Here is a 121,929-nt window from a genome sequence, read left to right as displayed (position 1 = left end):
TAAGTATAGCAAACAACATAGAGAAATTCGTAAGATATTCTACAAGAACTGGAATCTAGTAACAGGTGATCCGATTATCGGTAAATACATCCATGATAAACCGGACATTACTTTTAGAAGATCTGGGTCCATGGCAGATAGGTTGGTAAACAAATTCCTTGAGAAACAAGTCTCGGATACTTGGGGTGCCTTAGGAGGTGGTTTTAAAAAATTTGCAGTTTGCAAAGCTTGCAGATACGGTTGCAACAAAACACAGTATGTTGTACCTTTCAAAAAAGAACCAGTTAAGATAAGAAAAAGAATGTCCTGCAAAACAGACTTTGCAGTTTATGTGCTGCAGTGCCCGTGTGTTCTCCGGTATGTGGCGAGTACTCGCCTGCCGGTGCACAAGCGGATATTGCAGCACATTAGGGCTATCGTGGGTAAAGACCAGTCATACCCGGTAGCCCGTCATTTTGAGAGTGTACACAAAAGTGATCCTGCTTCCCTAGAATATTATGCCATTAACTGTGTCCTACCTCTGAAGAGAGGGGGTGACCGAAATGCTAAGCTGCGGTTGTTGGAGACTAGGTATATATTGGATTTGCACAGCAAGACTCCACACGGTATGAATGCGAGCGAAGATCTCTATACTTGCCTCTAAATTCTCTGTATATATACTGTTTCAGCAATTTATTAGTAAAATGATCAAGAAAGGATATATTAATCTCACCTAGATACACAGTTCTCTGATGACATATTAATATCAACAGATGTAATAAGATCTCCAGAGGTGGGTGGTAAGGTGCTCATTAGGCCCGTAGTGGTAATATAAGGTCGTATCAAATCTAGTCCTTCTCCCGAAGATTCAACAATATATTTTTTCATTTTTAAACAATAATTTTGTCATATATGAAAAGGAATTTGAACACCATTTATGCACTATAATATTTGTTTATATACACAAGGGTGGAAGTTTTTTTGAGGATACATAACTAAAGATAATAGATCTATATGAATTAGATTTGTGGCAGTTTCAATTGAAATACAGAGCTATGCATTAGTAAAAGAAATTTAAGCCTATTAGCAGGCGTAATGTACAGTTATTGTTCCATATTAGATGTGATTGGGCAGTGGTCTTTTCATAAGAACCACAGGCCATACCTTGACACAATAATACATATGCAGGTTTTAAAAGGATTAAATATCGTGCTAAATTAAAAAAGTTTTTCTTTTGTGTAAAATTGGATTACTTTTTGGTTTATATGCTTTGGCACTGGTCTAGCATTGTATATAATATGTATATAGTGGAAAATGAATTTAAATGCATAGTTATGCATTTGGCTATATTTTTTCTAAACATATTGAATATTTTTGATAATATCGTCATGTGTATATATATGGATATATTTATTTGTGTACATTATCAAGTTGTATATGATTTGTATATATGTATTATCATGCGTAATTTGCACAGAATATGTATTGTCAGGATAATTACGAGTGTGACACAATAGCTGTATGGCACTATGCCATGAATTCTGTATCAAGTGTTTGCAAATCGACTATGCATAGCATTGATACGTGCAGGGGTTAAAATAAGTAAGGCAGATGTAATGTGGCTCCTCCTACCCTTTGAAGAAATTGCATAAGTACCCTCTTTGATTTTCGCAACGTTATCATGTGACCAAGCCTCGTGTCGGAGGCGAAACGCGTCTTGCGGACTTGCTGGGTTTTATTTTTGAAATAAACCACTAATTGCACAAAGAAATTTGGGTCTGTTCTGTTCGCCTTTTTCTTGTGAGCTGTCTGGAGGGAAAACGGACAGGGGTGAGACGGCGGTCTCATCGGGCGGAGTTCAAGAGATTTTCAACACCGTAGTTGCTTCTAAGGTGTAGAACAGACCCCTCCCCGAAGGATTGGCTCGGCGGCAGGAAGCAGTTTGGTTCCCTAACCCGGAAGCGAACAGTAACACAGCTTCGGCGAGAAGCGTACCGCGAAGAGTATATATATATATATCCATCCAAAGTGCCCCGGATCTTTAAGAACGCCACTCCACGAGGGTAGATTCAATCCTTTTATTTGCAAAAGCACAGTTGCAGCCCCTTAATTTAATTTGAGTCCCCGATGCATTTGGTTGCTTCATGCAACGTCTTCATGGGGAGGGGGGAGCATGCAAAACCAGGAGTGGTACTTCAAACTGCTTTAAGTTTTTCGCTTTTTCCCATGATGCAATCGTTTTCCAATAAACTGAATGCTGGGTTTTGAAGTCCCAAGTTTTTACCCTTCCAGTAGGGTCCGATTTTGCTGCCAAATTGTTTTCACCCCAGTATTTAGTTAATGTTTCAGCCCTCCAGTGGGCTGTAAGGCTGCTCGTGTGCTTCATTTATGCAATCCCTCGCGCTGGCAGGCTGCTTCCAGTAACAGCCTCGCAGACCTGCCCACAGTTTCCAGGCGGTGCATTCTCCGCGGCTCGGAGCTTGCCGCGTAATAAATCCATCCAAAGTGCCCCGGATCTTTAAGAACGCCACTCCACGAGGGTAGATTCAATCCTTTTATTTGCAAAAGCACAGTTGCAGCCCCTTAATTTCATTTGAGTCCCCGCCGCGTTTCGTTGCTTCATGCAACTTCTTCATGGGGATATATAGATTCTATGCGCTGACACTGGTGCTACCTGCTATAATCTTGGACCCCTCCTGAGGCTTGAGCCGGGAGGTAGAATTTTACTGTTGTGCCCATTGTATGACTTTTGCTGTGTATTACCACACGAGCTGCATTTTTAGACGCCGATATTTTTAAAAATCACAAATTGCGTCAATCACTTTGGATTTACTCTAGCACTTACCCCACCCCTGATAATTACTCCCCGCGCACTTGCCGCCAGTAATAGCCGATTTTAGGGCTGTTTTACCGAGCAGAAGGGCAGTAGCGCTCCCTCACGGCAGACATCTTAGTGGGAGGCGGAGCTGGTTGAGCGCTCTAGCCTTTACTACAAAAGGAGGTCAGGGACTTCAGTCGCGAGATTCTATGCGCTGACACTGGTGCTACCTGCTATAATCTTGGACCCCTCCTGAGGCTTGAGCCGGGAGGTAGAATTTTACTGTTGTGCCCATTGTATGACTTTTGCTGTGTATTACCACACGAGCTGCATTTTTAGACGCCGATATTTTTAAAAATCACAAATTGCGTCAATCACTTTGGATTTACTCTAGCACTTACCCCACCCCTGATAATTACTCCCCGCGCACTTGCCGCCAGTAATAGCCGATTTTAGGGCTGTTTTACCGAGCAGAAGGGCAGTAGCGCTCCCTCACGGCAGACATCTTAGTGGGAGGCGGAGCTGGTTGAGCGCTCTAGCCTTTACTACAAAAGGATACGGATATCCTCCGCGTTAGCGGACGCGTGCAGTGGACGCGCCTCGCCAGCGCCGGAGTCGCGCCAGAGTCAGCCCGTCTGCGCCCGTCCGCGCCTCGGACGCGCCACGCACCATGGCGCCTCTCCCTTCAGGTATCAAGGATTTTGTTACATGCCCCCCTATAACTGAGGCACAAAGTGACACGACCAGCCACTTACGTCTAAATTATTCTTCGGAATGTTTATTAGCCCTTCGACCCTCTCGACATGCTGCTTGCAAGACAATAGATCCTTATTTACAGAAAACTACATGCCAATGCTGTCATTTATCCACCAACCATTTACAAATTAAAGCCTTACAGGTTAGAAACTCTATAAACAATAACAAGATGCCTTCAGAACAGTTTCTATTTCTTAGCATTAACTGTCGCTCACTACCTAAGCATAGAACTGAAGTCTTCAATTTACTCTTGGACGAGGTTCCAGATGCTGTCTTTCTAACTGAAACATGGCTTCAAGACAGCTCTGGACCTGACTTAGCTATGGCACTCCCTGAAACTTATGCAATAGTTAGACTTGATCGAGAAAAACCACCAGGAGGAGGAATAGCAATTATTTTTAAGAAACGCTATAACTGCGAATTTAATAAACTCCCATGTGAGGGCTGTGAAGGTGCAATTTATAAACTTTCACTCACACCGAACTTTACTTTCTCGGGAGCACTCATTTATAGGCCACCGGGATCTGCCTCGAAATGGATATCTCATCTTGTAGAACTTCTAGGACCCCTAATTATGAAAATGGCTAACTTCACTATTGTAGGAGACATGAATCTACACTTAGAGAAAGATGATTGCCCAATAGTGAATGATTTCAAAACGGATCTTGCATCCCTCAACCTGACCTTAAAGAACTCTGGCCCTACACATAGAGCCGGTCATTTGTTGGATCCTATCCTCTCCAACCTAAACGACTTATCGAAACCCACGGCCATCCCTGTGCCTTGGTCTGACCACTTCCTGATTACATTTTCCCTTCTTGTAAAAAATTCTAATGGGATGAGAACACCAACTCCTATACAATTAATCAGGACATGGAAAAAACTCGATCTAGAAAAACTTAACTCCTTTCTCGAGGGCCATCTCCCTTGTACAAAATCAACAGTACAAGAGTTCTCTACATCAGTTCAAACTTGGCTCCTAGAAGCCATCGACTCCACTTTGCCTAAAACTATACTAAAACAAAATTCCCACCATCCCCCTGCTCCATGGTTCACTGAGACCTTGAAACAAGAAAAAAGTATATGCAAAACTGCAGAACGGCATTGGAGGAAATCCTATTGCCCTGAATCCAAATTGGCCTATAAACATAAACTCTCAAATTATCAGAGGCTCTGTGCCAAAACCAAAGCTGAACATGCCTGCAAGAAAATCACGGAAGCCCTATGTCAGTCCAAAACACTTTTTAAAACTGTAAGAGAACTAGCTGGTTCCCTTACATTACAATCTCCCCCTGATTTAAACAAATTACAATGTGATGCCCTTGCAACTTTTTTTGTAGAAAAAGTCGACAAAATCTATCAGGGTATAGAACAAACCACAAAGGAAATTGCCGAGTCCAGAGCAATCCCACCTTCTATTAATAGTGGCCCTGAAATCAACACTTCAGTCCCCATCACTCCCATGAAAACAGAGTTGTCCTCCTATATATCCCCATTTGATGTAACACCCCCAGCCATTTTAGATAAATGGCCGTTGCTTGACTTAGACTTGGTTCGAAAACTTTTGAATTCCATCAAGTCTGGTTCACCAAACGATCCATTACCGTGTGCTATCCTGAAAAAATTAAATGATAAAACCCTAGGGACAATGACCAATCTTCTCAATAAATCGCTACAGGAAGAAATCGTACCAAAGGAATGGAAACATGCAATGGTCCACCCTTTACTGAAAAAAGCTGGAACTGACCCCAATGTGCCATCCAACTTTAGGCCTATCTCTTTGCTACCTATCTTTGCAAAGATATTGGAAAAACATGTTCACAGAGTCCTCACTGATTTTATTACCACCCATGATTTATTACCTCTCCATCAGTCAGGATTCCGCACAGGTTTCTCTACCGAAACGACTCTGTTGGGCGTAACTGAGAATATCCGCCTACTGTTGGACCGCGGAGAAACGGTTGTCTTGCTGTTACTGGATCTCAGTGCAGCATTCGATACTGTGTCACATGCTGTACTTGAGCAAACCCTCCACGCCACCGGTATCAGGGGCGCCGCCTGCAACTGGATTAAATCTCTGCTAGAACAACGCACCTTCCAAGTTTTCTCCCAATCAGCATGCTCTGACACTATGATCCTTAAACATGGAGTGCCGCAGGGCTCTATATTGAGCCCACTGCTTTTCAATGTTTACATGAGTCCATTGGCCAAAATGATAGAAGAGTCTGGCCTACTCATGTTCTCGTATGCTGATGATTCCCAGCTTATTTTCTCTTTGTCATCTTCGGACCCAAATAACATCTCGTCATTGAAAAACGGCCTCACTAACATCGCAGACTGGATGAGAAAAATTTTTCTCAAACTTAATGGCGAGAAAACAGAGTTACTTGTTTTGGGCAAAAACAAAGAACTCTGGGGACCCCAGCACTGGCCTGATGTGATGGGCACACCTCCGGTCCCAGTCAAATCAGCACGCAATCTCGGAGTCATCATTGATGAATCATTAAGTCTTAATCAGCAAGCTACTAAGACATCATCCACTTGCTTTGCGATTCTAAAGTGGCTGAAGAAAATCTGTTGGATGTTGCCCAATAACACCCAAAAATCGGTCATCAATGCTTTGATAACCTCCAGGCTTGATTACGCCAACGTGCTTTATCTAGGGGCCAACAAGGCCATAACCCGACGACTACAGACAGTGCAAAACGCCGCCGCAAGACTGCTGTGGAAAATTCCCATCTCCACACCTACCACCAAGTATATCCGCGAATTGCACTGGCTGAAAATCGAGAATCGGGTAAAATTTAAATCTTTATGTCTTATGCACAAGATCTCAACCAACAAGGCACCCAAATATCTTCAAAACCTTATTCAGCCCTACCGTCCATCCCGCACCCTTCGATCAGCTACAGCCAACCAATTTGTGATCCCTAAAATCAGGCTGGCGAGAATGGGCGGCAAATCTTTTTCATATCTGGGACCTTCCCTTTGGAATACTCTTCCATTGATTCTTAGGCAGGAAATGAATCACCTGAAATTCAGGAAAGCCTTAAAAACCTGGCTGTTTAACATCTAAATTCCTGATTTTCTCAATGCACGGAATCATCAGCGCCGGGAAACCCTTTGTTGGGTAGCTGTAGCGCTTTAAAAATGAAATAAATAAAAATAAATAAATATATGCTGACTTCTACTCACCCGCGGGATCGTTCGCTGTGACAACCTGGTCCCTGCCTTCACTGCCTGGTCGCTGGCTCTGTTCGTCGTGGACTCCGCCTCGGCTGGCTTGCCCTCAATTTTCGGTGTTCTTTGCTGCCGGTCTGATGACTCTTTGGACAGGCGCCATTTTTCATTGACTTTCCTGCAGTCCAATGGTGTGCGCGACGTACTCCAGGATGTGACCGACGATCTTTGTCAAATGGGGACCTGATCGGAACCGCGCCTTGGTGAGTGGTCCTCTATCCTCCGCTCCTGAACGGATGATTGCTCACCTGTTTACCAGTGGGGGGCTGGGAGTGTCTGCTCCTTTGATGCCATTTTTATTTTTATTTCACTTTATTTCTTGACCGAAACAATAGTACCAATTCTGTCGTGCCTGGAGCCAGGCAGCTTGTCTTTATACTTCCGGACCTTATTGTCCACCGGCATCGAGCGCTGTGCTGTCTGGCTTCGCCTGGGTCCTGCCAGGGGTTCAATCACCAGATGTTGATACCACTTGTGGTTGTCTTCTTTATGACAAGATTCTATGGTCAAGTCTCCCGCCCTAGGACTCCTATTTACTGGTGCGGCACCATGATCACACGTCCACCGTGTTGAGGTACTAGTCTGCAGCTTCCCTGACTTCTCTTGCAGGATTGTTGTTCTCCGCCTGACTTTAAAATGGCGGAACTAAGATGACATTGTGGTAGCATTCAATTGCCTGACTTTAAAATGGCGGCACTCTGTGTTAACGATTGCCTGTACTTCGATTTTAAATGCCTGTGCTTGGATTATAAATGCTCGAGCTCTTTCAGATTGCCTGTACTTGGATTATACATGCCTGTACTTGGTTTATAAATGCTTGAACTCTCTCAGATGTGTCAGTAGCAGCGGAAAAGGAGCAGAGAAAGCCGGATCAGCACTCTTTTAGGCACTGTAATTTGTGGTGTTGTGGTAGTTCCATACACATCATGCGTAATGTCCCATTACACATTTGACTTCACCTCGGATTTCTCGATTGTGATATCCTTCCAAGCACACTCTACCTGCTAGTGGCTTTGGTTATTGTTTGATATCAGTGGGCTGTACTTGGATTATAAGTGCCTGTATTTGGATATAAATGCTCGAGCTCTCTCTGATGTGTCAGTAGCAGTGGAAAAGGAGCAGAGAAAGCCGGATGAGCACTGTTTTAGGAACTGTAATTAGTGGTGTTGTGGCAGTTCCATACACTTCATGCGTATCGCCCCACTACACATTTGACTTCGCCTCGGATTTCTCGATTGTGATCTCCTTCCAAGCACACTCTACCTGCTAGTGGCTCTGGTTATTGTTTGATATCAGTGGGCTTGATACGAGGTGTGCACTCCATGAGGAGCATTCCTCCATGCCAAGGATTTCATTTCATCGCTGGATTGACCCCTTCTGGTCTCTCCATCACTACTTCTGCAAGATCCACTGTGAGTCCCCATGAGTGATGTCAGGTTCTCCCTCCCCTTGATTCTACTTTATCAGGACACCCATCCTTACTTGGTCTTTTTTCTGAATGGAGATAAGTCCCAACCCCAATGGTTTCGATGCCTTCATCATTAATTACCCAACTGACCTCTTCAAGAATGTGGCAAAGAAATACAAACATCGCTTACTCAAAGCTAGAACAGAAACTTTAATCTCTGAACACTACTTCTGCACCAACAAAGGTTCTGTGGTTATCGATCTCATCTTCTATACAATAAGCGGGCCTGCTGGCGGTCTGTTCTCTACTCCCTGCTTCGAATAATTGGATCCAAGAAAACCGCACATGGCCTCAAACTACCAAGGTCTCCCTCCTCCTTTCTCAAAGCCACCACAACTATCACCCTCTACAATAATGGTATCATCCTAATCCAAGGCTCTAAGATCAACCTAGCAAAGATAGCGAATATTTGCCCAACTCTCAGGAAAGCAGTCTACGGTGACTCCTCTGACCCCATTTCAACCACCACCTCTCCACCAGGCTTGAATATTACTCTTCCTGTAACAACGACTACCCTACTCTCTATAAACCCCTCACCTCCTCCTACTGAGTCCATAGCCTCCCTATCCCCAGTCGGATTACCTCAACTCACTAGAACACCCTCTTTCACTGTCAGGAGTACCCCACTCTCCCTATACCCCACACCTTAGCTGGATAATCACATAGCCCCTGTGTCCACAGTCAGATCACTTCAACTCATTAGTTCGCCTCCTCAACTGGATGACGGATCTATGGCCTCTATGTCCTCACTGACTGTCAGTTCGACACACAATGACTCCCGAGTGGAGATACTCCCTCAAGTCTCACAGTCCTCCCATGTTACAGACATTGTCTCTCTCACCAACCCTATAACTCTGCCTCATACGAGACTAGAGTCTGGGCATCGATCCCCCTCACAAGCCCCAATGGCCTCATCTTCCTCACCTCTGTCAGCTTGACACTTGACGACTCTAGAGCAGAGTTGCTCCCTTGAGTCCCAATGGCCTCAATCTCTTCTCTTACTGTCAATGCGACACAGGAAGACTCTAGAGAGGAGGGGCTCCCTCTAGTCTTACAGCCCTCTCTTATTTCAGAGCTAGTCTTACAGTCCTCTCATATTTTAGATAATGTCCCCTCCCCAATCCTATAACACTGCCTCACACTAGACTTGAGTCTGGGCTTCAATCGCCCCCACAAGCCCCTACAGGCTTTCCCCAAGGTTCCCCGTTGCCGATCGCTTTCCCCCACTTCTTCCTCCACTCGCCCAACACTCTGACTTGACTGCACACCTTGATGATATATCTCTACAGCTACACCTTCTCTCCTTTGAACTACGTGAGCTGAAAGCCCTCATGTTAGATTTTGGGGTCTCTAGTTGGCACACATAGGTACTTGTGACAAATAGGGACCCTCTACTCTAGTCAGGGTAAGGGGGATTACACACCTAAAATAACCCCTGCTCTCCCTCTAGGTTGCGTGGCATGAGCAACAAGGCTTTACTTCTGAGGCGTTGTAAGTTAAGCAGTTGTGACCACATACAGTAACCCAGTGAAAACACTACAAATGGACACCACACAGGTTTTATATAAAAAATAAGTAGACTGTATATAGAGTTACCACAAGACCATAAACGACCAAAATACACACTATGATTACTTAAAGATGGTAGATTTAAGCTTAGTTCAGTTCTTAGATGCCACACTCTGCGTCAATGTACCTTAAGTTGTGTTGCGTTTCCACAAAAGCAATGTCGCAGTGATGGGAAATGCGGCAAAGTCAGGTGCAAAGAAATAAAGACGTGAAGATCTTCCAGATGTGGCGCGCTTCTCGGGGATGCGAGAAACTCTCGGTTCAATGCGTAGACTGCAGCAGCGACACCCTTACGATGCAACGGCAACAGCTCCAGCGGCGACGCTCTTCTCCATGATGCGTGAAGCTTCCGCTCTGTGCGACAATTACAGCGGTGACATCCAAGATGCGACAGCAGCAGCTCCGACGGTGGCGTGCTTCTCTGGGATGCGAGGTGCTCTTGGTCGATGCGGTGCAATGCGACAGTTCCAGCGGCGACACCCTCCTTTCTGCGGAGTTGCGACGGCAGGCACAGCAACGGCGACACACTCCGACCTCGTTGTGACATTCCTCTCCTGATGCGGTGCAGCGCGACAACCACAGCGGCGACGCCCTCCTCCTTCGGAGTTACGATGGCAGCAGCAGCGACTGTGACACGCTTCCTCTTGGTTGCGGCACGCTTCTCTCTGATGCGGTGCAGTGCGACAGTTCCAGCGACGACACCCTCCTTTCTCCGGAGTTGCGACGGCAGGCACAATGACGGCAACACGCTTTTTCTCGTTGAGTCGCGCTTACAGCTCCTTGAGACACGCCGTTCCTCAGAAGGCCCACAACAGCAGAAGGCACTTCCACAAGAACTCTGGGGAGCTGGGGGGTGAAGTCTGTTGTCCCTGAGACTTCAGCAGGAGGCAAGCTCTTTTCCAAGCCCTTGGAGATCCTTCACAAGTTGAAAGCAAAGTACACAAAGTTCCTTTCTCCTTCCTTTGGCAGTAAGGCAACCACTGCAGGCCAATCCCCCAAGCAGCACTTCAGCTTGGGAATAGTCTCTCTTTACTTTCTTCAGGTTCCTCTCCTCAGTAAAGGTTTCTTCTTCTTGTTCAGAGTGATCTAATTTCTTGGGAGCAGGGTCCCAATATTTATACCGCAAAATCCGTTGTTCTCTGAGGGGAGAGGGGCCTGTGCCTAGTCCAAACCAGTTCCTGAGCACTCTGTTTACCAGACTTCTCCTTTCCTTTCACAGTGCAGGGCAGAAACATCAGACGCCCCACAGGAGGTAGAGCTAGCATTGTGGAAGGCAAGTACAGTCCTGGAGCACTTTGTTGACAGGACACCTTCTCTTCTTTCAGTGTGCAGGGCAGAGACATCAGCTGCTCCCCAGGGGGTGGAGCCAGCATTGTGGAAGGCAGGCACAGCCCTATTCAGAGTTCAGGTGCACTCCTCCCTCCCATCTGGATGCAGATCTCTCTATTCACCACTGGGTGACTCAGCTTGTCTCCTGGAATTCCCCAGCCCTGTCACTCACAGAAACCAGACATAGGAATACACAAACTAGCAGAGGCAGGTTTGAATGGTTAGACAAGCAAATACCTACTTTCTAAAAGTGGTATTTGGAAACACAGAATATTAAAATAAACTTTACTAAAAGATGTATTTTATTATTCTGAGTACAGGCATACTAAACCCGAATTTCTACCATGTTCTTTGAGTCGCTTAGGATTATAAAATGTAACAATTCTAACAGCCCATTCTGGCCTATGGAGAACCGGTAGCCTTGCAACAGTGAAAAACGAAAATGGCTGTAATTCACTATTAGGACATGCCACACACATCAGGGCTTGTCCTACCTTATACTTACAATGCACCCTGCCCTTGGGCCTACCATAGGGGTGACTAATATGAAGGAAAGGGAAGGTTTAGGGACTGGCAAGTGGGTGCACTTGCCCAGTCAGAATGCCAGTACCAGACTGCACGCAGGCTCTGCAATGGCAGACCTTAGACACATTTTACAAGGCTGCTTCTGTGGGTGGCACAACCAGTGCTGCAGGCCCACCAGCAGTATTTGGATTACACGCCCTGGCACACTCAGTGCACTAGACTAGGGTCTGACAAGTAAACCAACATAGCCAAACATGGAATCACTAATCCATACATCAATTTACAATAGGGAGCACTTGTACTGTGGCACTGAATAGCAGTGGCACAGTGCCCAAAGCATCTAACACCAGCAAAATATATGAGGCAATAGCAAAAATGGAAGGGAGACCCACGCCAATGGTGCCAGATCTAACACCTCTCAATTGATCTCTTCACTTCTGCGAACTGTCCTAGAGAGGCCTCTAGGACTACTGATCACATGGTCCAGCCTTTAGTTCCCTTCACCCCGAATCCCTCCCACTACTCAACGCCAATGCCTGTCACAGAGGATCTAAGTCCCAACCTTCGACCACTGATCCACTTGACTCTCACAACTCTAACATGACCTTTTCCGAACTTATCCCACTACTCAACGCCAACCCCTGTCACAGTGGATCTAAGTCCCACCCTTCGACCACTGATCCCAAATGACTCTCTCAACTCTAGCACGACCTTGTCAGAACCTAACCTCGACCCTCCGAGACAAATTCCTTCCATCCTTTCTAACCCATACAGATAACCCCGTTGCAATCTTAGATGCAGCAATACTGAAAACCTCACCTGTGTGAACGTCACCTAGACGTCTCCCCCAATCCACCCCATCTTAAATGTGCACTACTTAATTGCAGGTCAGCCAGTAAACATGCCATCGATATCTTCGACCTCATTCAACACAATGATTTAGACATTATCATCCTCACTGAAACTTGGCTAAATCCAGCTTCCACTCCTATCGTAGTACCCCCCATTCATGACATATTTAGGCTTGACAGAGCTCTGAAAATGGGTGGGGGACTAGCATGTATTCATAGAAACACACTTTCGGTTTCTCACTCAGATTCTTCGACGCCTGCCTCCTGTGAATATCTTTGTCTCACTATATCAAGTATGAACCTACCGGTTTGCAAACTTCACACGTTTTACCACCTCCGGTTGACAATCTCCCTTTCACTGAGCAGCTAATGGAAATCATCTCTAGCAATGTCGACTCAAAGGTGTCCCAAATCTTCCTTGGTGATTTCAACCTTCATTGGTCTAACCCCAACGACCCCGCTGTATCTTGCATTAAATCTTTCTTAATTGATCAAGATCTGACTCAGCACTGTGTCCAACCAACTCATAACAAAGGAGAAACGTTAGACCTCATTATTTCTAAAGAGCAGTCTATCTCCATAGATTCCATGACCCCTTGTGACTGGTCCGACCACCACTGCATCCTCTTTTATATCAACAGGGAGGTATTGATGAGTAAGGCTTATTGATGAGTAGGCTCAACCACTAAAATCTAAGATTTGGAACAGGGACATAAGAGCTGTAAACTCTGACCAACTAGCTGCCCATTGTAAATCTGCCCTCCCCTTTCAAGCTGACATAGTTAAGGTACAATCACTCACTGACGCCTACAATTCAACCATCTCCATCATCATGGAGAATATTGCTCCACTCCAACAAAAAACTGCCTCAACAAAAATATCCAAATCTTGGTATAACGAAAACTTAAACTCAGAATGCCGCAACCGTAGGGCATTTGAACGTCATGGCGAGTCAATCCCTCCTCGGACCAACTAAAACTCCTTAGAGACACCAGGAGCCGATACAACAAACAAATCAAGAGTGCTAAGGCGACTTACTTCAGACACCAACTGGATCAAGCGGCAAACCACCCCAAGAAACTCTTCGAATTGGTCAAACAACAATCAGTTGTTGTGTCTAACCAATCTTATCCTGGTGGCAACCCACCCTCTTGCGATGATCTTGCTGCCTTCTTCACTGAGAAATCAAGAATCATGTCCATTGACCTCACATCTAAGAAGGCTCTACTACCTTCTTCCATTGCTGCCTCACCCATTGACTCCTCTATACGGCGTAAATCGACCTCCACAAATTCCAAGAATAATGCTTCATGGGGCACCTTTACCACATTTAGTGAATATATCTTCAACATTCTTCAGAATATCAATCCTTCCAACCACGTCAGCGACCAGCTGCCCCCTTCTATCTTCAAAGAAATCAAGAATGCTCTGATCCCCACATGGACTCGGATTCTAAATGCTTCCCTAGCACAAGGCATGATCTTAGAATGCCTAAAAGCAGCTCAGGTAACATCCATACTAAAAAAACTAACGCTGACAAATCTGATCTCAATAACTTCCGCCCCATTTCCAACATCCCCACTTTAGCGAAACTACTAGAAAAATGTGTGCAATCCCAATTCTGTGCCCACATAGAGAATTTCCAACTCCCAGACCAGTATCAATCAGGCTTTAGGAAGTGGCATAGCACCGAATCGGCTCTCACTCACGATTTTGATGACATTGTACTAATGCTCGACCAAAATTAATCCTGCCTCCTGATCCTCCTCGACCTCTCCTCCGCACTTGACACATTTACTCATGACAGCCTCCCATTCATCCTGCAAAATAGAATGGGTTTTTCCGATCAGGTGTTGCAATGGTGCTCATCCTTCCTTCATCACAGAACTCAAAGAGTAAAGGCAAACCACTCTCTCTCTCCCAAGCCTCTCCCGTACTCATGGGTGTCCCCCAAGGATCCACTCTATCTCCTATCCTCTTCAACCTTTTCTTGGAACCTTTTGCACATTCTCTCCCACATGTATTCGGACGACACGTAACTATATCTGAAAATCTCATCCTCGGAAAACATCATCTCACTCAGTAGTACCCTAATGTTTACTCAAAAGTGGTTAACGGAGAATCATCTACTGCTCAACACTTCTAAAACGGAATTCCTGCTCATCTCTCCTCCGAATCTCATCCCCAAGCTAGACCTTTGGTTAAGTCACCTCAATGCTTATAACTGTACTCCTTTCATAGTAGACGCAGCCAAGTCTCTCGGTATCACCATGGACAAGCACCTGAACATGAAAGGTCATATCAACAATGTATGCAAAGGAGCTAACCACTTGATGGGATCTCTCAGAAATATCAAACCTTTCCTTCCTCTAAATGATTTCAAGCAAGTGGTCCAAGCTCTTGTCTTGCCGAGGTTAGATTACAGCAGTGCTGCCCTCTGCGGCCTTCCCAAATACGCTCTGGCTCCACTAAGGGCTGCACTTAACTCGGCTGCTAGACTGGCTACAGATACCAAGCGAAAAGATCACATATCCCCATTCCTAAAATCCCTCAATTGGTTGCCCTTCAAAGCACAAATTCAATTAAAGATTGCTGTTCCTTGCGCAAAAACTTAAACTATCCTGTGGCGTAAGAGTTTCAAGAAGCGCCTCTACCCTCCTCCTGAAACCACTAATCCTTAATAGCATCTCCCACCGGAAGTTCGCAGAATCTCCTCATTGATGGCGTTCAAAGTAGAAGCCAAAAGATTCCTAATGACCAAATTCATACCCTAATAGGGTTAGATTAACGGGCCGTTGACATTGCACCTGCTGTCTTAGCTCTTACATTTGATACAGCTCCCCCTTATTGTACACTGTGTTTCACCCTTGCTGCCCTCCTACACCTGGTCATTGTATTACCCTCCTAGTTGTATTTTACACTGTATTTTCTTTCTCTCATGGATATTGTTATAGATATTGCTTTTGTCCTTCCTCCCATCATATTGTAAAGTGCTCTGTTATCCCTCGGGATCTTGTTCGCGCTATATATATCCATACTAATATAACAAAGAGTGAGCCCAAACCTTTGAGGCGGGGAATCTCAGGAACCACAGCACCAATCACAACACCCAATACAGCGTTGGAAAGGGCAGTTGCAGCAGAAGGACATAGGCTATGCAGACACCCACCATATACATTTAAAAGGTAAAACACCCGTGCCAGCAAAGTAGTCCCTTGTGGGCGTGTCTGCGTTGTGCTGTGGGCGTGTGCTAGGGGCATTTCAAACGCTGGGGGCGTGTGGTACGTTCCGCCCTTCATGCCATGTCTCATATCGTGTGCTAATCCCACCCTGCTCCCTTTAAATACCCCTGCACCTCATAATCATAACCCACCCTTACTCCTTAAAATACCCCAACACCCTTAAACACTAACCCATCTTAACCCTATAAATATACCCTGTACCCCAAAACCCAAACCTATCCCTAAACCCTAAAAATACCCCTGTACCCCAAACCCCAAACCTAGCCCTGAACCCTATAAATACCCCTGTACCTCAAAACCCAAACCTACCCCTGAACCCTAAAAATACCCCTGTACCCCAAAACCCAAACCTACCCCCTGAAACCTAAAAATACCCCTGTACCCCAAAACCCAAACCTAGCCCTGAACCCTAAAAATACCACTGTACCCCAAACCTACCCCAGAACCCTAAAATACCCCTGTACTCCAAAACCCAAACCTCGCCCTGAACCCTTAAAATACCCCTTTACCCCAAACCTACCCCTGAACCCTAAAAAATACCCCTGTACCCCAAAACCCAAACCTAGCCCTGAACCCTAAAAATAACCCTGTATCCCAAAACCCAAACCTAGCCCGGAGCCCTAAAATACCCCTGTACCCCAAATCTAGTCCTGAACCCTAAAAATACCCCTGTACCCCAACACCCAAACCTAGCCCTGAACCCTTAAAATACCCCTGTACCCCAAAACCCAAACCTAACCCTGAACCCTAAAAATACCCATATACCCCAAAACCCAAACCTAGCCCTGAACCCTAAAAATACCCCTGTACCCCAAAACCCATACCTATCCCTAAACCCTAAAACTACCCCTGTACCCCATAACCCAAAACTATATCTGAACCCTTAAAATACCCAAACACCCCAAAACATATACCTCAGTACCCCAAAACATATACCCCTATACCCATACTTACCTTATCCAAACATTTAAAAAAAAATGCTTTTACCATTCATGAAATGTATGCGTGGTAAAAGCATATAAAATGTAATGCCATACGTTATAATGGCATTGCGGAGTCATGATTCTTTCGTAATGAAAGTATGCGGAGTGATGGTATGCGGAAAGAAAGTTGCGGAATAATGGGTGTTTACCCTCCCCCGGTAAGTACATTGGTGGCACGGTGGCCCACATCTCCAGCAACATACTCATATTTTTTCACTACCCATTTGAAAAATGCACAGGTCTCTCTCATTGATGGCCAGCACCGACATACACTTTTAGACACATCTCCCGCCACAAGTTCTAGAATTGCGAACTTTAGAGCTGGGGAGCTACGTTCGAATCTCGGCATCAGCTCAACATCCTGTGATTCCAGGCAAATCGCTTTTCTCCCCGTGCCTACCACAAATGAATGTGTTCTACTGTAATGTAAATTGTGCTCATGCCATTTTGTCGAGTTCGCGCTATATAATACTGCAAGGGAAAATAAAGTAGGGAAACTCGAGTTCACATACTACTGAACGCGTACTCTTAAGTGCATCAGCAATGCACTGTGAATCGGAGCGTTTCACAGGCCTGTCACAGATAAGAAATGCTATCAAAACGAAATCCTACAAAACAATATAAAACTGGCCGGCAGCAATTCATACCCGGACAACGTCGGGACGGGCTGCTAGTATATATATAAAATCAGTAGGTAATTATAGTTAGGATATAGTTTACATAGGAAGAGCGTTTTTTTTCATTTGTCAATAACTTTGGCGTCATACTTGACAGTTTCGGGGGGATCCGTAAAGTGGGGTCACAAAACGTTTTTCCCCCATGTTTAAATTCGGGCGCCCACACGGCCCCTACAGCCCCGGGGACCACCACCTCCGGGGTTGTTTTGTGCACTACATGGCCCTGGGGAGCGCTACCCACAGGGACTGCTCCAGCTATGTCCAGGGTGCCCACCCCTAGGACATAGCTGTTTGCTATGGCTTGGAAGGAACTTTACTGCTCCCGCCAAGCCATAGCTAACTGTGCTCCTCTTTCATGAAAGCAAGAACATTAAAAATGCTCTTGCTTGCTGTGAGCAGATCACAATTGCTTTTACAGAGAGGGAGCTGCATGTTTTGCAGCTCTCTCTCTGTAAAAACAAGGTGGCTCTTGCAGGTGGCAGGCACCACAGGGGCCTTGATAATCCCCCCACAGAGCCAACAGAGTAGGTGTCCTGGGTAGGACCAGGGCGCCCACAATAGAGGCCGGACCCCGTCGGAATAGGGTTCCCAGGCCAAAATCAACCCAGGAGAAGGGCCACACAACCCCTTGGTTTTTTTAAACAAAAAGAAAAGAAAAAGGCAGTAAAAATATTTTTTTTTTAAAAAGGCCGGACCCCAGTGGATGGAGTCCCCAGGGCTGAAATTGGCCCAATGAAGGGGGTCACACGGTCCCCTTTCTCTAATAATAAACATTAAAAAAAGAGCTCAGCAATCACCAGAGGCCCTGCACCCTTTTACTACCACTCTGCAAACGCACCTCTTGGAACATTACTCGTTGCAGGATGAAGTCCCCTTGACTCCATAGGGTTCTTGGGGGCCAACTACCCTTGCTGTGTCGTCAAGTGAGTTCCACACAGTGAGATTGCTGAGAGTTTGTTGGAGGCCACACCCCATGTCTCCACCACTCTGCAAACGCACCTCCTGGCGCACTACTATTTGGGGAATAAAGTCCCCATCACTTTTAAGGATCCTTGAGGGCCAGCTACCCCTCCTGTTTCCTCTAGTAAGTCCAACACTGCAGGATTGCTGATTGGTTGTTGGAGGCCACGCCCCCTTTCTCCACCACTTTATAAAAGTGCTGCTTGGTGCGCTGCTGGTTGAGGATGAAGTCCCCTTCGCACCAGAGGTCCTTGGGGTCCAACAAACTCTCCTGTTACCTCCAGAAAGTCCCACAGGGTGCGGTTCCTGAGAAGACTCAGGAGGCCGCGCCCCCTTTCACCACCACTCTGCAAACGTGCCTCCTGGTGCACTGCAGGCTGGGGGATGAAGCCCCCTTGGGTCTAGAGGGTCATTGAGGGCCACCAAGCCCACCTGTTACCTGCAGTGAGTCCCACACAGGGGAATTGCTGAGCGGTGTTCAGAGGCCATGCCCCTTTTCTCCACCACTACGCAAACGTGCCTCCTGGCGCACTGCATGTTGGGGGATTAAGTCCTCTTAAATGCTGAGGGTTCTTGGGGGCCAAGAAGCACTCTGGTTACCTTCAAAAAGTCCAATGCAGCAGGATTCCTGAGAGCTGGTCAGAGGCCCAGCCCCCTTTCTCCATCACTCTGGAAACATGAATACTAATTTAAAAACAACCATAGAAATTCATTTGAAAAAACAAAGGTTACAGGGACGTTATAGTTAGAAAATAGAATTTGAAAAAACCTTAGAAATACACTTATAAACAAAAGGGTACAGGGTTATTATAGTTAGGAAATACAATTTAAAAAAACGTAGAAGTTCACTGAAAAAATCAGGGACATTATAGCTAGGCTCAGATTTCACTCGTACAAAACCAGTGGAATTCAGCAATTATAGTTACCTGAGTTAACTGTAACTTATGCCCCCGCAATGCACTGCTTATGACCTCACATATCACATCACTCATGACATGATGAATGAAATCCATAATGACATCATTGGCAGAACCCCTCACATACCCACTCACACCCCCGTACAATCTCTTGTATGCCCACTCCCACACAACCACTCACATACCCATTCACAGACAAATACCAGTACTCACGCACCCACTCACTCCTCCATAGAGGCACTCACACACCCACTCACCCATACAACCACTAATACAACCAGTCACTCACCCGTCCAGCCACTCACCTAGCCACACACACATACAAGCATTCACACACACGCTCACACACCCATACAACCATCCATAGAAGCACTCAGACATCTGCTCCCTCACCCATACAGCCATTCACACAGACACTCGCTTAACTAAACACCCACTCAATCAGCCACTCACTCACCCGTCCAGCCACTCACCTAGCCACACACTCACTCATACACCTACTCACACACCTACTTATTTACCTACACAGAAACTCACACACACCCACCCACTCACATATACAAGCTTTCACACTCACTCACACACCCATACAACCATCCATAGAAGCCGCAGACATCTGCTCTCTCACCCATACAGCCATTCACACAGACACTCGCTTAACTAAACACCCACTCAATCAGCCACTCACTCACCCATACAGCCACTTACATACAATGTCACTCACTCATACAGCCATTCAGACACACACTCACTCACCCATGCAGTCACTACACACCCACTTACCTACCCGTAGAGCCACTACCACTCACTCACCCATACAGCCACTGACTCATCCACTCAGTCACCAATACCGCCACTCACACAGCATCTCACTCACCCACACAGCTACTCACACACCAACTTATACACCCATACAGTCACTTACACACCCATACACACAAGGATACACACAGCCACCCACTTAATATATGTTAGAAGTAGTATTACTCAGTAGTAGTGCACCTACTATACTAATTTAACTTTTGTAATAGGTTGGCATGGATGGCACTGTGCTCATCCTATGCTTAAAGATATTGATAGAAAAGCAGACATTTGAGGTGAGCAAATTTAGAGTGTTGCTGGTGTTGAGGGTGCTATATACAGGAGCTGTTCTCCACCTGAACCTGGGAACTACCTGGAGCTCTCTGCTTCTTGTTTGCACAATTTATGGTCACTCTATGCCTGAAAGGGTATTGTTTTGACTTATACTGGGTGCTCCCTTGTGTCTGGACAAAGCTAAACCTCTCTGAAGAGCTATAATGATAGCGAAACACGTGTCAGGGGTTGCTTTTATTCATCCCAGGTTGGCTTGGTTGGTATTTTGCTGATTCAAAACTGTAATACTGTGCCTGAAGTGGTAAAATACTTTTGTCATTTTACGGCTCGGCATGGATGGCACTGTGCTAATCCTTTGCTTAAAAACTTTGATAGCAAAGCAGACATTTGAGTTGAGCAAATTTAGAGTTCCCCAATATTAGCCGTCTATATCCAACGTTTTCTACACTCCCCAGGGGGGCAGATCAGCCAGATTTTAGGCTGCTCTGCCCCAGGGTATGTTGTAGAATCAATAGACACCAGGGAATATGTTTCTGTATGTTAGAGAAGCTGCCCCTGGGGTCACTCCCCTTTGGGGTGCCTATTTTTTTCCTTCATTTTGTGGCCCCCTTGAGGGAAGATCAGACATTGATGATGCTGGTCTGACCCCAGGAGCAGCCTTCAGTGTGTTTTATAATGTTAACTGTTTCATTTTTTATCATTATTTGCATTTGTTAACTAGAGGCTAGCAGGTAGATTCATGAAGCCGAAATCGGCTCGCAAAGGGCCAGATTCTTAGAATCTGGCCTTTTGCGAGCGCAAAATTCTCTATTATAGAATTCGCAAATCTGCGAGGAATTGCATTTAAGGAATCTCTATTTGAGATTCCTTAAATGCAATTCATGAAACATTTAAAAATTGCGAATTCGCAATATTGGGCCGCTATTTACTGCGAAGTCAAACCTCGTGGTAAATAGCGGAAACCTAGAAAAATGCACTTAAGTGCATTTTTCTAAGTTGCATGTTACACACACACATGTCCTTGGGACATGTGTGTGCGTAACACCAGCATCCAATATCATTTCAGGGGTGCAACAGGGTATCCTTTGGACACCCCTGCACCCTTGAAATCGCAATAGCGATTCGCACATTGATATGTCTTCAAAGGCCCATAGGAATGAATGGGGAGTTATTCCTTATTTGCGGTTAGCAATTAGCTAATCGCAAATAAGGAAGCTGTAGGAATCGCAATAAATATTGCGATTTTTACATGAGATGTTTTGCGAGTCTGTAAAACGATTCCTAAATAATCGCTATTACAGACTCGCAAAACATGCCGATGATGAATCTACCTGTAGATGTACTAAAATTAGGAATACCGATTTCCTAATTGCGATTCTTTCCGAATCATTATTCCTAATGTATGAAACTCTTTGGAAAGGTTTCTTGTTGTGAATCCAAGGGCCGTCTTTGGAGTCTGTGAGAGTATTGCATGGTGAAGCCTAACCTGCATCACCACATAATACTTCACCTTCCTACACCAGACAATATGAATTTTTGCTTTGCCTTTTCATAAGCTGTGCTCATTTGAATGCAGGTTTCATGCTCAACATTTGTCTCATCGTGAATGGAGACCAGTGGTTGGGAGTCGAACTGAATAAACATCAGGAATGAAGTCTCGGCTCGCGATAGTTTTAGCATTTTGATAATTAAATAAATTCAAGGTTACTATGGCTACGAGTGTAGTGTGAAGTGTATATTGTAAAGCTAGGGAGGGGCTGACAGTAATGCCTACAAACTCCATCCTACACTGTTACTTCAACAGTTAAATCATTGACAGACTGACGTTGATTACTGGAGACAGGCAGCCCCTTGTTAGTGACAGTAACTAAAAAAGTATAAGGTAAAAAAATACAGGGCAATATATTGCTGTGCTTTGATAATTATCAGTATAGCCTTGAACTTTAAATTACTGGTGGTGCTGGAAAGATACCGGCCAAGCAGCGATCCTTAAGACCAGTAGAAACATGAGCATGTATGACATTATTTCCTAATGTGCTAATGAGTGTCTCTTAAAAACCGAGGCACACATTTATTTTAATGGGAACTGTTGGGGTGCTGGGAAATAATCTTCAAAAAACACAATCCTCCAGCCAAATCCAGGATGTCTGGTCACCTCGGAGGTCGAAGTTGCATGATCGGAGGGGCACGATGTGTCCAAACGTTTTATAATTTTGAAAAACAGTTTCCCGACTTATTATGAAAAGACTACTGCCCCGGATGGTCAATTCAGACAGTTTAAGTGCTTCAGCTGAAGTGTCAGACAGGGAGGGCCCGATTCACAGAACTAACTTAAGACAAAATCCTAAACTTACTACCATTTGCCTTCTGTGAATACCGAAAGTCTTAAAGTTAGGATTTTTCTCAGTTTAGGAGTAGTAAAGTTAGGACTCCTAAATGCCTTCTGTGAATACCGAAAGTCTTAAAGTTAAGATTTTTCTCAGTTTAGGAGTCTTAAAGTTAGGACCGAAATGAGTAAGTGCCTTCTGTGAATACCAAAATGGTAGTAAGTTTAGGATTTTGTCTTAAGTTAGTTCTGTGAATCGGGCCCGGAGTCTCCTCTGCTGTGAAATGGAAGACGGGACAGACAGGTAAACAAGAAACAATCCTTCTTGCCAGGGTGCCTGCTTGCCTGAAAGAAATGTAAATGTGTGCAACTGGTTAATCTGCAAATGTAAAGTGTGCTTGGAAGCCACTATAGGCTTTATTGAGGAAATTAAAGCTTCCTGATAACACAGACTTATTATTTTTGAGTGATAGTGCAAGCATACATGCCAATAGACCCGATTTTTTCCGGCGGAAAAATCCTGATTTTTCAGGCCAGAAATTGCTTTCTATTAGTCAACGAGGAAGTTACATTATTCCGATTTTTGTTTCGAAATCTCCCACATCCCTGTCCTAAAATGTTGGCAAGTATGTGCAAGGGAGTTACTAGCAGAGCTGTGAAGTGGTGCTTTTAAGGGGCAGCTATTATTTTTTAATTGCACATCGTACAGTCTATCTATTACTAAAATCTATATTTTGGAAGCACCTTTTGATATTAAACCTTTTTGCACATTTTCGAGCATTGTTTCTTATACTGCGTGTAACACAAGTTTATAATAATGACTTACAAATTCACAGTGCGTTCTGTCACAGGCTGGGACCTCGTAGCACTAAAAATATACAAGTCACTATTCTGCACTGCACCAATGAAGGCGCTCTCTGGTTACACACACCGATATCTACCGTGCATTAACTAATTATGTTCATAATGTACCATAGTGCATTTCCGACTAACTTTAATTGATTTTTCGGGGAGAGGATGTAGCCTTATGGCTAGTGCTGCTGACTTTGGATCTGGGCAACTGGGTTTGAGCCTCAGTGTCAGCTCAGCATCCTGTAATTTGGGGCAAATCACTTAATCCCCCCGCACCTACAAAAAAATGAATGTGTCCTTTTGTAACATAACTGGTGTTCATGTAAAGTGCTCCAATACCTTCAAGCTGAGTTCGACCTATATAAATCTGCAAAAAAAAGTCAAAATTAAGCAGCACGTGATATTATATGTAGTTATATGAAGGTGATTTTTAGCTACACATTTGACCCCGCCCCACACCTCACTGACCCCAGCCCCCACGTGTTTTTTAATGCAGTTCGACCGCTTGTTCACTCCACGCCTAGAGAGAAGGGCGGAACTCTTGGGGCAGTATCAAAACACTGTTTTTTTTTAATAAAAAACGTTTCACGCTAAAATTGATGTATATTCAGTGAGGACCTAGGTAAGAAACCCAGGAATGACCGTACACAATATTTAGTAAAGCCCAGAGTTCTTTAACGACATCGCTGCGGCGGCTATTCCACCGCAGCGCTAAGGGGGCGGGGGGCCGCGCGGCGAGCGCATGCTGGTGACGGAACCGCTCCGTCACCAGCCGCGGTTGAGCTGTGCTCATGACGGAGCGGTTCCGTCATGGCCCCGCCCGCACAATAGAACGCACCGCGCAGGCGCGAAATCAGCGCCGCGCAGGCGCGTCGGGCGGGCCATGACGGAACCGCTCCGCATCAGCACAGCGCCACCGTGGCTGATGACGGAGCGGTTCCGTCATCAGCACAGAACCGGTTAAACACTGAGCTTTGTTGTGTTCTTTTAATGGTTTTATTGTTATGCAATGGTTTTAATTAACTTATGCAATAAATAAATTGAAGTTGCTGGAATGGTAACAAGTGTAATTTTGGGGATTTTTAAACATGGCGTGCCTGACCTAAACCGAGTGTTGCTCGTCTGAAAGCAGATCCTGAAACCTCATTCCCTAAAGCACTGCACAGAGTCAAGAGGAAGAGTAGACACTGCATCTGGTTTGATACAAGGTACAACTGTACACTACTGCGCATGCTCTACCGAGTAGTGTCTCAATTAGCCGAATCACGGTAACATCTTTCTGCGCAAGCGCTCTGAAGGGGTATCTCACTTCTGCGCATGTCATTTCAGGAATCATGACTCTGCGTATGCTATCATTTTTGCACATGTCAAATTCGGACCTTCTGTGCGCATGCTCTGATGAGCGGTGTCTCACGCATACGTAAACTTTGCAACGCAGTACGACTTCTGCGTCTTTAGTACGCATGCGCTTCAATTGGTATCCTTTTTCTGCGCATGCTCAGTAGCCCGTGCCTGACTTGCATGAACATGTCCTGTTTTTGGGAAACTCTGAAGAACAAATCTCAACCCACGATTAAGCGGTCCTGGCTTCTGTCTGTTGTAGAGGGTGTGTAGGTTTATGCTTTTCCGACCCTTATTTAAAGCCTTTCCGGGGTCTTGTTGCTTGCTCCCATCAGCCCTGCTGTCCTAGTCTGATGGTAAACTCTCTTCTGCTAACAGAGAGGAGGTGACCCAGCCGCCTTAAGATCCGGTAAGAAAAGCGCACTTTGACTTCCGCCCTACATCCCCACTTCCGCCCTGCTCCCCAACTGGCAGGTTAGCGGTGTAGTGGTTGGAATAGGAGGCACTATTTAAATCCAGCACTGTTGCTAGTTCGGAGCTAACTGCCGGTAAGAGAGGCTGCAGAAGCTTCGTGTGTTACCTGCTATTTTAAAAACTTTTAAGCACTATTTCTTGTTGGAGTAAGCGCTTTTCAGCGCTTTGCTTTGTTATGCACTGTTGATTTTAAAAACGCATACTCACCCTTTCTGATCGCCGCTCTGGCGCAACGTGTGTAATTGATCGCCACCTATTGGCGCAACGTCCTTACTAGTATCTGTATCTTGATCTACGCTCCTGGCACAGATCCGCCACGGCTTGTGCCGTTTGCAGCGGCGGTGGCCACACGAGCGCACTTTGACTTCCGCCCTACATCCCCACTTCCGCCCTGCTCCCCAACTGGCAGGTTAGCGGTGTAGTGGTTGGAATAGGAGGCACTATTTAAATCCAGCACTGTTGCTAGTTCGGAGCTAACTGCCGGTAAGAGAGGCTGCAGAAGCTTCGTGTGTTACCTGCTATTTTAAAAACTTTTAAGCACTATTTCTTGTTGGAGTAAGCGCTTTTCAGCGCTTTGCTTTGTTATGCACTGTTGATTTTAAAAACGCATACTCACCCTTTCTGATCGCCGCTCTGGCGCAACGTGTGTAATTGATCGCCACCTATTGGCGCAACGTCCTTACTAGTATCTGTATCTTGATCTACGCTCCTGGCACCGATCCGCCACGGCTTGTGCCGTTTGCAGCGGCGGTGGCCACACGAGCGCACTTTGACTTCCGCCCTACATCCCCACTTCCGCCCTGCTCCCCAACTGGCAGGTTAGCGGTGTAGTGGTTGGAATAGGAGGCACTATTTAAATCCAGCACTGTTGCTAGTTCGGAGCTAACTGCCGGTAAGAGAGGCTGCAGAAGCTTCGTGTGTTACCTGCTATTTTAAAAACTTTTAAGCACTATTTCTTGTTGGAGTAAGCGCTTTTCAGCGCTTTGCTTTGTTATGCACTGTTGATTTTAAAAACGCATACTCACCCTTTCTGATCGCCGCTCTGGCGCAACGTGTGTAATTGATCGCCACCTATTGGCGCAACGTCCTTACTAGTATCTGTATCTTGATCTACGCTCCTGGCACCGATCCGCCACGGCTTGTGCCGTTTGCAGCGGCGGTGGCCACACGAGCGCACTTTGACTTCCGCCCTACATCCCCACTTCCGCCCTGCTCCCCAACTGGCAGGTTAGCGGTGTAGTGGTTATCTTTCTGGGTGTATATAATGCCACAATGGCGGAAGCGCAGCGGACGAGCGCAGCGGGAGCGCCGACTTCGCGCCGAAGTCGTGCCAAAGTCCTGCCCGTCTGCGCCCGTCCGCGCCAGCACGAGCCCAGGGCCCAGCCCCCCTGCACAGACCCCTATCTCCTATTCACGCTCCGCTTTACTGTATTTGCGAGAACCACTGTGCCCCTCACATACCGTGCTGAATTGTAATAATGCTCCCATATCTTGTTCCCATTGCTCTTTGGCTCTAGACTCTCTAGACTCATGTATAGACAGCATGTCATCCACTTTTTGGAATTTCTCCTCCCCTACGTGCACCTTACCATCCACCTTGCACAATCCCTCACCTGCTCTGAGCTTCATCAGTATTAACTGTCGGTCTCTCTCAAAACATAAGAGAGATATTTTTGACCTCTTGGAGACAGCGAATCCTGCTGCCATGTTTGTCACCGAAACTTGGCTAAATGATAGCTCTGGCCCCGATATCGCCATGGCTCTTCCCAACGACTACACCTATGTGGGACGAAATCGAGCACTTAAAGACGGCGGGGGAATTGCTATCATCTTCAAGAGAGTATTCTCTTGTAAATGGGAAGATTTAGATTTTCCAGACTGTGAAGCTGGTCTATTTAAATTAACTCTTTCTCCTCAGTTCACCCTAACTGGCACCCTGATTTACCGCCCGCCAGGTTCAGCTAGCTGCTGGGCCGCTTCATTTCCTGATCTCATCGCCCCTTTCATAGCACAATCTACCAACTTCACCATTGTTGGGGATTTGAATATCCATTTTAATTCTGTTTCTTGTGCCATTGCGAAACGACTTATTCAGGATCTTGAAGCCTTGGATCTGCACCTCTTTAACTCCGACCCTACTCATAAGGCCGGTAATCTTCTAGATCCTATCATCTCCAACTTGATTGGCATTTCCTATCAATCCTCTATCCCTGTCCTCTGGTCTGATCATTTTATTGTTAATTTCTCGATCAAAACGTGTGAAGCTGTTCCGTTTAGGCCGGACCCCCCTCACAAAGCTAGCAGGAACTGGAAGCGTTTAGATCTAAACAAATTAAACTCTCTTCTTGTCAGTTCCAAACCCTCGGTTTCCAACTTGACTATCAAAGAGCTACCGGTGGTTACATCATGGCTAACTACTGCTTTAGACTCATGTCTCCCTACACAAAAAAACAAATCTCAAATTCATTACCCCCCGGCACCCTGGTTTAATGATTCCCTCCGTTCTGAAAAATCTAACTGCAAAAAATTGGAACGAATTTGGCGGTCAAATTATAACCCTGAGCATAAAGCAAATTATAGGTCAGCTCTTAAAATCTATCATGCGGCATGTGATACCGCTAGAGCTAACTTTGCCAACAGTACCATACTCACAGCTCAAAATAGACCTAAGGCCTTGTTTAAAATAGTCAAGGAGCTCTCAGGTGCGTCCTCTGTTCCCAAGGATCCCTGCCTAGACACGGCCCAGTGTAACGCTCTAGCCGACTTCTTTTGTGTAAAAATTGATAAAATCTATGCGAATTTCAACTCAACTCACGTTGCTCTTACCCCGTGCAACTCCCCTTTGGCTATTACCCCTTGCTCGTTGCTTACTACCACCCCACTTCACGCTTGGGATCCTATTTCCCCCGTGCTTCTAAAAAATTATCTTCAGGACATCAAATCTGGTTCCCCCCTTGACCCTTTGCCCCCTCAAGTTCTGAACTCCCTTGACCCAGCCCCACTCCACATTATTTTGGACGTCCTGAACGCTTCCCTCACAGAAGCAATTGTCCCAAATGAATGGAAGCACGCAATGGTGGTACCATTACTAAAAAAGGCTAACGCAGACCCCAATAATCCTTCCAATTTTCGCCCTATTTCTTTGCTTCCTTGCTTTTCCAAGATTTTGGAGAAGCATGTTAATTCTTTGTTGTCTTCCTTTGTTGAATCCACCAATTTTCTTCATGGTTCTCAATCCGGGTTCAGGGCTGGTTTTTCCACGGAAACAACTCTCCTTGGTGTGTCAGAAACCATCAGACGCCAAGTGGATAATGGTGAGACGGTGGCACTCATTCTGCTTGACTTGAGTGCCGCTTTTGACACCGTCTCCCATTCCATCTTATTATCCACCCTGGAGGCAGTTGGTGTCGGTGGTACCGCCCTGGCCTGGATTGCCAATTTTCTTTTGGAGCGCACTTTTCAAGTTTTTTCCTCCACATCTGTCTCATCTACTCTCCCTTCCCCTCACGGTGTCCCTCAGGGGTCTATTCTCAGTCCCCTCTTTTTCAACCTGTACGTGAGGCCGCTTGCTTTCCTGGCGGAACAAGCTGGCCTCACAATTTATTCCTACGCTGATGACACTCAAGTCATCTACTCTCTCTCCGCCAATAAAAATCTCCCTTCTTCCTCTCTGCAAGTTGGATTGAAACACATATCGGACTGGATGTTGAAGCACAAACTAAAATTGAACGGGGATAAAACAGAGCTGCTCCTGTTTGGCCCAGACACTTCTCTCTGGGGCCCACACCATTGGCCTCCAGAGATGGGTCCTCTTCCCGTTCAATCTGTGTCTGCCCGCAATCTTGGTGTAACCTTCGACAACCAACTCACTTTCAAACAACACGCTGTGAAAGTCTCAGCCACCTGTACTACCATCATCAGGTGGCTGAGAAAGATCACCTGGATGTTACCTGCGGACACCTTGAGGACCGTAGTCCAGGCTCTTGTCATCTCACGCCTGGACTATGGGAACATCCTGCTCCTAGGTGCTGCCAAAGAGGTAATCAGGAAGTACCAGGTGGTACAGAATATGGCTGTCCGCTTGATCTGTCACCTTCCTGCCCGATCCTCGGTCGCTCACCATATGCGGAATCTGCACTGGTTGCGGATTGAAAGCAGAGTTAACTTCAAAGCACTCTGTTATATGCACAAAATTATGACTGGTAGAGCCCCTTGCTATCTCTCTGCTCTGGTGCAGCAATACATCCCCCCCCGCACACTTAGGTCTTCGACGCAGAATAAATGTAAGATTCCGCGCATCAACAGAGCCAAGATGGGAGGACGTTCGTTTTCCCTGTTAGCCCCATCTCTATGGAATTCTCTTCCTCAATCTTTGCGCACTGAATTGTGTTTTCTAAAATTCCGTAAGGGAATAAAAACTTGGCTTTTTAACAACTAATTTGATTTTATGATTCTCCCTTCCTTTCTCCGTTCAGTTTGCTCTAGCGCCGGGAAACCTCCGGGTAGCTGTGCGCTCAACAAATGCAATTATAAATAAATAAATAAAATTTGGATAAATAAATAAACTGCTGCTCAGTTTACAGGAAGTGGATTCTCAGTGGGGGAAGCAGTGTTGTTTCATGGGGTGGACACACAGGCCTCGTCTGATCTAAAGCTGCAGAGGATCACACGGTTTCACTGCAACTCCTGGGGGGAAAACAAGCTTTTCTAGTGTGGTGTGCTTGGCAGTGAATTGCAAGCATAGACCAGGCAGTCTCTGAAGGCCCATCCTTCCAGGCCCTGATCCTCTGTGCAGTTTGAACATAATATGAGGCTCACAGGGGAGAGTGTAGGGACAATTATGAATAGTCCATCAGATAACAGTAATTTCTGGCGATAAGAAGAAATACACAGTCGTTATATCGATATTTTCTACCCAGATATCTCTCTTTATTGACAATGAAGATGCATCAAACTTGATAAAAGCCTAAGACTGTGAATATCTTCTTATCGCCAGAAATGACTGGTATTTGATGGACTCTTTATAATTGTTCAGGAGAATTTCTGTGTGTGCGGAATTCCTTAATTATTCTATTTGTCTTTGGGTCTTCCAAATAACGAGTAGAGAGGGGTGGACTCCCTGGTCTTCCTGCACCAATACTACTTCACCAGATTTGGATTTTGCCAGGTGCAGCTGTTTGCTTGTGCCTCAACCCTCGGTTCTCCATTTGTTATATAGTGCTCTTAAGTGAAGTTTGTCCAAAATGCGCATCTTCTTTTTTATTCTGATCTCTGTAGTTTAACTATTTTCATCAGTATTGGAATCTCATTATCTTAGGCAATGAGACATTATTTGACTCTAAATAAAGTTTGGATATCGATGCCGATTCATTTCACTGCATTTAGTGTATTTATGACGATGTAAATTAATATCTGGCGAATAAAAGTTACATTATGTCTAGTGATCACAGCTGAAGGAGCTCAGCATATCTGTTAATACACAATGCAGTAAAATATTGAAACTGGGAATCTGTGTAAAGTGCGATCTATGTAATTTTATGGGAAGTTTACCTGATAGAAGAGCGACCACCAGATGCGTGGGCGTCTGATAAAAGGAGCAAGGAACTATAATCACATCCATCCAGTGGTGGTAGATGCGTTGTAACACATGTGATGTAATAGCAACCATAGTAAAAGTTGCGTTGTGATGACAGTTTCCCGTGGTAGATGTACAATGGCTGCCCCCTCAAATCTGCATCCTCTTCTGGACTTGTTGCATCACTCAGCACTCCGACCCCTCTCACCCCCTTTTATAAAACTAAACAGCTCTGGACCTCTGCATCTTATTCCAACATAAAGAGAGAACAATTTCAAATTAGAAAATGTCTTGAAGGTAAAGCCAATCCAGTAATGCACGCTCGATCTTGGAAAATGTCCCTCCTTATATCAGACTTGTCTTGTCACATCCGTCCTGCAGTTCAGATAAGAGCCACCGACACATCAAAGAATATGTCCATACATATGATGCAAGCATTTCATTTACATTGGAAAATGTCTCACAATAAAACGGAATGCTTGATGGCAGAAAATGTACATTGATCACTCAGATTCATGTTCCTGATAATTATAAATGAACGGCCCATCAGACAGTGTAGCAAAGTCCTTTTCACCTCGGCATCTTTACCCCTTCTGCAACAACTACAGTGGCTCCCAGTGCGGAAGTTGATTACATTTAAGTTCTGCTGCACTGTTTTCAAAGTTTTTCATGACCTGGGTCCTAATTATCTATCAGACAAATGTGTAAGGTACTTACCTTCCAGGTCCCTACGGTCAGGATCTGATTCACTTCTTTGCACCCTTCGGTTAGAAAAAAGCCTGCATGGGTGGCAAAGCCTTTTCTCATCTAGCCCCCTTTTGTGGAACCAACTTCCCCTTCACTTACGTCAATGTCCGGACTACTTACAATTTAGAAAGCTACTAAAGACTTATCTGTTCTAATGTGTGCTTGCTTGGCTGAAGTTAGCAGTCCTAGCACGGTGATACCCCTGATGTGGTGATTCAGGCGCTGTTAAAATGATTAAATATCAAATATATCAAGTACCTCCCTGTCCAAATCTTTAGCATTCATCCTAGTTTTGTAACTTAACTTGAACCATCACAATCACCAAATTCTCAAATTGACCAGTTGATAGTTAGTTACACCTCCACAATATTAAGGATGTTCTCACTAATAAGTCTGTTAGGTTATGGTCATTACCAGACTTGTGAAATGCAGTCTAAAGAGTCCCTGCTAATTCTTTAGTGGCTCTGAAATCAGATTTCCATGCACCACACACACTTTAGAGGGGATCGATGCAACACAGCACCATAACTGTAAAAGATCCTAAGTGGCGCTTACTAGAAGCTAACATTCCACATCTCATTTGATTTGACAATTACAAACAGCCTCCCAATCTCTCTCCTGATCCACGGCCGCCCCAAATGCACAACATTAAATTCAGCTCAGGAAAACAAGGGTTAGTAAAACAGGGATCTCATTTTCCTTGAATGGCATTTTGTTGTCCTAGAAATCCCATCAATATACACACAATCCACAGATATTACACCATTTTCTCTCTAGAGCCTGTTTTTATAAAATTCTGTTTTTACATTTTTTTCTGTGTATTTGCTACCTTAGCTACACTGTCAGATTAAACAGAGCTGAGTCATACTGCAATGTCATCATACAGAGATGTTGGCAATTGAGTATTAGTTGTGCTTCTTAATAAGTAATGATGGCAGTACACACTCAATCCATTCTGATGGGCAACATAAGGGCACCTGTAATTTCTTACTTTTATAATGCTTACTATGAAATGTTTCTTTAAGATACAACTGAGTATCAGAATCACATTTTGCTGAATGATTATAGTAATTTAGAACTGTTTTCCAATAAAATAAAGTATAGTTCTCAATTAAATTCAACATTATTGATTCCAATATTTCCATAAAAATATTGTATTTCATTATCACAGATAAATAGCATGCAAATTGCATTACAAGAAAAGATTTTTTTAAATGCAGGAACATTCGCTGACTTAGGACGATGCAAAAGAGACAAGGCATCGGAAAGTGTACAAGACATGTACCCTCTAAAAACAAATTTTAACTAGAGATTTTGGTAAAATAAAAAACCTGGACTAAAAAAGAACGATTCACATATGGTAACAACAAGTGCTGTGGATCATGCTTGTTTGGGCTTGTGCCGAGTTTATTAGTTGCGGGAGTTAGCCTTGTGCGCGTTACATGTTTAGGTTTGTAATGAGTTCTGAATTATAGGAATGTTAGGAGTGTTGTCTGATGAACAGTTGCTGCTGCATTGCTAGAAGGAGATATTACCTTGTACTTGCACTTGGAGAATAAAATACTTGTTTTGGAACTATGTGAACCTCATCACTTCAACAACCCAGTTGTTTCGTACCATTAGCAGAGGGATTCCAATGTTTTTACCATTGGATTGTTCCATAATTTAAAATTCATCCAAAACCTTCTTCCTTCTGAATTTAAATGTGCTTTTAGGTACAGCTGGGCTACTCCCACTCACACAACATTTGAAGTGCATTCATTTAATGTTTAGGCCATGAGCAGGGTCTTTACAAAGCTTTTCCATCTGGTATCTTTTTTTAAAAGCACAATCTCTTGCCAGATACACTGATTTGATTTAGGGTGTCTGATTTGGCAATGCCCAAGGGATCAAAAGAGATAGAAAGCATATTAAATAATGGATAGATATGAGTAATATTATTTGAAAGTTCATTTCAATGTATCTCTTTTAAGACTAACAAAGAGGCCTCACCTGAACCCCATAACTTACCAGAGGAGGGTGTAATACCAATCATCACAATGTACATCAGGGTAGGGTGTAAGAAAAGAAGGTGCTTTATTAGTAGTGGAAAATCCCATCCAACCGTCTCCTAGCAACACCCCCCAGCGTCTCTTCACTCAATTCCTTCATGCTATGAGTTGCGATTCTGTAGCGTTCTAGTCTCCTTCCACTTCATCCCTCCAATTCAATGAATTCGATTTGGCAAAACATAATGGTCTCTTTCAGTACTCTAGCCTCTCAATTTTTCCATTAGTCTCAGGGTGATAGAGAGCACACATTTTGTGTTTTATCCCTCTTTTCTCAAGAAACTCTCCCTTTTCCCTGGAAACTAGCTGAACCCCATTATCTGTATGTAATGTTTCAGGGAACCCTTCCCTTCCCATTAGTTCCCCTAGAACGTTTGGCACATGTCTAATCTCTATTCCTTTTGTGAAACATATCTCTGGCAACCTAGAAAACATGTCTGTCACCACTATTGCAAATGTTTCTTGCCCATCTCCATGGATTGGACCTAAAATATCCAGGGCAATCTACTTCCATGGACCTGGCGGGCTTTCTCTGATTATCATGGGCTGTACCCCTTGGTTTCCTGGATTTTTCACTAAGTGTGCATGGCAGTCAATCTTTTTTTTTTTTCAAAGTAACTTTTCCACACCACCAGGCATCCCCCGCCCCTCCACCCATCCCAACATTATCCCGTTCAGTTGTTTAACATTTTCTGTCTCTGTTCCACCAAGCGGCGGCTCGTCACATGTTCGGGTCTTCCAGGGAGGCCCCACAGGTCTCAGGCTCGTATCCAACCAGCCATGCATAAGGGACCTCATCCCAATCAGCGTGGTTATGAGTATGTCAATCACTTCCCAAGCCCCCATCCAGACCATGGTATTTCCTCCATTTCCCCCATATCTTGCGGAACTTCCGAGGGCAGTCTCTAGCTTTGTAAGTGACCCTCTCTGCCGCCATGTATAGATCCATTCCCTTCCTTCATTCTCCCACCCTAGGCTGTGACGGTGCTCCCCATGCTCGTGCCAAATCTCTCTTCGCCACCTCTAAGGCCAGTAGGGCAGAAATCAGGTGTGAGCTGTTCAAATCCACCTCCATTCACTCACCTCTCTACCTGTCACACGACTGCTGTGTGCAGGCACCTGTTCTTCCTCCAAAACGAGCGCGGGTAAGGGCGAAATTGCCGCATTTACAACCGCCATTCTCCTCGCCCTGAGTGCGACACGCCCACTCCGAGGCCACGCCCCCTCTATCATCCCCTGTCTACAAAGATGTGCTTGTACCGGAAGCGCAGCGGGCGCGACGAATGCGCGCCGAAGGCGCGCATAAGGCAAGCTCGTCTGCGCTCGTCCGCGCCGAGTCCGGGCCCAGAGCCATCCCCCCTACATTTCAAGCTTCAGAGCACAGATACTATAGTGCCGAAACCTTGCAAAGCCTCAGGCCCCCCACCAGCATTTGCTCTCGGCATACCTATCATGCCGACGCCCTGCCACACGTATGTCCCAAATGCCATATACCCCTTAACACCAAACCAAGCCTGGAACTCACATACGACTTCCGCATGTTCCTACTGAACTGTCGCTCCCTGCCGAAACACAGCGCCGAAATGGCACTGTTAATAGAGGAACACACTCCAGATATACTGTTTCTGACGGAAACCTGGCTGACATCTGAGTCCGACCCTGCGGTTGTAGACGCTCTCCCGTCAGGATTCCAAATCAGTCGGCTAGACCGACCCAAAGGGAGAGGAGGAGGTCTGGCAATTATCTACAAAGAACAGTATCACTGTAGAGTTGCCCTAGAAACCATCCCGGACTGTGAGAGTCTTGCTTTTAACATCGAACTATCACCCAACAGTTGCTTCTCAGGCACTCTTTCTTTCATACCGCCCCCCTGGCCCCTCGAAGCAGTTCCACGGTAACCTACCGTTAAGTGTGGCCGAACGAGTCAGTACCACTTCCAACTTTACTCTGCTTGGCGATCTCAACCTGCATTTTGACTCCTCACTAGACGCCATAGTCGTCACCTTAGCAGACGACCTAGCAGCCCTGCAACTCACCCAACGTGTCACAACCTCTACTCACGTTAAGGGCCACCTGCTGGACCCTGTTTTCAGCAACTGCCCCGATCTCCTAGCCGGCCCACCTATTCCCCTGCCATGGACAGACCACTTCATGGTGCCCATCAGCTGGACCTCGCTTAAACCTCCATCGATCGTACCCACTACCAAGCTCATGCGAGCCTGGTCCCGCCTTGCGGTGGATAACTGGGCCACCAAACTTGCTAGCACTCAACCCTGTGATCACGAAGATCCTGGCCTAGCCAACCAAGCCTACGTCAACTGGATCACACAAACCCTAGACTCAACACTCCCAATAAGGAAGACCACGCTGAGACGCCCCCACAAAACTGCCCCCTGGTACACGGACTCTCTCAGGGACAAGAAACGTCTATGCAGAAGACTGGAAAGACGTTGGCGCTCAGATTATGCGGCGGACAATAAAACCCGCTACAGAGAATCTATCAGCGAATACAAAAAGCAAGTAAAAACAGCCCAGGCCACATTTTTCTCCGATAGAATAGTGATGGCCAAATCAAAACCGAAGGAGATTTTTCACATCGTGAAACAGTTAATGAAGCCTCCCCCCGCCCTGCAGGTCGAAAAATCCACCACCCATTGCAATAACGTTGCTGAATTTTTCTACCAAAAAGTAAATCTCATCTACTCAGCATTTCCCCCCCACCCCAAAACATCACTTCCTCTATCCAACCCAATAAATCCACAGCACCTTACCCCCCCTTACTACCTCAATCCACTTTGACTCACTTTCCCTTACTGGACCTCACAAGCCTTGAATCCTTAGCGAAGAGAGTCAAATCCGGGTCCCCCGATGACCCAGCCCCGCCAGACATAATAATGGCCGCCTCCCAGGTCACCTTGCCTATAATTAGGAAGGCACTGAATGCATCAATCACCTCTAGCACGGTTCCGGGCGTCTGGAAGCAGGCCAAGGTCAGAGCTCTACTAAAAAAGCCTAATCTAGACCCAACTGACCTGGGTAACTACCGACCCATCTCCCTGCTCCCCTGGTTGAGCAAGATTTTAGAAAAACATGTAAATCATCATCTAGTGAACATTTTGGAAAGCTTTCACTTACTAGACTCCACACAGACGGGCTTCAGACCGAAACACGGGACCGAGACCGCCCTCCTCATGGTCACTGAGGAAGCTAGAAAAATCCTGGATCAAGGAGTATCAGTGGCAGTGATCCTCCTCGACCTAAGCGCAGCGTTCGATACGGTCAGTCATGACACTCTGCTGTACCGTATGTCCTGTGCCGGGATTAAGGACAAAGCCTGGTCATGGTTCAAGTCCTTTCTAGAGGACAGATCCTTCAGAGTCTTTGATGGTGAGTCCATCTCCTCCAGCAGACCTCTGAAGTGTGGAGTCCCGCAGGGCTCCTCTCTGAGCCCCGCACTCTTCAACCTATACATGAGGCCACTGGCTGAGGTCGTCCGTCCTTTCGGGATTAAGATCATCTCGTATGCGGACGACACGCAGCTGGTGGTCTCACTGACGCAGGATGACAACCGACCTGCGTCAGGCGGGCTCAGAGAGTGCCTAGAAGAGGTGAAGACCTGGATGTCCTCTTCATCCCTCAAGTTGAACGGGGACAAAACGGAGCTAATGCTACTAGGCCCCCCAGATTTCCGCCTCCCCGATGCCCTTTGGCCCCCGTGTCTGGGTCTTCCTCCAACTCCCAAAGACAATATCAAGAGCCTCGGAGTCTGGTTGGACAGATCCTTATCTTTCAATATGCAGGCCACGAAACTGTCAGCCACCTGTTTTGGCATCATGAGGATGCTAAAGAAAATCTTCCCTCTCCTTCCCATGGAAGCCAAACAGGTGGCTATACAAGGGCTTATACAATCACGCCTTGATTTCAACAATGTGCTCTATCTCGGCGCCCCAGACTACACTCTGCGCAGGCTGCAGATAGTGCAGAACTGCGCAGCCCGTTTACTGCTGGAGATCCCTCGCAGACAATCAGTGAGGGCCGGACTGGCTAGCCTCCATTGGCTACCGGTTCGCCAAAGAATCCTTTTTAAGGCAATGTGCATTGCCCATCAAGCCTTCTGGGACACTGGTCCGAGTATTACTCGTGACCTAGTCACTCACTATACTCCCAACAGAAGTCTTCGCTCCTGCCAGACCTTTCTAGCAGTGGCTCCTAGAATAAAAAGATCTAGATCCGGCGGTAGGACCTTCGCTCACAATGCCTCCAGGACCTGGAATGCACTTCCACTTCACCTCAGAGCCAATTCTAATCTCACCGCGTTTCGCAAACAGCTCAAAACCTTCCTTTTTAACACACCCCTTTAACTTCAACCCCTTCCTCTGTTTTCCCGGTAGGATCAGGTTATCATTAGCGCTTGGACGCCTCAGGGCAGCAATTCGCGCTTTACAAATCCACATCAAATCAAATCAAATCAAACCTCAGTCGATATTCCCAGCAGCACAAACTTGGGGTCATGGGGAAGTGTCACCTCTAAAATTTTACTCAGCTCTCCCAGGATACACGTCCAGTAAGTGTTAATGGTAGGGCAGTCCCATAGAGTGTGGGAGAAGGTTCCCTGAGGGTGCCTGCACCTCAGACAGCAGGGATCGCTAGCTCTGCCTATGCGGTGCATTCTGGCCCTGCCATAATAGACCCTATGCAAAGTTTTACACTGTATAAGACGTCGTCGAGTTTTGATCGCCACTTCTCTAGGGTGCATCAGTGCCTTGTCCCAGCCCACATCCTGCTCCCATAGTGCCCTCAGTTTCCCCAGGCCGTCTGGTACATTATTATTCAACGTTTTATATGTCAGGGACACCAATTGATTGGGAACATGGTCCTGTAGCAGGCGACCCTCCAGCGGAGCATATTCTGGCAACGGGGGTGGGGGGGCGAGGGTCATCTCTGCCTTCCAGGCATGTCGTAACTGCGCGTATTCAAAGAACTGGGGTCAGCCCATACTCCGCCCTTAGAGATTCGTATGTCTTAAGCTCTCCCCTCACCATTACATACCCCAGCGTAGAGATCCATTTGGCATCCCACCCTCCAAATCCCATCTCAGCCACGTGCATGTCCACAGCGGTGTCTGTTTGGTCAGTTTGTGTGTCCACCCCATTATCTTCGTCGCCCTGTCCCATACTTCTATGGTGATTTGTGTGGCCGGTAATTCCCAACGCCTCCGTATAGATAGTGCATGCTAGTGCGGCGCTCCATAGTGGCCCTTTCTAGCCTATAAGTCGGGTGATCCGCGGGTGCATGGAGCCATTCATTTATTAGCGTAAGATGTTCGACCCAATAGTAGGCCTCAATATCCGGTAGGGAGATCCCCCCCATTATATTGATTCCGCAGAAGCGTACTAAGGGCTATCCTGGGTTGCTTTCCGAGCCACAAAAGGGCCCGTAGCTCTGCGTTTATCGACTGGAATGTCTGCCTAGGCAGGGGGAAATATTCGTTCTGAGGGCATACAAGAAGCGGGGCAAAGTAATCATTTTGAACATTGCCGCTCGACCCAGGAGCGTAAGGGGAAGGGACTTCCACCGGTGGGCGTCCTCCGCAAAGTTCTTAATCACTCTGTGGACATTGTGTTGATATGAGAGTTGTTTGTCGGTTGTCAGGTAGATCCCCAGGTACTTAAACCTTGACTGGGTAACCTGTAGGGCCCCCGGCAGAGGAGGCCAGTCTTCCTCTATGCGCGGACAATATAAAATTGATTTATGCCAGTTAATTTTGTAGCCAGAAAGAGAGCCATACCTGTTATGTTATGTTATGTTAACAATGTTTTATATAGCGCTCGTACACCCAGAGGTTTCATGGCGCTGACTAACAGATGCTCTGGCAATCAGAGAATTATACATGGGCCTGAGTGAATAACCAGGTTTTAAGCTGTTTCCTGAACACTAGCAAATTGGTGCAGAAGTGGATTTCCAAGGGGAAAGATTTCCAGAGTCTGGAAGCAAGGGTAGCAAACCTGCATCCTCCCAGGCGTTGAAGCTTGAAAGGGGGAATAACCAAAAGATGTTGATTGGCAGACCTGAGGTTGCGAGAGGGAACATATCTGGGCAAGAGGTTCTTGATAAATTGAGGGCTACGTGCGTGAAGGGACTTAAACATGATACAGGCCGTTTTAAATGTAACTCGCTGGGAGATGGTAAGCCAGTGAAGTTGTTTTAACAAGGGCCTTGCTGACTGCCGACGCGGCAGTCGATAAATCAATCAGGCGGCCTGATTTTGGACCATCTGGAGTCGCTTACTAAGAAAGAGAGGAAGGCCCAGATAGATGAAATTGGCGTAGTCCAGATGTAATAGTACTAAGGCTATCACCACCTGGATCAAGGCCGGCTGGGTTAGCATCCGACTGATCTTCCTAATCCTACGGAGCTGGAAGAAGCCGGAGGACACCACCGTGCCTACTTGGGTTTTTAGTGACAGGTCCTTGTCAATGGACACCCCCAGGCTTTTGACCGAGATGGAGGGAGTGGGAGGCGAGCCAAATTCTGGTGGCCAATAGTGATGGCCCCAGAATAGTTGACTTTTGCAATTGAGGACTAGTTCGGTCTTGCCAGGGTTTAATTTTAAATGGTTAAAATCCATCCATTGACGGATATGTAGCATAGTGCTCTGGAACTCCCGTATAGACTCAGGGGAGTTGTAAAAATAAGTTGAAGGTCGTCTGCATAATTAAATGTGACGGCTTTGAACACTTTGAGGGAATGAATCAGAGGGGCCATATAGAGATTAAACAAAAGGGGGGACAACGAGGAATACCTGTCTAGAAGGTCAAACAGCATCGGTATAGTGGTCGCCGGCTGCGTCACATACAGGAGGATATCGTCTGCATACAGGGAAATCTTCTCCTCCTGTAGGTCAGCCTGAGTGATACGAAAGCCACGCACCTTTTCTGTCTGATGGATTGCACAGGCTACTATTTCGACTGTGAGGGGGAATAACAGCGGGGATAGGGGGCATCCCTGACGGGTCCCCTCTCCTGACCGGGAAATCCCCGGAATATACTCCATTTACTCTGACCCGTGCGCTGGGGTCCGTATATATAAGACTCACCCATCATCTAAAATTGGGGCCAACCCCGAACTTGATCAGTGTAGCCTCCAAGAAGGGCCAGTGGACAGCGTCAAATGCCTTCTTGGCGTCTAGGGAAAGGAACATATGTGGGTCTTCCCTCTGTCTCACCTCCATGAGCCAATTATGGTTATGCCGAAGATTCTGCCTTGTCGCCCTGTCTGGCAAGAATCCTGTTTGGTCTTGATGCACCAATCCAGAGACCACCTGGCGTAGTCAGAAGGCCAAGACCGTAGCCAGGAGCTTAGCCTCCAAGTTGAGGAGGGATATCGGTCTATAAGACTCACAGGCTTCAGGTGGTCTGCCTTGTTTATATATTGGGACACTAGTGGCCATCCTGAGGTCCGGCGGGAGGATGCCGTTCTGGGTGGTGTCTCTGTAAAGCGCTAGAAGATGAGGTAACAATAGGTCTGCTCCTTTCTTGAAAAATTCCGCTGGGAGCCCATTTGGGCCTGGAGTCTTCCATAGCCTAGCCATTGCCTCCCTTAATTCAGTGACCGTTATGTCGGCCTCGAGGGTCTCAATGTCGTAATTGGTTAAGACTGGGGTGTGAATCTCAGACAAGTAGGCCGCCATCTCTTCTGGGCCCCCCAAATCTCTGGCCGTGTAAAAGTCTTGGTAATAGGCTGCAAACGCCTGGGCAATTTGGGCATCTATCCTCTGCAGCTGTCCTTGGCTGTCAGTCACTCCCTCTACCCATCGAGCATTCCTCTCCCTACGACTCAGCCAGGCCATGAGCTTACCAGACTTGTCCCCCACGTCATACAGCCTATGTAATGTCGCAAGTGCCTGCGCTTTCGCCTCGTTTGTGGCCAAGTCCCTGTACTGCTGTTGTCAGTCTAGCAGACGTCGAAGCATCTGTGGGTCCCCATCTATCAAGTGTTGCCGTTCAAGTTCTAGAATTTTAGTTTCCAACGTGCATAGTTCCTCTTGGGCTTTCCGTTTTTCCCACAATATCCTACTTTGGGCCCTATCCCGAAGCACTGCCTTATAGGCTTCCCAAAGGTCACTCCTGACTGTATGGAGTCCATATTTTCAGCAAAGTAGACCTTAGTGTCTTCCCGGAGGCCTTGTATTATCTTGAGGTTTTGCAGTTCCCATGGCGTCAGTCTCCAGTTCCCGTCTCCCCCCTAGTCGGACCATCAGAGGCGAGTGGTCCGAGATACCCCGTATCAGATATTCGGCTTCATCGTCAGCCCTAAGAGCATGTCGGGGAAGGAAGATATAGTCCAGGCGGGAGTGTACTTTGTGTGCTCCTGAGAAATAAGAATAACTCCTAACGTCCGGGTGTAGCCATCTCCATACATCTGTCAATCCTAGCGTTTCAATAGTCCTGGCCAGTGGCCAAGAGTGGAGAAGTGTGGCTCACTGGTTAGAGGAGTAAACAAGAGAAATGCCAGTACTGTGCACTAGTTTACAATCAATCAAAGGAGACGCTCCTAGTCGCTGCCTCAAAAAAGACCACTTTTTCAGTCAAAGTTACTCGTAGAAAAATTTGAAATTTTTATTTTGCTTTTGGTTGTAGTTTAATTTGTTTTTTGCGTTTCAAAGAAAAGATTTATACATATAAATGTCTGTACATATATTTACGACATCAAACTATCACCATAATAAGTCATGGAGGAGGGATAGAGTTTTTTGGGGGGGGCAAGAGGGAATAAATGTGAAAGTGATTTGTCACAATACTAACGACACAAATAGACATAAGACACGTGTACACAGGACAGTGAACATATATCAAACATTTCTGGGACGTGGTGGTAATTGGTGATACAATTTATTTCAAAGTATTCAACAAAGTTAGGTTGCTGTATTTTATGACGGAGCTAGAACCTATTCCTATTTACAATCATAGGAGTGGTATAATGCAATCAATGAGCTCCATAGATCAACACAGTAATTAAGACCAAACACTGTTTCGCAATAATTTCTAATCACTCTTAATAGTACATAAATTGATCTAGAGCCAAAAACTTGGCACCACACACAACTACCGCCTTGGTCGACGCGTTTCGAATCCTTAATGAATGTAAAGGATTCTCTTCAGGACCACACACAATTAATCTGGAAGACACAATAAGTGAAAAAGATTCTATCAGTCAAACATAAAAATAAAAGAGAGAGACTCTCAACTTTCATTCAGCCACCACATACTCTCAATAAGCTTACCTGTCGCAGATTCTCAGTGGAGTTTAAAGGTTAGAGGTTGTAGTAAGCTACAAAAAAATTGAACACCATGAATCAAAACAGGGTCGTTGTCTTCCTACTACATCGAATTTGTTGGGGGAGGGGTTTTTTTACTCACTAGCAAGTAGCGATAGCATATCCAGCTATAGGCCAAGTTCTTTTTGCGCCCTCAGTGTGAAGCCACCAGACTTCGGTGTTCAGTCAGTTCGGGTTGTTTTTTCGAAATTAGTTCTGTAGGATACAAACAGGGAGGGCTGTTAGAAAGGCCTCTCAAGGAACGGGGTAGTGGTGACTCATAAGAAAGTTCAGTATGGTCACTAAGCTGATCGTGCGGGGGGCCGTTCTGAGGAAAAATCTGAACCACAGTGTATGGAAACTGCTGGGTCTACCTATCTCAACCGAGTGTAACGTTGCCCTTTGATGCAAGCGCCGGGGGGTCGCGCTGCGAAGCTGCGCCGTGCAGCCCTTACTTACTTGAAAACAAGCGTCCGTCTCCTCCCGGTTAATTCGCCATCGTGTGTTTACGCGATACAGAACAGTTCCGGGTCCACCTCATTTGAGTGAACGCCGTTTCCGGGTTAGTTCACATGAATCATGGGAGTTGTGGTTTCATTCACTGTTGACCACGAAGGCTTGTACGTTAACTGCTGAGTTTGAGCTATACCGAAGCAAAATAAGTTTCAGGAGTTTGAGGGCTATTCTATATGCTCCACTTAAAGTCGCTTGGCGTACTGCTTGTGAGAGGCTAAAGGAATAGAATTAGACTTGATAAGGTTATACACTCCGTCTGGTTGGGGGAGCTGGAGGTAATTCTCATAGGGCTGAGATGCCAACAAATATAATAGTACTGGAAGAGGGACTGTAAAAGTCGATGATAAGCATGTAGGTTGCACATGTGTGCTCAAGGGAATTATTTACAAATTGTACAATTCAGACATTTCATTAAGGCCTTGTATTGTAGTGTTAAACTTCAGTATCAGCAGTGGCGCAGCCTTACTGTGCTTACCGCCAAACCCGTTAAGTTTCACTGGTTAGAGGAGGCAGACCTGGAAGCAGAGGTCAGCCCGGGACCAGGGTTCAATTCCCGGCTCGGCGGCGTCTTGAGTCCTAAATGTCCATGGACTCGACAATTCTCGCTCCGGTGCCTACTCGATTCACGGGTTCACACTCTGCGACTCTGGGCAATAGCTTGCTTAATCTCCACAACGGCCCCTCGCGGTGGGATGCCTGGCTTTCACCTTGCGGATACCCTGCCGGGGTTATCTCACAGGGGAATGCCAGGACGGGTTCCCTAAGCAAGCGCTTAGAAACCGCTCGGTGATTTGCACTATATAAATTCCTGTAATTTACATTTACATTTACAGTGGCGTTGTTAGGGGACTGTCAGTTCGTGACCCAGATCGGTCCGGGGGGTGGACATAACATCATTAAAGTCGCCGGTTATGATGTGTAGCGTATCCGAAGTGTCCAGTAATACCTCTGCTAACCCAGTCAATGTTCTAGCCTGTAATTTCGGGGGGGCATATACCGAGACCAGGGTGACCCGCTGTCTCTCCCACTTTCCCGTCACCCCCACATAGGTTCCCTGTGGGTCTATCCAGGTCCGTGTTGCAGTAAAGGGTGGGGATTTTTTAATTAGGATAGCTACCCCCCTCGACCCAGATGTGTATCCTGCATGTGCCAATACTTTGTAGGCACCTCTCGCTAGAAATCCCCAATTTTTGCCCTTAAGATGGGTCTCCTGCAAGCAGACTATATCTTGGTGCAACCGATTGATATGCGCCACCACCAGCCCACGCTTAATCTTGTCCCTCAGACCATTCACGTTCCAGGTGAGGATCTTACGGGGTCCCACCATCCATTCACCCCCACAGGCGTTATGTGTAGTTACATTAGTCATGTTGTGATAGCAGGCTGGTGTAAGCCGTGGACAGGTCTGAAGGCGGGTGTACCCAGTAGTGCTGAAGAACCGGATTAACCCACTTACTGGGTCTCGGCGGCGGGGGAACCGCCCAAGTCTTCCATACCCTTCATATGTAGTAAAAGGAGACACAGGAGCCTTCGTCTGCTGGAGGAACCCAGATTTATTCAAATAGCCCGGGCTATGGAACAGAGTCCCAAGCTCGTCAGAAACAAGACAGAGGAGGCTTCTGCTTTACTCCGCAGCTTACAAGCCTTTTTACTTATTCATCTCAGTCTTTTGGCTGTTAGTTCATTGTTATATCAGGGCAGTGTTCGTAGTTGATAACCAGATCCAGACGACGTTTGTAGATGGTGACCTGGTCAAGGCTTGGTACACAAATCATTGTTCACTCGGCTTGATCAAGGCTCAGTCTTTCAGGTCATTGTTTAATCACCTTGATCAAAGCCCGGTCTTTCAGGTCATTGTTTAATCACCCTGATCAAGCCCCAGCAGTCAGACCATTGTCCAGATAACCTGATCACAGTGTCAAGGATGTTTACCAGACTGGGAGCAGGAGATGGAAAACAAATCATTTACACAGGGTGTGAGTGTCTCATGGCTTTCTGTTGAACTGCAAGAACAGGGGAGGTTGGGTGTGCGACAGTTCCTGGGCAGAAATGCAGGCTGCAAGATGGCTGTTGTCGTGTTAGTTAGATTTTCTTCAGGCATCAGCAGAAACGACCAGGTGGGTCGTGTGGAAGTGGTTGACACGAGAAGGCAATGAAAAAGCAATGGAGTCTCGGTACAAATGATGCCGATCAGAAGAACACTTTTCCTCAGTGCGGAACTGCATGCCAAATGCCAACTGAACAAAATGCATAACAACTTTCCCTCAACCAAAGGACCAGTGTACCCCCTCCCACGCTCCTCCCACCCCACTCCCCCTCCCCATCGACTCCCCCCCAGTACCATAACGGGGGACTGTCGCCCTCCCGCTCCCAATTTAGTCCACAGGTTCCAACTCCTGTGGTTAACCCCGAATCATCCGAGTCAAGCCCAGGAAGGTTGTGAATTAAGAATTGAACCGTAGAAAGGAAGAATAGAAAGTCAGAAAAAAAGAGGGGGGTACTAGAAGAAAGGTAGGGCAAAGAAACAGAACCAACAAGGGGGGATGTCCAGCTTGCATGCTCCAGGCAAGCTCTATCACTGGTAGGTCAGCCAGTACAGATTCATGAATTAGAGTCCAGAGAGGCCCCTTGCGACGTCTCAGTGTTTTGTATACTCTCATGTTCCAGCTCGTTGATTTCCACTGCCAGTGGATGTAGGGATTGCATGTGTGTCTCCTCCCCCTCAGAGGATGTGCATTGAGGTTCTTCCTCGTCCTCGGAGCGCGGTCTACCCTTCAGGCACTGAAAGCGGGATCCCGAACGTTCGGTTGAGTCCAGGGAAGCCGCACTCCTTCATCATCGTCTTGCCAATCCAGCCGCGGGGTATGGGTTCCGGCCAGGGAACGGTCTCCCCGCCCTTGTCTTGAGCTCTGTGACTTTGGTGCCCCTCTAGGACCTCCCGTGGGTTTCTTTACAGTTCACAATTGGTTTTGGTGCTCCAGACATCCGTCGCGCCAGAGTAGGTCGTGCCTCCAGCCACTGCCACGCCTCCTCTGGGGTTTGGAAGAAATGGCCTTAGTCCTTATAAATCACTTTGAGTTTGGCTGGGAACAGTAACATATATTGGATTTGGAGGTCTCTCAGTTTGGATTTTATTATGTCGTAAGAGCGCCTCTGTCTCTGCACTTCCTGGCTATAGTCTGGAAAAATCATTATGTGGGCATTCTCAAGACGGATTTCCCCCAATTTTCTAGCTTCTCGTAGTATCATGTCCCCGTCTAAAAAAATCAAGAAGCGAGCTAGGTCTTGCTCCCGCCGGTGGTTTGGCCAGCAGCGCCCGATGAGCCCTTTCAATCGCAAAACATGTAGAAAATTTGTCCTTAGGGAAGGTGCGTAATAGCCATATTGGTACCCTCGATTCCTTTTCTAAATCCAACGAAGCGGAGGTTATTGCGTCTTGCCCTGTTTTCCGCGTCGTCCACCTTCCACAGCAGCTGTTTGTGAGAGGATTGGAGCTCCCCCAGACCTTTTCGCACTTCTTGTAGCGTATCCTCAGCTTCGCCCAATCTCGTTTCGGATTCCGTCACTCTGGCTGCCAAGTTTCGGAGATCTTGCCTCAGGAGAGTAACTTCCGAGCCCACCGCTCCAATCTTGCTCTCCAGGGCTTCACGAGAGGCCTGTATGGCATTCATTAATAGAGCTGTATCCGAACGGGCAGTTGCAGGGTCCTCGTCCGGCAGTGGGGCTGTCTTGGTGTAGCGATCCAACGTTCCCTGCTTGGGAGGTTTGGGGTCCCTATCCTTCGGCTTGCCCATGTTGTCTCGACGCGCTCCATGAACTGTCAGGGACCACGATGTCCGCCACTCCCCGGTCCCTCAACCCACAGTCCCCCCTCGTCCACGTGTTTTAGCCCCCAGACCGGGATCCGCACCCAACCTTCTGTTGGTGGGGGGGAAAGGAAGGAGGGGGGAGAGGGGAGGGCAGCCGAGAAGAAGGCAAGCTGGCAGACCGGCTAAAGGCAATGGAGTCTGGGACTAGCCTCCGCACATTGACCGCGCTGCAATCGAGTAGACCCTTCTCAGTCCGCTCAATCCTGGTAAATCCGGCGGGGGAACGATGCAGGCCCACCAGGCGCCTCCCGTCTGCAGCACGCCAATTGTCCTTTGCGTGGTTGTCCTTGCCGACGGGGCCTCGGGACGGGCGATACTGGCCAGTATATGCAGCAGTGCTGGAGGTCCTTGGCTCCTGGACTGACCGCTTTTCCAAGGTCTCTCTCTATGTCTCTTAGGCCACAGGGTCTTTCTGAGGGCCTAGGGTCTGATAGGGGGTTTTGGCGTCCTCCCTTGTGGTCCACGGCACCTCTCTGTTGTGCTCCTTACTGCCCGTCCGGGCCGGTCGTCGGCCGCAGTGACGGTTCCACCACTCACCGTCTGTCTAGCATCCCGGGGGCCGGTGCCGCAGTCCACGATCTCCACAATCCTGACGGGGGCCTCAGCGCCAGAGCGGCAGCGCCCAGAGCGGCCACAGACGCACCGCCCCTCCTCACAGCTCCAGTGGGCCTCTCCTACTGGGGCATCACAGCTCCTCTGCCTCTGCCTCGGCCTCCCGGCTCAGCGCCCCCGCCCCCAAGTCACCGGGGCCTCCTCAGCCCGCTCTCGTGGTTTTGCCCGGCAGGGCCGCGATCCCAGCAGCCGCTTCACCGCTCTCCGCCAGTCCAGGCTGGATCTCCGGGGTCAAGCCGGTTCTCAGCCAGCGCTCTCCCTCCTAGTATATGCCGCAGGGAAGCAGCGGTGCACCGCGGGGGAGGTTCACAGCCCCTCGCCGGTCGTGGTGTCCTCAGCTGTCCCGTCTCGCCCTGCAGCGTTGCCATCTTGGGAGATTCGCCAGGATCAACACCTCGGTCTCCTCCTCTTCAGATTACAGGTGAGCCGCCATCCAAACACTCCACTTTCTGTTGTCGGGATGATTAAGGACCCCAAGGGCAACAGGTACGTTATTTTTGGTAACCTAGGGCCACCAGTTCAGTCGTCCGATCAGTGTAGTTTGCCGGAGCAGTGCTGACGCACGTCTTACACGGCCATGTTGCTAGCCACGCCCCATGGCAGTCAATCTTGTACCACTCTCTCTACCTGCAGGTCCATACCTGGCCACCATTATGAGGTTTGCAGTCTCTCCTTTCTTTTTTACATTGCTTGATGACATTTATGCACCAAAGCTATCAACTCCTGTCTGAGTTTATGAGGCAGAATTAGACTTGTTCTTTTGAACAATAGATCATTATGGGTAGACAACCCATCTCTCAGACACCAAAATCCTTTACGACCATCAGATCCTGTTTTTCCATCGATCCATCCACTTTGTACTAACTGCATTATCTCATTAAGTATGGGATCTGACTTTAACTTCTCATGTTACCTTTCCTCAGGCATTATCATACAATCAACCTCACAAACAATCTCTGCTTCTTCACCATTAAATTCACCATTGTCATCTTTCTCACAATCTTCTTTAAAAAACAATCAATAAAGTGTGCCTGCTTGTTGATTTTTCACACCTAGAATATATTTAATTTCAACATTATATTACTGTAAATCAATTACCCATTTAGTCACAGATGAAATTCTCTCTCACAAGCCACATCCCAAACAAATTCTATACCTTTCCTCAACAGATGTCTCATGTTGACAGTTAATTCTGGAAAAGTATGGACAAACACTAGAATGTTCAGTCATTCTTAGGAATTTCATCAACTCCTCTACTGAAGTCGGTGAGCTGATTCGCTGAATAATGTCAACCAGATCTTTTTTCAGTACAACATCTCTAGTAATAGTGTGGCCCAAATAGTCTATGGCTTTATGTACCTAAATTGCAGTTCTCCAGTTTTATTGTAAGGTTTTACACACTCAGTCTCTTTTGAACTTCTCTGACATGACTATTATGTTCTTTAGTGTCCTTGCCAAAGACAAGGATAGCATTTGGTAGACACACACTCCTTTTGTACCCTTTAAAATCTTTTCCATGACTCGCTGAAACACAGACACCACGGACACTAGGCCGAGAGGCAACCTCAGAAAGTTCCAAAAGGCGTAACAAAAGCAGTCACGTCCTTGGATGCCTCCTCCAACCCTATCTGATGGTAGGCTGAAGTGAGATCTATTGTACTAAAAACTTTGGCCCCACCTAACAACATCGACAATTCTGAAATATTCAGAAAGGGATATTTGTCCACCAACTATAACATTTTTATTCAGATGTCTCAAGTCTACAAATAATTGTTAACTTAGACTTGCTTTCTGCAACAACTGTTGCAAGCCATTCTGTCCTTTTAACTTATTCAATAATTCCATTAGCCTTTAACTGTTCAATCTCCACTCTCATCTCCTCTCTAACAGCTATAAGAACATTCTTTACCTTACAATATACAGGTTGAGCCCTCAGAATCAAACGTATTTTATGCTTAGAACCCTTTAAAATCTCTTCCAAAAATTCCCACCAGGCAGCACGTCCACTTCATTTAAGTGTATCTTATCTTTTAGAGAAATAGGTTGGTCACCATTATGGTTTAACATCACTCCTAAATCACCTTGATGTAGCCAATTGATTGTGCTATTCCCTTTCTTTGATATATAAAGTCTTCTGGACTCAATCAGACCACAGAAATACCCATGCATCTTAATGGGTTTACCCTCGTATGCACACGGTCTAATGCCAGGTTTGTGCAATGTGACCTTGTCTTCAAGTTTATCTCAATCAAACTTGTTTGGGATTATTGTGATTAATGCAACTGAATCAAAGAGAACCGTTGTACTTTCCTCTTCCACTCAAATCGTGTTAACTGGACTAGACATAACTGTGTCACCTTTCTGCAATACAGTTTGCCCACATTCAAAGTCTGTGTCTTCACTATCCTGTTCATCATCTATAGCTACTTCCCTGAATTTCTGTTTAGGTTTCTTCATTTTACATACAACCACATAATTACCTTTTTTTTTATATATCGTACAAGTAGCTTTAAGAGCAGGGGCATTTTGTCTTTAGCCAAATGACCATTTTGTCACATCTGTAACATTCCCTTACAGAATCTTTACTCTTATCATCGCTATAGTCATTTTTATAATTAACTTTTTTGAATGTGTCCCTTACAACATGCACACTTTGTTCTTTACCATTCCCTATTCTAATAACGTCATCACATTTTATCGAATGCTCTATTAGAACTTCCTCTTAACCCTAATTCTTCTCTCACCTTCTCAATATTGTAGCCTAGCTAGGGCAGACACAAAAGTGTGGGAGGCATATAAAACAGTGCTCTGAGACCGGGCCTAAAATCGGATATCATGGGAGAAGCGGAAAGCGCAGGAGGAACTTCATTCCCTGGAAACCCAAATATTAGAGGTAGAGAGGCAATATTTGTTGGACAGGGACCCGCCGGTGCTACGGCGCCTGACTGACATCCAACAGCAATATAAAGCTCTAGCAACGATGGAAGCTAAGGCACAGGCATTAGCGACCCTACACAGATTATATGATGTGGGAGACAAGTGCGGGAAGCTTCTAGCATGGCTAAGCCGCAAGGAAAGGGACGCCAGGTGGATAGAGGGAGTTGTTGATAGGCAGGGCCAGCTGCAGAGGGGGGATGCCCAGATTGTTCGGACTTTTGCCTCCTAATTTAGGGACTTTTATGAAGCCAGGGAATTGGGTGATTCGGAAGAGATCATGGCTTACCTGACTACTATTCAAACCGCGATTTTGACGGACGAGGACAGGAAGACTCTTGAATCTGACATATCGGCAGAGGAAATCAGAAAGGCGATAGTCAGTCTTCGGACAAGGAAGTCCCCTGGTCCAAATGGACTATCTGCAGATTTTTTTTAAAAAGGAACCGATTTATTGCCAGTCCACCTGTTAACATTGTTTAAGGACGTGGCCAAGGAGGGCATCCTCCCGCCTGACCTTCGTATGGCCACGATCGTACCCATATATAAACCAGGCAAGCCCCCAAGGAATGTGCGTCTTTTAGACCTATCTCCCTCCTAAATGTGGAGACTAAAGTGCTGGCGACGGTCTTGGCCCTCCGACTGCGCCAGGTGATCTCAGGCTTGGTGCATCAGGACCAGACTGGATTCCTACCAGACAGGGCAACCAGGCAAAATTTACGACGCGCCCTTAACTGGCTGAAGGAGGTGAAGGGATGGGAGGACCCGCATATATTTCTCTCCCTTGACGCTGAAAAAGCCTTTGACACGGCCCATCTGCCCTTTTTAGAGGCAGCCCTAATTACATTTAGCATTGGCCCTACTTTCGGGAAGTGGGTGGGACTCCTCTATGCAGACCCCAGAGCCCGGGTTAAGGTGAACGGGATTCTATCTGAGGATTTTCCCATTAGGAGGGGGACCCGGCAAGGATGCCCTCTCTCTCCACTCTTGTTTGCCCTTACAGTGGAAAAAGTGGCCTGTGAGGTCCGGCAGACGGAGGAGATACAGGGATTTCGAATTTCACAGGCTGACACTCTGGAAGAGAAAATCTCGATATACGCGGATGATATACTGCTTTTGTCACGCAACCGGCCACTACAGTCCCAGCATTGTTCAGGCTCCTGGGCAGGTATGGCTCCTTTTCGGGGTACACGATAAACTGGCACAAATCACTCCTCTACAGCCCGCGACAGGGGGAAACGTGGCCCCCTCTGCCGGCCACTCAGGTGGGGTTCACGAACCTGGGGATCTACCTGACCACGGACAGAAACATGTCCTATCAGAATAACATCCAGCGAGTGATCACTAATTTCGCGGACGACGCCCTTAGGTGGAAGGCCCTCCCCCTCATGATCTTAGGACGCACTGCCATATTTAAAATGATTACGTTACCTCGTTTCCTATATGCCCTACATAACAAATACTTTCCCCTCCCAAGACAGACCTTCGAAGTGACACACGCAGAACTGCGCTCCCTGCTGTGGCTAGGACAGCAACCGAGAATAGCCCTTGACACACTACAGAGAAATCAATATAATGGAGGGATCGCCCTACCTGTTGTGGAGGCATACTACTGGGCTGAGCATTTGGCTCCGATAAATGAATGGCTTCATGCTCCAGCTGATCATCCTACATATAGATTTGAAAGGCATACCATGGCACACCGTACCAGTCTGCACTTTTTATATGGAGGCACCACTGTGTCGTGTTTTGGCAGCTCCTGAGTTAGCGTTTAGCACAGCTACACGGTTTTTTCTGTTAACTTGACCAAAACGAACGGGGGCCATTTTGAATCCTTCTGCCGTCCGTCTCCTATGAACACGCTGCCTCGTGGTCAGTGTGCTCTTTTGTCCTTTCTCGAAACCCATGGTCACTAGTCTGCTCGGCAACAGGCTATTTTTAGTACTGGTCAAGCGCACATGCGCATTACGCACCAATTGGTCACTCTTCAGGAATGTTCATGCTAACTGACCAGTGCTGTCGAAACTCCTCCCACGTGTTGGCTGTGTTCCAAAAATGACCTTATATGTACCTAAAATGTGTAAACTTGTAACCACCTATCTTTTTATTGCTATTAAACTATATAAAAGAGGTCGCGCACCGATGTTCGGTGTGCTACTTCTTACATTACCGAAGGGTGCTGTTGGAATGTATCACCACCCCATGGGGTCTTAATAAACTTGTCTTTTACCTTTTCCAGTGTCCGTGCCAACTTCTATACTAAGGTGTTCGAGAGTTTAGCAGAGTATGTAGGCCTGATTTGAACCCAACACCACAATTGGCGACCACGAAGGGACTCATCGGCGACTCGGAGGCCCGAAGGAGAGGTCGTGACGAAGGTTAGGAAACTCGCCATGGACGCGATCACTGCCATTGAGTGACCCGAGTCTCGGCACCCACGGTGTGTTTTCCCTTCCTTCCGATCTGACCTTCCAGGTGGCGCCGGTCTTCGACTGAGATTCTGATCTTGGATTGTCGTGATGTGCCGTTTTGGCTGATTTGACCACAGAACTTGGCAGTTGGACGTTGGACGTTTGCAAATTTTTGGTAAGCTTTTGAGCGGTGAGGTAGTCTACTGACACTTACTGTGGCTTTTTGAACCTTCGAATTTGAATTTGAATTTGTTAGCTAACGTTTTGAATCTTTGAATTTGAATTTGAATATGTGAAGTGCACCTCACATAGGCAGGCATGTAGGGATATTTCTCTGATTTATTTGATTTGAACAGTGCACCGTGTTAGGTGGCATTTTTGTAGTATCGCGTTTTCGTGGTACTTTTTGAAACATGCCTGTTTTTAGCACACTCCGTAGGATGTGCTGTTCTGAAAATGGTACCAATTATCGATTAAGTGAAAAACAGCCGGCTCCCCCAGAGGGGACTCCAAATCGTGAAATGTATATTAAATTCGGTATTCCACCTATAATGTATAGTACATTATGGCATAAGTATACTAAGACTGATCGTGAATTACAGTGGCCACTATATGGGTCGTTTGACCTTCGAAAGGTACAGTATGTCGAGCAGTGTTTGTTTCAGCGAAGGTCTAGACAAGATATGTTTGATTGTGTGCGTATGTGGGAGAAGGAGGTGCGTGAACGAGTGAAGCGTGAGGAAGCCTTGGCGGAGAAAGTGCAGCGGAAGGCTGCACATGACAAAGCTTTACAGCTACAGGAGAAGGAATTACAGGAAAAGAAAGAGAGGGAGAGACGAGAACGTAATTTACAGGTTAATGGTCAATTCCCTATCAGGCGTCCTCTCTATCCAGTCCTTACTAATGAAACGGATGATTTTTCATTACTAGATCGTTGTCCGCCTCCGTACGTCGTACCTACGGCTCCGAACGAGGACTCGGACGAGGATAGTGATCGAACACAGCGTACCAGGTTATATACGGAACGAGCTGCGGAATTACGCTCAATTGCGCGAAAGCTAAATAATAATACTGTTACTGTTTCTGATGTTACTAAACAAATGGAACAGTGGTCTGATAAGGAACGACTGTATTTTTTAGATCATTTTGGAGATGAAGTTGTTGAGCGGTATAGAAAATATTCTCTCGAGTTAGAACCTAAGGAGATATCCAAGGATCGTGAGAATTTTCGTAAAGGTCTTTTTGTTCTTTCAGATGCGGACGACTTCTTCAAGCGTTTGCTTGAACTGCGTAATGAGACGACACGGCTACGGGAGTTGGAAAAGTCGAAGAATTCGTCTACGTCCGGAGCGACGGGGATATCCAAAGAATGCCCTATCTTTGAAACAGATAAGATCGCTGCGATTAATGTTAGACCTATGCGAGAAGCTGCGCCTTTATATGTCCCTCATAAAGGGGATGGCACAGATGATGATAAAAGCTCCAAAGACGCGAAAGGGTATTTTGTATATAATTGGGTTTATACGCCTTGGAATAGAGCAGATGTCATGGCGCTTAAGAATGCTTTACCTGATCCCCGTAAAAACCCTGCGGCTTTTTATGAAAATGTTGAAAGTGCAATTTCTTCATGTATCATGACGTTAGTTGATATTGATCTATTTTTCGGGTTGATATTGCCCCCTGATATGTGGAGAGCCATTCGTAGGTTTGATGACCTCACGACTCTCGGGGCCACTTGGAAAGATCTTGTTCAGGCTGATTTAGATAGAGAACCAGCATGTAAGCCGTGTCAATTAATATTAGACCTTCCAGGTGCCATACTAACAAAACTAAAGACTCTTGCTCCCGCTAAAAAGATTGATTGGACTATATTAGCCTCTTGTAAGCAGAAAGCGGATGAATCAGTTTCCGATTTTTTCTCTCGCTTCGAGGAAGCGTTCCATGATTACAGTGGTCAATTATTGACAGAAGATACTGGCAGGCATCTATTCGTTGATAAGTATGTAGCTAATCTCCTACCGGAGATTGCGAAACGATTAAAAGCGAGTGAAAGTTCATGGACCACAGCAACCCCTGCCTCTTTATTGACTATGGCTCAATATTATGAAAGACAGGAATTGGAGGCGAAAGAAAGTAGTGAAAAGAAGGCGAAGGAATTGAAAACGAAGGTAATGTTAGCTCAGGTTCAGGCTACGAGAGGGAACAATAGAGGGGGGCGAGGATCGTACAGTAATGCTCCTCCCCCTCGTTCTGACATTTCTGTGAATCAATGTGCATACTGCAAACAGTTTGGGCATTGGATTGCAGACTGTCCGGTGTTTCGAGAGCAGCGTAATTTGAGGGGACGAGGAAGTGGGAGATCTAGGAATTATTATGGAGGGTCAAGAGGAGGTTATGGCACGAACGATCGTGGAGGATATGGAGCAAGGGGTCGTGGTCAGTCAGATTATAATACGTTTGATAACCGCAATCAATATCAGATAAATGAGGGTGATCCTGCTGAACCACGGGATGAGCATTACGCATAGGATTGCGTAGGATGGGGTGTGGAATCGGTTGAGGTACCAGTTGATCAGAGGGGTCCATACATAGAAGCACATGTTTTGGGTTCTACTGATCAATTTCTGGTCGATACAGGAGCTACTCGTAGCGCTTTGTCCAAACACTTGGTTCCAAGGGCTCCCCTGTCTGGCGAGGTAATTACAGCAATAGGGTTCGATGGAACACCTACTTCTAGCCCACTGTCTCAACCAGTTGCCTTTCATGTTGATAAATTTGCTGCCCCTTGTCCCTTTTTGTTGTCTCCAAATACACCCGATAATATTATTGGACTCGATATGTTAAAACACTTTCGAGCTACCATTCGCTGTGCCCCAGAAGGAGTGCGAGTTGTGCTGAAAAGGCAGCTTGATTCCTTTGACTTACAAGAGGGAGTGGTTCTCATTCAATATGTAGACGATATCTTACTTGCTGCAGACACGCCAGAACAATGTGAGAAGAGTACCTTTTCCTTGCTTTCCTTCCTGGCCAAACATAATCATAAAGTTTCGAAGAAAAAGCTGCAATATTGTAGACCAAAGGTGCCCTACCTCGGTCATCTTTTGTCTAAGGAGGGCCGTGCGTTGACACCAGATCGAATTCAAGCAATATTAGATACCCCAGTTCCTCGCACTCAGAAAGATGTTCGCGCCTTTATAGGTTTGACGTCTTTTTGTAGGCAATGGATATTGGGTTTTTCACATACCGTTAAACCATTGTTGGCATTGTTGTCTAAAGATACACCGATTCCCATTGAATGGACGGATGAATGTCAGAATGCTTTTGAACAATTGAGACAAGCTCTTTGTTCTGCACCAGTGTTGGGTACACCTGATTACACGAAGATCTTTACATTATATGTACACGAGAAGGATGGGTGCGCATTGTCAATGTTAGTGCAGACACACGGAGACAAACAGAGGCCTTGTGCATACTTCTCGGCGGTACTCGACCCTGTGGCTCGAGGATTGCCTGGATGTTTTCGAGCAGTTGCAGCAACAGCAGTTGCGATACGACAAAGTGAGGGAATAGTTTTGTCACACAAATTGTTGGTGCTAGTTCCCCATGCGGTAGATGCGTTACTGAATCAAACGAAAACACAGCATCTAACCAGTGCCCGTCTGACAGGATATGAGCTAACATTGTTGGCGCCGCACATCACACTAAAGCGATGTGCAGCACTAAATCCTGCTACTTTATTGCCGGATCCTGTTGCTGAGACCCAGAAGGAAGAACAACATGATTGTGTTTTTCTGACTGAGGAACAGACAAAGGGTCGTATCGATTTACAGGATACGCCATTTCCAGATGTGGATGGGGAACTGTGGGTTGATGGGTCATGTGTGAGGCTACCAGATGGTACGACTTCCGCAGCTTATGCGATCACGACACTTAAGACTGTGGTAGAAGCAGCACGGATACCCCAAAAATCAGCTCAAGCGGCTGAGTTGATAGCCTTAACGAAGGCATGTGAGTTAAGTGCTGGATTATGTGTGAACATTTACACGGATAGTCGTTACGCTTTTGGAGTAGTGCATGATTTTGGCCTACTTTGGAAGGAACGAGGATTCCTGACTTCACACGGAGTACACATCATGCATGGAGAGTTGGTGCGCGATCTCCTGAATGCACTGTTATGCCCAAAGAAAGTTGCAATAGTCAAGTGCAGTGCACATAAGAAGGTGACGGACAAAATAGGGCAAGGCAATGCTTTTGCAGACCGCATTGCGAGAGAGACCGCTATGCTGCAAAATAATTGCCCCATGTATGTGGTGAAGTCACAAGCTGAGCGGTGGCATGATGCTAGAGAAGAAATACTCGATATACAGAAGTCAGCATCAGAGGCAGAACTTGTGAAATGGGCCACCGAGGGAGTATTGGATGATGAGGGTTGCTGGCGTAGTAAAGATATGGAGAGATGGAAACTACCCATGGCCTATTTACAAACAATGGTGCAAATGACACATGGACTGGCACACATTGGAGCTCTCGCAATTACTAAATTGCTTACACGAGTTTGGGAAAATGCTGACATTGCTAGCACGGCTAAGAGAGTAGTGCAGACCTGTCTGATATGTTTGCAGCACAATCCCGGACAAGGGACTCATACTCCTAAAGGTGGGTTTGTTCCACCTACTGCACCATTCGAAGTACTACAAATGGATTACATCCAGCTGGAACGCTGTAATAATCTCAAGTATGTCCTAGTAGTGGTGTGTGCCTTCAGCAAATGGATTGAGGCTTACCCTACGAAAGACAATACAGCATTGACAACAGCTAAGGTGCTACTCAAGGAGTACTTCCCGCGCTATGGTGTTTGTAAACTTATGTGGAGTGATAATAGCCCTCATTTCATTGGAAAAGTAGTGGAATATGTCCTGAAAGGATTGGGAATCAAACAACGATTCCATGCTGTCTTTCATCCGCAATCAGCAGGTTTAGTGGAGAGATATAATGCAACTCTGAAGCTGAAGCTAGCAAAGATAGTGGCATCGACATCTCTGAAATGGCCGGACGCTTTGCCTCTAGCATTGCTGTCCATTCGATCAGTGCCCCATTCTCGGTCTGGCCTCACACCCTATGAAGTAGTGTTTGGAAGGCCTATGAATATCTGGGGAGTTCCAAAACCTCGTTTGATACATGATATGCCTTGTATAATGATGAACGATTATCTGGCACGATTAACAAATGATTTGCTTTCTATTCATCAACAGGTTCGAGAGGCGCTCCCTGATAACTCCGCTGGTGAGGCTCACGATCTCCGTCCTGGGGACCACGTGATGGTCAAAATATTTGAGCGATCCAGCAGTTTGGAACCAAGATGGCATGGCCCTGAGCAAGTGCTGCTGGCCACGCGAACTGCTGTGAGAGTCACCAACAAGAAGCGGTGGATTCATTCAACGCACTGCCGACGTGTCTCTCCGGATCTGGTGAGCCCTGCGGTGCTATCCGACTACAGAAAGATTTTGGATACAGAAAAGAGCCCAGCTGTCACGCCTGATGAATTGGAGGGAGCCTTCCCGGACCACGTTGTTTCGGATAAAGTGAAGTACAATCTACGCCCCAGGAAATAAGATTTCTTTTGTGCTCTTTTTGAAACTGGTTGGTGACCGCTCTGAGGTTTGTGAAACGGAAGCCGGGAATATCAAGGGGGGGGGATCAGTTCTGCCCAGTGTAGCGACACCCGTCTTGAATCCCGGAGAACAAATCAACGGCAGCCTCGGTTCAGAACCATCGTTTTAATTTTTCTCGCTTAGTATTGCTTTTGAAGAGTATTGTTTTGTGAACTATGGCATCTCCTTCGACACGAAGAGGGAGAATTCTTGGTGCTGTTTTATTTGTCTTGACCGTAGTGGTAATCGCAGTATTAGCTTGGACTATAGAACTGTTGTTTCCTGCACGAGAACATTTACTGCCCACCACTCCAAGTCCGTCTGAACATTTTCATTTCACTCTGCCTTTTCACGAAGAAAGACATAGGCAGACTTATTTGAATAACAGCTTTATTAAGATTCTGCATCATACTCATAACATGACCAACACGTCCAATTGTTGGGTATGTGGGATGTTGCCCGGACATCAGAAGAAGGGAGGAACACCACTCATTCCTCTCCCATTTTCTCATAATGGTTCTTGTCATGCTTGGTACACTCTTCTTTTTACTCTGCGATGGCCAACGAAAGGTGGATTACTTTTTCGGTTGAATAAAATATGCTATAACGATAAAGATGGCTATCCACATGCTGAAGGAACTAAATTCGAATGGGAAGAATATCGTCCGGACAATATTTCTACACCTCGTGTATATACGAATCAAAGACTCATAAATGTGACGAACATGCATATAATAACCGTGATCGATACAAAAGCAGATTTGTGTATTAGAAATAAAGGTACAATCCCCGTAGGTCGCAGTGAATGTAATATTACACTTACCTTTGATACACCAACTGGAATTGCATTTGTAGCTTCGCATAACACATATTTTATTTGTGGAAATAAGGGATATCACCGTCTACCTTTGGGATGGTTAGGAACGTGTTATGTAGCATTTGTATTACCACCTGTGTTTATTGCTCCTCCCATGTATCACAATGATTATGTTTTGTACCATGATTTCATATTGAATAGAGTGAAACGAACAATAGATCTTGATGAAATAGACCAGACTGATACCACTTTACAACAGTATGTAGATTTCAATTTGGGGTTATTTTCATTCGTAGGAGCTGCATTGAATAGCAGAAAGATAAGGCGGCTTACACGTGTGGTGGAAGCCGTTGCCAACGAAACTGCCTCTGCTTTAGGGAATATTACTGAGGAATTGCAAATTACCAGAATTGTGGCGCTCCAGAATCGAATGGTTCTAGATGTGATACTAGCTGATAGGGGTGGAGCATGCCGCGTCATCGGAAGTAGTTGTTGCGTGTACGTACCAGATAACTCACCTTCTGTATATGATTCGATTACAAAATTACATAAGATAGCTGCTGAGATCCACCCAGAAAATGGAACATGGACTTTTTCTGGTTGGTTCTGGACCCTGCTTAGTACTTGGGGTTGGAAATTATTAACGATTCTCTGTGTTTTTATTGGAGTATTATTTTTCCTTTGTCTATGTATTCAATGTGGCCCTACATTATGTTCTGTATGTATCACAGCCTGTATTCCATCCAAACAAGCTATTGTCAAGCAAAAGAAACTGATCAATGATGAAGTATTGAAAATAATGGCTATTAACATTGAGGATGAACATTCTGACTACGTCCACTATGAGGTAGCTTTTGCTAAACGCTAAAAGGGCCGTCTGTCGTGTTTTGGCAGCTCCTGAGTTAGCGTTTAGCACAGCTACACGTTTTTTTCTGTTAACTTGACCAAAACGAACGGGGGCCATTTTGAATCCTTCTGCCGTCCGTCTCCTATGAACACGCTGCCTCGTGGTCAGTGTGCTCTTTTGTCCTTTCTCGAAACCCATGGTCACTAGTCTGCTCGGCAACAGGCTATTTTTAGTACTGGTCAAGCGCACATGCGCATTACGCACCAATTGGTCACTCTTCAGGAATGTTCATGCTAACTGACCAGTGCTGTCGAAACTCCTCCCACGTGTTGGCTGTGTTCCAAAAATGACCTTATATGTACCTAAAATGTGTAAACTTGTAACCGCCTATCTTTTTATTGCTATTAAACTATATAAAAGAGGTCGCGCACCGATGTTCGGTGTGCTACTTCTTACATTACCGAAGGGTGCTGTTGGAATGTATCACCACCCCATGGGGTCTTAATAAACTTGTCTTTTACCTTTTCCAGTGTCCGTGCCAACTTCTATACTAAGGTGTTCGAGAGTTTAGCAGAGTATGTAGGCCTGATTTGAACCCAACACCACAACTGGAAAGAAACGATTACTTCCGGCCACACAAATAACGATAGGGGTCTGGAACAGGGCAACAAAGATGATGGGATGGGCACATAAACCTACGAAGCAGACGCCGATATGGTTCTGCTCGTGGCTGAAGGAACTCCACAAGCTTAGGGGTTTTGGGGATGGGACGATATTGGAATCTCTACGCTGGGGGACCTGGTGGCAAAAGGGGACCTTAAAACATATAGGACCCTGGTGACAGAATATGGGTTACGTCCCGCACAGTTCCTCAAATATTCGCAACTGCTCCATGCATGGAGGGCTAAGGTGGCGCTGTCCTCTCCCCTGCCGGAATATGCCCCGCTGGAGGGTCGCCTGCTGCAAGAGCAGATACCCAATACATTAGTATACCTGATATATAAGACCCTGAATAATAACGCACCAGATAGATTAGGGAAGCTCAGAACAACCTGGGAAAAAGACTTGGGCGAGATGGACACAATAGACTGGGAAGCAGCCCTGATGCACCCCAGAGAAGTCGTGATTAAATCTCGACTACGACTCATTCAATATAAGATACTACACAGGGTTTACTATGATAGGGTTAGGCTACACCGAAAACATCGAGCCAGTGACTCCTGTTGTCTTCGATGTGGCCACCCGTGGGGGGACATTTATCATATCATTTGGGACTATCCAGCTATTTGCGCCTATTGGACGCAAGCACTGGGAGAGTTGAGCGAGGTGCTAGAGGCAAAGCTTTCTGTGGAACCAAAGTTTGTATTATTGGGGATAACTAACGATGTAGACTTGATTCGCCCGCACCTGATCTTTTCAATGCTGGCCCTGGTGGTGGCGAAACGGGATGTGGCGCGGGCGTGGGGAGCGCGTCACCTCCTCAACTGGGGGAATTGAGAAGGGGATTAGACCTGTATATGATGGCGGAAAGAGTTACCTATAAAGCAAGAGGCTGCCCCCGGAAATTCCGCAGAGTATGGGGGAAATGGAGAAGGTACCATGGTCTAGATAGGGGTCTGGGATCAGACTGACACGTGGAGGGTCCTTCTGAACGGGTCTGGGTTCCAGGATGATAGTGGGCGGGCTACGGGGCATAGACCCAAGTGGAGTCAATTGACAATAAAAGAACATTGCAGAAAGATGCCTAATAAACGGAAGCGGTCTCTTGCTGTACTGATCATTTTAATGTTGTCATTGGGGTTGGTGGGTGGGGGGAGAGGGGATGCCTGGGTCTGTGGAGAATCACTTGTGACTTGCCAGCGGTGTTGTTGTTGGTTAAAAATGCAAATAAAAATAATTATAAAAAAATATATATATATTGCAGCCTAGCATAAACTGATTGCGAATCCTCTCATCCACCAAGGCTGCAAATTTAAAAGAGGAAGACAGTTTCCTTAAATCAGTTACATGTGACTCAATGTACTACCCTTCCTTCTGACCCCTTCTTCCAAAGTGATACCTCTCTAAGATGGTACTCACAGTGCCATAGATTTACGGGAGTTGATCAAACACTTCTTGACCTTCTGTCTCCAGACAATGAAGGAGAAGTGATCATTTTCTCCATGCACTAAGAGATGTCCCACATACATTTGCATATCGTTGAATTTATTTTTTTCGCCAGTTTTACCGTTTTATGGGTGATGTTCCTGGATTGGTTAAAAAATTAATGAGGAGCAGTAATTTGGACTAAGCAGTATCTCCCACATGACAATATACAAATTCTCTTATTTTTTCTTTTTATTTTTTTAAATAATAATGTTACCCGAACAGAATTACAACTTCGAAAACCTAACGAGAAACTCACAGAAAACCTGTGAATAAGCTCAAACCACAGAAATACCCACCACACAATATGATATGTGATAACATCATCTAGTGTGCATACCACTGAACAACACCTTTTTGCTGGAACATGCTTGCACAGTGAGTGTATCACTGTGAAACATAAAGGCCAACAGAAACCTGTTCAGGTGCCACAGAACAGCACCCAGGCCATTTTCTGCAGACTGAGCGTGAGCTCACACAGTTGGCAAACTGCAAAGATGCGAAGCAGTGTAGTTCCTTTCAAGATGGCAGCACGCAGACGTCAGCATAGTGCTCCATTATGCAATGCCGAGAACCATGATGAGTTTCAGTGACGTGGTTGAACCAATGGTTTAGAATGTACTTGCAGCTTTAAGCAAATGGTCGCCCATCAAATGAAATAAAATATAAAATTACATGCAAAATGTACCGCGAAGTGCGCAGCAGGTCAGAGTGTAAGTGAACGTCTTTCCACCGTTTGTGCTTGCTATTTGAAGCTCCCTCTAAATTAAATGTTTTGAAAGTAGCTCTCCCACATTATGTATCGTGCTTAAAGGTACTTGTTAGGGTGACTTCCAGTCGTTAACTACTAAGCACATACAGCTCATTGAAGACTTGGTCACATAAAAAACTTAAAATAATAGAAAAGTCAATCTGACCCAATCCGGCTGCAGATACGGTTCGCAAATAAACCAGATCTTTCATCACCCTGTGATTGAGGCTCCTTACGGAGAGTGTGTGTTGAGATCTTCTTCATCCCGTCCTGTCGCCAGTGTAATATCAATCACACAATGTACACCAGGGTTGAGGTATAAGAAAAGTAGTTACTTTATTAATAGAGGAAGATCCCATACAACTGTCTCCTAGCATCACCTCCCAACTCTTCACCCTAATCTATGTGACATCTCCACGTTCTGTAGGACGTGCTTAACATTCCTCTCATGATGACAGCTACCACACAGGGCTGACACACACCCATGGGAAAATACAAGAAAGGTTTCAAGAGAGTTTTCCATGGATTTATTGAAATTATCGTAATCGGCTGTAATGCCAGAAACCGATCCTCGGAAGCTTGATTCCGGTCCAGGGAAGACATGGCTTGGCAGTTCGGTCTGGACTGTTCCCATGAGGCACAGGGTCAGACTGATTTGCATGTCTGAACTGGGGTGGCAGAGTGGGCTTAAGAACGGTGATGGATTAAACCCAGATCTTTTGACTGGGTGTGAGTGTTTGATTGGTTTAGATGCTCTGTCCATCACCACCCCCTTTTGTACCGCCTTGTTCGCCATAAGTTTGCAGGGTATGTTCAGACGTGAGTCCCTTGCTCATTTTGCCACTGGATACAAGCAAGCCTGGCTGAAGATGGCTGTAATGCCAGAAACTGGTCCTAGGAAGCTTGTTTCCGGTCCAGGGAAGGCATGGCTTGGCAGTTCGGGCTGGACTGTTCCCATGAGGCACAGGGTCAGACTGATTTGCATATGGCCATGTCTGAACTGGGGTGGCAGAGTGGGCTAAAGAACGCAGATGGATTAAACCCAGATCTGTTGACTGGGTGTGAGTGTTTGATTGGTTCAGATGCTCCGTCCATCACCACCCCCTTTTGTACCGGTATCAATTTCTTCAAGCTCTTTATTGCTGGTGGGTTTTTTGGGTTATATTGTTGAGCAGATCAATGTGTATTCAGAACTCACTCTAGAGCTACCTGGTAGACTCCTGCGAATCTCCATGAGATAAAGTCAGGGCCACATTGCAGAATAGCAGTGTATATCTCAACAGAGTTGTTTCTCCTCAAAATTCCAGGAAGACCAGCCTTTGGGTCAGAGCACACTTTTCTCCACCACCCTCGTGATCACTTTCTCCACTTGCACCCAGTTGGAGCATAACTTTGGACAGTCCCAAATTGTGTGAAGCAGAGAACCTGGGTAAACAGCAGCCTCTGATGCATCTGTCATTGTCTATCTTCTTCTTGTGTCACAACTTAGTTCTGCTGAAGTATGCCATGTGTAGAATTTTGACTTGGACTAGGGGAACCCAACCTTAATGGCCACCTCTCTGGAGTATCGGCATGATTCATCCCAGCCCCCTCCTCTAGGATCCCCAGATCCTTATCCTATCTCTCTTTCAAAGCCACCTACTGTGGTTTAGTGTGTGGGATAAGTGTCTTGTTTATCTGGGAGACTGTGTGTGTCCTCAGTGAGGCTTCAAGCAGTATATTTTGTAGAGGTGTCTCCTCTGCTGTGTCTTGCTCTTTAGCACTGTATCTCGTGAGTGTGTAGTGTACTTGTATGTAGCTCAGTTATAGACTGTTGGAGAGCTCAGACTGTCCCCAGAGCTCCAGGAAGGACAGCGTCCCTTGGGAGCCCCACACATCTCCCACCTTGGAGATGCCCTGCATATCCCATAGTTTCCGCCACTCCAGGGATCGGAGCTCTGTCAGCTCGTTCGTGTCCCACAAGGGGGTTTTCAGCATCATCCTCCCATCCCATCCAATGTTTTGCTGTCCTCCATATTGTAATTGCTAAGTCTATCGGGGAGAGAGGTCTGACCAGTCGTGTACTGTACAACTTACAGATGTATCCCTCCAGGTCCATAACTCGCATGCCTCCTAGTACTGCTGGCTCCTGCTGGGCAGCGAATGCACTTCAGTAACCACATGCACCTGGGCCTACCAGTAATAGAGATGCAAGTCACTGTAAGGGCACAAAGCTAGACTAATCAGGGATACCAATTAATCCATGACAAGTAGAAGACGATTCGCAAGAACCTTCGCCAAAATCTTAACTTCCGTGTTAAGCAGCGTAATCTGCCTGTAAAAGTAGCAGTGCTTCGCTGGTTTGCCCTGTTTATGTATAAGAACTACTGTTGTGGATGATAGACCACACGGAAGTCCTCCCCTTTCTTTACATATACCACAAAAGTATCAGAGGGTCAGAATCTAAAAGGTGATTACCATGAACAGGGGTGGTTACCAAAAAGCCAAACAGTGAAAACTATAACAACCAGGTCAGGTTTGTGTCCGATCTCTGGCACCCATCAGTCACCACTCGGAACCGCCCTTCATCATTTGGGGCTCCGAGGACAAACACCACACCTGTTATTTGCTCCGACAGAGAAGGACTAGCCCTCCTGTGGGGCAAGGATGGTTGATGCGAGTTAGAAAAATATATACTCACAACGTGGCTGCTGGGGTAAAAAAGAGTGCAGTGCTAGGGATAAGTAATACCAAGAGTGATAAGGAAAGTGAGTAAAATTGGTTTGAGGAGCAAAAAATATTTTATTAAAGTATAGCTCCCAACACCAAGGTTAAAAAATAGCCAAGACAGGGGAATTAATAAACTGTCTAGCGGTGGAACGTGGTCAACATGTTTCAGCAATTATTGGCCCTTTGGCCTTGCTTTCTTCAGGACCTAAATTTAACGCTACTGCAAACAAAAAAAACCCTATAGTGAGAAAATTTGTGTTCTATAAATAAGAAGAAGAACGATTTTGTTATCAATTTGAATGTCACCTGAACCTTCTAGGTGTACTCGTTCCGATACTTCTTACGAATTCAGTATTTGACTGAAAAAGAAATGCATGGCATAAATAAAGCACCCACCACCTGTCCAACACAGTAAACTACCTTATACACCATCGATCATTCTTAACGTAGGTGAGATCTATATCCAGGACATTCAATCAATACACACTGTATTGTACTAGTGTCATCCCATTTAGTTAGAATATGAAAAAGTTGTTTACAAATTTCACGGACTCCTTCTTACCTGATTTGTAAGAAGTAAAGACCTCACCCCACCTGGCTGCGGCTCAGGACATAGGTGAAGCACCGCTCTGAAAAAGGTGAATAAATCCAACAGCTGAATCACTCACCACAGTGACAACAACAGATTCAATCGTGCGTCGCCGAGACCTACTGTCATAGTGTCAGGCCGGGGCACACAAGAGTATAGTAATATGCCAGTGTGACCCAGCTGAACGGTATAATTATTGTCATGCCCGTTCTCAGCCTGTTCAGTCAAGTGTCCATAAAGATGTCCACTCGTGAACATGGGTTAATTCCATAGTTTGCAGCCAGCTCTCAGCAAACTTTGTATTATTAGGGTAAATAATCCTACTGCCAAACGTGTGTCTTAAGGCAGTGATACCCCATGCATGTGCAGTCGCAGTAATCCCTTAGTTGGTTTTAAGAATGCCAGTAATTTAGCGATGCAGCATAAAATGGAATGGAACCACTGTGTCAGAGAACTGGCTCTGTGTCAGTAGTCAAACAGAAATGCTGCACCCTTAAGACATGCGAAAGCTAGTGACAAGACGAGAGAAAGTGCTCAATGCTCTCGCGGAAACCTTACCTCTCCGTCGGTACTCCAACGCGGCATCTGTGCCGTCTGGGGAGGTGCCGGTAGCGTGTTTACACGCTCTATTTGTGTACTTGTAGCTGATTGGCCGAATATGCCCACGTGATGCGGGAAAGGGCCGCGTCATGCGTCGGTGGTGACAGACGCGCTGTGATTGGGTGGACGCTCAAGGGATTATACCTATAGCGTGCAGGGATAGGGTCGACGCTGTAGGGAAACCGACCAATCTAGGGTAGCCCCCGCGTTGTTATGGGAATAATAGGTAAATAAACACCGAACTGTGGTGTTTGCCTGGGGCAGGTCTATGCGATGTTCGTAATAGAGCATACATACTAACATTCAGAGTTTAGGTCAACGCTGCAAGGATCTACCCAGTGGTAAGTAGGTTCCGCGTTGACATGGAAGTTAAAGATAAACAACCGCCGAACTGCAGTGTTTGCATGGGTGAAAGTCTATATAATGTTCATGAGAGCCAGCCATCGCCCCTCTGCGACTTTCAAAGATAGTAGGTGTCCCACAGAGATCAGCAGGTCAGCAGAGCAGTAGCATTATGCCCTGTGATCTAGGATTACCCAGTGAGGATCAAATTATGTTGTCAGAAAAATTCCTTAGGAAAGAAAACTTGTAATTTGTTATTCAGCACATTTTGATAATCGTTTGAATCTTGGTTACACTGAAAAATAAAATATAGGTAGTAATGTCAGAACGAAGACCAGGGTATGTCATCGTTCAACCCTGTGCGGTCAGTGCCAAGAGTCAAAACCCATTTTTGCTCTTTCTTGAGCAGGAAATTGCTCACATTTGTGACATGGGAAGGGATGAACGGTTTTTCTAGGACCGTCCATTTAAATGACGTAGGTGGATGATTCAAGGTGATGAAATGATTGGTAAGTCTTGTTGCCTGCCTCTTGCAGTTGATGGTACTTCTGTGTTCAGACAACCTCACCTTGATCTTACGAGTAGTCATCCCTACGTACCTAAGGCCGCAGGGGCAGGTGATCAAGTAGATTAACTTATCGCTGTTGCAATTGGTAAATCTCAATTGCCTCCAGGGTCTGGATGTACTAATGTCAATTTCTGTAGTCTTTGACGTTTGGGCACAAGATTGACATGTGCCACATGGATGATGACCGGATACTGGAGGGAGGTCCCATAGAGTACCCACTGCTCTAGGGGTCTCGTCACGTGGTCTAGTGTGGACCATGCGGTCTCTCAAATTAGGACCTCTCTTGAAGGAGAATAACGGCTGTGGGATCGAGTGGGGTCCTGAATTCAAGATCGACCAACGTTTCTTCACAGCTTTTTTGATATTGTTTGATAATGTGCCAAAAGTGTGTACAAAAGTAAGTCTTTCCAGTGGGGGTTTCGGGGGAGTAGGTTCCAGTATTGCAGCTCGGCTGTTGTTACTAGCCCTTTTCATGGCTCGATGTACCAGGCGGGGAGGGTATTTCCTGTTGATGAGTTGAGTCTTGAGTGCCGTAGAGTGCATCTTGATCAAAAAAGCTGTGAAGAAACGTTGGTCGATCTTGAATTCAGGACCCCACTCGATCCCACAGCCGTTATTCTCCTTCAAGAGAGGTACTAATTTGAGAGACCGCATGGTCCACACTAGACCACGTGACGAGACCCCTAGAGCAGTGGGTACTCTATGGGACCTCCCTCCAGTATCCGGTCATCATCCATGTGGCACATGTCAATCTTGTGCCCAAACGTCAAAGACTACAGAAATTGACATTGGTACATCCAGACCCTGGAGGCAATTGAGATTTACCAATTGCAACAGCGATAAGTTAATCTACTTGATCACCTGCCCCTGCGGCCTTAGGTACGTAGGGATGACTACTCGTAAGATCAAGGTGAGGTTGTCTGAACACAGAAGTACCATCAACTGCAAGAGGCAGGCAACAAGACTTACCAATCATTTCATCACCTTGAATCATCCACCTACGTCATTTAAATGGACGGTCCTAGAAAAACCGTTCATCCCTTCCCATGTCACAAATGTGAGCAATTTCCTGCTCAAGAAAGAGCAAAAATGGGTTTTGACTCTTGGCACTGACCGCACAGGGTTAACGATGACATAGACTGGTCTTCGTTCTGACATTACTACCTATATTTTTCAGTGTAACCAAGATTCAAACGATTATCAAAATGTGCTGAATAACAAATTAAAAGTTTTCTTTCCTAAGGAATTTTTAATTTGATCCTCACTGGGTAATCCTAGATCACAGGGCATAATGCTACTGCTCTGCTGACCTGCTGATCTCTGTGGGACACCTACTATCTTTGAAAGTCGCAGAGGGGCGATGGCTGGCTCTCATGAACATTATATAGACTTTCACCCATGCAAACACTGCAGTTCGGCGGTTGTTTATCTTTAACTTCCATGTCAACGCGGAACCTACTTACCACTGGGTAGATCCTTGCAGCGTTGACCTAAACTCTGAATGTTAGTATGTATGCTCTATTACGAACATCGCATAGACCTGCCCCAGGCAAACACCACAGTTCGGTGTTTATTTACCTATTATTCCCATAACAACGCGGGGGCTACCCTAGATTGGTCGGTTTCCCTACAGCGTCGACCCTATCCCTGCACGCTATAGGTATAATCCCTTGAGCGTCCACCCAATCACAGCGCGTCTGTCACCACCGACGCATGACGCGGCCCTTTCCCGCATCACGTGGGCATATTCGGCCAATCAGCTACAAGTACACAAATAGAGCGTGTAAACACGCTACCGGCACCTCCCCAGACGGCACAGATGCCGCGTTGGAGTACCGACGGAGAGGTAAGGTTTCCGCGAGAGCATTGAGCACTTTCTCTCGTCTTGTCACTAGCTTTCGCATGTCTTAAGGGTGAAGCATTTCTGTTTGACTACTGACACAGAGCTAGTTCTCTGACACAGTGGTTCCATTCCATTTTATGCTGCATCGCTAAATTACTGGCATTCTTAAAACCAACTAAGGGATTACTGCGACTGCACATGCATGGGGTATCACTGCCTTAAGACACACGTTTGGCAGTAGGATTATTTACCCTAATAATACAAAGTTTGCTGAGAGCTGGCTGCAAACTATGGAATTATCCCATGTTCACGAGTGGACATCTTTATGGACACTTGACTGAACAGGCTGAGAACGGGCATGACAATAATTATACCGTTCAGCTGGGTCACACTGGCATATTACTATACTCTTGTGTGCCCCGGCCTGACACTATGACAGTAGGTCTCGGCGACGCACGATTGAATCTGTTGTTGTCACTGTGGTGAGTGATTCAGCTGTTGGATTTATTCACCTTTTTCAGAGCGGTGCTTCACCTATGTCCTGAGCCGCAGCCAGGTGGGGTGAGGTCTTTACTTCTTACAAATCAGGTAAGAAGGAGTCCGTGAAATTTGTAAACAACTTTTTCATATTCTAACTAAATGGGATGACACTAGTACAATACAGTGTGTATTGATTGAATGTCCTGGATATAGATCTCACCTACGTTAAGAATGATCGATGGTGTATAAGGTAGTTTACTGTGTTGGACAGGTGGTGGGTGCTTTATTTATGCCATGCATTTCTTTTTCAGTCAAATACTGAATTCGTAAGAAGTATCGGAACGAGTACACCTAGAAGGTTCAGGTGACATTCAAATTGATAACAAAATCGTTCTTCTTCTTATTTATAGAACACAAATTTTCTCACTATAGGGGTTTTTTTGTTTGCAGTAGCGTTAAATTTAGGTCCTGAAGAAAGCAAGGCCAAAGGGCCAATAATTGCTGAAACATGTTGACCACGTTCCACCGCTAGACAGTTTATTAATTCCCCTGTCTTGGCTATTTTTTAACCTTGGTGTTGGGAGCTATACTTTAATAAAATATTTTTTGCTCCTCAAACCAATTTTACTCACTTTCCTTATCACTCTTGGTATTACTTATCCCTAGCACTGCACTCTTTTTTACCCCAGCAGCCACGTTGTGAGTATATATTTTTCTAACTCGCATCAACCATCCTTGCCCCACAGGAGGGCTAGTCCTTCTCTGTCGGAGCAAATAACAGGTGTGGTGTTTGTCCTCGGAGCCCCAAATGATGAAGGGCGGTTCCGAGTGGTGACTGATGGGTGCCAGAGATCGGACACAAACCTGACCTGGTTGTTATAGTTTTCACTGTTCGGCTTTTTGGTAACCGCCCCTGTTCATGGTAATCACCTTTTAGATTCTGACCCTCTGATACTTTTGTGGTATATGTAAACTGGGGCGTGTATTCAGAGCTGGTCGTTAAATTGCCCGTGGGTCCCCCTTAATTATATTTGTTGTTGATCCCCTTTCTTTAACCATGTAAATTTTGTCTTGGAGTGGGCCCATTAGCTTCCCTCCTACACTTTCAAAAACAAAGAAAAGGAAACATTTGGGCCTGGAATTATTCCCCTCTTAAAGTGTCTGATTGATTCCCCTAACTTGGTCACAGTCGAGTATTGGTCTGCCATCCTCTTTGACGATCAGTAGGGGTGTATCCACTACAAATTTCTCTCTCACTCCCCTGGTCCCCCACACTGGGCCCAGTACAGCTCGGCTAAGTGTAACGCAAATGTCTGGTGTATCTCAGCGCCCTGCTGACTATCATACCCCCCTCGGTTTCCAGTGTTCTGATCCACCTCTGTCCCTAACCAATCTTTCTACCCATGTCTGCAGTTTCTCGGTCTTCTTTCCGACTTCATACAGTGTTGGTGTGCTCTGTAATGTGCCTTTGCTGTATCCTCCACAATCACTGGAATTCGACCCTGGCCATGTGGACCTGATGTAGGAGTAGTAGTGTGGAGCTCATCACATATTGAACCTCACGGAAAACCAGTCGGCCCTCAAGAGCCTCCACCTCCCTTATCTTAGCCCTCCTTTTCCTCGTGGTATGTGCGAGCAACTATTCAGTTCTGATTTGAAAGCTTCCCAGACCATTGTGCAGCATTTCTGGTGGTGACTGGAGAGAGAAAAGCAGAGTTGGTGCACTGGAGGACATTCTGCCAAGCATTAGGCCTTATATGTGTTGAGGGCCTTCTGCACATGCTCAGTATACTCCTAAAAGCTACTAAAAGGTATTACTCTCAAGATAGGAACAGCGCTATGGTAGGAAGTCAAAAGAAGGAGTATAAACAGCAAATAAGCCCAACAAATAAGGTAAAACATAGGCAAACAATTTAAGATGACTAAAAATAGCAGCACAAGGTTATTGCCTGTAGGCTGGCAGTAGACTCGATCGGCTGAATTACACTATAGGATTAATCAGCATAAGCGTAATCATTTTGAACAAGAATTCAGTTCAATCACACAAAGGTTTGTCCTGTATGTGTTGAGGGTCTGCTGCACATGCGCAATACGGTTCTAAAAGTTAGACCGCAGTATGGGCAGAGGCACTATGCCCAAGATGGACGAGCACCAACATTTCGGTATTAGTACGATTGCCTATGCCGATGACACCCAGTTGGTACTGGTCCTTGATAAGAATCAAACCAATGCGGAAATAACCCTGAGGGAATGCCTATCAGCAACCATTACGTGGATGACGAACAACCACTTAAAGTGCAACTCGGCGAAAACAGAAATTGTTCCTTTTGGCTCCAATAACTGTTTTTCTCCTCACGACTGGTGGCCGAAAGAGGCAGAGGTTCCACCAAAAACTACCAGTGCTGTACGAAATCTGGGTATTAAATTCGACAACACCTTGTCCTTCAAACAACAAGTCAAAGAAGTGGCAGGTGCCTGTTTTAATATAATTAGGAGTCTTAGAAAATTCTTCGATCTGCTCCCCTTGAATGCCAGACGGACGGTGGCAGTGGCGCTGATAACATCTCGCCTAGACTACTGTAATAGTCTGTACGCAGGGTTAAATAAATCTGCCCTGCACAGACTCCAGATGGTCCAACATGCAGCCGTAAGACTGGTTCTCAGAGTGCCCAGGAAATCTTTGGCCTCTGCTGCATTAGATGCCCTACATTGGCTTCCCATACAAAAACGCATTCTGTTCAAGGTCCTTACTATCACCTACAGAGCTTTCCATCACCAAGGCCCAATGTACCTGCATAGGCACTTCATACAGTACCACCTGGCGCGGGTACTCAGATCCTCGACAGCGAATCCCCTTCTCGTGCCTAGATTCAGGCTGACAACCATGGGAGGTAAATCTCTAGCAATTATCGGCGCTAAGGCCTGGAATAAACTACCCTGTTTCCTCCGGGAAGCCACCACTGAGCGAAGGTTCAGAAAAATGTTGAAAACATGGATTTATGCGCTGTCAGACACAAGCTGTAAAGCACTGATATGAGCCACCCTCGCCAACTTGACCAGTCCAGCTGCGGTTATCTGTGGGAACTAGGAGTCGCAGCGCCAAGATGCTCCTTGGAGCAGTAGCGCGCTATAAAAGTATCACATCACATCACACATTGATGAGGTCTGATTAGGTCAGAAGTGGCCGGTGTTGGTTGTGTTCCAGTTTTTATGGGATCTGGTCTGACAGTTTGGGCTGATCTGCTCCTATTGGAGCACATATGGCTGGTCTTAAGTGGCAAAGTGGGTGATAAACAATAGGTTGGAATGTGCGACCAAGCAATCGGCAGTATCTGAGGACGCATTGCATCCTACGCATCACTTTTGCGTTTTCTTCAATGTGATGACATAAGTTCGGTATGCCCAGAAATGGACCACAGGCTTATTGCGCCACAGAACACAAGCTCAATCCTAAGTAGGCCAAAACTAGTGTGAGATTGCTTATGTTTCCATGCAGAGAGGACCTGGCCTGACCATTTAACCTGGACTGTTGTTACTGGTGCAGGACGAATGCTGATTTGCATATGATGGGTCTCTGGCTGAGGGGCATAGTTGATGAAAAATGTTATATTGCAATGCGACCCAGAATGATTGCCAATGGAACAGGCTTTTGTAAGCATCCCATCCATTATCTCTGAGTCTTTATTAATACTAACATGGATCACTGATACATTATGACGATTGATACGTTATATGGGATTTTACTCTGACAAAGTTAACATCTTTAACCCCACCCATGCTCATGACGAGCTCAGCTCGTTATGAGCCACGGTGCTCGTGTGCTCATGACGAGCTCAGCTCGTCATGGCCGTTAGAACGCTCACACGCGGGGCTAATTCCCCTGCTGTGCGAACGTTCTAATGAAACGGGTGTGGTTGTGACTAGCTCAGCTCGTCATGAGGACCGTGGCTCATGACGAGCTGAGCTTGCCATGAGCACCGGGGTACTGTGCACGCCCCTCAGCACAGCAGGGGAATAACCCCCCCCCCCCGCAGCCAAGGGGTTAATATGCTGCCTGGAGGGGAATACTTATTAAAAGAGGTGGTTGGCAATAGTTTAAGGTAATTAAAGCTAAGGATATGGGTAATATTTAGGTTTCGAACAGAGTATTGGAGAGGAACCGGAATATAATACGTTTAAGGAATAGATATGGGTATAAAAGTAGGGGAAGGTTGTGGAATACGGTGACAGAAACAATTGAAAAGGGTGAGTATTAAAGACAAAATAAGGGTAAAAAATGTAAATGATAGACTTGAATATGTGTTAATATATTTACGGCTTGTATGTTATTTCACTCATATAACCATGAATCAATCTAATCTTAGTCGAGGTTTTGTGCCTCGGAGTCTTACGATTCACAGAGAGTATATACCGTCTGTAACGAAATTAAGTGCTCATGTAAAGCGCTCTGATACCTGATATCTTCGGGTCTAGTTTAAGCTATATAAAACTCTTAAAAAAATAGATTGTGAGGTGAGAGAAACTTTAGAAAGGGCGATGGTTAAAAATGTTAATGTTCTACTTAAATGTGTGCTAACCTGTTTATGGCTTGTATGTAGCATGTAAGCATGAATAAATCACATTTTAACTGAATTTCTTTGCTACCGAGTCAAACAATTTGTAAATGATGAGAAAATCAATGCTGTTCACTTGCTGGTTGCATTACAGATATTTTGGTTTTTTTGCAATTCAGTTCTGTGTACATTTGATTACAGGTATCTTATAGGTAAATTTAGGGTTTGATGGAGAGGGTACTACATCATAAATGTGATGGAGCACCCTGTATGCCAAACTAATGGTCCCTCCTCCCACCCTATTTAGGGTTGGGAGGATCACCAGCTTTCTGTCGACAGTGTCCTCATTGGCTGTTGTGGAAAATTGAATTTTGCCCTGTTATATGTGCCTACGTGTTCCTCATCCTATGTTATATGTGCATGATCGATATGCATATATCCCCCTCTGATCGATTAAAGACGCAATTATGGTTGTGTCCAACTCTAGTATGCCAGTTTCCAGTTCTCGTGAAAGCAACGAGTATTAGGCCTATGTTACCACGTTTTACAGTGTGCATGTTAATTCATCGCAATGTCCCCGTTTCTAGGCCTCAGAAGGGCCCGGACACCAGATTCAAGCTCCAGTCTCCTGAACCCACTCCGAGGAGCGATGCAGCCCCCACCTGCATCCCTGACCCTTCACTTACTTCCTGCCAAGCAGCGCGGAGCCCGGCCTGGCTCTGCCTGCCTGTCTGCCAAGAATATGTTATGCTTCTAGTTATCAGTCCAGCTTTCCTTCTTCACATTCCTAAGCTACTGAACCGCATAAACAGTTTCAGCTATAGTCTAGTCCTTCTGTCTCCATGTAAGAGAAATACTGTATTAATATTCATAGAAGATTCATAGCACACGCAATACAAGTAGAATATATGCATGCCCCAGCCTTAGTGTCATGTAGCCTTTGCCCTGATAACTTTTAGATTCTATCAACATGTACTCCAAACACGAGATATCAGATATGCTATAGGTACATGTCGTCCTGACACCGCAGACTTTAGTCTCCTCTTCTAGTGCAGAAGTCATAGCCCCAGTTCTCCCCGGTAACACGTCATTGCCCGTTTGCGCGCACCACTAGGTTAAAGGTCCCAGCTGCTCAGGTAGCCCCCTCCATGTTTCCGCCCATTCATGACACTTCTGTGACGTCCTCATCACATGTCTATGTGCACGCCTTCTTTTCACGCCCATGTGTTCTTAACTTACGCTTGTCACTAGTTACGCCTACTGTATGTAATGTAATTGAAATGTCTTACTATATATATGTAACCTAAATTGTGATGAAGCGCGCTGCAGCTGCCTTTCCATTTTATTTCAGGCTGTCCCGATCCAGTCCCTTCCCTTTTGCCTGAATAAAGCCTGTTCAACTCGGATACTTCGGATCCTGCCTCTTATTTATTGAGCTATCTGTTATTGTTAATATATTCAAAAATAGTACCGGTAATTAATTATTTATTTACCACATAAATGGCGCCCGAATAGGGACGTACCCCTTCCTCACGCGCTGGCGATGTTACGCAGGTCCCCTGACCCTCTGCAGCCGTGACGGAACAATACCGTGCACGTGCAGATATTTCTGCTTCAAGTCTCCCTCAGGCCCACGGAGGAGACGGAGACTGCGGTCCGGCATCCAGACGAAGCGGTGTGGAATGCGGTTCGTCCCGACCAGAGCCCAAGCCGAGAGAGCAAGGTCCGAAGTATCCGGAGGCCCACCTGTTTCTGAAGTCCGAAGTTCGTAGTCCGACGTCGTAGCAGTCCAGTCCAGTCCGAGGCCTTCCAGTTTCTGCTTCCCGGTGAGTACCGTTGCAGGGGAAGTATCTAGACAGGATCATTAGTTTGTTCCTGGTCCGTTGGGTTTGGGTACGCAGATCCATTACGAAGTATTCACCTAGGTGGATACGGTATGACGTGTCTCTTTATGGGACCGGTATGTTCTGTACTGTTTTAGCAGTGCATCCAGTAATTCTAGTAAGTCCGTTCTCGAGAAATTCATGTGTTCTGTCTTCAGTGTATCAGGTAGTATTCTGTTCGAACTGTTATTTATGTATTTTTATGTCGTGGTATGAGTGCTTTGTTTGCCATTTTATTACTGTGATTATTTTGTATTGTGTTCGCAAGTAAATTTCTGAAAATGCCTCTGTTCTCGAAATTACGTCAGTTAAAGACCAGAAAAGGGTTACTCGAAAAAGCAGTTCCTGTCCCCCCTAGGGACAGTCCCGGACAATTTATGTATCACAAGCATGGCCTAGATGCCATATTATATCTAGACTTATGGGCGGACTATACTAAAGATCTTGAAGAGAAATATAGATGGCCTGTATCAGGTACATGGGATGCCGAGTGCATCATGCGAGTAGAAGAAGCATTATGGAAAAAGAAAGCCAGACAGTCCCAGAAAGATGCCATTGAGTTATGGCGCAAAGAATCTCATAAAAGAACCGAAAAAGAATTCAGAAAAACAGAATTAAGTAGGGAATCCTCAGAAAAAGCCCAAGAAAAGGAAGTAATAGAAGAAGGTGAACGAGTTAGAGCAGAACAGTCAGACAGACAGAGGAATGCCCTTATTAAAGGTATGTATCCTCTTCTTGCCGAGGGCCTGCCAAAAGCAACCCCGGAAGCACCCTGTAATTTACCGCCGCCATTGGTCCCGATTAAGCTACGTCATAAACCGACCGCAGCTGAAATTTTTCTTTCGTCCTACTTGGACGACACAGTCCCAGAGTATGCAAATCCTATTCCGCCTGCTCACCCACAGCCTCCCGTTAATAATGTAATTCCCGTTCCTCCAGTCGCTGGTCCCGTGGGTCAAGTTAATGTTACAGTGCCCCCGGACCAGCCCACAGTAAATGTACCTGCTTTGCCAGTTACCTTACCAGCACGTACAGTATTCACCGACGATTCTAGTTTAGGAGCAGCGGGGGGAAGTGCTCCCAGCACCCCGCCCCAAGCAAGACGACTGACGCTGCATGACATAGCGTTACAGCGTACGCCAAAAGTGGCGACATACACAGATCTCAAGCGACTTCTTACTGACTGTATCTATGATCCAGTTCCAGGCGAAGATCAGATGATCTTATATTCAGTACGTTTGAGACGGGTGGCCAGTTTTTTGATCACCCTGCCCGATATGAAGGAACATCTAAACAGAATATATCGTTTTATCCGTACAGGAGAGAATCCAGGAAGTATTCAGGAAGCTATGTCACAAAGGAAAGCCGAGGTTCAACTTATGATTTTAAAGTTCTTGATTAACTGTTTAATAAGAGAGCAAGATTATCCAGATAAAGATCAAGACGAGATGAAAGCCCTGACTAGGTGGAGTGACAATATAGCCGAGGGAAAACACAAGACACAAGGTAGTGTAGAGAGTATGTACAAGAAAATTCGTAAGGAAATAATACGTATACACCAGAAAGAGGAAGCAAAAAGAGCAACCGAGAAAGAGAGTGACTCTTCTAGTGAAGAGGTAGACAGCGAGAATCCCTCCAGAATAGCGTATGTAGGTAGAACTAGACTTCCCGACCGACATTCACGCCTAGATTACAAGAAAGCTTTTCCTCCTCCAGCACCAGAACAGTGTTCTCTTGAGCAAGTATTCCAGGCCACCGATCAAATTCTGAAATCACGAATAGGTTATAGCGAGCTTAGTACAATGCATGAACAAGAACTAGCCCGATCAGCAGTCCGATGGACTAGTGATTCTACCACGTTTCCAGACGAAATAGTGGCCCAAACGTTTCTGAAACTGCCCCCAGCCGAGCAACGTCTGGTGGGTATGTATATGATCCAGCACCTCATTACACTGTATGAGGAACAGCATTCTGATCCAGGTCCTTTACATGATGTATTGAACGAGTTACTCCAAAACAGATGGAAAGGTCTAGGTACCGATTTAATTAGCGTCATATTAGAACAACGCCACAAATACAGAACGTTTCTGAATCCACATTTTGTTTCCGTCTCACCCCCAGAAAGGAAATTATTCTACATAGACAGACAGAATCCGTTACGAGAAGTGCATCCAGTTAAGGGAGAAGATGGTAGTCTAGAACGAGTATTTGTTTACACCCCTATCACGAAAATAGAACTCTTGGAAATGAAAAAGTTAATTCCCAGTCATGATAAAGATCCAGCAGGGTTTCACCGTGAATTAAAGGACATGCTCCATATGGGAGAATACACGTATCCTGATATCATTAAAATGTTAAAAGTCCTGTTGCCTGCGGGCATCTATGAAAAATTAAAAGAAAAAGAATGGGAGGTGGGAGAGAAAAAGATAGATTGGACAGCATTAGAAACTGAAGATAATACACGAGTTCCAGGTACCGGTCTTGGGGATAAAGCTAAAGCTTTGCCCGAATTGTTAATACAAGTTTTGCCAAGATTACTAGCCACGAAAAAGGAAGATTGGGATGCCATCTCAGCCTGTAAACAGAAGCAAGACGAAGATACTAGTGATTTTTATTCTAGATTTGAGAAATGTTTCATTATTAATAGTGGTCTGAAAACAAGTAGTGAATCGTATCCCCATCTTTTTGTTACCAAACTAGTCGAGAATTCAAGTCCACAAGTTAAAAATCGAGTACTGAAAGTCGAAAGTACCTGGCAAGCTAATACTCCGTCACAGATGCTCCAGATGCTCCAGTATCACCAGAACAGAATCAGGGAAGAGCAGGAACACGAAAGGAGACGTATGAAGGATACGAAAATGAAAGTACTAGTTGCACAGTCTGTTCCGCAAGACAGTCAGAAGAGGGGTCCGAATCAAGCCAGTCATCCTGCAGCTCCCGTTAAAGGGACATGCAATTACTGTAAACAGCCAGGTCATTATATAAATGAATGTGCAGTTCTGAAACACAACATAGCTACTGGTAAAACGAAAGAAAGACCACGTCCGCCTAGACAAGAACAAGTTTCACAGACTTCCCAGCCACCACAGAATGCACAACAGACAGTTACAGTACCGCAGCCTATCGCTGCAACACACCACGTTACACAGCAGATGTACCAGTACGCACAGTCAGAGTATCCTGATTACCAGCCATATTCATGAAACAGCCTAGAGAGGGAGGTAGGCGTGCCTCTCATCGAGATTCCTGTAGATCAAGAGGGTCCCTATGTACACAGTCAAGTATTAGGGAAAGACAGAAAGTTTCTGATTGATACAGGGGCAAGTAGGACTACCATCAGTCATGACGAGGTTCCAGGGGCTCCACTCTCAGGCTCTAGAAATGTTTCCCTTGGATTTTCAGGAAAGCCTATTGTTAATGAAATATCGAAACCAGTTACTCTAGAAGTTGGTCCATTGTCCCGAACTACAGACTTGTTACTCACGAAATCATGTCCAGAAAATTTATTAGGCATTAAAACTCTGAAAGAATTAGGAGCAGTAATATGCTGCTCCCCAGAAGGGGTGCGACTGTTCCTGCGTGATTTTAAAGGTCATTATGTATTACGTGATTTTGATCCAAGATTATTGAATGTACCGCAGCATTTATGGCCGCAAGGTCCAACTGATGTAGGTTGTATGCATATCACACCCCATCGTGTCACTCTGAAGAAAGGTGTTGTATTACCACGAATCCGACAGTACAAGTTGCCACCTGAGGCTGTAGCAGCCTTATCCAAAATTATTGACGAACTTATTGTTCAGGGAGTGGTTGTAGAAACTGACTCCAATGTATGTAATTCTCCTATTATTCTGATTCTGAAACGTACTGATCCAAATGCACCTCCAGTTTATCGATTAGTGATTGACCTTCGAGAACTTAATAAATGTATCATACCCCAGTACCCAGTGGTTCCAGATATTTCTTCCCTATTGACTGCAATTGATTCTGAAGCCACATTCTTTACAGTTATCGATCTCAAGAACGCATTCTTTAGTGTCCCCATTCATCCAGACAGCCAGTTCCTTTTCGGATTCTGTTTAAATGGAAGAAGTTATAAATTCACACGAGCACCTCAAGGTTTCACAGAAAGTCCTAGTATTTACAGTCAAGCACTTAAAAGACAACTAGACAATATTCACATGCCAACTGACACTGCCCTGCTCCAGTATGTTGATGATCTACTAATCACAGCCCGTTCTGAACGTGACTGCGAGCGTGCGTCACTTACAGTCCTGTATTTTCTGGCTGAGATGGGGCACAAGGTGTCCCCTTCCAAATTGCAATTCTGTGTCCAGCAAGTGGTCTACTTGGGACACTTACTGTCCAAGAGGGGTAGGCAGTTGACACCTGACCGTATCCAGTTAATAGCACATCTTCCACAGCCCAAGACACAGAAGGAGGTACGAGCTTTTATCGGCCTCACTTCTTACTGCAGACAATGGATCCCTCAGTACGCATTTCTAGCCAAGCCACTGATACAGTTAACGACACAGGAGGCAGCCGTATCGACTGTCCTCCCTTGGACCCAAGAACATACACTTGTTTTCAATGAGTTAAAGAAAGCTTTATGTCAAGCACCTGTTCTAGCAACACCGAACTACAGTAAGCCTTTCACACTTTTTGTTACAGAACGTGATGGTACAGCATTATCTGTTCTCACACAAGATCAAGCAGGACAATACAAGCCCTGTGCTTATTTTTCTAGCACATTAGATCCGGTGGCCCAGGCTCTGCCTGCGTGCCTCAAGTCAGTTGCACCCACAGCTCTAGCTATCAGACAAAGTGATTCCATAGTGTTAGGACACTCCCTGACAGTACAAGTTCCACACTCCGTGGAAGTTCTTTTAAACCGAACTCAGACTCAGCACTTGACAATTGCACGTTTAACAGGTTATGAACTGACACTGTTCCAGCCACACATAGAAATCAGACGCTGCAACATTTTAAATCCAGCTACACTGTTACCGTCAGTTACTTCAAATCCTGCCACACATGACTGTGTGGAAGTTGTTAACACCATGACAAAGCCAAGAAAAGACTTGACAGACATTGCATTACCTGATCCCGACCTGACACTTTATGTGGATGGTTCATGTATGAGAACAAGTACAGGAGAACTAGTAGCCGCGTATGCAGTGACTACTGAAACCGAAGTTATAGAAACACATCGTATTGACACCCTGTCTGCTCAAGCAGCAGAGCTTGTCGCTCTGACCCAAGCCTGCATACGTGCCAAGAACCTGAAAGTTAACATATACACAGATTCACGTTATGCATTCGGAGTCGTACACGACTTTGGAGTGCTCTGGCAAGAAAGAGGTTTTATGACTTCTCATGGAACCAAGATTCAGCATGGCCCCCTCATTCAAGCTCTGTTAGATGCAATACATTTACCAACAGCTATCGCTATCATGAAGTGCAAGGCACATACGAAAGCCACTGATGTCATTTCCCAGGGTAACGATCTAGCAGATCGAACAGCCAAGCTCACAGCTCAGATTCCAGACATTCCCGTTAACACGACACCGACACTCACTCCAGATCAGACTACTTGTATGACAGTTAAGGACCCTACACAAGATGTAATAGATATACAGTTACATGCTACTCCCGAGGAAATAAAGAAATGGTCCGAACAAGGAGGGGTCCAGACAGATCAAGGATGGTTGACGAAGGGAAAAGCCACATGGTTTCTCCCCGACTCTATGGTTCAAGTCATTATTAACACCGCACATAGTCCAGCACACTTAGGAGAAAAAGCCATGTTAGATAGTATCCAGAACCTCTGGTTCAACAAGCATTTACGAGCAGCAGCCAAACAGAAAGTACGTACCTGCATGATATGTTGTCAGTTCAATCCAGGTAAAGGTGTCCCGGTGGAACAAGGGGGATTCCATCCTCCTGACCACCCTTTTGAAGTCCTCCAGATGGATTATATTCAGATGGAGCGATGTCGAGGTTTCAAGTATGTCCTCGTAGTTGTATGCGCTTTGTCCAGGTGGACAGAAGCCTATCCAGTTCCAGATTACACAGCTGCGACCACTGCCAGGCAGTTGGTTCGTGAGTACTTTCCCCGCTATGGATTACCTAGGGTCGTGTATTCAGATAACGGCCAGCCATTCTCGTCCGAGCTCATGAAACAAGTATCCCTTCTGTTAGGGTACCAGTGGAAGTTCCATTGTGTACGCCATCCTGAAGCAGCCGGTCTCGTAGAGAGACATAACCAGACTCTGAAAATCCGCATTGCTAAAGTGTGTGCAGAGAAAGGTGTAGATTGGATAGTAGCACTGCCAGTCGCCCTTTTCTATATGAGAATGGTCGCTCATTCCCGTTCAGGTCTATCCCCGTATGAGATAGTGTTTGGTCGTCCCCCAAATATGTGGGGTACACCTAGACCACGTACAATTACCGATGATGACAGTAATATGCTGACAGATTACCTTGCCTCCTTGATGTCTGCACTACAATCTTGTCGTTCACAGGTTGCCGCTGCATTTCCAGACAACACCGACGTGAAACCGCACGAAGTCGTTCCAGGTGACTTTGTACTTATAAGGAACTTTGATCGTTCAAGTCCGCTGGAGCCCCGCTGGAAGGAGCACCGCCTTGTTCTTCTCACCACCCGGACAGCAGTGAAAGTCGAAAACAGAAAAGGGTGGCTACATGTGAGCCACGTAAAGAAGTTTCATGCACTCAAAGCAAAGACTTTTCTCAAGGACTGCCCCGTTCTCAAGGACTGTCCAGACACTGAATCTAAACTTCCCCTGTTAGAGAAAACTCCGCAGCAGGAGTATAAACAGAAATTAAGGTCTAGTAAGTCAGCCAGTTTAATTGTCTAAGTCCCTCTCGGGTGAAACGGTTAGACAGGTTCCTGACATGTATGAAATAGACCCACACAGTGAGAGAGTTAGTCAAAACTCTAAGAGATGTATCATTACTCTGTTCTTTCTATTATTCCTGAGCCTTATGGTTACTTGCATAAGTTATGCGTTACATTTAGGTTTTCCTATTTCACATGTACCTATGTTTTCTAATGTTACAATAGAGCACACATTTAGTGATCTGCCTCCTCACGAGTTATCCTATCGTCTTGCTATGCGTAATAATACTTTTATCCGAATGCTGCACTATTCACACCAGACCAGCAATGCCACTAATTGTTGGGTGTGTGGTCGACTCCCCCCTTTTCAGACACCGAAGGGAGTTCTGCCACTCTTTCCCTATCCGTTTTCACATAATGGTTCTTGTGGAGCATGGTCCATGTTAACGTCATCCTCAACTGATATGTCCCTTCTGAATAGAACATGTTTCCCAGACAAGGAAGGACTTTCCCATAGAACCGGATTAGATCTAGAAAATGAAGTATATGATTTAGGTAATTATTCATCGAATTTCATGGCTTTGAATGTTCAGTCCGAGACTACTCCGGATTTGCCTGCTATTTCAGTTCTACCAGTTAAAGGCGAATTATGTGTCAGAAAGAATGGTTCCGCACATGTAGGACATAGTGATTGTACTACTATGGTCGAGTATAGTGACAGTGGGAAATCTATTTTCAAAGCCTCACGTCATTCTTATTTTGTGTGTGGTCAGACCGCATATGTTCGTCTGCCCCTCGATTGGGATGGAACATGTTACATTGCCTTCCTACTGCCACCAGTTTTTCTAGCCCCATCCGATTATCACAGAAACACACATCTAGTACACGTTAGACATAGAAGGGAAACTGAGTCCCCAATTGTCGATCAAACTGAAACTGCTCTAGAACAATATCAAGACTTCAATAAAGGTTTCTTTTTCTTTATAGGTCCTGTCCAGAATAGTAAGTTAATACATAGGCTAACCAGAACCCTTGAAGCAGTAGTGAATGAGACTACTTCCGCTCTAGGTAACTTAACCGAAGAACAATCTGCTATTAGATTTGTCGTGCTCCAAAATCGTCTCGTTCTTGACGTCATACTGGCCGATAGAGGAGGAGCTTGTAGAGTCATCGGATCTAGTTGCTGCATTTTCATTCCTAATAACGCGCCGTCTGTTTATTCAGCTATAACCAGACTTCATAAAATTGCCCATCAGTTACACCAGAATCCAGGCACCTGGACATGGTCCGGTTGGCTCTGGAGTATCATATCTGCCTGGGGATGGAAAGTATTGTCATTTCTAGGTATAGCAGTAATGATCATATTCAGTTGCTGCCTTTGTTTACAATGTGGCCCTGCGATTTGCGGCTTGTGTGCTACCTCTTGTATTCCTAGTCCTAAGCCCCGTTCCAAGACAATTCGAGACGAGCAAATGATGCTATATGAACAGATAGATGGTATCATGAATATTGATGTTTCCTGATGGAAACGTAGGGCACAAGGAGGGAATGTGGAAAATTGAATTTTGCCCTGTTATATGTGCCTACGTGTTCCTCATCCTATGTTATATGTGCATGATCGATATGCATATATCCCCCTCTGATCGATTAAAGACGCAATTATGGTTGTGTCCAACTCTAGTATGCCAGTTTCCAGTTCTCGTGAAAGCAACGAGTATTAGGCCTATGTTACCACGTTTTACAGTGTGCACGTTAATTCATCGCAATGTCCCCGTTTCTAGGCCTCAGAAGGGCCCGGACACCAGATTCAAGCTCCAGTCTCCTGAACCCACTCCGAGGAGCGATGCAGCCCCCACCTGCATCCCTGACCCTTCACTTACTTCCTGCCAAGCAGCGCGGTGCCCGGCCTGGCTCTGCCTGCCTGTCTGCCAAGAATATGTTATGCTTCTAGTTATCAGTCCAGCTTTCCTTCTTCACATTCCTAAGCTACTGAACCGCATAAACAGTTTCAGCTATAGTCTAGTCCTTCTGTCTCCATGTAAGAGAAATACTGTATTAATATTCATAGAAGATTCATAGCACACGCAATACATGTAGAATATATGCATGCCCCAGAAGTGACAAGTAGCCTTTGCCCTGATAACTTTTAGATTCTATCAACATGTACACCAAACACGAGATATCAGATATGCTATAGGTACATGTCGTCCTGACACCGCAGACTTTAGTCTCCTCTTCTAGTGCAGAAGTCATAGCCCCAGTTCTCCCCGGTAACACGTCATTGCCCGTTTGCGCGCACCACTAGGTTAAAGGTCCCAGCTGCTCAGGTAGCCCCCTCCATGTTTCCGCCCATTCATGACACTTCTGTGACGTCCTCATCACATGTCTATGTGCACGCCTTCTTTTCACGCCCATGTGTTCTTATCTTACGCTTGTCACTAGTTACGCCTACTGTATGTAATGTAATTGAAATGTCTTACTATATATATGTAACCTAAATTGTGATGAAGCGCGCTGCAGCTGCCTTTCCATTTTATTTCAGGCTGTCCCGATCCAGTCCCTTCCCTTTTGCCTGAATAAAGCCTGTTCAACTCGGATACATCGGATCCTGCCTCTTATTTATTGAGCTATCTGTTATTGTTAATATATTCAAAAATAGTACCGGTAATAAATTATTTATTTACCACACTGTGAAGGAAAACACCCTCCAACAGCCCGACAGAGTAGTGGCCGACAAAGGAAGGACATTGCTTTGCCCGTCCAATTTAGGGTGGACAATGTGATGTTTTATTTTCTGTCTTTCACCTGGCGATAAAACCTGGCAGTGAGAGATAGGAAAAAACAGATAAGGACGCCCACACCCTGGATAAAAACTCAAACCAAGGTGTGATGGTCATTCTATTTTTTTTGTTTAGATGAGGGCATCTAGGAAAACGAAATACAACAGGCGGGTGCGTCCATGTATGAGCGGAGCCTGGTGGCACAAGGTTCAGCCGTTGATCGTCTCGCCGATGGCACCAAGCTCCGCTCATACACGGAAGCACCCGCCCATTGTATTTCATGTTCCCAGACGCCCTCATCTGTGGCGGCTCCTTGCACCCGTGCACCGGGTTGGAATTATCACCGGTCCTTCGATTCTAGCATTACGCGTTTCAAGCCCTGAAAAGTCACAGGTAGCGAGCTGTTGACGAAACACGTGCCGGCTGGCGTTGTTTTCTTTTATGAACATTTTTGCATAAAACAACCTTCAAGAAACTACCGGTGTCGACTGTACTATAATTTCAGATTTGTATCAACTGTGTACTATATACGTGTGCCCAAGATTTGTACATATTCATCATGGAGTTGTTTTGTTACTACTCTCTGATCCTGAATTTTCACTCTCTTCAGCCTTCCCATTGCACATTCCAGTAAAGCAGATGTGCCTTTTCAGTCACTGTGGCCAAACTCAGGTATTGTCTTCTTTTATATCTCTGATTTATGCTTGATCACCTTGGATTCAGAAAGCTTCTAAAAACGTGGCTACTTACAGCTGGAAATACCTTAAATCCAATGTTCTCTAACTTACGTTTGCTTGAGGTTGAACTGCCCAGTTCTTGGCCATGGAAAGACCACTTCACTGTGTTGACCAAGTTGGTGGTCAAGAGCGTGGCTACTTCACACAAGAATGCTAGCGTTCCCAGGCCTCATTGGGCGCGGCTTGATACATTGGCATTTAATCTCCACCTCTAATAGCAACCCGAGGTTGGAGGTCTCCATCGATAATATGGCGCAGTAAGCTAATGATTGAGTGTAATCCATGCATGGTAATCTTCTGTTAAAAACTATAGCTATGAAGAATAGGTCTTGGGTCCTGGCAGCCTGGATTGCACAACTTCTTCACAAAAGAAACTTTGAAAGCACGTCGGATGTATTTGGCACAGAAAGTATAACCCTGATGATAAGGTTGAAGTACTTGAATTCATTGAAACTTTACCACAAAGCTTGCCGAGACACGTGCGTGAATTATCTCAATAAAAGAATAAATTGCTCCATGATTCCAGCCTTCTATATTTTATAGGGGTTGTGCCCTACTCTGATTTCACTCCGTTTTGCAGGAGTGAGTATTTCAAATGATCTTGAGTACCTTTTACACCTCACTTTACAAGCTGCTTTATGGGGTTCCTTAGGGGTCTTCCCTGAAACCCAAACTGTTTCAATGTATACATCCAACCCCTGATAGATCTTGTAGAGGCTTTTGGTATTACAATGTTTTCTTAAGCTGATGATACTCAATTTTTTTTATTTATCCCCTACAAAGTATAAAAGTGGCCTTAAATTATGGACCTGTCTGGCAGCAATGTCACTCTGAATGAAAAACAACTGCTTAAAATTAAATGGGAATAAAACTGAGGTCCTGGTGGTAGGCAACCAGCCTCAGCTTTGGAGTTCATGCTAGGCTACTCTGTCATGTCCTCGTCATATTTCAGTCTACGCTCACTTGCGTGAGCTTCACTGGTTACCCATATAACAATTGATTCAGTTCACGCATTGTGTATCATGCACAAAGCAATGGCCCAGAGTGCTCCTGAGCTTATTAATAAAGCTGGTCTCTCCTTATGGTCCTAAGCTTTAAGCTTAGGTAATATAGGCTTTGGGGCTGTCCCTAGAGTAAAGTTGGTTAGGCTAGGAGGCTGGTCTTTTAAAGATCTCGGCCCCAAGCTGTGGAACATGCTTCCCTGTGAAGTTCAAACTGCTGCCTCCCTTGAGGTTTTCCATAAGAAACTCAAAACTTGGCTTTTTTAACCATTGTGTGTGCCTCAAGCCTCTGGTTTAGCACTGGGAAGCCCACTGACCAGCCATGCACATTACAATGTCAAATTTAGTCATTCATTCATTAAATCCTTACCCTCTTGGTGCAGCTTCCTCTACTTTAATGTCCGAAAATGGTAACTGGTATTTGCATGCTCTACGAATAACTTAAAATATTTCATAGAAGCATTCTTATTTATCTCAGTTTAGGCAGTGCATGTCACCATTTAATGTCAGGTATCTTCATGTCAGTGTTAATTTTTGCTATAATCATTGGATATCCAGGGTTTAATTTTAATTCATGTTGTCGAGAGACGCATGTTTAAAAGTTTTGCATATTCTTTTTGCTGCATCAATGGTCATTGGATTTACAGGTGTCGCAGTGGCTGTTATGTTTTGAGCTGTGGGCATTGTCAGTGGATGACGTTTAATCTATTCTCTAATAGGTTTGCTAATATTTTGGTCTATGTGTGAAAAATACTGTGGTCATTAAATCCTATTTATACTATTTCTATGTTAATCTGTGCTGTAAATCCCACTTTATACACCTTCCTGTCTTTAAGTACTTCAGTTCCATATAGGAAAAACAAATGGTTTATTTCAATGCTGAAATGTGTATTTTTAGGCCCATAAAATGCTAATGCCTTTTTTTGTCACATAGGTGAAAGAGTTCCAGAATGAAAGCAATAGTCACAGAAATATCATGGACACCAGAAATTACAATTCCACTTTGGAGACACTAACCCCCTGAAAAAGATGAAAGTGCTTTTGGAGACTGTAGTCCATCAAAAGAAGCTCTACGATTGTTACTGATGAGTGTTCCTTATGCAGACAGCCTGTTTCGTTACAGAGTTGGTACTAGACTTCGTTTGAAGGATGTGTCTGATGAACGTGACATAGTGCTCTACAGCAAAGGTGTGAGGAGTATCTGATGAATATGACAACATATTAACATTCCAGGGAAGTCTAAGCTTTCAAGTGACATACAAATGAACAAGGCCACACTAATGTATAGAATGTGATAAATCTTTCCAGGCTAAATTAACTAGGAACTACTTATTACTGTCTTCTGTATAAAAGGTAACCCATTAATAACACATGAGTATATCTCCTAATGAGAGGCTAGCGAGAGTGATGTCTGGTAAACAAACACTGCAAATGAGAAATTTTCAGAAGATGAGAAATGGCTGTCTTATAACACATCAAGTGCCATATATAACAAATACACGTTTGCACTTAACCTGATATCACCAGCCAGCTTTGAAGTTACCATAGTGCTGAGATTTTACATTTCCAATAATATATGTTGGAAAAATGCACCTGACTTGAAAGTACTATCACAGACACATGAAAATGTATATGCATTTACTCAGTGTCTATGGGACTCTATTACAAGGGCATAATTATTTAAACATAGTGTGTACATAATGGAGGAGGTGCACAAATGCATGAAATATGACATAGATTTCTATATAAACACCCATCTGGAAAACATCAAAGCATATTAAGACAAAATAAATATACAGTGTTTACCAATACCTTTATTAGAAAAGGCTATTTAATGGTAGACAAACAAATCCATTCTGAAAAAAATATTTAAATGTCTTGAATGTAGATATTTGATCACAAATGGCTCTCCCACTGGCAAACGTCAGGCTGTACTGAACCAAGATCATATAAATGTACTGAGTATCACAAGATATGCATTACAAAAACACAGCTGACGATAAATCAACAAAATCATCCTGGTGAGAAACCATATGAATGTTCTAAATGTGCTAAGATTTTCAATTGAAAGATGCTATATCGTCACAGAAGACTATTCACACCGTGGACAAGCCATATAGATGTTCTGAATGTCATAATGACTTTGTCAAAAAACTAATTTAAGAAGACATGAGAGACCACACACTGGTGAGAAATCATATCAATGTTCTGTGTGTGACAAGTGTTTAATTAAAAAAAAAACAGCTAATAATACATCAAAGAAATCATACCGGTGAGTAACGACATAACTGGTCAGTATGTCCATAAGCTTTCAAGCATAGAAGCGCACTTTCATTACATCAGAGAGTTCACAATGAGACAAAACCTTAGGGATGTTCTGAATGTGATAAGGCTTTCAAAAACAAATGGAATAAAATGCAACATCAGATGGATCTCACTGGGGAGAAACCCTATAAGTGTACTGAGTGTGACAAGGCTTTCAAGCAAAAATATGTGCTGTCATTGCACCAGAGAAACCATCATCAAGAAGAGAAGCGTGGCTCAGTGGTTAGAGGCGGCAGACCCGGAAGCTGAGATCGGCCGTGGGCCAGGGTTCGATTCCCCGCCTCGGCGGGTCTTGGGCTAAAAAAATTCCACGGACTCGACAATTCTCGCTCCGGTGCCTACTCGACTCACGGGGTCACACTCTGCGACTCTGGGCAATAGCTTGCTTAATCTCCACTACGGCCCCTCGCGGCGGGATGCCTGGCTTTCACCTTGTGGATACCCTGCTGGGGTATCTCACAGGGGAATACCAGGACGGGTTCCCTAAGCAAGCGCCTTGATACCTTCGGGTGATACGTGCGCTATATAAGTCGCAATACATTTACATTTACATTTACATCAGGAAAAACCATATAAATGTTCTGAATGTGACAAGACTTTTATTCTAAAGGGTGAACTAATAGTACACCAGAGACATCACAGCGGAGAGAAACCCTACAAATGTAATGAATGTGACAAGGCATTTATTACAAAGAAAACACTGGCAGGACATCACAGAACACACACTGCTGAGAAACCATATAAATGTTCTGAGTGTGACAAATGCTTCATTACAAAGAATGAGCTAATAATACATCAAAGAAATCACACCGGTGAGAAACCATATAGCTGTTCTGAATGTCACAAAGCTTTCAAGCAAAAAGGTGAGCTTTCAGTACACCAGAGAGTTCACACTGAGATAAAACATTATGGATGTTCTGAATGTGATAGGACTTTCAAAAACAAATGTAATCTAATGCTACATCAAATGGATCACACTGGGGAGAAACCCTATAAGTGTACTGAATGTGACAAGGCTTTCAAGCAAAAATATGTGCTGTCATTACACCAGAGAAATCACAATGGAGTGAAAATATATCAATGCTCTGAATGTGACAAAGCTTTCAATCTGAAGGGTGAACTAATAGTACATCAGAGATACCACACCGGAGAGAAACCCTACAAATGTTCTGAATGTGACAAGGCATTCGTTAGAAAGAACATGCTGACAATGCATCTGAGAACTCACACTGGAGAGAAACCATATAAATGTTCTGAATGTGATAAGGCGTTCAAGGAAAATGGTAATCTGTATGCACACCAGAGAACTCACACAGGCGAGACACCATATAAATGTACTGAATGTGACAAGGCTTTCAAGCAAAAGAGTGGGCTTTCAGTTCATCAGAGAATCCACACTGGGGAAACACCGTATAAATGTACTGAATGTGACAAGGCCTTCAATCAAAAGATTAGTCTTTCAGTTCATCAAAAAATCCACACAGGGGAAAAACCATATGAATGTTCTGAATGTGACAAGGCTTTCATTACAAAGGCAACGCTAATAATTCATCAGAGGATTCACACTGGAGAAAAACCATTTAAGTGTTCTAAATGTGATAAAGCTTTTAATCAAATGAGTCTTCTATGCTATCATCTGATAACCCACACACCTACAATAAAGTGGGAGATCCAATGATGGGGTATAATTTACAGTAGGGAAACCATGCTATGTTCTGAATGTGACAATGCTTTTGAATAAAAAGGTCATCCATCACTCCGTCTGAGAATAGAGAGGGAAGAAATATCCTATGATATTCCTAGCAGATAAAATCATGTAAATATTCTGAATGTGATAAAACATTCATTATAGAGATATAGCTAATAATACATACGAGAACTTGCTCTAGTGAGAAACCGTATACGTGTTCTGAATGTGACAAGTCCTCCAAGTAAAAGAGTCATCTCTTACGGCATCAGTAAGTTCACATCATGGAAATCAGTAAATCATGTAAAAAGTCTGCTTTTCAGCAATATTTAAATTGAAAAGCTACTCCTGACAGAGCAGACGGAGACTCGGGCATTAAGGAACTTTGCATGACTACAGGAAACAATCCTAAATCTACAGAGGCACTGACAATTGTAGTGACCTAAATGTTCTGAATACTCAGCAGTGTTGTGAGGATAAGATTCAGTGCTAATCTGCTATTCTAGAAGACCGGTGGTGCATGAAAAAAGCAGTAACGTAATCGGAGTAACAAAAAATAACCATTAAACTACTGATCAAGGATAAGGAATATCGCGCAAAGTTAAACAGGATAACCTGCGAATTGTAATAAAAGGATACAATTACAACAATCATAGCTGAAGGACCTTTTCTTTCTGTCATTGTATTGAATTTTGGTAACAAGACCAAGGAAAAATGAATCAGGAAAAGCAAACCCTCTATAACAATACAAATGTTCTGTCTATAACCTGCTATTAGTGTCCCCCTAACTGGACAAAAGCCAGGTCCGACATCCCAAACTGGAAGCTCAGTAGCGTGACCCTTGATGACCCCATCTTCAAAGCAATATTAGGGGACACAATTGGTAATTATTTCAGGGAAAACACTGGTACGACCTCCTGTCCGCGGATGGAATAGGAAGCATTCAAACCCGTTGTACAGGGCCACTGGATCTTGACCACAGTGGGGACCTGAGCCCAGCTGCTTACTGAGATTCTGACCTTTGACCCAGGAACAGCTATTAACAAGATTGGAATTTCTTACAGATGGCTGACCAATGCCTCAGGACGGATGTAAGATTAAAGGGAGAAGCAGTTTGAATCAGTAGAACACCTAGAGTGTATGACTATCAAGCCTACATCACTAGGACTCATTGGGAACGCAACAAAACTGGCATGGTTGGCTTACCCTGATCTCCAAGGCTACCATATACTTCATGTGTGAACAACAGGGGGTGACCTAGTCTGTAGTCAGCCTGAGTGTCAAGATTCATTCCCTGTGCTCTCGTTCCCACCACCAGGGGGCTGATTTCTGGGGCTTTCCAGTATTCTAATATGTTCCAGACACTCCCCTCTATGCATATCCTGACTTCCAGGCATTTGGACATCAATTAGGTATTGACATCCATTCCCAATCCATGCCGGGTTTTGTGGAAGCCCGTCTGCTCATGCTGGAAACTCCATTACCTATAATCCCCTGCTCACTGCTTTGTCTCCACCTCTGCAGGCCAAGGATGGGTGGAGGAATTCAGCTTACCTGTGGCTGGCTGCTGCTAGCCTGCTCACACCGGATACGCATGAATACTGTGAGCTCTTTTAAGCCACAGCTCCCTTCAGCCCAGTGTTGGTCATTGTAGCTGTATACCGGTGAGACCGCTCCTTGTTCCAGTGTTTCCTGAGCCTTTGATATCCTTGTTTCCAGTGTTTCCTTAGATTTAGTTAATCCTTGTTCCTTGATTCCTGAGCTATAGCTATTCATTGTGCCTGAACTAGCACTGCCTGCAGTGCTACCTTGTTTCCTGAGTTCCTGAGCTATAGCTAATCCTTGTTTCCTTAGCTGTAGCTATTTCCCGTTTCCTTGAACCGGTACTGCATGCAGTTCTACCTTGACTCCTGAAGGTTTAGTAATTTCCCTGTTCCTTAACTAGCACTACCTGCAGTGCTAACTTGACTCCTAAAGCTTTATTAATTCCCTGTTCCTGAACTAGGACTGCCTGCAGTGCTACCTTGACTCCTAAAGCTTTAGTTATCTGCCTGCAGTGCCACCTTGACGCCTTGGCTCAATTCTCTGCCCCAGCACTGCCTTCTATGCTACTTTGTTTTCTTGATTCCTGAACCTGCACTATTCTAATATACCCTTGAAGCCTCCTTTTCTGTATATCCTTTTCCAGTCCCTGCCTTTCTTCCTATTTCCTTGGTTCCAGTTCTAATTTGCTCTCTTTCAATTCTGCTGTCTTGCTTCTGTTACCTTGTTACCTGCTTTCTGCCAAGTGTGCCCTGTGATTTCCTTACTTTCCTGTTAAGCACTCCTCCTTGCTAGCTCCTTGTCTATTGTGCTTGTGTTTAGTTCTACCCCTTTGCTGTTACTGCCTTGCATGTTCCTGTTTGATCACCAGGATCCACGGGCACAGCTGACTACCTAGGTGGTGTTTCTTGTTCACTGTGAGTATTGTCTTTGAGTTACAGTTATAACATCACCATAGGTATAAGCTCCACAGACCCTGCCTTTGCATACATATCCTATATATGGGTATTTTCAGTCAGTGTCTGTAACAGCAATTGTGAGTTAGGAACTTACTGAGCTTCAGTCTTACCATGTGGAGGTCCTAAGTGCTTTAACCCACATTCCCTTTATTGTTATTGTTGTATTATATATATGTCTTGCACGTCTGTCCTGGGTGTAGTTAGTCTGAATGCTAATTTACCTTGTGAGTGTCCTTCTTTTCTGAGTCTTAGCCATCTTGTTCAGGCTTCCCCTTTGGATCCCTTTTTCTCCTCTGACTCCTTGTGTGATCCTGGGCAGCACTGTACTACTGTTTATGAGCACAGTACATTTTTTACCCAGTCCCCAGTCCTTGCTCAAGTCCCCTGACTGTGTTCCCGACATAGACCCGGACAGTCCCTGATACTGAGATCAGCAAATGCAACCTTCTCGGCCTATTACTACTTCTTTTATAGCTATCCTAACACAACCTCCACTCTACGACTATATACTAGCAGCAGACACAAGCAGCTGCCTCCAACAGAAGCTGCTTCCCTTGAAAGTGAAATCACTGTCCAAGGATTCAGGAGGGCACTTAAGGCCCTGAATAGGAGCAAGGTACCAGGATCGGATGGGATTCCCCTAGAATTCTGGGTGTTGTGTGCTGATGCCCTGGCCCCAATCTTAACCACGTTTTATAGTATGGTAAAGACAGCTGGTGGTGCTATTGGTGCCCCTGCTCAAGTACGGCCAAGATAGGGAAAAAGTGACGTCTTAAAGACCTCTTTCTATATTAAATGTAGATTATAAAATACTCCGCGAAATCCTGGTTACCAGACTTCTCCAAGATGTTAGCGAGCTTAAACATCCAGATCAAACAGAATTTATACCCTTATGCCACATGATTCCTAACATCTGTCAATTACTTTACATTCTCACACCTCTCCAGCAGACTATCGTAAGGCTCTTGCGATATCCATAGATATGGAGAAAGCTTTTGAATCTTTGTGCTGGGACTTTCTCTATGCCACTTTGGCCAGTATGGTATTGGAGAGCAGTTTCCTTACCTTGACACAGCTTTCATACTTGGAACCAACGGATGGCCATCCCCTCTATGTTTCTCTATATGCATGCAATATCTGATTATATCTCCGAGGGGAACGTTCAGATGTTGAGGGTGCTTGCCGCGCCCTGGAGATCTTTAATCGTTTATCTGGTCTTCATGTGATTTGGCATAAATCAAACGCTTTCCCGATACATGCCTCAGAGACAACTCTTCACTGTCGGAAGTAGGAATTGATCTCTGTTGGGAACATGCTCATTTCGCTACCTGGCTGTCTGTATCTATCATATGGTTGCCAATATACTTGTGCTGTCAAAAATGGTATTTCTTGCCCACCTTTTGTTTAGTTTTATAGTTTTATTAAAGGCTGTTTTTAATGTCAATATATTGTCCCCATGCTGGCAGGCCTTGCATTTTAAACACTTTCTAAAGCCTTCCTTTTGTTGAAGCCAAGTTTTTTAATGTGCATCCCCTGAAAGCTTGCTTGTCACCAAATAATATTTTAGCAATTTGGATTTTCTATATGTAATCGGAGGTTGCTTTGTTGTCATCTGACTTATAACTGGGTCCTCCTTAATAAAACACCAATGCTTGTTTAAAATCTGATGAATTTTCAAATGATCCTCACAATATGTAGTTATAAATTTGTGTGCATTGTGTGTCGCCAAATGTTTCCTTTTTCTAGCAGTTTTTAAAGGGTCAAAAAGTACACTCTCCCTATTCAAACCCCTTGCTTTTTTTGAGGCTGCTTCCCAAATGGAAGATGGATAGCCTCTTTGTAAAAACGTTGTTTTCATCTTCTGTTCTACTTCATCGTACCCTTCTATTGTACTACATGCCCTCCTTGCTCTGTAGAGCTCTCTAAACAGTATACTCTTTATCAATGCGGTTGGATGTGAACGACTGGCGTCGAGTAAGGTATTTCCCCACGTTGGTTTTCTAAATATTGTTGTTTCTGATTTACCCAGATTTTAATGTCGAGAAATTCTACAGATATTTTACTTTTGTGTTCTACAAATTTCAGATTCAAATCATTGACATTTAGTTCTGAAATAAAATGATCTGCTTCAGTCTCTGTGCCCTGCCACAGTACAAAAATATCGTCAATGAATCTTAGTCACACCATGATTTTTTCTGACCAGTGCTCCATTGTCGGACCCCCGAGGACCTGCTCCTCCCACCAGCCTAGATGTAAATTAGCATAACTGGGGGGCAAATCAGGTGCCCATGGCCGTTCCCTGTTCTTTTTGGACCAACTCATTTTCAAACAAAAATATATTTCTTGTCAAGCACCATTTCATCATTTCCAACAACATCTTATGGTGCTCTGCAAATCTAATAGGCTTAATGCATAAAATATGCTTACTTGTTCTTATTCCTTTCTGATGTCTTATACATGTATCTAGGGTTGAGACATCTAATGTCATCAACACCATATTTTGCTTCCACTTAACATCATGGAAGTACTTTAAAAAGTCTGCTGAATCCTTTATGGATTATGGAAGAGTAGTGCTAATGGCATTTAAAAAAAAATCAATATACTTGGAGACATTTTCAAAAATGTTATTCTGTGCTGAAATTATAGGTCTCCCTGGTGGCTTATTCAAATCCTTATATATTTTTGGAGTGATTTAGAATACAGGCAGAACTGGTCTCTTGTTTTAAGAAAAAACTCATTCCCAACTTGAAAGATTCAGATTTTTCAATGTTATTAATCTGCTGTTGAAGCTCTCCTCGACCTCTTCTTATTCATCCATCGTTATCCTTTTGTAGCAATCCCTAATATTTAAATGGGTAAATGCCTCCATGTTATGCAGTTCTTTATCCCAGAGGACTATATGGGTTGATAACCTGAGACAGTGGATCAACGACTGCGCCAACACTCTCACCCCGCACAGGAAACCCCCCATCAACCACTCCAGCAAGAAAGCCGCCTGGTTAACCGAAGAACTGCAGACCTCCAAAGGTACTTTCCGGAAGCTGGAGTAGAAATGGCTCGACGACCGCACTCCTGACTGCCACGCAGCCCACAAGGACGCCATCCGCAGACACCACCACCTCATCAGAACAGCCAAGAGATCCTCCTTCAAAGCCCGCCTGGACAACCACGCACACGACAGAAAAGAGCTTTTCAACATAGTGAAGGAACTCTCCAACCCCAGCGCCAACACCAACGACATCCCGCCCTCGCAAGATCTGTACGACTCACTGGCCACCTTCTTACATCGCAAGATCGCCGACATTCACGACAGCTTCAACATCTCGCCCGCTCCGACCACGACACACCCCACCCCGAACGCCACCTGCATCAACCAGCTGACCTCCTGGTCCCACGTCAACGACGGCGAGACACGCAAGGTCATGAACTCCATCCACTCAGGATCTCCGTCAGACCCCTGTCCGCACCACATTTTCAGCAAAGCAGACGCAACCATCGCACCCAACTACGGAAGGTCATCAACATCTCCTTCGACACAGCAACATTCCTGAAAAGCTGGAACACGCAGAAATCAACGCCCTCCTCAAGAAGCCCAAGGCGGACCCCAAGGACCTCAAGAACTTCCGGCCCATCTCCCTTCTCCCTTTCCCGGCGGAGGTCATCGAGAAAATCGCCAACATACAGCTGACCCACCACCTCGAGGACAACAACATCCTAGACCCATCTCAGTCCGGATTCAGACAAAACCACAGCACCGAGACAGCCCTCATCGCCGCCACAGACGTCATCCGGCGCCAACTAGACAACGGCGAAACCTCAGCCCTCCTCCTCCTCGACCTGTCAGCAGCCTTCGACACGGTCTGCCACCACACACTAAGAACTCTTCTCCAAGAAGCCGGAATCCAGGAGAAGGCCCTGGACTGGACTACATCCTTCCTCTCCGGCAGAGCTCTTCCGATACGAAGCCATTGACATCATCTGCGGCGTACCCCAGGGCTCATCCCTCAGCCCGACCCTGTTCAACGTCTACATGGCCCCCCTCGAACAAGTGGCCGCCAGCACGACCTGAACATCATCTCCTACGCCGACGACACCCATCTCATACTCTCCCTCACCAAAGACCTGCACACCGCCAAAACCAACCTCCACGAGTTAAAGCTGAACTCGGACAAGACGGAAGTCCTCATCCTCGGCCCCACCCCCTCTACCTGGGACGACTCCTGGTGGCCGACCACACTGGGAACAGCACCGACACCCAAAGACCACACACGCAACCTTGGATTCATCCTCGACTCCTCCCTCTCTATGTTGAAGCAGGTCAACACCATCTCCTCCTCCTGCTACAACACCCTCCGCATGCTTTGCAGGATCTACAAGTGGATCCCGACCGAAACTAGAAGAACAGTGACCCAAGCCCTCGTCAGCAGCAGGCTGGACTATGGCAATGCACTCTACGCAGGAATCCCAGCCCAACACCTACAACGGTTGCAACGCATCCAGAACGCCTCCGCCCGCCTGATCCTCAACATCCCTCGACACAGCCGCATCACCTCCCTCCTAAGAGACCTGCACTGGCTACTTGTCAACAAGAGGATCACCTTCAAGCTCCTCACCCACGCACACAAAGCACTCCACAACACCGGACCAGCCCACCTGAACACCAGACTCAACTTCTACACCCCGCCCGCCAGCTCAGCTCCAACCTCGCCCTCGCCGCTGTCCCGCGCGTCCAACGAACAACCTCCGGCGGCAGATCCTTCTCCTTCCTCGCTGCCAAGACCTGGAACACCCTCCCCACCCATCTGCAGCAGGCGCAAGACCTGCTCACTTTCAGGAAGCTCCTCAAGACCTGGCTCTTCGAGCACCCCCTCCCCGCAGCACCTTGAGACCCTCGTGGGTAAGTACCACGCTTTACAAGTTTACTGATTGATTGATTGATATTTCCCCCTTTGTCAGACGGTTTCACTATTACTTCAGACATGTTCTTAATGTTATCAACTGTTTGGAATATCTTTCTTTCCTTTAAATGTAGTTGTTTTTTTCGATTCCCAACTGTCTGATATAAATATCTTAAATCTCTCATGACATTTTCCGAGAAAGTATCCAAGTTGTCCTTTATTATCTGTCTTGACTACGTTCATCTGAGGAATATACCTTGATTTCGGTCAAAAAAGGGTGATCCTTCCAGTTGCCAGATTCAAATTTTCTTGTTCCACATTTTGAATGCTTGATGGTTCAAAGACATTCTGCTATTCCTAACTTTCCTCCTGTAATGACCACATATCCTCTAAAATATATATATGTACTTGTGAACATGAACCAATTTCGGAAACATTGTTGGATCAAAAGAGACCTTTAATTTGATCTCAAAACAAGTCAATGCACAGATGAAATATCTCCCTTCTTTGCAGTTCCTCATTTACATGGCCAATTCAGATCCCGAGGCACATAGCAGTAGATTTTTCACGTTCTCTGTTGGCATACATTTTCAAAAGTGATTGCCGAACAATTGAGTCCTCCTTGTTACACATAGTTTCTCCCCGGGTCAACCTGCTTCTCCGCTCTGCTTGTCACCTCCCGGATTCAGTTTGGTTTTTCTCCTTTTCGCTTGGAGTCTGTGGCTTGAAAATTCCGGAAGACACGGCTCAGGGTCTGCCCATTAATAACACCATTGCTTGTGAACAATCTGGGTTAAAACCCAATTGCTTAACAACTGATAATATAGCAGTTCTTTAATTTATTCTTGATAAATATGATTGGCTATGAAAACTGTGTATGCAAAACATTTATAGATGTTTCAATGGTATTCGACCAGGTGGATCAACCATTACTTTGGAAAAAACTATCCAACCTTAGCGTGCATCCACTCTGCTGAGTTTACTAATAGCTCTTCCACCTGAAGCAAAGTGTTGTTAAGCAGAGATAGAGCCCTCTCCTCTAAGATAACCACAGAATGGTCTCAAACAAAGAGGAATGTTGTCTCCACTTTAGTTTTTATTATATGTGTATGATTTACAGAACATGTTTTCCAATGTAAGTAATTTCCCCCCCACAATTAGGGACTGTCCACTCCTATGCACTTTTTTATGCCAACAATTTGAAGCAGCAACATGTACAGGCATTAGATTTTTTCAATGTTAAACATTTTCTCAAGATAAATGCGCAAAAAGCAAAATATTAATAGGGCAGAAAAAAGTAACAACTGCTTCCTGGTCAATGACAATTTGAAATGTGTAAAGACATATACTTATTTAGATAGAATGTTCTTGCACAATCTTAGCCAAACACATCACACAGCGCAGCAAATGCCTAAGGCGATCGCACATGGAGCATTGAAAAAACTTTTTCAATTGGAAGCAGACATTTCAAACACTTATTATGGCCTATAAGTCAAAGATTCCTCAACATTATCATATGGGGTAGAACGTGTACACTGAGGGATTGATCTTTCCGCCCCCAAAAAAATGGAGCAGAAGATTTTGCGTTCCTTCTCATAGGTCTGTTCCTCAACTCCAGTACAGGTACTGCGAATAGAGTTTGGTCTGTCTTGTGTCAATGTCTTTTGTCTGTCATCAGTGGTGTGCTGGGGATACAAGCTCCTGCTTGTCAAGGCTAGTTTATTCCAATGGTATTTTAAAAAATAAACCTGTATTCAAAATTATCCAGTACAATACTTTCATTATGTTTTCAACTTCTTTTATTTATGCATTTTAGCAGTACAATATGGCATGGCAGGATAATGAAAACATATCATGCTTATCAGAATTGTCATAAGGCAACATGAACACATCAGTCCAAGGGTAGGTCCTCTGTGGAGGTCAGAATGGGAGCATAGTGGGACCTAAGGCATATACAGACCACCACTGCTGGTGAGTGACTGCTGACTCACGCGGTTGGGGCGCTGATTGGGACTGCCAGCCATTGACTGCTTTATCATCAGTCTTCTGTCTCTCTGCTTTTCTGCCTTTTCTCCTGATCTCTTTTTTCCTCTCATATTTTCTGCTTTTGTGTCTTTTTCCACATCTTTCTGCTGTTCTGTCACTTTCTTTCACTTTTGGCATTCTTCCACTTTTCCTTTTGACACTTTTGTGCCTTTTTCTCACCATGTCCCCACTGCTACTTGCCCCCTGCGACCCTGCCCCCCTCCAGTGCTTCTCTCCCGCTTCCCGTTTTTCCCACCTCCCAGCTGTCGAGCCCGCCCCTCACGCTACTTAATGGTGGCTGTGTGCAGAAGGGACCTGGACTGTGCCCAGCGCCACGGACCCTGGTCCTTGGACCATCTACAGCTACAACACCAACACCCTCCACGCCCTTGACACGGGATGCCACCCCTCCCGCAACCGGACATTGTAAAATGACACCCAGGACGCTATTACCTTCCAAAACTACAGCTATTCCTTCGCCTGCCACCACACACACACACCAGCCCCACCCACCACACTGCCGACAAATACCGGACCCAACTGTCTCAGCTGTATCCTTCTCCCACCATACAAATGCTGTGGAGATCTGGGACCTACTCGACTCTGTCTACTTCAACATCACCTTCTTCGCAGAACCCTAGATGAACCCGACCTCTGCCCCAGATTTCGCCAGCGCCATCCAGGATGGCTACAAGATTATTTCACAAGGACTTCATCAAACTGGGTGGAGGCATTGCCATCGTACACAAAAGCACCCTCCGCCTCACCACTTGAACAACATGGAGCAGCTCCACTTCCAGGTCCACACCAACCCGAGCATCACCCTCTGCAGCACCCTCATCTACATCCCCCCTAGACCCTGTCCATCCTTCAGCGACTGCATCATCGACTTCATCACACCCCACGCTCTCGCCTCCACGGACTACATCGTCCTCAGTGACTTCAACTTTCACCTGGACAACCCTAGAGACAAGAACACCGTGTGCCTGCTGGAGAACCTCACCACCATTGGACTCAAACAACGGGTCACCTCCAAAATCCACTCAGTCGGACACACGCTCAACCCCATCTTCTACCCCAGTGACATCACCTTCAGCCACACCTCCAAGCACCTTTGGACTGACCACCGCTGCGTCCATTTCTCCTTCACCAAACTCACCATACACCACCACACCCACCGCTACCCTTGCAGAAGTTGGTACAAGGTCACCGAAGAACAGTTCACCACCTCCCTCTGTAAAACTCTACCACTGACATTCGCGGATGATTATACCTCAGCACGCAACCTCCATCAATGTAACTCCAACTGTGCCGACACACTGGCTCCCCTCAAGAAAAACCTAGTCAAGCAACACTCCAAAAAAACAACTGGTTCTCTCTTGTCCACAGCTTGAGAAGAGATAGAAGAGCAGCAAGACCCTGGAAGACCACTCAGCCTTCAAAACCGCTGTCACCGCACACCACCACCACATTAGAACAACAAAGAAAGCGGCCCTACAGAAAAGGATCTATACCAAAGCACTCAATAGCAAAAAACTTTTCACTGTGGTCAAAGAATTCACCAATCCTAGCACAGAGACAGCAAACATACCACCTTCCCAGGACCTCTGCAACCACCTCGACATCTTCTGCCAACGCAAGATTAAGGAGATATATGACAGCTTCAACAGCCCTGATACCCAAGACCCTCTAGCCGCACCCACAACCACCGCATCCACCAACAGTGAACCCAGCAGACCATGCTCAGCTGGCTTCCCCTGACATCACCTTAAGATCATGAAGAGCATCCACTCCGTAGCACCCTCGGACCCCTGCCCGCACCACAAATTCAACAGAGGCGGCACCTCCATCGCCGCACCATCAGGCATTCCCCCTCACTGCCTTAGCTCTGGAAGGAACTCAAGACCTGGCTCTTCAACGGAACCACAGTGCATTCGGCAGATTAGCAGCCCCACCCTAGCATCTTGAGACCCTATGGGTTAGTAATCGTGCTTTGCAAGTCACTTGATTGATTGATTTATTGATTGGAAAAGGAAGAACGTGAGTTAGCTGTGCAGTTTGAGTCCAGTGTTTGAAGAAGTGTGCTGTTCCATCATGCCATTTGCGAGTACAGGTGCCTCAGAAGCAGTAAACTTGGGGTAGGGGTGAAAAATGGTTGGAACAACAAGAAAAAGCCAGAACCATGACCAGTGTCGGCAGCAGGAGGCTGCTTGACTGAATTGAAGTTTAACATATCTATTGTGGATGGGGAATGGAGACAGCATCCCTTGTTAAGTCAAACCAAAGTATCTGGAAAATATAGGGGGTCAGAAGGCAGAGGGAGAGCTCTGGAAGTGCTGTTAGGGGTCCAGACGGAACGAGGATCTGGCACCAGATGCCGGGGCCGAAGCACAGTGGGTGTGTTGAGAGGGGCAACATCCAGAAGGGCCAGATCTATGACATGGCAGTGTCTACTGGAGTCACGGGGTAGGAAGCACCCTGCTGGAGGGGGGCAAGGCACTGCCAGGCAACTGGAACAGAAGCTGTGAGCCCCGATCCCTCTTGGGCAATGGGGCTATCGGAGTATGTCGTTGAATGTCTGTGGGGTAACTTGTGGTCTTTGAATCCAGAAAAGGAACCTACAGCTTTTTATGTGGTCCGGCACTTCACTCCAAAGGAATATGAAAGACAACAGAATGTTCAGGTCCTCACAAGGGGAGGGGGAAAAACAAGTCTCTTATTGAATGCCCTCACACACCGAGCAAGGTGTCATGCTTCATCAGGGGGCTGTGCTCCTTGTCGGGCCGGCGCTGCAATGCCCAACGGGCTCCCACGAAGAGGCTCTTTGCCGGAGATCTTTTAAGAGACAGCCATTTAGTGCATGAGGGTAAGTGGTCGGTGTAGTGAATGAGTGTGAGTGGTGGTTTAAAATAGGGAATAAATTTTATTCACGGGGTGTGCTACCCTAATTAAAATGTGTGAGCCCTGCACGGAGTGACAATGATCCACAGGGTCTAGTATATGTGCGTGGTCGACATGTTTCTTGCCTGCTGCCCCTTCTTCTGGACCAAAGTCTAAAGAGTAAGTGCTCAAGAACTCTAACACTACTACAAAGCCCAGTGCAGGAAATTTTCAATATTACCAGCGTTGTTAGTAGAAGATCCAGGGCATGTGAAAAACCTGGATAGTAGAGACCTGCAAAAGAATAAAATAAAATCACAACATTTTGATGTAATTCATCTCGCATGATTCTGGGGACAATTGTATCCTCCAAAAGTGTGTTGGTGCTCATGTGAGGTCAATAGTTGCCAGAAGCAAGGTAACCATGTGCATACTAGTGCAAAGTGAGTGTTAAAACCAGGGGAGACAAAGACCGTCATGTCCCATATGATGGTAACATGAAAGACTGTATGGTCATGTGATTAGAAAATACAGACATGCACAATGATCAAAAAAGCGCCCTGTGGATGCGCTCTGATGAGATTTAATTTACAACAAGGGGTGGTGATGGACAGAGTCTCTGAATTAAGCAGAGTACTCTAACCCAGTCAAGAGATCAGGGCTAGATCCAACACCGTTTTTTAGCTCATTGCACCATCCCAGTTTCAGAACCTGGCTGTATGCAAATTAGTCTGTCCCTGGCCCAGTGCATCATGGGAACAGGGCAGACCAGACTACAAAAGCCAATTCTTACACTGGGAAGGAAACAAGCTTCCGGGGACCGGTTTCTGCCATTTCAGGCGTCTTCGGCCCGGCTTGCTTGAATCCTGATGGTGCAATGAGCAAGGGACTGATGAGATTTAATGCGGAAAAACCACAGGTAATGAAATTATTACGCACCGCAGCGTGTAACCCCTACATTACGGAAGGACTCGTGCTAGTAATTACAGACGTGCAACATGGCGACTTACCCCCAATGGTGGGGTCGTAGGTAGACGTGGTTGCCTTGTGAGCACTACGTTGCTCACTCTGTGGTGCTGTCTTCTGCTGACTCGCTGAAGTCGTAGAGGGCCTTGATCTTCAGGTGGAAGTAGGAACTGAGTTTGTCACAGAGTTCCTGGGAAGGGGTGCGAACTGCTGAATGACATTGAACAGTTCCTTGACGTTGAATGCGTTGGTCTTGACTTGGTTTCTGATGAAAGTCCTTTTGGTGTCCCTTGTACGCTGGTGGTAGTCTTTCAGGGCACTCTTGTGGTTGTTCCGTGCTTCCATGATCTTCTGGTTCCGCCAGGTTTTCTCCAAGCGTCAGCAGGAGCGTCTGGCTTCATGAAGTTTGGTGGTGAACCAGGCGGCCTTCAGTAGGCGTTGTCTGGCTGTGCGGCGGAGAGGTGCCAGCTTGTCGGCGCAGCTTGAGACCCAGCGGTGGAATTCCCTGGCTGTGGAGTTGGTGTCGGTCATGGCATTGGGGGGTCTTGGAGGAGGGCTCTTCGGCGACCTTACCCCAGTTTGGTCGTGGTGGGCGCGGGCGGTTTTGGGTGCGGTGGTGTTGAATGTGAAATGGACGTAGTGGTGGTCTGTCCAGAGTGGCTGGGTGGTACGGCTGAAACAGATGTTTGATCCTCCCGCGAAGATGGGGTCAAGGGTGTGATCCACTCTGTGGGTAGGAGTGCTGACGAGCTGTTTCAGTCCTAGGTTGGCGAGGTTCTCGAGGAGAGTGGTGGAATCAGGGTCCTGGCCTTCTTGAGGTGGAAGTTCAGGTCCCCGAGCAGAATGTAGTATGTGGAGGTGCTAGCGTGGGGTGCGGCGAGCTCAGCCATGGTGGTTGCAGGCTGGGCACGGGGTCCAGGCGGTCTGTAGATGAGGGTGCCGTGTAACGTGGTCCTGGGGCTGGTCTGGATCTAGAAATGGAGGTGTTCCGTGTTGGAGTGGGGGTTGCTCGTGCTGGATGTGGAGATGGAGGAGGGTCTTGTGTGCAATGGCAAGGCCTCCTCCCGGGCAGTGCAAACGGTCCTTTCTTTGGATCTATTAGCCCTCAGGTATTGCACTGGCGATGTCAGGGCCGGAGGTGGTGTTGGTCCAGGTTTACGCGAAGAAGACGACGTCGGGTGAGAGGGTGTCAATCCGGTCTCAGATCTCTATGGTGTGTCGGTGTAGGGAGTGTACGTTGAGAAGGATGCAAGTCAGGGTTTCAGTGGGTCGTTCAGTAGGTGGTCCTTCGGCGGTTGTGGGCGCCTTGTTTATGGTGAAGAATCTTCGGCAGTGTCCACACGAGAACTGCCGATGGGTCGTGTTGGGCGAGGATCTTGAACAGTCGGCGTGGCCTCCGGGGTTGAGAGCGTGGAGGGTGGTTGAGTTGTAGCGGTGGGGACCAGGAGAACCATGGTTCCTGGCGCTGGTCGCAGTCTGGTCGTGGACGGGCGCAGACGGGCTTGCCTTAGGCACGCCTTCAGCGCATCCGCTGTGCGACCTTCGTTGGGGATGGGGGCGGGATTAGAGGAGTGGGAGGCAGGAGCGGGGCTGAAACGGGGGCGGGGCCGCAGGAGCAGCAGCAGCGGGAAAAGAAGCAAAATACAGGGACAGAAGCAAAGTACAGGGACAGTAAAGATATACATAGGCTGTCCGGTTTTAGGTTTAAACCAATAATAACTGAAGGGAAATATCCCTCACCAGTGTAAACATATAAACACTGAAAAAAAACCTGCACAACCACAAACTAAATGTCATTCAAAGAAAGGAAAAGGAAAGTGAAAGAGTCATTTTTATTTCTTCCTGAAGGGGCCAATACAATGTAACTTTGTTATATAAGGTAGCAGTAAGAACGACTGGGCTAACATATTCTGCTTGAGTTTTGTTGATGATGATGATGATGATGATAGAAGTCTTATATTGCGCTACTCAGCCCAGAGACATCAAGGCGCCTAAAATGAATCATAAAGTGGTCAAATAACAAGCACTATGGGTAGGCGTTGGAGAAAAGCCACGTTTTCAGGGCCTTCCGAAAGTTCTGGACCGATGGTTGTGTTTTAATTTCATGCGGGAGACCATTCCACAGTTTGGGGGCTACTACTGAAAAAGCCCTCCCGCCCCATTTAGATCGGCGGACACGGGGGACTACCAACAAATTCTTAGACGACGATCGGAGGGCTCTCTCAGGAGTGTAAAGATGAAGCAACTTACTCACGCCCTCAGCCCCCTTACCAGTGAGTGCCCCGTAGGTCAGGCAGAGGGTCTTGAAGACAATCCTAGACTCAATCGGGAGCCAGTGTAAAGTTTTCCTGGCCGCCGTGGCGGAAGATACTCTAGGAGCGTCCAGCACGAATTTAGCCGCCGCATTCTGTACTGTCTGAAGACGCTGCAAAAGACCCTTGTTAGCTCCTACGTACAAAGCATTACAATAATCAAGCCGTGATGCCACTAGTGCAACAACGACCTGCTTACGGGCCTGCGGAGGCAAGTAATGCTTGATTTTACGGAGTACTTTGATGATGCCCCAACAGGTAGCTACTGTTCTATTTACCTGCTGTACCATTGAAAGGTCCCGGTCCATAATTACTCCCAGGTTCTTAGCAGAATCTGTAGGAGTAGGACAGGTTCCCAATGATGGAGGCCACCATTCAGTGGTCCAGATTGCCACCAAACACCAGTACTTCTGTCTTCTCCCCGTTCAGTTTGAGTGAGTTGTTAATCATCCACCCAGCCACCGCCTCCATACAACTTCTGAAGTGATGCATGGGGGGGGCGTCGAACGGGGGAGAGACACCAGGATCTGTGTGTCATCCGCACAGGAGACTATCTCCATCCCGTATGATCTCACCAACCTGGCAAGTGGGGCCACATAAATGTTAAACAGGGTCGGACTTAATGCCGACCCTTGGGGGACCCCACATTGCACAGGAGTGGGAGGAGATAAAAAGTCTCCTAGCTTAACCCTTTGCTCCCTCTGATTCAGAAAAGAAGCCAAAAGGCTCAAGGCCGAACCCTCTACCCCTATCTCCCTCAAACGAGATGTTAGAATAGAGGGAGACGGTATCGAAGGCGGCCGTCAGATCTAAAAGAATCAGCAGGGAGGTATGGCCCCGATCGACCTCAGTGCGGATGTCATCACGCACAGACGTCAGGGCCGTCTCCGTGCTATGGGCCCTCCTGAAGCCATGTTGGGATTGATCTAACTGTCCCGAGAGGTCCAAGAACGCCGCCAGATGCTTATTTAGATGGGACTCCAGCATCTTGGCAGGGAGCAAGGAAATAGGGCGGAAATTCTTGAGCACATCTGGGTTCATGGAGGGCTTCTTAAGGAGGGGCTTGACTACCGCACTCTTCCATTGATCAGGAAAAATACCATCCCTCATTGCTCTGTTCATGATGTCTAAGAACGGGGGCAATAGGGTATGTCTACACTCCTTCAGGACTTTTAGAGGACAGGGGTCTAGAGGGCACCCTGACCTCAGATTGCTTAAGATCAGACCAATGTCCTGGGGCGAGAGAGGAGGGAACACAGATAGGCTAGTGTTGGTGGCAGGAACATCCACTTCGGGAGAGTTGAGGTACGACATCCAGAGAAACAGTAAGAGTTTCAGCCTTTTGTAAATCAAGGGCCTCATGGATGTCTAAGATCTTCGTGTGAAAAAATCCTGCAATTTGATCACAGAGGACCTGGGAACTTATAGTGGGATCAGGCATCTGCAGAGTGCAGAGGGAGTCGACGATCTTAAAAAGATCACGCGGGGAGGTAAGAGAGGTGGTAAGATGAGTGAAATGTTCTTGTTTCGCCCTAATAACCTCAGTTTTATAATCCTTAAGCAAAGATTTATGTTTTTCCCTCTCTAAAGGATCCCATCTCGTCCGCCAGAGCCTTTCCTGCCTCCTACAGTACTGTCTCATAAGTCTTAAAGTCTTACTTGTTGTTTAGGGATGTCACTAAAATATTGTTTCTTCTTCCTTTTTTCAGTTTTGTGGTCTTTGGTCTAAATATACAAGTGTTAGAAGCATGTCTTAGGTGTTTATTTAATATCAAAATCACATTTGACTTTTTAACTATGCTTGAGTCTTTCACTGATAGGAGTAATGTAGGTTGCATAGGAATCTTTCCCAATATGTACCATCACATTTACTCACAGAGAATGTGTAAAAACCCTTGGTACATCAGCCCCCTTTTCTAGTGAGTCAGTATTGATAGTAGGTGAATTGCCAAACACCCCAGGCTTTAAACATTCCATGCAAGGTATAGTGACAGGTATATGTGAAAGAGTGCAGTCACAAAGCATCTGAGATACTGGTGAAAACATGACACCAGACTTTTAGAAAACATGGAACGCAGTATCACTTGGAATGCTGCTGCAAAAAGTTCTTACCAAGTTTGGATTGGAGTGATTTTGTTTGTATTTGCAGTGATTCAGCTACATATATGAATAAGTTGTGTGATGACCTGTCAAAATTGATATCTGAGCTGATTTACTTCCCTGTAAGAGATCCTTGCCACTTGTTAGATGGTATGCTGAAAGCATCTTCACACTCTTCATAGTTAATTAAGAATGCTATTGTCTTTTTAGTCCATTCTGGTGCACTGTTTTATTATGCACGGAAACTAAAACGAAAAATATTTCTCTTTTTGTGCTTTGTGGCATCAGCGAAAGAGTCATCCCAACTGTGTCACTTAGCTTGGGGTTCATAGTCCTAGGGGCCATGAATGCTATATTATCCATGTGGCAACCATTTACAGAACTTTTGCTGAGTGATGATGCCAAAGGCAAGAAATGTGAGGATCTTTAATCACATATTGATAGTGATTTGAAAAAAGTACACTCCTCTGCGTTCTTAGATTTTTACAGGAAAGCATGACTGCTGTAGTGGACATAGTAAAACAAACTGGAGTCTGAAAACACCATTGTCTACCAAGTGTTCAGCATCATTTGTGTAGGCGTGAAACATCCCTTTGAGAGTAGGCGGGGCGCCACTTTTAGTGACTTTGGCACTACAACATATTCCATGTTAGAGTCCTTGCGACTTGGTAAGCAAAGAAATGTTGAGGAGCAATTCAGGAACTTTAATTTTACAGTGTATGAGAAACCAACCATGGCATTTGAAGTCAATGAAGCCTCACTGTGGTACTCTGCATAAGTTATAGATCCTTTCCGTAAAGGGAAATTTTCTCAGGAGCCTCATTTTTGACTGCTTCAATAACTCGGAGGGCATATGTGTCCAGTTCAACGCATATGTTGCAGAACCTGTTGCAGAGAATCACAATCTTCAGGTGCACCAGTATTGGCATGGAAAGCTATGTCAGTGGCCAAAGTTAGCAAATTGTATACTGGCTATTTTGGTGTTGCCTGTCTCAAGTGCCAATGTAGAGAGGGACTTTTCACAGATAAAAGTTTACATGGGAAGGAAAGAGTGAGCATGCATAACCAAAGACTCACTGAATAAGTATTGTATGGTGTAATACGAATATGATTAATAAAAATGTATTTGGACCTCATTTTCTCCGTACAAACACTGTCTGTATACCATGGACTATCAGTGCAGAAATCAAACAATAATAAAAGCAAAAAGTTCCATAAACACCTGAAAAACCCTGTTTCTGTTGTTTTTAATGGTGCAAAAATGTGTAACCACTGATAACCAGGTATTGAAATCACTTGAACACACTGGAAAAAAACCACCAGAATTGACCAAAAATAGAAACTGAAAACAGGAAAGCCTAAGTATAACCTACATACAAGACTCCACTCTATCAAGGCGAGCAAAAAAGAAGCTGAGGAAACAACGGAAAAAGATAAAGACAAGAGGGAGGCAACTGCAGTTGAGGAGGAGCATCCCCCAGCCCCCGCAAGGGAACATCAATCCCCCCCAGCCTTATCCTATTTTCATTGGTAAAAACTGGGGCAAAAAGCCTGCCCATGCTGCTCACCCCTGGGCAGAAGAGCAAAGCCAACCAAGTTCTCTGAGTACCTCAGCTGTGATGGACCACAAACCTTTAGCAAGGTCAGAATCACCCGTAAGGCCAGACCATCCCATCGGATATGTCCCAACAGCCACACTAAGCCTGGCACCACGTGAAGCAAGCCCCCAGACAGCGACAGCCACAACAGCGCCGCAACTGCTGGATCTGTCCTCATTTCAGGTAGAACCGGGACAAGAGGCTGACGCTGGGGCCAATCACGGTTACAACAATTGGTCCCAAGCAGGACACTCATCGAGCAAACAATGAAGTCAAAACTCAGGACTGGGGCAGGCAGACCCCTCCTCATACAGAGGAAAAGTGGCCCCCATCCTGGGCTCACCATCAGTAGTCCAAGAGGTAATCCTCACCCTTAGGCATTACATCATGGGTCAGCACGACATCTTGAACAGGAGCAATATGCTCCGCCTTTTTAAACATCTGGCAACCCTAGACCAAATACAAACGGGTGACATAGTATGGGTGAAATTCCTGAGTACGAAGGGGGACATACACGGTGACTTAACAGTGGTGGGGTTTAAATCATATAAAAATACAACTCGCTGAGTGGGGCATCGATGTTCAGGCGGTGAAGCATCCAAAATATCCTCATGCCCTTGCACCGGATAAAAGGGCAAAGGCCCCGTGGTCAATCTTGCACGGGACAAATAGTTCGGGCTCTTCGGGCATAATTCAGACATCCCCTAGGGTCCCAACGGGTATCAGGATTTCATGCCAAAACAACCACCGGGTCATCAGTGCAGGCCCCTCTGCACTTAATCAACCAGGAAGCATAAATGGGGGGCACCAGTATGCCTAAGATCAGAGAACCCAGGCTGGCGAGGGAAGGGACAAGGCGTAGAGCAGTCCACAAAGAGAAATTAACTATAATCTCCTGGAACATAGCAGGAATAAGTAAAATCAGTGGCAATGAAAATCTGAAGCAGTTCCTGGAAACTGCCGACATACTCTGCCTCCAAGAGACCTGGGCCCTGTCCAGCACCGCATTGGCAGGGTACTAAGAGCACTTTATTCCAGCCATAAAAAATTATCTATTTGGCAGACGGGCCGGTGGGATATCAATTTTTATAAAACACGAAAGTGCTCTTGAAGCTAAAGCTATCAACTTAAAAACACCTGGATTGCAAGCTCTACAATTCAGAGGTTTGAATATTAACTTCCATCCTACGCCTCTTCCAATAATTAACTGCTACATCAATCCGGCCCAGCTTACGACGAAAAAGAAGTTGGAGGGGCTTCCGGGGAAACTAGAAGACCTCTTGTGCAAATATAAATCTCACCAGGTTATCCTAGTGGGGGATTTCAATCTGAGGGACTTGGACATTATCAAACTCCCTCCCCTGAGTTCCGGCAGGGCTGCACCCTTGTTCAACTTCATCAGCGACCATAAGCTGACTTCTACTCATGCATTGAAAAAAGCCCACTCGAACACATGGGACCCTCCCCCACCTTCACAGACATCTCAAGAATTGACTCCATCATGGTCAGCGAAGCATTGGCGGCCAGATTGAATGACTGTGAAGTTGAAGATAGGACGGAAAGCGATCATAGGCCACTGTGAGCAGTCTTCCTGATGACAGTTGCGACAGCTCTTCACCATCAAACCATCGGAGCATCAAGAGGGGACAAAAAACACAATTTCTTGAGGAGGATCAAGTGGTCGGATAAGATAGGCAATACCTTAGAAACATGACTGGAAAAAAACAGGAAGGCAATCTGTCCACGCCGCTATCACCCATAAAGGCCTGGGAAGATATCGTGGAGGACGTACAAGTAAAGATTGGGAACCCCCAGACAAAACACCCCTGGCCCGAAGGACAACCAAGAGGGGGTAGCGTAGGGCTAAACAAAAACATACAAGTCTGCAAACGCCTCCTGCGTAAGGCCCTAGTAAAAAAGAAAAGAGGGGCGGCGTTTCGGAGGGACTGTAGCGCTAAGAAAGAAAATGTGTGAACATAAAAACGCCAGCACAGAATGGCTAAAAGTATTCACCATGATAAAACGGAAGAACCCAGCCCACCTGTGGAGACACATAAATCAACTGAGCAGAAGAGGAATTTCAAGAGAGAACGGAGTAGCAGAAAAGGACTGGCTGATTTATGTCAAACAGCTTTATGCAACCGCCGCTGCCCATAAAGTCAGCCCAGAAGGGGCCAATGGCAGGGAGGGCCCAGACCGCCAAATAAACATAATTCCAGGAGACACGAAAGTCAGCCAATTTAACTGGCCTGAGGATAATAGAACGCCAGCGGAAACACATGGCGAAACACCAGCCCACCCAAATCCCCATACGGTCAGTAAGATCATCAAAAACATGAAGAACAATGGGGAATTCCAACACCGGTCTTTAAAAAGGCCCCAACTTCTGGGCAGCATTGCTAACTCCTTTATACAACCATACATTCCAATCAGCAACAACCCCCGATTCCTAGAGGGGTATCATTCTGGTCCCTATTTTCAAAAAAGGAGACCGCTTAAAACCCTCAAATTACAGGCTTATTGACCAGCTTGACCTTGAAGCCAAGGCTTACGCCCACCTTCTACTAAGGGATTTGGAGGGGTGGGCAGAAGAGAATAGCATTATACCATCCTATCAAACTGGCTTCAGGTCTCAGGCATCGACCATGGATAACGTAATGGCATTGGCCTACTTATCCACCCAGGCTGCCATGAAGACCCACTCTCCACTCTTCTGCTGCTTTGTGGATTACAGCACAGCCTTCGATAAAGTGGATCGCAGAAGACTATGGTGGAAGCTAGATAACTGGGGCATTCCACCAAACCTACTGAAGGCAATAAGATTGCTCTATGAAGACACCTGGGTAAGAGGTAAAACTAGCGCCAGCACAGCGTCCCCGAAAATTAACACGGAGAACGGGCTGAAACAAGGTTGCGTGTTGGCTACCATTCTTTCAATCTATACACGGCGGATCTGGGGGACGCCCTAAAAGGAGCTAGCCTAGAAACACCAAGACTAGGAAACACGAGGCTGCCAGTGCTTCAATATGCTGATGATACCGCCATAACGGATCACACAAAGGTGGGCCTACAAAGAGCCCTAACTGCATTAAAATGCTTTCATTAGATCAATAATCTGACAGTAAACCAAGGAAAGACCAAGGTTGTCAACTTCGGGACCTACCATCAGAAAAAGAAAGCACAATGGCATTTGGGCAACTTGCAAATAAAGACGGAGGAGTCATACAATTACCTAGGGGTCTGGCTGACGGATCGGGTAAAGGCGACTGCCCATTTGAAACATCAAAGACTCAAAGCTAACAGGGTCATACATCTACTCAAGCAACTACACCATCATTTGATCAGCCTGACTGCCGGCCCAATACTGAAAGTTTTGAAAGTGAACCTGCTACCAGCAATCAGCTATGGCCACCAGGCTTTCCCCAGGTCACAGCACACCTGCCTAAACTCAGTGCAATCTAAAGCATATAAAACAGTGCTTCAAATTCCAAGGGCAGCAAGGAATGCAAGGCTAAGGCTGGAGCTAGGAGTGGCGAGGCCGGACTTGATGTGCCAGGGTGACATCATAAAACTCTATCTCAGGAATTTAAGGGCCCCAGCAAACACCTTAAAACACCAATTAAGATCAATCTTCGAAGAGCCATGTACGCCCTGGCACTCCGCCCTTGATAAAGCGATCGAAGCACTGAAAATAGTGGATGAAAGCATATTGAGGCCGGAGATCCCTCTGAACACATGGAAAAAAGTGATAAACAAACAAGTGTCCGAAATCTCATTTGATCTGGACTGAAAATCCCTCTGTTCAAGCCCACTCTTAGACCCGCTGAATAGATCTTACACAGCAGGCAAAGCCCAGGCCTACCTAAGTGCGCTACACACCATGAGCCAGAAGCAAAATCCTGTTCATGAGACTAATCACCTTAGGAATTGCAGATTTTAACCCTTCGTGGGCCCAAAGAGGGGAAACCACAAATTGTAGACTCTGTCCATACAAGAGGGAATCATGGCTGCACCTTCTATGCTGTTGCCCCAATCTGATCAAGGAAAGAAGGCGACTACTTCGTCTGATTTGCAACATCAATAAAGCAAAATCCTGTAGCGAAGTGTCAGCCATGTGTTTCTCCAAGCCTAGCACGATGACCCTAGCCAGGCTGGGGAAATGTATTCACCACATCAGGACTGCACTAAAATTGGCAAATGAACACAATAAAACTCTGGAGAAGTACATTACAAAACCAATGCAAGGGTGATGAAGTGGCCTTGACAGTGTATTGAGGCCTGTCTGCACTTCCAGCAACCCCTCCAGGAAAGTGCGTCTCATTGTTAATGGATCAGAGGCCAATGGGAATGAATCATAGCTCTATAATGCTACCCATAGAACAACACGGGATTCCGGACTGCCACCAAAGCCACTTCTCCATAAACACAAACCCTGGGGAGGATAAACTTTAATGGAATTGGGGAGTGGAGGCAAACTCTTTTTTATCAAAATATGTTTTAAACTTCTGTCATAAACAACAATTTTTAATTATCTGTTTTAGCCGCAATATGCTGAGCACTTTTACTGTAATGATTTTAATTAATTGAACAGTTAATAAAAATACCAAGTAGTGAACTCCAGCAAATGCAGGTTTACCTTACTCTGGAGGTGGGAGACGGCTGCATGGAGCAACCCCACCTACATTTGCCAATAGTTGTGATAGGGGAACACTGGAACCCTGGACTTCCACAGGTGTGCTGCATTCACTTCCAGTCTCCTTAGTGAGCACCCGAGGGGCACGCGTGTGGCGCTTGTAAAGCCAAGAGTGAGCCCCCAACTGCCACTTCCTCATACCAGTTATCTCAGGCCTTATAAAGGGGGTTCATGTAACCATAAGGATCCTCAGATGCTCCCCAATAATACTCCTCTCCAAGCCTGTTTAAAAAAGAAAACGCAGGCCATGTCTCAGACTCAGAAGGTCGAGTTCTGGTGGCGCCAGAGTCGACGCAAGGCGACGCACATCCAGTTCTGTATCAGGTAGGATTATGGGTTCGGCACAGCTGGGGAATGTCGTCACTGGAAAGGGCTGCAGGGAAGGTCATTACGATCACAGTCATTCCAGATCGAGGGGACAGACTGGCACCAAACCCATTAGGTCCAAAAGTGCTCCAGAGGGGTCAGCCTGTCCAAAAAAAGAGATGCAAAGAGATAAAAATCTCGGTAGTTGGGCAGGTGTGCACCTGCATCAGGAAACTCAGGGAGACGTGGAATGGAGCTAATGCAGTTTCCGCATGGGAGTGGTGCCTAGAGTGATGTCATTCCCATGACTTATTTAAATCAGTTTTTATTGTCACAACTTAAGCACAAAACACAATGCACATCTTTGTAACGGGGGCAAGTCAGCTCTCTAAATTCGTGTGATAACAGGGCTATAAAAGGTTGCCAGGTAGTTCTGAATGGGTCGCCTGGACTGTGAGTGTAAGGGTGAGTTTCTCCATCTCTAGGAAGACCCACAGACAGTGTAGCTATCCGAGGTGTGTCGGTGCGGTGGAGGACCCCCAGAGTGATAGGATGGTCTGAAGAGCGGCCCCAAGGGCAATACCTATCTGGTGCTCCCTAGTGATGTGAGGGGATAAGTGAGAGGGTATGGGAGACCCAGCAGAGTGTACGATGGAAATCTAGGTAGCTGAGTTGAAAAGTGGGTGTTGATATCGTCAAGGACTGAGTCCCAGAATGAGGTTATCTTTTGGACAATCCCACAGTATGGGTGAGCGTGCCTTTCACCCCACATTGAGGCAAGCACTTGTCAATACAAGGTGGGTTCCCCCCGGTGGAGGCTTACTGGGGTTAGGTACCAATATGATGTGATTTTCATGGCTGTTTCCGTGCCTGATATAGTAAAGGTGGTATGTCATGCTCTGTGGTATGTCTCGCCACTCCTTCTGGGAGAGTTGGCGTCCTAATTCTGTTTCCCAGCATCGCTGGGCTGGACATTTGTGGGTCAGAGAAGAATATATGGTTCTGAGATGAGGCGTTTGTCTGAGTGTTTGCCGAGGAGCCATTTCTCATAAGGGTCAATGTTCGATCTGCTCCGCCCCCCACTGATAGATGCAGTAACTAGTGTCTAATTCGGAGGTATCGGAACGGTTTGTCCTCAGGGATGGAGTAATTCTTCTTGAGCGTGTCAAAGGGGATAGAGCCATCCAGATAAAAACAAATCCCTGTTGCTCTGCAAGCTACTCCCCGCCTCACTCGAAACGAAGGCCTGGTCCTTGATGCGACAGCGTGGTTTTCGACTACCAAGGCCAGAGGAGAAGGAACGGAAGTCAACCATCCTCTGTGGGTACACCTCTCCCACACACTCAGAAGGGAGCTTGTGACTGGGGAGATATAGAGGCTGGGGGCCCGATGTGGACACTGAAGGAAGGGAACTTTCTCCAACGAGGTACTGGCTAGGGCCCTGTCCATAACAAGCAAGGGTTTCTCTGCCTCTGCTCTAGACCACTCAACTAAGTATCGAAGCTGGGCTGCCTGAAAATATCGGAGTAAGCAAGGTATTCAGTGTCCACCCTCCGTTGAAGGGAGCCAACTTAGCTCCTTACTCATCCTGGGCTCTTTGCCCACCCAGACAAAGTGGTGGAGCATAGCCTGCCGGGCAGCGATTGTACCAGGCGGGGAAGTTAAAGCAGAGCCTGGAATAGATAGAGTATTCTGGGCAGGGTGGCCATCTTTAAGGCTGCAACGCTGCCCAGCAGGGAGAGAGGGTAGTGCCACTATTGCTCCAGCTCAGTGCGTACTCGTTTTGTCATTTCTCGTTAGTTAAGGACATTCGTTCGCTCCAGGATTAGGCCCAACTGGACTCCCAAGTAAGGGATGGACTCGGTCACCCAACTAATCGCATAGGTCCATTTCAAGGTCTCAACTACGAGAGGGGAAACTGAAATTTTGAGAGCTTTGGAGTTGTGGAGGTTCATAAGGAACCCAGGCGCCTCCCTGAACTCCTCCAACTCTTTTAGAAAATGGGGTAGACTCTCGTGAGGGTTATCTAGCATGCCCATTATGTCTTCTGCATATAAACTGACCTGGTGCTCCTCCCTGCTGAGAGGAATTCCCCTAATCCCGGGGTGGTCTCTCACTCCCAGCAGGAAGGGTTTAACATAGAGAGCAGAGAGGTGAGAGAAGGCGGCCCTGCTGTGTGCCCCAACATATTGGGAAGCTCTCTGAATGATGTCCTTTCACTCACACCGAGGCCCCTGGGGACCCATAGCCACTTAGGACCCAGAATCTAAATCAATCCCCTAGCCAGAAGTGCACCAGTGTCGCTTCCAGGAAGGGCCAGTGGACCTGGTCAAAAGCGTTCTCCGCGTCGGCTGAAAGCAACATGCTAAACTCCTCCCTACGATGAGCTTTATCAATAATGCGTAGGAACCTTTTGGTCTTGTCCGTGCATTGTCACTGTGGGACAAAACCCACTTACCTATCAGGCACTGTATAAAAGGATTAAGGCGGGCCGCCAGGATTTCCGTAAACAACTTTGAGTCCATGTTTAAGAGTGACATGGGACGATAATTGGTGCATGAGCGTCTGTCCTTCCTAGGTTTAGGGATTACAACTATGGCTGCTTCGTGCATCGAGGGTGGCCCTATAGCCGCGTGAGGATTAGGGCTAACTCCGGGCAGAAGGCTTTATAAAAACCTGTAGAGAAGCCGTCCGTACCTGCAGATTTCAAGGCTTTCTGCCTAGAAATGGCTGAGATTACCTCCTCGAATATGATCAAGGCTGCTCCTCTCTGCGTTTTCCTGTGTGGGCAGAGGGTCAGGTGCCGCTGCCCACTCCTCTCACCTGGATTGGGCACAACCCCCTGCCGATGCAGAGTCTGCTCCGCTCCCTTGGACATCCGGGGTCGGTCGCTTGTGCTCTGGATGGTCACTGCCCTGCATGCCTGATTCTGCACAAGTGTTCCTGGGGACGGCAAGACTTTAAGTTCAACCCTCGTGAGCATGGGTGCCAGGGGTACACGGAGATTTGCCAGAGTGGAGGGACCAAAGTTTTCATCAGCTCCCTCCGCCATCTTGGCCATGCCCCTTCTTTGACTTTTTAGACTTGCTTTGGGACTAACCTGACAACTTCAAGAGTGATGATTAGTGCCTGGAACAGCTCCGTAAATGGCCCAGTGACATTTGTCGCGTCCAGGAACATTGTGGAGGCAACTGGCATCAAATGACCAGGAGCTTCAAGGAAAGCTCCCTCAGTGCTTTAGGGTCCATGGTCAGCAGACCTCACAAGTCTTGGAGTCATGGTCCGATCAAAGCACCAAAGGCAAACCAGGTTGGGGTCTATCACAGTCAGCCTAAATGTCTTATAACCCACCAGATTTTTGGTAGACATTCATGGACACGGTCGGAGACAAAGTAAAAAAGAAAAGGTTGACAAAATGATGAAAAAAGGTGGACAGAAGTAACTCTCCATAGTTGGAGAGGCTGTTGCAGAAAGAAAAGATCTGAGATCAATGTGCTGGGGTGGCACTTTTATAGGCACTGCGCAGTACACTTCCGGCCAAAGTGGAGCCAATCTGTGCCACCTACGGCGTGCAGAGGTATTGCTTGAAAAACTACCTCCGGGTCCAGTGTGATGCCTGAGGAATATTCTAAGGTACGGAATCTGCAGCTTGAAGTCTCAATCAGATAAGCCCTATTACATTCCATGAGAGGAGCTTTATATGAATTGTAAGCTACTGTTTCGCAGACTGCACTATCATTGGCGGGTGAGTATGGATACCATGTACAAGTGTTGTAATCCCATGTCGATAGACTGGCATGTTTCACAATCTGCTATGACATGTTCAGTTTAGTGAATAAAACTTAAAAATGCCCAATGATCCTTCCCCTCAACTCCAATTGGTTGGTGAACTCTCTAAATCACCCAAGAAAGCCACATGAAATACCAAAAGGCGTGTATCCTTGGGTGCTTCCTGTTACTGCAGCCCTACGCCTTTTCCTGCAGCCCTGGAGTCAATCTAGGTGGATAGGAAACAACCAACAAATTATTGCAACTCAACATTATTTCAAAACTATCCTATTGTCTCTGCCACATGTGATCATGCACGGAGTTGCAATTTTACATATTAGGCGTTGGGGAAAGAGTGAATTCAGCAAATAATTTTGGGTAGTTCTGGTATAAGAGATCCTTTCTTCCTTGGGCCACGTGAAGTGCAGTGCCCCTGTCATGATAGCTTAAGAGGCACACAATAATGGCACATGGTGGAGCACCTGGAGGTTGGTGCCACATAATGCGCTCGATGCACATGCTCCACAATCAAGACCTCTGAAAAAAGCGATAACCAGCACCTATTATGAGCTGGTGCAGAATAACATTTGGATTTTGGTGTTTAATGCGCCAAAATACATCTAGCACAATAACGTCCATAATTTCTCTGTTAAATTTTACAGGTTTGCCATGCTGCAATTTAACAAAGCTTCAGGAATTTAACACATTTGATAATTATTGGATATGTTAAATAGCATTAAACTCATAATTACAACACATGTAAGCATGGGCGTAAAATCCGCTCCGCTCGCGGATTTTTCGGATTTTCGGCAAATTCGCAATCCGCGAACGCTCGCGAATTTGTCGAAAATCCGTGAATCCGCTCGCGGCGGATTTTTTGCTTGGTTGCGGCGCGCGGCGTGGTGCACGGCGTTCACTTTCCGTCATTTTAGCGTTTGCCGAGTTGTTTTTCTTTGCGAGTGACGCGCCATTTTAGATCTTGCTGCGTGTTCCCGCGGGAGTTTGTCGCCCACGAATACGTACTCGCGGCTTGCCACCTTGCACAGCACACCTCGCGAGAGTTCGCAATTGCGAACACGTAGTTGCGGCGGAAAGGAACAATCTCGCACTTGCGAAATAGAGATTTTGCAATTTCGCACAAGAAAATCACCAGCAAACAGGATAAACCTTCAGAAAATTATGATTTTTATCAGAATCACTCCTCAGGTTGACATTTGCATGGCCTTTTTTTTTGCAAGGAGTCCATTTTGGGGGGGGGGAGGAAGGAAGTGCCCCACAGTCT

At 45.9% G+C, this 121,929-nt stretch overlaps 1 protein-coding gene across 2 annotated transcripts; it reads left to right on the top strand.

The window, feature by feature from the left end:
- The first annotated feature begins 25,087 nt into the window (after positions 1 to 25,087).
- Positions 25,088 to 96,996, top strand: LOC144772302 (uncharacterized). 2 transcript variants are annotated; one of them, XR_013599711.1, is made up of 3 exons: positions 25,088 to 25,337; positions 87,461 to 87,522; positions 89,523 to 91,004. XR_013599711.1 is itself a non-coding variant. In XM_078656529.1 (3 exons), exons 2-3 carry the CDS (start codon positions 91,004 to 91,006, stop codon positions 92,589 to 92,591), a joined length of 1,227 nt encoding a protein of 408 aa, XP_078512655.1. In that variant the 5' UTR covers positions 25,118 to 25,337; positions 89,523 to 91,003; the 3' UTR covers positions 92,592 to 96,996. The 2 variants fall into 2 exon arrangements, 1 of the variants encoding a protein (XP_078512655.1); XM_078656529.1 differs by lacking the exon at positions 87,461 to 87,522 and adding an exon at positions 91,471 to 96,996 and having other exon boundaries at positions 25,118 to 25,337; positions 89,523 to 91,109.
- Positions 96,997 to 121,929: the final 24,933 nt, after the last annotated feature.

Source organism: Lissotriton helveticus, chromosome 8 (assembly GCF_964261635.1).
Source record: "Lissotriton helveticus chromosome 8, aLisHel1.1, whole genome shotgun sequence".
Taxonomy (NCBI): domain Eukaryota; kingdom Metazoa; phylum Chordata; class Amphibia; order Caudata; family Salamandridae; genus Lissotriton; species Lissotriton helveticus.
Note: the sequence above shows the minus strand (reverse complement) of the source record. Positions and strands in the feature narration are given on the sequence as shown.

Excerpts from the sequence above, each read along its gene's own strand:
- LOC144772302 (XM_078656529.1), top strand. The coding sequence starts at position 91,004 with ATGCAACATCAGATGGATCTCACTGGGGAGAAACCCTATAAGTGTACT. Across the intron at positions 91,110-91,470 it reads ATTGCACCAGAGAAACCATC|ATCAGGAAAAACCATATAAA; the intron begins ATCAAGAAGAGA and ends ATTTACATTTAC.